Source organism: Carcharodon carcharias, chromosome 28 (assembly GCF_017639515.1).
Source record: "Carcharodon carcharias isolate sCarCar2 chromosome 28, sCarCar2.pri, whole genome shotgun sequence".
NCBI lineage: Eukaryota > Metazoa > Chordata > Chondrichthyes > Lamniformes > Lamnidae > Carcharodon > Carcharodon carcharias.
Window position 1 is genome coordinate 18343718 of NC_054494.1, and position 142802 is coordinate 18486519.

The window sequence follows — 142802 nt, forward strand, 5'->3', positions numbered from 1 at the left end:
TTTTTTCTTCTTGAACTCATTTCTTTCGGAGGACTGAAAACTAGCAGCTTTGAACGTGAGCATTTCCCCCCTCACAGCTGGAGGCTTACAGGCACATGGACTGCATCATATGGCTGTGTTTTGTCTTGGAACGCTGGAACCCGGAGTGTGCTAATTTCTGACTCCTGGAACCTCGGACTCATTTCCCTCGGTAACTCCCCCCCCGCCCCCGCTGATGGTCCTGTGAAGCGACAGAACTGAGTGATGGGGTGCCAGGGAGTGATCGATTTATGGGCCAGAGTGCTTTGAACCCTTCTCCAATAAGCCTAATTCCAATTGACACTTTATTTGGCTTCATCTCAATGGGTAAATAGAAGATCTGAGGAAGCCAAGCTCCGTTTCAGTTTAGACTTGCTGAATATGACCTTTCCCTTTCATAGTGAGGCCACTGATGGGACGATTGTAATAACCAATCATACAGTAAAGTCCATATAAAAAAACATTGGAGATAAGATTGATTTCCATGTATCTGGTGCCGATATGATTCCATCTCTCGCTTCCACCTGCCTAACACGGATCATCCGGATCGAATTCCTAGCTCCCAATCCATTCTTTCTTTTAGACACAACCCCCATTGCATAGTCACCAAGTCCCTGACCGCTCTAAGTCCGCTCAGGCTGGGGAAGAGATTTGCATTTATGAAGCGCCTTTAACCTCCACTGGACACCTCAAAGCGCTTTAAAGCCCATTAAATACTTTTTGAAGTACAGTCACTGTTGTAATGTAGGAATCACGGCAGCCAAGCTGCGCACAGCAAGCTCCCACAAACAGCAATGATCTGGTAATAACCAGATAATCTGTTTGTTGTGATGCTGAATGGGTCATAAGTATTGGTTCAGGGCGCCAACAACATACCCCCCCGCCCCCCCCCCCCCCCCCCCCCCGCTGCTCTTCTTCAAAGTTGTGCCATGGGATCTTTTACCTCCACCCGAGCAGACATGTGGGGCCTCAGTTTTGCATTTCATTCAAAAGATGGTAGCTCTGACACTGCAGCACTCCCTCGGTATCGCACTGGAGTGTCAGGTTTGATTTTTGTGCTCAAGCCCTGGAGTGGGACCCAGAATATTGTGACTCAGAGGCATGAGTTCTACCAACTAAGCACCATAACTAAGCTAAGCTAAGATTCCAACTCCACATCCTCTGCATCATCCAGATGGCCGACTTCAACCTCCATGACATTATCCATCTCAACCCCTGTGTCAATCCATCTGCTGCTGAGAGACTTATCCTTGTTTTTGGTGCCTCCGGGCTTAACTATTCCACTGCTCTCCTGACTGACCTCTAATCTTGCAGCCTCTGTAGTCTTACACAAATCCAGAACAATGTTACCATAGACTAACTTCCACTGAGTCTTGATCTCCACTTGCCTTGATTTTAAAATTCTCATCATGTTCAAATCATTCTATGGCCCCTCCCCTCCCTATCTTCATAACCTCCTCCACCCCTCCAATCCACAATGAACACACTCCAAGTTAGAAGCCCTACATTTGATAGAAGCTGGTCCTTGGGCCTCATCTGGATATTCAGTGTGCCCTGGGCAATACCATTTGTGTCTTCATGGGTAACTTGCCCTGAATGGGGAAACCAATTCCAGGCTCCCTGTTTACCATTAGTGACACCCAGTTAAGCCTCATGCGGTGGGAATTATGAGGGTTGATGCTGCTAACCCCACAGGAAGGTTTTTTTTGAATGTAATATTCCATCATTGTCATCTGTTCATTGGGAACGAATTTAGAAAAAAGTTTTAATTTTTAGCAAGAATTAGGCCCCTGGTAAACAAGGCTCCATCAGCCTAAGGCTGGTTTTAAATGGAGGGCTACAGGGAGGGAACATAAAGTGTATATCAGAGATGGGTTATAATGGTAGGATGAGGAAATGGGGAATGCCAGGATCAGAAGAAATGAAGAATTCTCGGGTAGGGGTGGGGTCATGGAGAGATTCAAACATGGGGAAGAGAATTTTAAATCTGAGCCATTAGGAGGCCAGTCAGTACAGGTCAAAGATTACAATGAGTGTAGCTAACTTAAAGAGCAGTAAGTTGTGCAGAAAAGACATAGATGGATTGTGATTAATGATTTAGAAATGGAGCTCAATATGGACAAGTATCAAGTGATCTACTTTAGTTTCCAAGATAGAAAAATCAGAACAATTTCCAAATGATGAAAAACTAAAAAACTGTGGAGGAGCAAAGCAAGGTTAAGGGTCATTTAATGATCCAAATTCTAGGCCCCCATGTCACTGTATGAAGAAGACCAGCTTTGTCAGTTACTGGACTATTGTTCATCTCTCAATCAACACCATCAGAAACTTAACATGTTACCACTGCAGTACTGAGGGAGTGCTGTACTGCTGGAGGTGTTGTCTTTTGGTTGAGATGTTAAGCCAAGGTGCCATTTTTCCTCTCAAGTGGACATAAAAGATCCCATGGTGCTATTTTGAAAAGGTGCAGGGGCGTTTTTTTCCCAGTGTCCTGGCCAATATTTATTCAACCAGTATCACTGGTCACTATCACAATAGTGTTTAGGGGAGCTTGCTGTACAGAAATTGGCTGTCACATTTCCTACATCATAATGGTCACTACGTTTCAAATAGCGATTGATTGACTGTAAAGCGCTCTAGGATGTCCTGAGGTTGCGAAAGATGCTATATAAATGTCAGTCTGTCTTTTTTTTTTATTATCCCTGAGGGTCATCCTGTTATGCAGAGCAGTAGTGTTGCAGGTCTCTGTCATCTTTCAGGGTAGGAGATAGCTGTCTACTATTACAGGACTGAATCCATAACCTGTGCTTAGATCTAGTGAGACTCTGCACCTGGAAGCAGAGCCTGGCAAAATTACCTTGACGTCTTGCCAAGTGGAAGGTCTACTGGAATGCAGGATAATTAAGCTTGTCATTCCTAATAATTTCATACACATTTGTTTCATTGGTGCTGGGTTTTAAAGGATTCTGTGGTATTCTGATATTACAGCACATTTGCCCTTTTCATGAGAGTGGAGTCTTGCCAGATCTGAGCCTAAGCCACAATGTGGGAGACCTGACAGAAGGGGAACTTTATTCCCTTAGGGGATAGAATGTTCACAGTTCGTTCATTCTTGTTCCATCAAGAAAGCTGCCCCTGCCATTCCCAGGGGCCTTCTGGGGTCTCGTCACCTGCCTTGGGCACAGCTGAAGGAAAGTACCCGAGGTGAACTTTGACTTATGAGGAGGAGGGTGAAAAGAGAAACATGTAGGCCTTGGTGTGGCTGCCTGCCAGGGCAATGGCCAGAATTTTTCACTTGGCGTACGAGCATGCACCCGACATGCTCAAGTGTAAAATGGCGTACGATGACTTCGGGCGAGGGTCCCGACGGCATCGCGCACTTGTGTGATATTTCGGTCAGCGGGCGCGCATGGGAGTTGGCAGCGAGCCTGCCTACAATTATGTGGCCTATTAAGGACCTTAACTAATGAATTGAGTGCAATTTCTCGCCGCCTGTCTAACCGTTCGGTTGGGCTAAGTGGCCTTTGCATTTTTGGCGAAACCTCATTCACGAGTGGGAAGAAGGAAAAACCTTCCCCTAAGAGATTTAATTTCTTTTTAAGGTTTAGGGTTCATGTTTCTTCAGTCACTAACACTCAAAATAACTTTTTCTATCACGCGAGTGGCAGGCAGACCCTGGGTTTTCATTGTGTATCTGATGGAGCTTCCTAATCTTAACATGTGTAAGGAATAATTACACTTGACAGGAATTTCCAACCACGCTCTGGAATTCTTTTCAACCTATTTGCATTTTGCAACTTAGTAACAGGAGTAGGCCATTCAGCCCTTCGAGCCTGTTCCACCATTTGGTTAGACCCAGGATGATCTGAATCTTAACTCCATTTGCATGCATTGGTTTTGTATCCCTTAATAGCCAGCCGAACAAAAATCTATAAATCACACTTCTGAAATTTCTAGTTGATCCCAACCTCAACAGCTTTTTGGAGAGTTTTTCACTACCCTGGGCTTGACTTAATGCAGGTCGTGGTTGTAGGAAATTGGTGGCCGGACCCACATGCTCTCAGGAAAGGTGCTGTGTCAGTCACCCAGTGTGGCAGCAGAACATCTCACGATTAAATCACGGGATTCCTGGTCACAGGGGGTGGAATATCAACCACGCTCATCAATGAGCCAATTGATACCCATTATCCCTGAGCCTCCTGCAATTCAGTGGTGGTTCTCAGGGATTAAGTGAGTGCTGCACAGCGGCCTCCTTGTGGAGGGGTGGGGTCCCTAATTGTCACACCCGAATGGGGGACCCAGCATCCGGAAGGGCTTTGGCTGCTGAAAGCTACCCCTGCCCTTGCCTCCAAGCCCCCTGCTCCCACGGCTTCAGCCCCATGATCCCCAACCCACCCTCACTCACCTTTGGCCTGGGGTCCCTCAGTGATCCTGGCCATCTGGCATGTGCATTATCAGCAGCTGCCGCCACTCCCGGTGGCACTGCCTGTAATGGAGAGCTGCCGACCTCTGATTGGCTGGCAGCTCTCAGCAGGCGGGACTTCTGCCGTCAGGGTCCTGAATCCCTAGGAAGACATAGTGGCCACTTAAATGTCCGGAGGGTGCTTAATACCATCAGGCCTCTCCCGTGGAACTGACATGCGTTCCCCACCGATTCTCCAGCCAATGGGTGAGATTCCCACAAGACCCCTGTGTATAAGGAAGTGCTTCCCAACATAATTCCATTTGACTTTCCCAGGCTAGAGATAAAGCTTTCTGAAATACCACAATTTCTTCTAGTTAGTATTACTTAATGGAAGATGGCTAATCATATCTGCAAGTCAAAAATAATTGTATTTGCACAAGATTTAGTTATTTGACAGTACAGAACTTGAGTACTGCTGAAAAAGGAGACATGTTAAATCTTTTTGTCTTGCACTCATCAGGACAGCTTCACAAGAATACCAATTGTAAAGGGAACAACAATTTATACTGCATGAGAAGAGAGTGCTGATTGGTTGGCAAGTGGACTCTGATTAGTGGAGATATTACCAGGCCTGGTTTGAATTTTAACAAACACTTGGCAGTTAACTGCTCCCTGGTACATTCTCTATGGCAATGCCTCTACCAATCAGAGTCCACTTTCCAACCAATCAGTTCCATTTACAATTGGGATTCTTGCGAATCTGTCCTGATGAGTGCAAGACGAAAAGCTTTGACAGCATGTCTCTTTCTTCAGCAACGCTCATGGGGGAGGATGTTTCCCCCGTTAGACAGGCTCGGTGGGAGTGGGCGAGGACGGCCGGGAAGCAGACTGCCACCCGCGATTGGGGCTGGACCGCAATCCCACTCAGGGATAATGGGTGTCACATGAGCAGGGACATGTTATAAATGAAATGTTAAGATTTTTATTTTATTTTTATTTGCTGTTGGAAACCCATCCCACTCGTGGATGAGGTTTCCTAAAAAATGCAAAGGCCGCTTGGCCTTTTTGCCTGCCCGCCAACCGTAAAGTTGGACGGGGCAGTGAAAGAATTCTTTCAATTATAACTTTAATGGCCTTAATAGGCCTTTTAATTGTTGGCGAATGCGCTGCTGAATCCGGTGTACGCCCGCTGACCTACATCGGGACACTCGCCTGACATCATCGCGCCACATTTTACGCTCGGTCTGGTCAGATGTATTCCCACCCGATGAGCTAAACATTCTGGTCATGTACAAGATTTGTAGAAGAGTTTGTATTGCAGGAAAAACCAGTTCAAAATTTTTAAACCCCAGTAAGATTCAGTAATACTGGAGTTCAATTTTATACAAGACCAATTCAGGCAAGTTTTACTGGTGCCCTTCATTTCCAAGTTTTATTGTTTTTTACCTCTTGGGGTGTTGCAGTACAGGCTGAAGGCCCAAACCATCAAACACGTTACACAGTGAGTATAGCACAATGCACGTAAAACTGTTGCTACCCAGGCACTGTGAGCATTTCTCAGCTTGGAAAATACCAGAATAGATTTCCATGAGCATTTTGTACTGAAACGGATTTGCCCCCGATTATCCGTCACTTTATAACTTCACTGCGGGAAGCCTGGTGTTTCTCCAATTGAAAATCAATTGGCTCAAGTTAGTTGCACCTAATGCATCAACTTTCTTTACAATTGACAGAAATGATGAGCAAATGCATGAAAATAGCTCGCACTGCCTTCAGTCTAACCTCTGGTGCATGGGAGCAGGAGAGGGTACTTCCTGCTTGTAGCAAACCCTGTGGTGGTAATCCTCACTTGCCTTGGTGGTTATCTGGCAGAGTGGATCGCCGACTGCTACAGAACCTGTCTGATTTTCATCCTACTGATTTCAGGAGGTCTCTTTGCATTTTTGAGCCAATGATATACTTTTCAAGTGTAGTTATTGTTGTAGTGTAGCAAACAGCAGGAGGCAGTTTGTACACAGCAAGAGCCCACCAACAGCAATGAGGTAATCTCCAGATAATCTATTCCGGTGATGGTGGTTGAGAGGTAGGCTATTGGACAGAACACCAAGAGAACTCTCGTGCTTTTCTTCAAAATAGTGCCTTGGGATCTTTCACATGAGCTTGAGGGTGCAGACAAGAGCTCAGTTTACCATCTCATCTGAAAGGCAGCAACTTCAAAAACACATCTGCACTACATTAGGAAAAGAGCTGAAAGAGTAATTTCAAATTATGAAGGGTTTTTGATAGCGTAAGTAGATCAGGGAGTTGTTAACTAAATGGGGCAAAGATAAGATTATTATCAATAGAATGAAAAGAGAGCCGAGGAGAATTTTTTAACATATGCACAGGGCTGTTAAGACATGGAATGCCCTACCAGGAGCAGTGGTGAAAGCAAGTTCAACAGACTTATTGCCTTCTTCTATTCTGTAATTCCACCAATTATGCAAAGCTATCCCCTTTATCTGAATAACAACTTACCTTTATATAGTGCCTTGGAACATCCCAAGGCTCTTAATTACAGGGGCATTATCAATCAAAGTGTGATATGTACTGAGCCGCGTAAGGAGATATTAGGTCAGATAATTAAAGGTTTAGTCAAAGAGGTAGGTTTCAAGGAGTGACTTAAAGGAGGAAACTGGTAGAAAAGGGGGAGAGGTTAAGGGAGGGAATTCCAGAGCTTAGGCATCAATGTCTTATTAATTACATTGTTAAGGTTTGTTAATGTCAATTACATTGTTACGGGAAACAGGTGATGGTATTTGAACACATATAAATAGGGGATAGCTGGGGCACTGGGTGTGGGTGAGTGGTGTTGACACTGGATAAAGACAATGGACTCTCTCTCAGCAAGGAAAAGCTCTGTATCTTTGCTTTGACTTCACCAATCGACTAGAATTCTGTTAAATATTGGCGTTTCGGCAATTGAAGGCATAGCCACCAAGGTAGAGCAATTAAAATTTAAAATTAAAACCCCATTTAAAAAAGAAACTTGTGGGCAAGGTTATGTAATTGCGATGAGTAGCAACATCAACAACAACTTGCAACTATGTAGCACCTTTAATGTAGTAAAAATGACCCAAGGCATTTCACTGCAGTGCTAACAGCATATCATCATAAAAGGTTAATGATGTTTAGTGAGCAGGGTATTTATTCTCCTTATTATTGGGTAAATCCAAATCACTTTGTTTTGATGCTTGCTTTTGGGAACATTGTGAAGATTTCTTTCTCAACCTTTAAAAAAAACAAGTTTTTATCCTGTGGGATAATAGCTACCCTGATTACGTTATTGCTTGCTCTATACCACACAAACTCATGATTGGGCCTAAGGCTACCACTTGCAGTCCTGGGAGTGCCCAGTCCACCTCGCATTACCTAAGGGTAAGGAATCTTCAAAATTTGAGCAACAGGTGAAGCTAGCCATTGCACATTGTTACTCTGCAGTAGTGACATATGTGGTATTCTCCACTAACAGGATGCTGCCATCAAGCCAAAAAGATGTTATGCCTTTAACACAAATGAATAATGTGACATATGAATTTCAGTGCCCATATGATGCCAGGTATGTAGGCTGTATTTCTCAATGATTGATGGATCATATGGAAAAGAACAGGCAAAATACTGACTACCCAACCAGCCCATACTTGTAAAACTCAAAACTTAAAGTCCAACATTAGGTGTGATTCTGCGATTGGACAGCACCTGTTAAACAATCCTGATTGTGCTAAGAATTACACTGAAAACCAATTTAAGATTGTCAGTCAGGCTCAGTGTGACTCACTTACACATGCTAGATGCCATGCATATTCACATACAGGGCCCTGTCCTTTGCAGACAGAAAGGAGCATGTCCATGCATTGCACCTTTTTCAACTAAACAAAAGCTTGGGTGACAGCCATTCCCTGGTTCATTCCCCATGGCAATGCCTTGACAAATCAGAATTGAACTACCTGGTTTGAATTTAAACAAAAGCTTGGCAGCTAACTGTTCTCTGCTGTATTTTCAATGGCAATGCCTCTGCCAATCAGAGTCTACTGGCCAACCAGTCAGCGCTGTCTTCTCATACAGTATAAATTGTTATTTCCCTTTACCGTTGTTATTTCTTGCAAGATGTCCTGATGAGTGTGAGATGGAAAGCTTTGATAACATTTCTCTTTTTTTTCAGCAATAAAAAAGTTTTGTGCAGCAGGTGGATTTTTTTTGAGCTTATGCTCAAGGCTGGGAGTTCTTTTCTGAAAGGAAGAAAAATCTTTATAGATTGAGAAGTCCCCCTCCCACTCTGATAATATTACCTTGTTTTAACATCAGCATTAGGCAGGCAATGTTTCAGTTCCATTTTACAGACACATTGGAAGCTGTTCCACACTTTGCATCTCACTCCTTCGCTGCAGAGATTGAAGCTTTCCGCAGATGTGGAACATTTGTCATCTTCTATGTCTTTTCCAGTTCTTCAACAACTTTAATTGCTTGCGTGAGAGTCAGGAATGGGGCCTAATCAACAGCACAAAAATGGTAGAATAACAGATAGCAATGCTGAGTCATTTAATTGATTGTCCAATCCATGATGATTTATAAACTTGCTAAAACAGAGTATGGATTTTAATTTCTTTGCGCAACCTCTTGCGAGAAGACAAAATGCTTTTGGGAAGGATTAAAACTGTACCAGTAGCATCAGCTAGAAAAATATTCTGCATAATGCTAGTTCACTGATATGAACCATCAAATTAAATGTGATTTAGAAATGTGTCTTTGAGACACTATAAACAGCAAACAATACCATAGGATTATAAGCTTTTTTTCTTTCAGAGGCAGAGCCAAGGATTTAGTGGTTAAATGTACTGCCAAGTTTTAAGTTATACAAACCCTGAAGGCTTCACGTGCGGTCCCTGATGTGCGCTCAGCTGGTTGTTCTCAATTGGGGCAGCAGTTGTTTTGCTGTAGTAGACCAAAGGGTCAGAGTCTGGCAATCTAGTCACTCCTTCTGGAAAATCTGGAAGTGCGGACAAGAAGTAGGGACACAATTGAGTGCTGGAGTGATGCCTGCTATAGGCGAATAGCCCAGTGCCAATCACTGTTTTGGCTCCCTTATGCAGAATAACCCCTTTAAGCCAAGGCACTGGAGGGCCGCTGTCATCTGTGGAGCTATACAGCAGCAAGAGTTCAGGCCTTTAGGAAAGGAAGTGGAAACATTTTTTAAACCTAAGTAAAGAAGCGCAAAAGCCATTGCCAGTAAGAACAGAAAATGCTGGAAGAGGTCAACAAGTCTGACAGTGTCTGTGGAGGGAGAAAGAAAGTTAACATTAGCTCCAATTTAAACTCAATCAAAACTCATTCTCTCACGGAGTTAATATCGAGCCTACGTTTCAAGTCAACGACCTTTCAGCAGAACTCACCTCGACCTGAAACTTGAACTCTGCTTCTCTCTTCCTCTCTCCACAGATGCTGCCTGACCTGCTGTGTACTTCCAGCGTTTTCTATTTTTGCTTTTGAATTAGAACCATCGCCAAAATGTCTTGACCGTAACAAAAGCATAATCTATAATAAAGCACACAGGCATGCCAGCAGTCTCATTGTACCACCGTGAAAGGGGTTTGCTATGAGAGAGGACAGCGACTGCACAAAATATGTGCTCCAATTCCTGAATGAAAGCAAGTTTGTTTTTTAACGAGGAGCCGCAAATGACATATATTACATAAGAGGTTGAGCTTTTAGCAAGAATGTTGCAGTGAAGGGGTTAGTCTGATAACCGTTTGATGGACAATATGGAGTAGAATGATTTAATTTGAACAAGAACGTACTCCTTTGTTTAGCAATTGTTTCATCTTGGTTCCATAATGGGAAGGGGCAAAACAGTTCACTTCCTCTGGTGCTGTCAATGCTCCCCATAATAAGAATTACAAATGAATGCAGATTGTAGCCTTAAACAGGCAAATGCCTGACACAATTTCACTGTCGCCTGATAAAATTTTGTCATTATTTCCTACATTGTTTTGCTACTAGGGTTTAACTGAAACACTCAGGACTGTCAAATAATTGAATCATACATGGTCTGTCATAGACTGATAATCTTCACATAAGAAATTTCATTTCTCTGAATGATGATTGATCATGCTGACTGGCAGAAGATTATGACAAATTATCCAGGCAGAGACAATAAATTAATCAAACCCTCGGTAGTGGATTCACAGAAGGCAGATGCTGCTCTGCGCTGGCTTATTTCCTCGCTCTGACATAGGATGACCCCTAGGCACTCACTGCACTAAACTGGGTTTTTCAGTCCCAATCTGTGATGTTATCACTGAGGCCACTGCCCTCTCACCTAGGGCAACATGGACAGCTAGCATCCTGCCCAGGGGTGACCCCTTGGATTAATAGGTCTGACTGAGCAACACAGAGGTCACAAGCGGGGGGGCAGGATTTTCACTGAGGTAACGGATAAAATGGGCAAAATGCAGCAAATATTGAGCCTTTAAGTTAGTGGGAGTGTGACCTGGGGAAATCAAGGGAAACTGATCCAGACAAATACATGCAGAAAGCCTGTCCCTGAGGCCCAGTAAGTGCTCCACTACAGTAAGACACTCGGTCCTACAGTAAAGAAACAACACAATGCCATTAATCAGCAGCTGAATTTGCTTATTGACAGCAGCATTACACAAATGATTCAGTCGATGGTACCACTAATTATTTACTCTGGACATAAGGCATTTGTAGTGTTAAGAGTTTTTTTTTGAGGTATGTTTCTGAAAAGACTATTATGGCTTTTCCATGCTAAATGCAAAGCAGTTACTCATCATAACATGATTAACCCACCTGACAGATATTAAAGTATATCTGAGACACCAGCAATTACAGTCAGAAATATCCCTGTAGTGTAATGTACCAACCATTACTAGCACAATACAGATCAGTAAGTATAAAAGCACTGCAATTACTCCATTATGACCTACGTGATAGATTACCAGTGTTCTGAATAACTAGCTTCAACAATAAAGAAATTGGTACCAATTCACAAAAGCGGTTAACAGTATCGTTGTTTGCACTTAAAGCATTTGTGTGTGACTATGTTCACATCCCAAAGATCAAAATTACTAGTTAACCCAGCTGTTAGTTATTGCCAATTCATATTTAATCTCAAAGTAAATGCACTCAGCTATGATTTCCTTGTGCAGCTGTTTCCCCAGTCAAAGATGTCTAGCTTCCAAGAGCAGAAGGCAGAATTTGACGTTCTCCTACCAGTGAATTTGCAGGTGATGGGGGAGCGGGAGGGGTCCATAAAATTTCTCGAATGGCCTTCCCACCAGGCTTTTGCCCACCCCGACCTCTCCGCAATTTTGCAGTGAAAAAGACAAGGCCTAGGCCTGCCCTCCCTTGCCCCATTTGGGGCCCTTAAGTGGCCCTTAATGACTAATTATGGGCCGTTTCCCTCCCAGCCTCAACTTTCAGGCTGGAGGGAGGAGTTCAGAGGCAGCGGGGGAAGCCTGGAAAGTGACTCTGCTCAGGCCTTAGGCAGGAAAGGGGGGAGAAGGGGCACCTCCATCAGCAGCCTTCTTTCAACATCAATGCCCCACCACAAGGTCTAGGCCCTGCAGGTGCTCCCACTGTTCCCCACCCTCCCCCCAACCATGGCCTCCCCAACGACATCCCCACCCTCACCTCTATCCAACGCCCTGGCCCTTACCCCCCGCCCCACACCTCCACACTCATGAATACCTGGACTCCCGGGACTTAGACTCTGGAGGATGCTTGTAGCCCCTGACCTATCCACTGCAGCCTCTGGCGCTGCTGGGATGACAGAGCTGTCGGCCAATCAGATTGGCTGGCAGTTCTCTGAGGTGGGTCTTCCTCACGAGTGAGGGGTGGAAGTCTCATCTCCAGTCAATGAATGCTCGTTGGAGCGTTAAAAGGCTGCATGGCAGCCATTATCAGTGGGGGTGCATTCACCGCCTACTTATTGAATGGTCACCATCCTAAAATTCCTGGCCGGAGTGTGTGCCTTCAAATTGAATTAGAAATAAATAAATAAATTGAATTCTTTAGCACCTTTCATGACCTCATGATGCCTTACAGCCCTTTTAGCATGCTTTGAAGAGCAGGCTCTGTTATAATATAGAAAACACAGCATCAATTTGTACACAGCAAGCTCCACAAACAGCATTGTGATAGGGACGAGATAATCCGTTTTTAGTGACGGTGGCTGAAGACTTAAGTATTGGCCAAGACACCAGGGGGAACTGTTTTGCTCTTCGAATAGTGCTAGGAGATCATTCACATCCATCTGAGAGGGCAGACAGGACCTCTGTTTAACATCTTATTCAAAAGACAGCACCACTGACAGTGCAGCACTCCCTCAGTTCAGTTTCAGCCTAGACGTTGTGTTCAAGTCTCTGAGTGAGGCGTGAACTTCCCCACCCACCACTCCCCGCCCCCCCCCCCCCCCCCCCCCCCAACCCCCCCAGCCATCCAACCTTCCAACCCCAAGGTGAGAGTGCTACCACCTGAATCATAAATGGTGTTGAGGCTGTATTGGTATCAATGATTTTAAACAGCAGCTTTGCATTTTCAGTTCTACGGTCATTCATAGATAGGTTGTCTCTGGTGACATTCACAAACCAGTCGGGATGTTGGGGTACTTTCTTCTAAGTGTTGTTACGATCAAGTGAGGAGGGGTTGATGGGCTTCTCTCTTTCCCCACTCCTCATTTGACTGCAAAATGATTTTTTTTAAAGGATATGCTTGCCAATTCAATGAGTGTTGAACTGTTTATAAAGGAGACAGATAGGTTTCCTTGAGTTTTTGTTCAAAGAAAATAGTATTTATTGTACTTTACCTGGTATAAGCAAAAGCAAAAACACACACAAACACACACACGCGCCCTTCCAGATCCATACACACACACACGCTTCCAGATCCACACACACAAACACGCGCTTCCAGATCCACACACACAAACACGCGCTTCCAGATCCACACACACACACACACGCTTCCAGATCCACACACACACACGCTTCCAGATCCACACACACACACACACACACACACGCTTCCAGATCCACACACACACACACACACGTGCTTCCAGATCCACACACACACACACACACGCTTTCAGATACACACACACACGCGCTTCCAGATCCACACACACACACACACACACGCTTTCAGATCCACACACACACACACACACACACACACACGCTTTCAGATACACACATACACACGCTTTCAGATCCACACACACACACACACACACACGCTTTCAGATACCGTCACTAAAAACGGATTATCTCGTCCCTATCACAATGCTGTTTGTGGAGCTTGCTGTGTACAAATTGATGCTGTGTTTTCTATATTATAACAGAGCCTGCTCTTCAAAGCATGCTAAAAGGGCTGTAAGGCATCATGAGGTCATGAAAGGTGCTAAAGAATTCAATTTATTTATTTATTTCTAATTCAATTTGAAGGCACACACTCCGGCCAGTACACACACAGGCTTTCAGATACACACACACACACACACACCACTGATTGGGAGGATAGATTAAGCAATTTAAAGTCCAGTAAAGTTACAGCTCTTGAAAGTTGGTGACTTGGCTGGCTTCAGTCTGAACTCAGTGGTCCTTCTGGGTTCAACATCAAAGTTGTTTAACGATGTAGACGGATGATTTATCTGTTCTTCTGAAGATCACAGCTGCTGGGCTGAGTTCTTTTTAAAATCTCTCTCTGCAGCACATTTGATATCAAACAGCAAAGTTCAAAACTTTCAAGGTCCACACAAGGACCTTGTTTCTTCAGCATCTTGCCTGCTCGTCTTGGCCTGCAGAGAAAACAGGTGTTTGAACACATGAAGGGCTTGCTGGTTTGTCACATGACCTTCCCTCTCCAACTGCCCAGTTACCCCAAATATGGTATTGCCTAGTGGATTCTAATTGCATGGCGCACATGGTTAGATAATGTCTGGACAAATTCCTTTCATAGCCAGTGTTCCATTGTCCAATTGATTTTCTCTAATGGCTTGTCTCTGCCCAGTTGAGTACCCAGGTGATTGTCTGAATGCTTTGCTAATAGGATAGGAGATGGCTCCCATTCATACCCCATCAAAGCAATTGTTCCCTGTGAGGCTTTGCAGACAGGTTGTCTCCATTTCAATGGCTTTGAAGTGTAGGAGGTACAGTGATGCAAATGTTCAGCCATCTTTGACTGTGATTTCAAGTCCTTGGAAAGTGGCTTTAGTCTTTTTGAAAAATTGAGTTACAGTTTCCAGTAAATTCATTAAGTCTTTTTTCATAAAATATGGTTTCACAACAGTGTACAATATTAATAACCCCCAACTGAAAAGTTGATGTGACTCACATCGTTCTAGTAACTTCCTGTGACCATAAGCTAAGCAGAATTGTGTTAGCCTCATTGTTATAAGAAATTGGATTGCCTTTCATGTTTAATGGGACAGTAACTTCAACATGCACATTTCCTGGATTTGTGGAACCAGTATGTTGGCATTGATTTACATTTTGGCACTGTGCAGCCCTGTTATCAATCTAGCTGGCTGCTGGAGTACTTTTCTTCATGATTTCTGAATTTTTTCCACGAAGCTGTCCTTACCTAAAGTGCTGTTGGTCTTGGTGCTCCTGAGACCAATCAGACCTCCAAACACCCGACATGTTTGAAAAGATTAAGAAGCTGGGATGGTCTTCCCGACTGTTCTAGCAATACTGGAAGGGGAAGAGGAATGGCAGAGGGAAACATCCTGTTAGAGGAGAGCAGGCCACCCTATGTTACTGCTTTTGGAAGCATTGCATTCAGGCTCGTTTCATTTTCCAGCAGGAACTCAGGCCTAAGTTCTCATCAGCGCAGAAACTGGTGTAAATTCCACCACAGTGTTTGAGCAGATGCAATTCAGGAAATTTGATGTCTACAAAAAGGGAACTGATCTACACTGGCAATGCCTTTATTTTAGAACTCTCCTCCTTGTTTTTAAGTCCTCCGTGGTCTTTTCCCTCCCTCTATCCGCAAGCTCCTACAACCCTTTGAGATCTCTGTGCTGTTACAATTCTGAGCATTCCCCATTTTCATCACGCCACAATTGGCAGTCATCTCTTCAGCTGCCTAGATCCTGGGAAGTCCCTCCATAAACCTTTCTGCCTCTCTACTTCTCTCTCCTCCTTTAAGACAAACTTAAAACCACTTCAGAAAGCTTTTGTTCAACTGCCCTAATAGCTCCTTACATCAATTTTTCTCCAATGATGTTCCTGTGAAAAATCTTAAAATATTTGCTATCTCAAAGACGCTATTTCATGCAAGCTGTTTTTGTACATCATAAATAAAGGGAAAAGGGTAAACAAGATAAGTTATTAAAGCTTTGGCATTAACTTTTAAATGAAAATAAATAGATTAGCTTAGATTAGTGTGGGGTCCACATTGAACACTCCAAGCTGCCTGGATAACCAGGCTAAAATAAACTCTCACTCCAGGAAATGAATTGGTTTCAATTACGATGTGCACCTTTTGGAATCAGTGTGAGTTGGAGCTTTGGTAGTACTTAAAGAATTCAAAGGGATGTGGTTATTTCGGGGCTGGGGCCGGGGCATTGCGGGATATTGGACATGGAACTAATTCTTCAGCTGTGGCTTCATTCCAAAACCTACTCATGCCTTTGAGAGAATGTAAGATCTTGGCTGCCTTGGACTCACCACTTCCTATGTATTTTTTTTTAACTATACTTGAAGGAGGGCAGTGTGCAGTGCATGGGATCTCACAGCACCTTGGAAGATGTGTAAACATTGAATGTTAGGGGGGGCTGCTTGAAACTAGCTTGATGGGTCCATGACCCTTTTCATGATGGTCACCTTTTGGAAGGGCAGGCCCCCTGTCTGTCCATTGTGGGAGATGTCCACCCTGCTTGGACAACTCACCCCAATGCTCAGGTTAGGCAAGAGGCCCATGATGATGCGGACTCAATCCGGGAACAGAAGCACAAAGATGCCTAAAGATCCAGGTGGGCTTAAAAACAACTGGTCTAATTTTAAATAGACTGGTAGATTGCTGTATTTACCTACATCAAATGCAGCATTAGCTACCCCTCTTACAGAGAAAACACCTTACCTTTCAGAAAGAGCTTGAATGAACAAGGATTGGCAAAGCGACATAAATATAATAAACGTCAAGAGGAAAAAGATAAATAATACAAAACATATCCTTCAGCTCCTACAAGGGCAGTAGTACTGATGTACAAAAACAACTCATGTCTCAAAGCTGGACTGATAAATAATTGATGTGATCTGTATGGTGAGAGAAGCCACAGAGACAACTGAGCAGATAATATAAATGGATCCAAAAGCCATGTGAAGGAATTTCTAAAGAAGGAAGAAATTGTGTTGTATGGGATGGGAGGGTTTTGGGCAGAGGGCAGAGGTAGACATTCCTGTTCATGCATTGGAGTATATTGGACTATCTGGAAAGAGAGCACATAGAGGAAAATGGAGCAAGGAAGTTTGCACATCTATAAGGGAGCCCTCCTGAAATAATGTTCTTTCATTTACATTATGGGCATGCTTACAGGCTTGTGATCCTTCTTTTCCCAATTATCCTCTATGTCCAGTCTCTATAGGCCATTCAATATATAACCAGCTGCACTGGCTGTAAGGGAGCCCATAGTTTAAATGATTAAACATTATATGGAGTGGGCTCCCTTATGACTGTGCAGTTCTCCCTGTCCCATACTGTGAAGCTGGTTATCTTGATCTCTCAATAATGAATGAACCTGTTGGATTAATGGTTCTTTCTTCCTCCTGGAAATGACACTCATTACCCTGTCCAGGGACAGCTAAAGGTGGAGGAGATGTAAGTGTGGGGAGTGAGGTCAGGAAATCATACAGGTACTAATGGCAAAAGCATTGCATTGTTGTAGAGCAGGTCCTGCAATCACATTTTCCAGACACCAACCTTCTTGCTTCACAACTGGGAAATCAGAAACACTTCACTTCCTTTTAGATGATTTCCAATACACACTCCTGGAGGTTATGGCTCCGCACGATTCATAAAATCAACCCTAGTGTATAAACTATATTGCAATGCCCTAAGGCCAGGCACAAGACTATTAGGTTCTAAGTTCATGTAACAATTGTAGCTTGTGCTTACTGGCATCGTGTGAGTGCTGGCTTCCAATTGGCTCACTATGGCTGTTAGATGTTGTAACTAAGGAAACAGATTTGCAAACTACTGTTTCACTGACATTTTGCAAGAGCTTAGAGTTGGCCTTTTACCCCCAGTAAAAGCCTTTCAAATAGGGCATGAGCCATTTGCGAATGATTGTATGCTTACTGTGGCTATTGTCAGCTCTTGGTCTGAAACCAGGTGTTCCTCAGCGAATTCTTGCTTACAATAGACCTTGTACCATTAAGGTAGTCATTCTGTCAAGTGCTTCCACCGAGACAATATGCAGGACACAGACAGGTCTTATTATAAGACACATTTCTCAATATAACCATTCCTTCTAGCACTGGATACAGAACTAAATATCCAACCATTGTCAACCAGTAGCTGTGAAATTAATTAATACATAACTTGGAAGAGAATTAATAACAAAGGGCAGAATGATTCTGAGGTCATTTTACTAAATATTTACTGCTTATAGCAAAATACCTGCTTTTGGTATAATTTCGGGTACTGGATTGTACACAGTGAATTAAAACCGTAAATGAATCAGTACAAACCAAATGAATTAAGTTAAAATACCAATTAAACACTAATTAAGGGGTACAGCTGATGATAATATAGCAAACTGCCATAGCCCACATTATTTTTGAGCACTGAAGACATATCTGTAGCAGGTTTTAATTCTTCCAGTCTATTAAACAGGTACTTAGTTAAAAATCTGTCAGACGCATTCTGCTACTTAAGGGACTGAAGTGATTTATAGAACTATTAGGATTCATTATCATTGACTATGATGCTATCACAGGCTACTTTTAGAGTTTGTAAGCAATATTTGATTTTTTTAATAAACTATGTACAATTACAGGGGCACAAATTTGGTGCACATGCCCCAAAAATGTGAGATTGCATTAATTATTCTGGTTTAAGGGAGACAAAAAAAACAGACGAAGTAAATGTGAGAGAAAATATTTTAAAAAGTATGTATTTAACTTCAGCAGGTCTGGCAGCATCAGCGGAGAAGAGCACAGTTGATGTTTCGAGTCCTCATGACCCTTCTGTTTGCATTTATATAGCGCCTTTCATGACCTCATGGCATCCCAAAGTGCTTTACAGCCAACAAAGGACTTGCTGAAGTAGAGTCACTGTTGTAATGTGGGAAAGCAATCCCCAAGCTCTGAAGGATTTGGATTTACCTGGTGCACCCTTTCTAAGACGCCATCTGCCCATTTTGACAGGATATGTCACTTGCAAAAAAAAAGATGCTTCAGCTTGAACCATGCTTTCTCACTACAGTTTTCACACTAAAGGTACCCAACACACAGCAATGTGTACTGGACATGCAGTGTGCATCATCAGTCGAATGCAGGTGACCTGAATGGCTAATTTTGGTGAGTGATATTTGGGGATAAGAATATGGTTGCCCATTCGATCAATGCCTGGTGGGTTTTGGCTGTGTCAGCTTTGCTTTATGAGTTTCCATATTTGGGTTAGTTGATGTGTGTCAGTGCCAAGCCTATTTAGGGGGTATTACAAATATGGCTGGTCCTAGTTTGGAACTGGAAATATGCACACATTTCTGTGGTGTATGAGTGGACATAATCCGTTCTGGGATATAGAGCTTCAAGTCAGAAGAATAAAATCTTGTGCAACCTTAATCAGCTTTGTGGCCTTTATTTCGCAATGCACTAAATTTAATAAATACATACTGCCAGAGAACATAAGAAATCGGAGCAGGAGGAGGCGATTTGGCCCCTCAATCCTGCCCTGTCATTCAATAAGATCATGGATGATCTGCCCCAGGCCTCAACTCCTCTTTCGTGCCAGGTCCTCATAGCTCTCAACTCCCTGATATTTCAAAAATCTATCTACCTCCTCTTTAAGTACTTTCAGTGATCTAGTCTCCACAACACTCTGGGGTAGAGAACTCTATCCATTTACTACCCTCTGAGAGAAAAAAAATTCCTTTGCATCTCAGTTTTAAATGAGTGTCCCCTTATTCTGTAACTATGTCCCCTAGTTCAAGATTCCCCCACAAGCGGAAACATCTTCTCCACATCTCCCCTGTCAAGTCCCCTCAGAATCTTGTACGTTTCAATAAGATCACCCCTCATTTTTCTAAACTCTAATGAATAAAGGCCTAACCCATTTAGCCATTCCTGATAAGTCAACCCCTTCATCCCAGGAAAAACTCAGCAGGTCTGGCAGCATCGGCGGAGAAGAAAAGAGTTGACGTTTCGAGTCCTCATGACCCTTAGTTCTGTCGAAGGGTCATGAGGGCTCGAAACGTCAACTCTTTTCTTCTCCGCCGATGCTGCCAGACCTGCTGAGTTTTTCCAGGTAATTCTGTTTTTGTTTTGGATTTCCAGCATCCGCAGTTTTTTGTTTTTACCTTCATCCCAGGAATAATCCTGGTGAATCTCTTTTGAACTTCCTCCAAGCCAGCATATTTTTTCTTAAATACGGGGACCAATACTGTACACAGCACTTCAGGTGTGGCTTCACCAACACCCTGTACAGTTGTAACAAGACTATTTTTAAACTCCAACCCTCTAGCAATACAGGCTAAAATTCTATTTGCTGTCTTAATTACATGCTGCACCTGCATGCTAATTTTTTGTGTTTCACACATAAGAACACTCAAATCCCTCTGTGCTGCACTTTCTTGGAGTCCCTACCATTTAAATAATAGTCTGCCTTTTGATTCTTCCTACCAAAGTGCATGACCTCACACTTTCCGACATTAAACTCCATCTGCCAAGTTTTTTGCCCACCACTCAACCTATCCATATCCCCTTGCAGATTCCTTATGTCCTCATCACAACATGCCCTCCCACCTATTTTTGTATCATTAGCAAATTTGGATACATTATACTTTGTCCCCTCCTCCAAGTCATTAATATAGACAGTGAATAATTGAGGCGCTGATCCTTGTGGCATTCCACTAGTTATGTCTTTCCAACCTGAGAAATATCCATTAATCTTGACTCTTTGCCTTCTGTGTCTTAATCAATCCTTAGTCCATGCTAATACATTATCCCCAATACTGTGAGCTCCAATCTTGTGCAAAAGCCTTTTATGTGGCACCTTATTGAATGCCTTCTGGAAAACCAAATACACTACATCTACCAGATCCCCTTTATCAACTTTTTTTTATTCATTCACAGGATGTGGGCTTCACAGGCTGGGCCAGTATTTATTGCCCTTCCCTAGTTGCCCCTTGAGAAGGTGGTGGTGAGCTGCCTTCTCGAACTGCTGCAGTCCATGTGGTGTAGGTGCACCCACAATGCTGTTAGGGAGAGAGTTCCAGGATTTTGACCCAGCGACAGTGAAGGAACGGCGATATATTTCCAAGTCAGTGTGGTGAGTGGCTTGGAAGTGAACTTGCGGGTGTTGGTGTTCCTATGTGTCTGCTGCCCTTGCCCTTCTAGATGGTGGTGGTTGTGGAGTTGGAAGGTGCTGTCGAAGGAGCCTTGGTGAATTGCTGCTTGTTATATCCTCAAAGAGCTCTACAATTGCAGTTTGTCTGGGTCTGCAGAATTCCATGATCTCTATGGCGAGATAATGTTGTATTAAAAATGTTTATAAACACAATACATTGCTCAACCCAATAATATCTTCTTCAGTCCTCTGCCTGAAGTCAGGACCAACCCACAGCACCTTGCCCTCCACCACAGGTAGGGCAAAGAGGTAGGTCCTGAGTCCACCCCAGCTGGAATGGGGGAATTGAACCCATGTTGTTGGCACCAATCTGATCCACAGCACATCCAGCTAACTGCAACCCCTCATCCAAAGGAATGCAAGTTGCTGTGGCAACATGTACTTTCCTCATAAAAACAAAAAAACTGCGGATGCTGGAAATCCAAAACAAAAACAGAATTACCTGGAAAAACTCAGTAGGTCTGGCAGCATCGACGGAGAAGAAACGTCAACTCTTTTCTTCTCCACCGATGCTGCCAGACCTGCTGAGTTTTTCCAGGTACTTCTGTTTTTGTACTTTCCTCATGTTGCAGTCCAGGGCTATGGATATTGATGGTAAAGGCTCCTATCTTCTTTGACCAGGAATCTCTCCCACACTTATTGTCTGCCATTGGCATATGTTGGAAGGATTTACGAGTTGATACTCAACCTGTTTGGCCACACTATGGACGCACTTTCTTTTGACATCAAGTCCCAAAGCAAGACTTGACCCCACAGCTTCTGGCTCAGAGGCAGGAATGCTACCCATTGCGCCACAATACCTCTCAATGCAATTATATATTTAGGCACAATTCATGGAGTTGTCTAATGTTTGCGACTGTGTAACTAGAATGTGCAAGTATATAAAAAGGACAGGAAATATTTGTAGGAATCAAACTCAGCCAAAGTGTTTGGAAGTCTACTAGAAGGAAAATATTGGTGGTGTGGGCACTAACTGTGCTAAGCACTACAGCACCAGTTTAATTTTTTGTATTCATTCACAGGGTGTGGGCATCACAAGTTTTTATTTATTGCCTATCCATAATTACTCTTGAGAAGGTGATGGCAGCCTTGAATAAAACTGAGTGTCCTGGGAAGCCATTTTAGAAGGCAGTTAAGAGTCAACCACTTTGTTTTGGGTCTAAAGTCACATACAAACCAGGCGAGAATGGCAGACTCCCTTTCCTAAAGGACATTGGGACACTAGATGCACTTTTACAATAAGCCAGTAGTCTCCATTACTGATATTGGCTTTGTAAATTATACTTAATTAATTCAATTTAAATTCCCCAATTGCTGTGGTAGGATTCATGTCTCCTGATTGTTACTACAGGCCTCTGGATTAATCAAGGGCAATTAAGATTGGGCAATAAATTTTGGCTTGGCCAGGGATGCCCACATCCCGTGAACAAATGAAAAACATAACCACTATGCTATTCTACCCCATGACAGTGTCAGTAGGGGTGACCACTGCACAGTCATTGTGGAGGCTAAATGGGATAGATTTCGAACAGATCTAACAGCTCAAGACTGGGCATTCATGAGGCGCTGTGGGCCATCAGCAGCAGCAGCAGAATTGCACTCGAACCCAATCTGTAACTTCATGGCCCGGCATATCCCCCAATCTACCATTACCACCAAGCCAGGGGATCAACCCTGGTTCAATGGAGAGTGCAGGAGGGCATGCCAGGAGCAGCACCAGGCATACCTAAAAATGAGGTGTCAACCTGCTGAAGCTATAACACAGGAGTACTTGTATGCCAAACAGCATAAGTAGCAAGTGATAGACAGAGCAAAGTGATCCCACAACCAATGGATCAGATCTTAGCTCTGTGATCCGGCCACATCCAGTCTTGAATGGTGGTGGACAATTAAACAACTCACTGGAGGAGGAGGGTCCACCAATATCCCCATCCTCAATGATGGGGGAGCCCTGCACATCAGTGCAAAAGATAAGGCTGAAGCATTTACCACAATCCTCAGCCAGAAGTGCCAATGGTTAATCCATCTCGGCCTCCTCCGGAGGTTTCTAGCATTAGATGGCAGTCTTCAGCCAATTGAATTCACTCCACGTGATATCAAGAAATAGCTGAAGCACTGAATAGTGCAAAGTCTATGGGCACTGACAATATTCTGACAATAGTACTGAAGACTTGTGCTCCAGAATTTGCTGCACCCCAACCAAGCAGGTCCAGTACAGCTACAACACTGGCATCTACCCGGCAATGTTGAATATTACCCAGATATGTCCTCTACTCAAAAAGCAGGACAGATCCAACCCAGCCAATTACTGCCCCATCAGTCTACTCTCAAACATTGGTAAAGAAATGGAAGGGGTCATCAAAGGTGCTATCAAACGGCAGTTGCTTAGCAATAACCTGCTCGCTGCTGTCCAGTTTGGGTTCCACCAGGGCCACTCAGCTCCTGAACTCACTACAGCCTTGTTTCAAACATAGACAAAAGAGCTGAACTCCTGAGATGAGGTGAGAGTGATTGCCCTTGACATCAAGGCTGCATTTGACTGAATGTTGCATCAAGGAGCCCTGGCAAAACTGAAGTCAACTGGAATCAGGGGGAAAACTCTCCACTGGTTGGAGTCATACCTAGCACAATGGAAGATGATTGTGGTTGTTGGAGGTCAATCATCTCAGCTCCAGGACATCACTGCAGGAGTTCCTGAGGATAGTGTCCTTGGCCCAACTACCTTCAGCTGCTTCATCAATGATCTTCCTCCTATCATAAGGTCAGGAGTGGGGAGGTTTGCTGATGGTTACACAATGTTCAGCACCATTTGCGACTCCTCAGATACTGAAGCAGTCCATGTCCAAACACAGCAAGACCTGGACAATATCCAGGCTTGGGCTGACAAGTGGCAAGTAACATTCACACCACACAAGTGCCAGGCAATGACCATCTCTAACAAGAGAGAATCGAACCATCACCCCTTGATGTTCAAAGGCATTACCATTGCTGAATACCCTGCTATCAACATCCTGAGGGTTACCATTGACCAGAAACTGAACTGGACCAGCCATATAAATACTGTGGCTACAAGAGCATGTCAGAGGTTAGGAATCCTGTGACAAGTAACCTCCTGACTCCCCAAAGCCTGTTCGCCATCTGCAAGGCACAAGTCAGGAGTGTGATGGAATACTCTCCGTGTGCCTGGATGAGTACAGCTCCCACCACACTCAAGAAGCTTGATAACATTGAGGACAAAGCAGCCCACTTGATTGGCACCCCTTCCACAAACAGTCACTCCCTCCACCACCGACACAGCGGTGTGTAGCATCTACAAGATGCACTGCAGCAATTCACCAAGGCTCCTTAGACAACAACTTCCAAACCCATGATTGCTAAAACCCAGAAGGACAAGGGCAGCAGATAGATGGGAACACCACCACCTGGAAGATCCCCCCCAAATCACTCACCATCCTGACTTGGGAATATAGCACCATTTCTTCACTGTCGCTGGGTCAAAATCCTGGAGCTCCCTCCCTAACAGCACTGTGGGTGTACCCACACCACATGGTTTGCAGCGGTCCAAGAAGGCAGCTCACCACTACTTTCTCAAAGGCAATTAGGGATGGGCAATAAGTTGTAGCCCAGCCAGTGAAGCCCACATCCCATGAATAAATAAAAAAATTGCATAAGCACAAGGATATCATAGTTTGGATTTTCCCAGGCATTACCAATCCCAGAGATTGACATGTGACCAATTCTAAAGGGACTTGGAGAATGGAGGAAAGAAAGGTTAAATGGTGCTTGATCACATCCACCAGAGCTGTAAACCCATTACTACTGCTCTGTCGGCAAGCTCTGCAGTTAGTCTTGCAGTCAGTAAGATGGTAAATCTAGATGCCAGCTTTGACTCACTGGTGACACTCTCACCTTTAAATTCACTCCAGAGACTTAGCACATAATCCAGGCTGACACGTCGGTACAGTGCTGAGGGAGTGCTGCACTGCTTTACATGCTTTTGGATAAAATTTTAAACCAATGTCCTATCTACCCTCCCAGGTAGATGTAAAAGACAATGTGACGTAATTTCAAGAAGAGCTATGGTGACCTCCCCATGTCCTGTAACAACTTCATCAAAAACACATTTCATCTGTAAACTATATCTTCATTGTTTGAAATTGCTATGTGGAAATTGGCTGCCATGTTCCCTCAGTGATCACACTTTGAAAGCACATCATTTGCTGTGAGATGTTCTGGGATGTCCTCAGGTTTTGTAAGCACCATATAAATACACATTTTTATAACACCTAAAGCCACATACATTGGTGTTCATAAGGCAGAGGCTAGCTGTGAAATTATGCCACACATAAATCCAAGGAATAAAATTAAACATTCTGGGTGAAGGTAATCAAACTTTGCAAGATAACGTTTAACAGCCGAATGCTTTCAAATGTAAAAACATGAAAGGTACTCTATCAAATGGAACTAAATTAAATTGAACTTTTACTGTCGATAGAAAATTCTACTAGTTGGTCTTTGGATACTTTAACAGCTACTTGCATTAAAGTGCCACCCTGCTTAAAGCAGGTGACAGTGCAGGATCACACACTATAGCAGAAGATAATACTGATCATAAGAAGGAAGCACAGAATGAGGCGTTAAACACTGAAGTGGTCACAATAATGGGGTGGCTTGGGAGGAGTGGGGGTTCACCAGCTTCTGGATACTGGTTCACTGTGCAGTCTGTGCTTCCTGAATTTTATGTCAGCCTGCCTTACAGTGAAGGCTGCTGGACATCAATGTCTGTGTTAATCAGCCCTCCAGCTTAATGATAAAAGATGGAGAGTCATATGGACTAGAAACTTCAACTGTGTTCCTCTCCGCAGATGCTGTCAGACCTGCTGAGTTTTTCCAGCTATTTTTGTTTTTGTTCTGCAGCGTAATGATACAGTCAGCTTGAAACAATAGCAATCTGCACTGCCTGTGACGTCAGGAGCGGTATCAGTTACAACCTTCCACACTCAACATTGATCTGAACAATTTCAGATCACAAAACGCTGCTCCCATTTTATCACACAGCAGATTTTAGTACTCACTCTGCAGTTGCCGTTTACAGACCAATCCTTTGTTTTTTTTGCTTGTCCATTACCAGCCACTTTTGCCTTGCACCATCACCCCTTTTGTTAGTCATTGCTGCCACCCTTGACCCGGTTACAGACCTTCCCCACACCACATGCCCTGTCTCTGTACTTGCTTAAAATTGGCTAAATCTCTAACATTTTCCAGTTCTGATGATAGATCATTGACCCGAAGCATTGGGGGGTATCATGTAGGAGTGACTGGGGCCTCTTGAAAGCCAGTGGGACCCCCGCATTGCCTCTTTTCGGGAAGGTGCATCACATCTCGTACCATTTGAAGGGCAGTGGCTGGCCTTGCCTTGAGAGCCACCTACCAAGAGCTGCTGGCCAATTAGAGGCTGACAGCTCTTCTGTACTGGGAGATTTCCTGGCACTGTGAACACAACCTGTAAAAATGTTTGCCCGCAGGTCAGATTTTCAGTCGGGGAAGGGGGTTGGGAGTGGGGGTTTGACCATAAGGCCAGAAGGCATAGGAGCTGAAATTAGGCCATTCGGCCCATCGAGTCTGCTCCGCCATTCAATCATGGCTGATAATGTTTGCTGCTGGCTGAAATAGGAATTGGGGCAGGCAACCCTGGAATGAGTGCAGGGGCGGCCAGATGTGGAGGCAGTCTAGACAGAAGGCATGCCTCTGTGCTCCGGCACTGTGTTTAAATAACTAAAAATTAATAGTAAAACAAAATCCTTCCCTCCAGCCCTCACTCCTCACCCCCCTCAGGCACTCCATGCCTCATCCATGCCAACCCATACCACCCTTCCACCCCCCATGATCCCTTATACCTCCATGCCAACCCATGCTCCTCACCCACTCCCATGGCCCCTCATACTCCCTATGTCAACCCTTGCCCCAATACCCACCTCCATGGCCCTTCCCATTCCCATTCCAACTTAGTGACAATTCATGACAACCTATGCCCCCACACATCACCCTTTGCTCTTACATCCTCCATGCCAACTCACCTAGTATCCTTGGACACTTTCTTGACAGCTTTGAAAGGTGGACATTTCATTAACAGTTATTTGACAGCTGGACAGTTCTTTGACATCTGGACAGTCCATGAACGGTTCTTTGACATCTAGACAGTCCTTTGACATCTGGACAGTTTTTTGACAGGTGGTTAGGTCTTTAACAGTTCTTTGACAGCTGGACAGCTCTTTGACAGCTGCATAGTTCTTTAATAGCTCTTTGACAGCTGGACAGTTCGTTGACAGCTGGGTAGCTCTTTGACAGCTGGATAGCTCTCTGACAACTGGACAGTTCTTTAACTGTTTGTTGACAGGGGGACAGTTTTTGACAGCTTAATAGTCCCACTGATTTTGTGCGTAAAAAGTGCGTAAGCATGTTCACTTTTAACAATCCCAAAGGGTGCCCTATTTCTCTCAAAGGGTGCCATACCTCTCCCAAAAAGTGCTTTATCTTTCCTGCAGGGTGCCTTACTTCTACACAAGGACCCTATGCAAATGGATACATTACCTCTCCAAAGGTTTATCCTGGCCATTTGAATGAAACCACCAAGTTCAGACCTCCTTTTACCTGGTCAAATCTGCACACTCTGGGTTTCACACTCCTGGCCATCCAAAATCCCACTTCAGTGGAGGCAGCTAGTGATTTAAGTGGCCATCTGCTTCTGTGAATCACACATGCGCGGACTCCAGCCCAAACCTAAAATGGCTCCCGTGAAAACGGAACCTGCCACTTTCAGCGACAGGGACTTAGAATTTTTGGCTATTTCTGAGATCTTCGCCACAATGGAGAGCCTCTCCATCCTAGTGAAAATCTAGGCAAAAGCATATTTTAAGCTACTTCCAGTGTTGAAGAGGTTAACTAATGTAACCTGGATAATTAATGATGGTTAATTTATCAAGTAAAATTCAGTTACCTTGATTATCATGTGTGAATGGCAACTTAAAAAAAACATATAATCCAATTGAAAAAAACCTGCCATTTTTATTTATTTTTATGGTTCAATAATGATCCCAGGTATGTGTGAAACCATACAGCTTGCAATGAAATATTGTACTGTTTGGATTATGTTCTAGAGTGAGAATTAAAGATTTGGCACAGTTTGAATAAAGTCTTTTTGTGAGACCCCGGCTGCTGCAGTTGCCAATGTAAAGGTTGAGGTAACTGGCTGAATTACTAACTATGCTCTGTCCTACAGCAAGTTATTTCTGGTCACACAACTGGATAGCTAGCCAATAATAGATTGTAGTAAGTTTGGACAGCTTGATAGTTCTAACAGATGAGTGTTGGTCCCCTGGTTAGCATACATGACGTTCATATTTGGATTCCCCCTGTGGTCAAGGCCTTGCCTCATTCGTTTTGATATATGGGCAGCAAAGAGAATGATTTGGGGTGGTGTTAATAATTGCTGTGCTCAGATGTGTCCCTTGATTGGTGGACTAAAAAACTGCCATTAGGGCATCTAGCAACATTTGGGAGCTAGACCATTCCCTCCCTCCTTCTTCCCCCAAAGCTGTGGCTCAGTTGCTCATGCTCTCACCTCTGTGTCAGACAGTTGAAAGTTCAAGTCCCATGCCAGGCTGTGAGCACAAAAATTCACTCCAATGCAGTATTGAGGGAGCACTGCACTGTCAGAGGTGCTGTCTTCTAGATAGACTCTCATAGAAGTCCACAGCACAGAAGGATGCCATTCGGCCCATTGTATCTGTGCTGGTCAACAAAGATCTGACTACACTAATCCCATTTTCCAGCACTTGACCCATAGCCCTGGAGGCTATGGCAATGCAAGTGACTATCTAAATACTTCTTAAATGTTACGAGAGTTTCTGACTCAACTGCCCTTTCAGGCAGTGAGCTCTACACTCCCAATACCCTCAGGGTGAATAAAATTTCTCCTCAGCTCCCCTGAGATGGTCTGATCTGCTCTCTCCTGTGCATGGAATAAATCCCATGGCACTGCTCTGAAGGAGAGCAGGGAAGCTATTCATGGTGTTCTGGCCAATATGTATCCCTCAATCAAGATCACACAAACAGATTATCTGGCCATTATCACATTGCTGTTTGTGGGAGCTTACTGTGTGCAGATTGGCTATTGTGTTTCTTCAGTGCTTACACTTCAAAAAGTATTTTATTGGCCATAAAGCACTTTGGGACATTCAGTAATCATGAAAGCAAATCTTTCTTTTCTACTGCTTAGTGAACTGAGGCAACACAGAAAATTATTGTCAGTAAATTTCAGTTCTCAGGCTATTGCCTGAACTGTGTTACATTAATAAAGTCTAATAATAAAATGTACTATTTATATAGCACCTTTAATACATCAGAATTGTCCATGTAGTTCAACATCAGGCCTGGGTTTGAGTACGAGGGAAAATAGGGGAGGTGGCCTTTGGCACAGGTGAACAGGGAGGCTTCTGGGAAACTTTTGGAGATGAGGAAGAATATAGCTAAGAATTGCAAAATACTGGAAATCGACAGGTTAAGGTCAAGAGTTCAGGGCAGGTGGAGCTGGGAACATTCAGCAAACCAGAGTTTAAAGAGTGGAGTGTGCAGGGAAAGTGTAGGATTGGATGCCATTGGAAAGATGGAGTGAAGTCACCATGGAGGAACTTGACCACAAGGATGAGGGTTATGAAGACAATTCACTGAGGGATGTGAAGCCAAAAGAGGCAACACAGACAGGGTAATGGGACTTTGAGTAGGATAGAATGTTGACATATGTTGGGAGTAGGAGTCTAGCTGAGTTGATATGAATGGCGTGAGGCAGAAAAATCAAACTTGGTGTGGAAAAGCATGAATGAGGTTTCAACATGAATGAGTGCAGTGAGGTGGAGACAGAGTTAGTCAATATTTCTGAAGTGAATTGGGCAGTCTAGATAACAGGCTTCAGGAGTGGGTTGGGTGGTAATATTCAGCTCAGAGTCAGTCAGAATCCTGAGATTGCTCACCAGCAGGTTGAATTTGATTGGCTGGAGGGGAGATTGTGTCAGAGTCAAGAGATGTTCTGGTGGTTACTGAACAGGATGGTCTCTCCATTCTTGAGATGCAGAAAGCTCTAGTTCATTCTTGACTTGATGCTGGACACCACGACAATAGTTGGAGAATCAAGTATGGTGATTGAGAGGTAAAGCGAGGTATTGCCAGCATCCAAATGGATTCCCATTTGAGAATGCTTTTGCTAGAGGAATGACATGGAGATGAGGATACTGGACCAAGGTTGCAATCCTCAGGCACACCAGAAGTAAGTGTATAGGCACTGTATGGGAATCACTGCAGGGTTGTGCTAGCTGTGGCTAAATAGACGTGAATCATACCACATGAAGGCACTGCCCTAGATGATAAATGGTTGTAATTGGGTCCTGTGTTTGACTATCCTGAACATTACTGAGAGTTTGAAGAGGATGAAGAGTGTTATTAGTTGTTGATCAAGGTCACACAGACTTTTGTTGGTGACTCTGACTATAGCCATCACAGTGCTAGCCAAAAGACTGAAGGAGTTTTCAACAGGGAGAGCTGGGTATTGAGTATTGTAGCAATGACACATTACAGAGAGAGAAAGCTGATGTTTGAGATTGAATTGTAGTTGGCAAGGATGGTGGAGGTCAAGTGAAGGCATTTCTGGAAGTAAGATGATCATGACAGCTTTGAAATGGAAGAAAGACAACGTCTGAGTTGATGGAGCAATCAATGGTGTCAACAAGCACTGAGCTTCAGAGGGAGTTATTAATTGGTCAGGAACAGTAAAGAAGCTGTTAAAGAAGATTCAGATGAAAGGTAAGCCTGGTGGATGCTGGTGCAGAGATTGGGAGAAACTATAGAGTGTTGTGGCTCTGTAACTAAGAAGTGGATGATCAGATAAGGATGGTGGCTGAGTAGGAGACTGGAAATGGTTCAGGTTTCTGTGTAAACAGCCTCAATTTTGCAGACAACGATATCCCTGAGGATATGGGTTAGACTTCAAAGAAAGAATTTCAATGTAAAGACCTATACAGAGATAGTAAATGGAGTTCAAAATAATGAGCTCCAACTTTTACATGAAACTGTTGTTTGAAAATATGTATTGGATTAAGTGACAGTGTAACTTCTGGAATGTGTCAGGAGTGGTCAGCACAGCTCCCATGCTTGAAGACACAGCCCACTTCCTGACCAATTAAAGAAGTACTTGGAAGGAAATTATCAATGACAATTATCTCTGCGCAATAGCCTTTGTTATGCTTTATTTGCCTTAAATCCCCTTCCTGTTGTCTGTCTGATCTTCGCCATTTCTCGACCAATTCAGTGAGTTGCTTCCAGAGCTCTTCCAGCGTGAGTTCAAATGTAGCCTTTTTCAATCCTTTGTATCTCTTGTGACAGTGATTTAGCAGATTTCTTTGATCATCATTTGCATTGCTGCTCAAGGGACGTAATTAAAGAATGGAAGAACTTTCAAGCCAAGGATTTGTATACAATTGGTATGGTGAGGTGTTAATATTGCTGTGTTCAAACATACCTTTTGGTGAATGATTGAACTAAAAACTGACATAAGTGACAACTTGCAATATTTGGGATCCAGGTGGTCCCTTCTTCCCTCCTTCCTGACTGCATGGTGGAGGGGGAATGCACAGAAAGCTAACGTGGGCAGATTTCAGTTCTTTGAATATTGCCTTTATTACGGCTCTGTTAGATTAATAAAGTCTATCAACAAAATCCAACATTTATAGAGTAAATTTAATGAGTCAGAGTTTCCCAACATGCTTTACTGCTCAACGTCTGACATGGACAGGAGATATTGGGGAAGTAGGCAGATACATTTGTGAAGGGGGGGGGTCTCACGAATTGTTTTAAGAATAGCGAAGAGAGTTATGTAGTATAGAAATGAGATGTCTTAATGTTGTGAATTCAGCCACCAGAAGTTGGGTAATGGGGGGTGAGGACTATTTGGAAATTAGAGGGCTTTTTTTGACACTACTTTCATATGTATAAGCACAGAAGTGAAAGTATGGGGAAAAGATCCAACGTTAGAAACAAGTCATAACCACTTTAAATCTCCTTGCTTCTGCCTCCAACCAGTAAGGACTGACTAGGCCTTGGGCATGTCTGTGGTGAAGATCGGGTCCATCAACGTCTGACATGTGGGAGCCGTTGTTCCTTTAAGGAGCCTCAATTCTGTCAGACAATTTTATACATGTTCCACAGGTTGGTTGCTCTGACTTCATCTGACACTCAGGACACCAGTGATTATGTGCATCAATGGTCTTGATTTTCCGCACAGTATGTGTGGCCACTATGGCTATAATTATGGCCCAATTCTGTCAAGCATGGAGTCAGGCTTTTTTTTAAATAGCATATGCCCATTTGGCAATACCACAGTTATTGCACTCCAAGAATGATGGGCTTCCTTCTGGAAAGAGTTCGCTTGACCACTTCCAAGAGGATGAAGTGCCAGCCACACTGTGTGGGAATGGAGTTTCATGCAGAGCTGCCAAAATAGGGATGGCAGGTTCCCTTAGCCCAGTGGCTTTACTAAACCAGGCTAAGGCAGCTTTCATGATTGTTATTTCCAGGCTTATATTCCTGCCTGAGGAACCTGACTGGTTTCGCTGTTTTTGGTGTCAAATACCCAGAGGAGGGATGCTGAAGAAAATATTTGGCTGTGAGGTTCTCAGTGACTGAACTCTTTAAAGAAGTGATTGGCTGAGGCATTCAGTGCAAAGAGGCCCAAGGTCTGATCTCAACAGGGTGGTAGGTTATAGGCGGGACATTTCCCCAGGGAGCCTGCTATCCAATGTCTCTGGAAATCCCTCCCTAACAGCACAATGGCTTATCCTACACAACATGGACTGCAGTGATTCATGAAAGCGGCTCACCATCACCTTTTCAAGGGCAATTAGGGTTGGGTAATAAATGCTGGCCCAACCAGTGATGCCCACATCCCATGAGTGAATTAAAAAAATGTGCATAAGCACAGATTATAGATAAGATATAATATAGATTGTAAATAAACAGAATTGTGCTAGGGATGAAGGCCTGCATTGTGGATAATCAGTACTCATTCTAGACTCAGATATGAAGATTAGGCACATGTGTATAGTATCAGAGGTTGACTTGCTCCTATAGAACTGTACCCCAGCGAGGAGTTCAATCCTGTATGAAATAAGGGAAGAGAAAATTTGCAGAAAGAAAAAGGGGCGGTGGGAGGGAAACATGTAAAACCACAAGACCCTGCAGAATAAGCATGTTTCTAGGGATAAGTAAGGACTGAGGCATGAAACAGTCTATGAATCATAGGTTTGACTTGAATAACGGAAGTTCGATGAATGGTATATATCCTGCTGATTCATTTGATTTCCTTTAAGGGCAGGAAGTAATTGTAATGAAATGGGTGGAATTAAGGGCATGGGGCCTAGATCATGGAAAGAGCAGCTTGAATGGTCTTTATCATTCAATTGTAGAAACATTTTACAGCACTGCTGAAAAAGCTTTTCACCCTATCCCACCTTGCCTTTCGCCTAACCCTTTTAAATTTTTCTTTCTCAATACTCCTTTATAAAAGCTGTCAGGAATTATGCATCCTCTACTCTTTCTGGTAGGATACTTTATCTTCTAACAATACTGTCAATAACCCTTTATCAACCATTTTATTCATTCCTATAGTGACAATCTTAAAGCTCTGGCCTCTATGTTTTTCCTTCTGCGCCTATTACGGGATACAACTAACGCTGCCAGTTTGCTAAGGACAGCTGATGTTTTGTTACTTTTCTCACATCCTCTTTATACTGAATACTCCAGGAATTTGGAACAGTCTGCTCCAATGGGTTTTTTGCGAATTCTTATTTGCAAGGCACTTTACACTGCAGCTTCTGGATAGTGCAGGCTAAGTTCCAACCAGGCAGCACCACAACTGCCCAGCATCTGCCCTGCTGATACGCCCATCCGTTTCCCCAGGATTAGACTAAATGAATAGGTGCTTATCCACCTGCACAGAACCGCTCACTCAGCAGTTAAAATTTACATTCGTACACAAATCAATTAGCTCTAATTAAGTTGAGACATTACCTATTGGGTTCAAGGAACCAGATGAGCGCCACTTAAACCTAGGCTGGCTGTCACTTCAGGAGGCTTCCCTGGAACCAGATCAGACATTTTCTCTGGACTTTCACTCATGACTTGCATCACTGTGCAGTGCTAAAGCCACAGCATAAACATATCCTAACGTTTCTTAGGATTCATTCTGTTTTCAATGGTTCCATAAAAGGGATCGTGAAAAGGGATCATTAAGTGGGATCATGTTGCCTTCTAAATGGGGCAGTCTCGAATTGTTGCCAAATTTGCTTTCTTGTTTAATCTGTTATCAATTTGTCATTTTCCCATTTAATGTAGTACAGAATTGTGGACTCTTGCACAAACACAGATAATAAAATTGAAAACCACCTCTCCTTAACATGTCTGTAGCTGGTACATCTCAAGAATTGACCAAAACCTGACTGATGGACTTCTAACTTGAGTCATGTACGTACAAGACTCTGAATGGTTGCCACTGCTCCTACCCTCTAAGCCACTTGTAAACATCATGGGCAGAATAGACATGTTCCCTTTCTTGCCCATGATCAGTATGTTTTGTATGTTAAGAGGTGTGTCTATTTTTACCCTTGGAATGTTGATCCCAATTAAATTCTTTCAGCAGCAAGCCTTTGTGAGCTTAAACAAAGAAGGTTATTTATTCTCACACATTTAGCCTGAATTAAATGCAATGTCTCACACACGTAAAGATTAGATATGTTTTTTTATAATGATGTAAAGGCATCAATAACTTATAAGGGATTGGGTAAACCTGTTGCGGGTTCACTTATTTAGACTAGGCACATATGAACATTTATACAATGATACCTTGAAGACATCAGCAGCAGATCCGCATAAATTCCATTTGCATTCATTAGCATGTCATGACAGCTTATTAAAACAGCTGATCACCGGGAATCTTGCCATGGCCTTCCAATCTTCCATCACGCCAGCGGCAAATTCCGTCAGCCTCAAATCCGTTTGAAAAAAGGTGGTGTGCACAAGTCATACCTCAACTTGCTGGTAACTTCAAGGTGAGTGGAACATACCTGGCATAGTGCTGCTGCCAGTCTTGCTGCGATGAATGCCACTCTGCTGGGGCTGCAGGGTTGGACTGCTCCATCTCTTTGCTTTCATTGTCCCGAGGAACACCACTGTGCTGTGGTACTCATGCAGGCCTCCACTTTCAGAGACTAGCTCTTCAACCAGGGGTGGCCTGTGAGGCAAGGATCAGGTTGACAAACACGATGGGGGCAATGCGGGGGGGAAGGCTGTGGAATGGCAGTGAGAGAGAAGGGTGAACATGAAGGAGGCCTTTCTAGGGTCACCCTCTAACCTCATGTTGCCATAGGAGTGAGCAGGAGTCTGCTTAGAAAGGAAGGAGGAATATTGTTTTTTTGCAACAATATACTTCGTTCATAAAATATCTGAAAGAACATTACAAAATATTTCAAAATGACCATTACAAAAAGTACAATAATATTTAAGTTTTCTACATAGATCATATCGCACCCTGAGGTGCTTCAGTACAATCAAAGGAACATTACAGACAGTTCAAAATGGTCATAACAGACAGTCAGATAGCACAATAGTATTTAAGTTGTCTACATAGGTCCTGTTGCACTCTGAGGTGCTTCACTACAATTGTGATACTTGAAATATTCACTGCATACATTCAATGTGAGTCTTACAACCCAAGGGATCTATACAATTTAAGTCTTAGACAGCAACCTTTGCCCAATGCACCTTTGCCCCAAGCTTTAGTGCGTCCCTCAGCACGTGGTCCTGGACCTTGGAATGTGCCAGTCTGCAACACTTGGTCGGGGACAACTCTTTTACACTGGAAGACAAACAAATTTCGGGCAGGCCAAAGAGCGTCTTTCACCGAGTTGATGATCCTCCAGCTGCAGTTGATGTTTGTCTCAATGTGCATCCCTGGGAACAGCCCATAGAGCACAGAGTCCTGTGTCACAGAACTGCTCAGGATGAACCTTGACAGAAACCACTGCATCTCTCTCCAGACCTTCTTTGCAAAGGCACATTCCACAAGGAGGTGGATAACAGTCTCTTCCCCACCACAGCCACCTCGAGGGCAACATGCAGAGGGGGTGAGACTCCTGGCGTGCAGGAAGGACCTGACAGGGAGGGCCCTCTCATCACCAGCCAAGCTAAATCTTGGTGCTTGTTGGAAAGTTCTGGTGATGAGGCATTCTGCCAAATGACTTTGCCAGTCTGCTCGGGGAACCATCCCACAGGATCCACCCTCTCCTTTTCCCGCAGGGCCTCTAAGACGTTACGTGCCGACCACTGCCTGATGGACTTGTGATCAAAGGTGTTTCTCTGCATAAATTTTTCCATGAGGGACAGGTGTTACGGCCTGCTCCAACTACTTGGAGTGTTCTGCGGCAGTGTGGCTAGACTCATCCTTCGCAACACCGGGGACAGGTAGAACCTCAGCATGTAGTGACACTTGTTGTTTGCATACTTAGGGTCTACGCACAGCTTGATGCAGCCGCACACAAAGGTGGCCATCAGGATGAGGGTGATGTTGGGCACGCTTTTCCCCTTTATCTAGAGGCTTGTACATCGTGTCCGTGCGGACACATTTTCGACCTCTAGTTAAAGCGAAAGGTGTCTCGGGTGATCGCCACCACGCAGGAATGAGGAATGGGCCAGACCTGCGCCACGTACAGCAACAGCGAGAGTGCCTCACACCTGAAGACCAGGTTCTTACCCACAATGGAGAGGGAGCGTCGCTCCCACATGCCCAGTTTTCTTTCCACCATAGCCAGTCGCTACTTCCAGTTTCTAACGCGTGCCCTGGTCCCTCCGAACCATATCCCCAGCACCTTCAGGTATTTTGACCTGATGGTGAAGGAGATAAAGGATTGGTCAGACAAGTTCCCAAACAACATGGCCTCGCTCTTGCCAAGGTTTACCTTGGCTCCCGAGGCCAGTTGGAACTGGTCCCAGATGTGGATCAGTTTGCGCACTGACAGAAGATCCAAGCAGAAGACGGCAACATTGTCCATGTACAGGGAAGCTTTGATCTGAGTGCTTCCACTGCCTGGGATCATTACTCTTCTTATGCCCAGATCCTTCAGCAAAGGGGATGCAACAGACAAACAGGACAGGGGAGAGAGGGCAGCCCAGGCTGACTCCAGATTTAATTGGAAAGCTTTCTGATTCCCACCCATTGATTGAAACTGTGCTACTGATATTAGTGTAGAGAAGTTGGATCTAGTTGTAGATACCCTCTCCAAGCCCCATTTTGGAGGGCACATCCACCATGTGGGTGTACAACACTCTGTCATAGGCCTTCTCCTGATCCAGGCTGATGAGGCAGGTGTCCACACCCCTGTCTTGCACATAGGTAATTGTATCCCTGAGCAGCGCGAGGCTAACAGAGATCTTCCTGCCGGGCACAGCGCAGGTCTGGTCAGGGTGGATCACCATCTCCAGAGCAGGCTTGACCCCTTGCACAGAATTTTATAGTCCACATTCAACGGTGAAATGGGTCACCAATTTCTACTTTCCTCCCTTCCCCACTTCCACTTGTAGATGAGGATGATGGTGCCTTTCCTCATGGATTCTGACATGCTGCCAGCCAGAAACATACCCTCGTACACTTCTAGCAGGTCTGGGCTGATCCAGTCCCACAGAGCTGAATAGAACTCAACCAATATGCCATCACTTTTGGGAGTTTTACTCTTCTCGAAGGAATCAAGGACCTTATTCAGTTCATCAGGAGTTAACAGTTTTCCCAGACTCTCCCATGTACTGTCATCTAAGACCTCCATGATAGAGGACAGGAAGGATTGGGAGACTGTGCTGTCTGTGGGCTTCACGTCATACAATCCGGCATAAAAGGATTTGCTGATCCTCAAAATGTCGGACTGTGATGACTTTACTGAGCTGTCTTCTTCCTTCAGGCTGCTAATCACAGAGATCTCTCTGTGTACCTTCTGGAAGAAGAAACATGAGCATGTCTTATCCTGCTCCACAGAGTGGAATTCTGAGCCCGAAGCTGATCTTGGAGGCCTCCGAGTCAAAGAGCGAGGCTTGCTGGCTCTTCATTTCTTGTTGGTCCTCCTTGACATCAGCCCCCATCGACTGCACCCGGAGCAGGTTCTGCATGTCTTTCTGGAGTCGGGATGTTTCCCTCTGTTTCTTTCTGGCCTTCTGAACAGCTTTGAAGATGGAGAAATACCTCCTTCTGATGAAAGCCACTTAAAGTCAATGGCTTCCTTAGCACTGTTACTCAGAATTCACCATCTTCACATCACAGTCACTGCATCTCGCGAGTTACACATAGGAATGTAATATTTGGGAATGCAGGCAATAGTGAGGGAGGCACAGCTGTATCATACATGACATTCCATCAATGAGGCCTGTCATGTGTTCACCAGATGTGACACTCCTAATGGGCCAAAGGGCATCCACTCATTGACCATGAGCAACTGATTGGTCATTAATATATCATATCAGATATTGGAATACAGAGCTAGGCTGAGTCAACCATTTCACTTAACTTTAGCATCCCATGCAGGGCACATGATGTTACACATCTGTGATTCTATCTTGGTCACCTGGTCTGTGTGGGTGCGCTAGTGTCTCAGGGACAAGGCAGCATCAGCCACCATGCAAGCAGGGCAGGGAAAGCTATAGACCCTTACAGTCTCCAAATGTGTCATCTTCTGAGCTTCACTTTCCTGCCTTTTGAATTATTAATGAGTTCACTATTTCCTTTCAGAGAGAAGGCAAAAGCAGATAAGCATCCAGGGCTCAATGTTGCCTTTGTCAGGGTCCTAATGTAATGGAGGAGGTGAAGGAGGGAGAGGTGACTCCGCATGCAGCTCCAGCAAGAGGGACATAATCAAGCGGAGCCAGAGCTTGAACAGGAAGGTCAGGAGGGACACCCAGACAATGGGGGCGAATTGCCAGGCCTGGAGTTTATCTTCCAAGAGTCTCCTATTTACAAATAAATGAGAGGCAATGCCATGCATGTCTGCACTTGCCCTGAGATCGGGTACGTCACGTATGCTGCATTCTTTGTGAAGATCTGACGCCACGTGGATTTGGAGGGTATCCCCTGCCAGTGGCTTTGAAGGTGACCGCAGCGCTCAATTTCTTGGCCTCTGGGTCTTTCCAAGGATCAACAGGTGAACTGTGTGGCATCTCTCAGTCCGCAACACGTCGATGCATAAAGGAGGTCACAACTGCCCTTTACAGGAAGGCCCGTCATTATGTCAAATTTGCTCTGGGCGAAGATAGCCAGGTGATGAGATTCACCGGCTTCACCACCATCTCAGAGTGCAGGGTGCAATAGACTGCACTCATGCGGCAATCTGGGCTCCATGGCAGCAGCCCCTAATGTTTATAAACTGCAAGGGCTGCCATTCCATCGATGGACAACTGGTGTATGATCACTTGAAGCACATACTGCATGTTTGGGCATTGTGCCCTGGGAGTTGCCATGACTCCTATACCCTGAGTCACTCCCAGGTGCCTATGAAATTCGAGGGGCCTGAACATCTGCAGGGATGGCTGCTTGGGGATAAAAGGTAACCACTGAAACACTGGCTGAGGACACCGGTGTGTCACCCTCAGAGTCGTTCCGAGGAGAGGTACAACACTGCTCACATCTACACACACTCCCTTATGGAGCAGACCATAGGGTTTCTGAAGATGTGTTTCAGGTTACTTGGACCGCTCATTGGCTCATCCAATACACGTCCGACAGGTTTTCCCGCATCATCGCTGTGTGTTGCGCCCTTCACAACCTGGCAATGCAAAGAGGTAAACTCCTGCCACAGGATTAGCTGGAGGAGGATGAGAGCTCATCGGAGGATGAAGATCATCAGGAGGCTGCTGAGGGTCAGTATGAGTGCAATCGTGTCATGGAGGAGGGAAGATGTGGGAGATATACCTGTGATATGTTAATTGTGGCCTGGTCCCAGGAAATGTAAAGTCAAGTGAGGGAATATGGCCACATCTCTACTAGCCCTCAGTGCTATTTTCTTTCAACTCAGTGGATGTCTATCCACTTGCAGCAAGAACGAGTCCCACATTCACACTTGCCTCACAACCCACCAGGCCATGACCTTTGCCTTGTTCCGTGGGGCCCTGTGAGTGAGCTCACTCTGGGAACTAAAAGTCCAATTAGAAACAAGAGGAGATGGTGCACCTGGAGGGAGGGTCAAGGTGCCTCGTCCCCATATCGTCCACATCCTGATGGTGCCAACCAGGGTGTGTGGCATGGAGTGCAGGGCTGAGCGCAAATCTGGTAAGATCTGCTGGACCAAGGTCTCCACGGTGGTCACCAGCCTTCCCATAGAGACCTCGAGGCACTCACATGTCGGAGCTGCAACGTCAGACAGAACGCAGACGGACTCCTCCATCCTCGCTCTAATCTGCTGGGTGACTGCCGAATTTCCGCCTGATGTTCTGTCGCTTGTCGTTACATCTCCAGCATTGAGTTGGCGGCTGCTTCCAGAGGCTCATCATCTGACTTTGACTGAGTGGGTGGCTGACCTCCAGCAGCCCTCCGAGTGCCAGAGACCTGGGCTGTCCCTGCCTCCGACTGCTGCGGGGACATGTCAGTGAGGTGTTCCCCAGAAAGTGAGCCCGAGCCTAAGCTACAGCTGTGCCCCACCGACGTCTGCATCTCTGAGCTGGTGGAGGGTGTGTGTGTAAGCGCCCTGATGGTTCTTCCAGAGGTTCCTCCAGATGTAGTCTGGGGTCTCACACTGGTGCTGGACTGGCTTGGGGGGCCTCGATCTGCTGGTGCCTAGAAAATAGAAAAGAGAGTTTCAGCTAATGAGCATGGGCTAGATAAGACTGCACGTGACTCACGGTGAGTGTCAGGATTTGATGAAGTGATGGAGCTGCGACCCGTACTGGGTTGGTGGGAGAGGCCGATCTCCCCTTCCCCAAAGGAATGATCCCTGTCCTCCCCAGCCAGCTCGGCTGCAGCCTCCTCAAATCAGTGATTGCAATGATGTCGGCCATCGCTCTACCAGTGTGGGCTGTCTTGTGTCTGTTCTGCTCCAGCTTGGCCTGTATGAAGAAGAAAGAAAGGCAGGTTTGAGAAGGGAGGGAGCAGAGATTGGGTGAGATGCATGTCCCCTGTGTGTGGTGAGCCCTCCCCAGGAGGGCCAGAGAATGGAGTGTGAGCAACATGATGGATGGGATGGTGATGATGTGCAAGTATTGGTGAGAGAATAAGTGTTGATATGTATCCCCCACTAATGGTTGTGTAAGACCCTTGAAGAGAGTAGCCATTTGAGTGCCTGATGCCATGGTGTGGGTTTGACATTGGAGGGAGTTGAAGGATGACTTACCCTGGCAGAGCGGATGAGATCATTCATCCTCTTCCTGCACTGGGTGACACATCAGGTGCAGGCACGCTGACCTGCTCCACGATGTTCTCCTAGCTGCTGTGATTCCTGCAGCCATCCCTGGGATAGGGCACTTGGCTGTGCGCCTGCAGCCCTCGGATCAAGGCCGGGAGTGCCTGGTACGTGAAGCGGGGTGCTGCTTTCCTGTTCAGGCTCTTGGACTTCCTCCTCTGGCTTCCAGGCATCTCTGGAGGGTTGGAGGGAGTGAGATTGTGTGTTGAACTGTTGTTTAAATATGGCGCCTGGACCCTTGAACCTGCCAGCTGACGGCGGGCACACAAATCAGCTCCCCACCCACCAGGTCACTTGGACCGATATGTATCTCAATAAGTAATGAGGCTCCAAGTGCAGAATAGTGTGTGAGTTGCTGCCATTACAGACAGTGGACAGGGCCACCCACCACCACACTTAGTTTCATTATGGGAAAATTCTGCCCTTTGTTTCTGAATTACCCATTCATTCTGATAATATCCTTTTTGATTGGTTTCAGGGCAGGGCATTAAATCTCACCATTCTGGAAAGTCCTTTTTGTGATGGTTCATCCTTAAACAAAGAGATGTGTGAATTCCCTGGATGGCTGTGAAAGTCCATATTTAATTAGACTTTCGTTTGAAACTGGACACTGTCTGTAGCTCAAATGCCAAAGGTTACATGATTTGCAGCAGCCAATTTAGCAGCCCATTTGTGTCCAGATTTAAAAGTATTGACTGAAACTTAATAATAATCTGGGACATGACAACAGTTATGCAGATTGAAATTAGTTTTCCATACATGATGGGCCCGTCTCAACTTGCAGCCACTGATCTCATAACTATTGATAATATATTTCCACATAACAGAGACTTGAGGGACAAAAATGCAAAAGCGATTAATCTCCTTAAAGAGAATTTCGTCAAGTCTTTTTTATATTCATGATTATACACTTACAACTTTACATAGAACTACATAGAAAGTATAGCAAAGAAACAGGCCATTCAGCCAGTGTTTGTGTCCAGCGTCTTCCCAATCCTCTTCATCCAAACCCATCAGCCCATCCTTCTATTCCTGTCTCCCTTGTGCGTTTGTCTGGCTTTGACTTAGGCTCAAGGTTGGCCATTATTCTGAAGCTGTTGTCTCACACAGTGAGGAAAATGCGTAGACCAGTGTAACCCGCAAAAGATGATAAAATCCTGTTGCCAAGCACTTACGCAGAAATGGAACATGGCCTTATTCACTGTTGAGCAGCTGTGAGGTACAAGCCCACTGCAATGCTTTTCTTTGCAGACTGGCTGTCTTAACAGCAGGGCATAGTCGAAACGTGTGTGACTAGCGTCCATGTCTCATCAGTCTGACCCGCTATTGCTAGGAGCATGGAGAGACCGGAAGATTGAATATTGCCATGTTAATACTGCTGAGCAGAGTGTTTATTTATTAATACTATATTTTAATGAGCAATGGATTTTGCTTTTAAAATAAATATATTATATATATATAATTCATGTCAAAGTATTAAAACCCGGACACCAAGTGCTGACATACCTGCGAAATGTCAAAGTTGAAACTGCCAATTCAGCCATTATGTCAATAAGTGCAGCCCAGCCAATCCCACTGAAATGCATCTACAGCTAAAAGAAAAGTAAGGTTGTGAAAGTTACAGTGGTGGCTTTTAACAGGATGAAAATGTAACTTTGTGTAGCTTCTGTACCACTATTCATTCATATCAATTTTTGCCTGAACTTTCAGTCCGACTCCCAATTATAATGTGACGTGGATTCAACCCGGGATGTCACATACATACGTTGCCATGGGAATTTGGGAGCTTTGTTGAAGCATTTACAACCTTCCAGCAACTTCCTTAAGTGGGGCAGAGCGGAGAGAGGTTGACCTGTGCAGGAGCTGACAAGGAGTTTGAGGGCACAGCGCCTATAAACCAAATTGAACAACATGGCTGAAGAATTGGCAGACATTGTGATGCACTAGTAGAGGTCGTACTGTATCTCCTGTACGCAAGGGGAGTTCACCTTCAGGGAGGGTGGCAGAGGTGAACGTCTTACCACAAAGCATTGTGGCTGCTGCCCATGGGAAGCAAGTTTTAGTGTTGGTCATCTCTGGCCAGTTGCCCACTGATGATGTGGGACACCTTTCATTTTATGTGGACAAAGACATGGAGTGGTATTTAGTTACCAGGACAGGGATTCCCCCCGCTCCATTCCCCCACCACCCCCCCATCCCCAACTGATTGGAGAACTGGTGGGAGCCCTGCTTTGCTTCTGATTGGGAGGCCTGGCACTACTTAAGTGCAATCAGGCATTTTTCCGGCCAGCACTGGGCCTCCAGCTTGACCGAGGCCCCGGCTGGGGGTGGGTGGGGGGTGGGAAATCAGAGGCCAACGGCTCTCCATTGCAGGCAGTGCACTGAGGACTTGGTCAGGGATCGATGCTGCACCCCTGTGGACAGGTGAGTGGGATGGGATGGGAGTTTTGAGCAGGGAGTTGCCGCTGATGGGGGTGGAGGGGGGGGCGGTCAGGTGCAAGGGCTGGGCTGGGGTTGGGTGGGGTGCGGTAGGGGGGTGGTGGGGGGTGGCGGGGGGGCCTCACTGACCCACTTCCCAATACTGAGTCCCTCGAGTGGGCACTGAATGGCTGTCAACAAGGGACGGTCCTTTGAGGTCGCAGGCAATCTGGCAGCCTTCACGAGGCACTGGAGACAATTCGAGTCCTGTCAAATGGCCTGAGCCACCATTAAATGTCAATGATGGGGGGCGGGGGGGGGGGGGGATGGTAATTGGCTTTAAGTGGCTCACAGATACGCCTAATTGACATGCTGCTGCCAGCGAGCGGGATTACCACGTTCCCGCACACAACCAAATTCAGTACAGTTTTTCTGACACCAGGAATAGAATGCAGGTAGGTACTCCCTCCTGATTCTCCTGCCCCCAGCCACCCAGACTCCCTCCCCCCCCACCAACCCAGCCTCCCTCCCACCACCCCCCCCACCACTTTCATACCCACTCCACGGGGCTCTATTAAATTTTGCCCACTGTGTGTAGGGGCACATGAGCACACGGGTCCCATCAATGAATATCCACAATATGAATCCGGCTGGACCCTGTTCCTGTTGAGTAGTAGCCATGATGAGTAGCTTGGTCCTGCTAAATACAGGCATGAGTGGCCTGTTTGCAACACTTAAGTACTACGAGGTGGTTTATATCTCAGATGCTCCTTTGTATTGTTCTGGAAGGAACAAAGGACCATGAAAATCTAAAGGCAATAATTATTTTGGCAGCCTCAGTCAGTGTCATGATCTGGTCAAAGTTATTTGCAGGCAGCCTTGCAATGTACAGGTCATTCGGTTCTGTAATCGTCACCTTGCTGGGTTTAACCCTCTATAGGCAAAATGGCCAGGAACTTTAGTCTGTAGAGATAATGACAGGTGTGGGGTTTGCACATCTCATAAAAGCTGATAATTTTACTTTGGTTTTCTGCATCCTATTCTATTAAATCTGAAAGGAAGGAAGGAGTGAATCCACTCCCCCAGAACTTTGAAGTTAATTGCAGGTCAACAGTTTCGAGTAACCTATCTATAAGAAATGCCTTGTATCCGTTTCATAAGGAGCCATGAACATCTGGTTTTACTGGTCCCGTTCAGCAAAGGCCTGGTGTGGTTCATAAACTCTGAGGTTTTGCACTTTTGCTCAACTTGGTTTTCATTTATATCATTTTTAAAGGGTTAGTGAGGCCCCTGCAGTTGAACAGCCAGGTGCCTCATTTCCGATGGTGTGTCATTGGAGCAACAGGATGGTCACTGAATTGTTATTCAAAGTTCCAGACCTCATCTGCCCACCTAATCTCAATTCCCAGATGGAAAAAAACAGATTGGACCAGCACTCTTACTTCCTAGTTTTTACTGCTTTCTTTGTTCTGGGGTGACGCGCTTCTGCTGGCTGGAAGCCTTATCCTGGGATGTTTTATGGAGGAACAGGATGATTTTTCAGGCCTGTGTTTGTTGCAGGAATCACTTACAACAACTCACATGTGGAAGCAATTGGAAAATGGACCCATCCGTAATCACATGTTCAATGTATCAACTATCTTTGCTGTATCTATCATCACATTTTTAGTACTCTTAACAAGCGAGTTGGTAAAGGAGGTGCAAGCAAGCTTTTGAAGGGTTCTCTTGAATGAAGCTAATTAATTATACCGTTGATCTGTTATCCAGAAACACCGCAGATCACAAGAAGAACTTCTAAAGTCATAAAAAGATTGGGGACAGGCTATAAGCTTGGTATAAACAGGATATGCTGGAATCAACTTGGAAACTAGAGCTCTACGTGACGTATAGGTCTAACTAATGCGACCAATTTAGGGAAATCTGGTTCTGTGGCCAAATAATCAGAAACCGCAGGGAAAAGTCATTTATAATTTCAACTGGACCAAGTCTAATTGTGCTGCATCTGACTTGGAATTTTAAAAAGTCCACATTTCCGATTACTGCTGTGAAGTTTATTGTTCAAAAAAATAATTTGAAAGATAAATTCTAATCAGGGTTTAATCCCGAGTTGTTCCATACTAAACTCCTTGGCTTTTCGACAACCCTAACTTAATAGTCAGATTAGTGAGTCTGTAGGGTTTTCACGTCTCTGTGTCCATCAACATGAAAGCAGGATAGGGTTTATTTTGTTTCGTTAGTGAGGTATTATATCGATTCCCATTGTGCATCAGGCTTTTCCTTCATTTATTTGTTGTGGTGTAAACCTAGAGAGGTTTGTTCAGCTCAGATCTCAGTTAAGATCAATATCTGTTCTCTAGGCAAATAAAATATATTCCTAAGATAAAAGCAAAATACTGCGGCTGCTGGAAATCTGAAACAAAAACAGAAAATGCTGGAAAAACTCAGCAGGTCTGACAGCAACTGTGGAGAGAAAAAACAGTTAATGTTTCGAGTCCTCTACAGCTCTGAAGCAGAGTCATACGGGCTCGAAATGTTAACTATTTTCCTCTTCACAGATGCTGTTAGGCCTGCTAGAGTTTTTCCAGCATTTTCTATTTTTGTGTAAAATATATTCTCATAGGGTTCAACCGCATTCTGAATTTGAACCGTGAGATAGAGCAGAGAGATAAATGGCATCTTTTTTTGCACCAGGACACATTGTATGGCTTCACCTCAATGTGCTTTGTAATGGTATTACTGTGCTACATCTAAATATAACTCAGGCTATGAATTTTGTAATGTGTTACCAAGTAAGAATATACACCACTTGTCCCCAGCAGGACCAAGGTCTTTCAAAGTACATTGCAAAAAAACACTTGAAACAGAGCATGGTCTGACCATATTGATTAGTCAGAACCTAAGCCACAGCTCCCCAAGAACTCAAGGATAGGAACAGGAGCTGGAGTCTTCTTGCTCAGTCACTCTTCCTTTATATTACTCAGTAAATTAACTCCCCCGAGGCCATTGGTTTAGGGATAAGTGGTACACTCAAACTCCAGCATGCAGCCTAAAGAGATTATCAATTATCCACTGCCTGCTATCATGAATGGGGCAGTAGTGAAGCAAAAATAACTTACTTTAACTTACCTACTGCTTCCTGTCCAGGCCTGCCCACTGCAATTTTCAAGCGGCTCAGTACTCCCACCAGAAACAGGCAGAAGCCTCATCAATCAGTGCAAATCGGTGGAACATTTGATCAGGGATGAAAATGCCCATTGTACATGGGAGGTACAATGTTCAAATCCATTTGGAAAACAACGCTATTTAAAGGGATCTTTGGAATCAGGTAAGCCAGTATTGAAAAATTGTGAATGAGCATGTTTTCATCCATCGAGATGACTATTGTGTACGCTGCTCCCTTTACAAAATCTTAATTTTTCCAGATCTGCCCAGTCTTCCCTTTGACTTAAGTACATAAGAACATAACAGTTTCCTTTGGATTCTTCAAGGAGTCCACTAGAATTGCACCAGTTTTCAAACATCCGATGCAGATTTTATCAATCCCTCTTCTCCTCCCTCCCCTATCCTGATTACCATCTGACATGTTTATCCATAAAGACTTCTGTAGCAGTTATAAAGAATATCCTGTATGCTCAGCACTACTTGCACATGGCAGAAAACAAGGATATATTTCCATTTCGAAAACAGTTTTGCACCAAATTTTAAAAAGGAAAGCTGCTCTTGAAATTAAAAATAACAAGCAAATCCCCGAAAAGGAAGAGTTAGTAATATATATTTAGATTTCAGAAAGGGTTAATGGAAAAGTTTGCATTGACACACACTAAAATATATTCACATCCCCAACATGTAAAACCTCTAGAACCTCAAAATAATTGGATGAAAACAGACATTTGTTTAAACAAAAAGTATCATTTCATAGAACTGCTGAGCTTTGGGGAAAAAGATCAGAGTTGGAAAATAATGCCCACCACATATTGAATGGAGGGTAAGCAGAGTAATTACCTGCATACATGCCTTTCTAATGTAGGCAGTATCTCTTGAACTCTTTAAGGAACTGTAATTGCAATGCAAGAAAAGTAGATATTCCTGCAGATGTGCACATATATTCAATAGATGTATTTGCAGCAGGCCCATAGTTTTGGCTCAAAAACAGAAAATGCTGGAAAAACTCAGCAAGTCTAACAGCATCTGTGGAGAGAAAGACGGAATTAACGTCTCGACTCCGTATGACTCTTATTCAAATCTAAAAGCTCTGAAGAAGAGTCGTACGTGACTCAAAAGGTTGAAGGCTAAGAGCTCGCAACAAAGTCATACCTACTCAAGAGGTTAAAGGCTAAAAGCTCTGAAGAAGAATCATACAGACTCAAAAAGTTAACTCTGTCCTTCTCTCCACAGATGCTGTCAGACCTGCTGAGTTTTTTCCAGCATTTTCTGTTTCTGTTTCAGATTTCCAGCATCTGCAGTATTTTGCTTTCACCATAGTTTTGGCTGTTTAATTAGACTCCTCACCCTCCTCATAACACTGGAGAAGCACAGCTATTGAATTTAAACAAAGCCTGATCATCAAAATGGGTTTCAGATCGCTCGACAACTTCACTGGGGTGAGCATTTCAATCACTGCACAGCACCCCCACAATATATGCAGAAGGTCAAAATTGGGACTTATATCACTAGAAGAATCTTGGAGAGACCACCCTCTCTCAGACATTGAGTATCACAAAACAAATATGTAATGTTGCTAGTAATGAATGTGATGGAAACTCAACTTTACATTGCATACTTTCTCTGCTTAACGCAAAAATGGATCAATATAGAAAGATGTTGGAATGTGGCACTGTGCATTGGTTAAAATCGCCGGTTATCTCCATTGTACAATCGTTTCATCAACTCTGCTCATAATGAAATGAAGTACAATTATTTTGTACACATATATAGAATATACATACATATCTACAGTAGTATCTACTTTTCTTACATTGCAATTAAAGTTCCTTAAAGAGTTCAAATAATGCTGCCTACATTGGAAAGACTGAGAAATACTTTGAGGGTCGATCTTGTGGACCTTGCGATCAGTTACCTCATGCACATCGAAAAATGGTGGAGACTGATCTTTCTATTTTTTTTATAAGTTGTTTGTGGGATTGGGTGATGTTGGCAAGGCCAATCTCACTGCCATTTCTAGCTGTCCCGAAAAGCTGTAGATTTTGTAACTGTGATTCACACCATTTGGTGTGATGAAACACCAAATGAAACAATTTGGATAAAACTTGTAAAAATACAAAATTGAATGACAGCATTGACCAGTGTGCCAATTCCTTTTTGACAGACTGAGGATTGGGTTAAAGACTGGTCGATTTCACCTTCACACTGATATTTCGAGACTCCATTTGGCAAGAAAGCATATAAAAGTCCATTAAACAATTTCAACTTCAAAGAGTTGAAGGGCAGGGGAGAACAGCTGTATTTATGCTTGGAGTGACTCCAGCTTGTTTTGGATACAACTTTGATAACTCAGGGTCTCAGTGTTTGTATTGTGACTGATCCTAAAATCCATTTGAGAGAAAGTCCATTGCACCAACTCTGCTCACAATGAAATGAAGTACAGCACCCAATCAGTCCATCATACGACTTGGAGCATCATCTTCCTTCAGTTAATGAATGATCCTTTAACATAATTAACAAATCACAAGCAGTCAGGAGTACATAACTGAGTATAAACTTTGCATTCAAATGAGAAAATAAACTTTTAATAATACGTTTCATTAAGTTACTCACAGCATATATAGAATTTAAAATCACGCTTTGTATATATTTCTTGAGTGCTGCTACATAATAATTGTATAATATTAAATATGTTATTGCAAAAGAAAACTTTTTTTAACCTGTAAAAGAAATTTAGGATTGAAGTTTGCTGATTGACTTGGACTGTGATCTTTATGGGGGGTTTGTTTCTGAAAGTGGACTTGTGATTAATGCTGCAGAAATCACTCAGGGAGAGGTGAGAGTGTGTCGGTTGGTCTGTACAGAATCAGAATACAGAATGTCTGAAACAAGTTTCTGATTACACATGGGGTGTAGGTGATTGTTCAGTAATTGAATTACTTTTTATATCGAAGCAAAATACTGCAGATGCTGGAAATCTGAAATAAAAACAGAAAATGCTGGAAAAACTCAGCAGGTCCGGCAGCATCTGTGGATAGGGAAACAGAGTTAACGCTTCGAGTCCGTATGACTCTTCTTCAGAGCTTTTAGCGGCTGAGTTTTCCAGCATTTTCTGTTTTTTTTTACTTTTTATATCCCACTATTCACAATTCCGTAATTCTGTTGTATACAAAAGTTTGCATGCTACCATAATACAATGAATTCATTTTACATTCGCCTACACAAAGCAGAAATGGCTCAAGGCCACGTGATATCACAGGTAATACTTCAAATACTTAATGAGGAAAAAAAAAAATTGTTCTGGGTTCACCTACTTACATTACATAAAACACTTAGAATGAAAGAGAGCTTGTGTTTTCTTAACCAACGAAGAGGCTATCAATGAACACATCTTCTAAAGTAACTGCAAAACTGCTAAGTATTAGCACCATGCAGTCAGGGTTTGTACTGCCACATTTTGGACTACTATTTTCACTGATGGAATGAGGTTTACAGAACAGGTAACGAAGAGTTACAAAGCACAGAAACAGACCAGTCAGTCTGCCAGAGCTCCACACAAGTTATTTTACATTTAACCACTACAGGTACAACGATATTTCATACATACAATTTATCTGGTGATATGTTCCACATGTTTCCAATACACATACTATTCATTAGCATTGACAAGCAGATAATAGCTTAGGGTCTGGTTACCATTCTGGCAAGATAATAGTGATGGCAGCACAATAGTGATGTAAAACCTTCTGTGAAAATGACCTACCAAGGAAAATAACTTGCAATCAGATGGGGGTTAACCCAAAATCTATTTCATAATGCAGTTCCGTGATCCTACTTCATTATATCCAGGTACAAAAACTGACAAGAAATTGTTTGTGTGAGTGTCATGCTCCCCGACATTCATAAGATATAAAGGGTCAACAGGATTGGTCCATACTGCTATAATATGTGGTGACCAGGTGTGGGTGTATAAGAGGCAATCCTATCGCATGCTCTGAGAGTACTCTAGGGTTGAAAGTATTAGGTTATATATGCCAGGAATGTAACATTGTTTCAACAAATCTAGAGGCGATCAATCCATTAGATGGTCACTAAGAAATCATAAGGAGAACTCAGAAGAAACTTCTTTATCCAAAGAGTGGCGAGAATGTGGAACTCATTAGCACAAGGATTGGCTGAGATGAATGGCATTGAAGAGGAGGCTAGATTAGGGAGCAGGCAGCACAGGGTTATGCTGGTAGACATCAATGAGGATGGATGGAAGAAGCTTTGAGTGGCATCTAGATGCTGACACGGACTGCTTGGGCCAAATGGCCCCGTTCTGCGCTGCATATTCTTTGCAATTCTCTGTAATATCTGATAACGAATCCAAATTTGCCCAGTGTGCTAAGTGAGATAATTGCTTTTTTCTTCCTTCAAGGAAGTGGAATTGTGAGTTTATTCTCTGTTCACAGCTCCTGCCACTTTTAGTTCTGGACGATTCTGTTTCTCTCTTCTCTGTAATATAAAATATCAAATGTGTTAAAACAATATGAAGATTGCTGATTGATCTCTTCGGTTTTCTCCTGTTTTTGCTGATGAAGTGTAACTGTAAGGAGAGAGAACACTGTTGGCCAATAGCTTAACCAGCTAACTTTGCAAAATGTATGTGCAAGAGGTTTTGATGTCCCATATGTAACTTTTGAATTTTACATTGAGCGGGGCAGGAATGTAGGAACAGGGGTAGACTGTTTAACCCCTCAATCTGTCTCACAGTCAATGAGATCATGGTTGACCTGCCGCTTAACTAAATGATCCAGATTTCAGTCAGATTATGAAATGTTTCCCCTTTCCCCCAAAATTAATTCAGCTACTGCTTTAGATTCTGAAGATAATAATTGGTTAAAAGGAATTGATGCAGTTTAGCACCTGACCTCCTTGTTCCATTATAACTGCTATACAGAGGATATTCTTCCTCCACTCTTCTGTTCCCATACATAGATCAATCAGAATCCCCAGACTGAACATTTCCCAATCATTGATTAACACGCATGTTACTTTGTTCCCACCACTGCTTTATTTCTATATTGATCACTTCAATGACATTGCTAATGCATTTGTATAGTCTTGGAGATGAGCATGCATTTAAAAAGCGCCTTTAACATGTAAAATCATCCCAAGGAGCTTCATAAATATAAAACTTCATACAAAGAAGCTGTTGGGTGTATAACTAAGACTGGTTCTCAGTGTTGTTAATGCTCTGTCTGCAATATTCATGGATGGATTTTCTCAGAGGACACAGCTTCAAACTGCAAAGAGTTTAGTCTCACTGGCAAGAAGGAAAAATCTCTAGTAATATACTGAGTTATCGACAGTTGCTTTCCTGATGAAACTGCCTGCTTTATTTAGGGGGAGGCAGTGGCAGTGGCAGAGTGGTAATCCAGAGGCCTGGGCGAATGCTCTGGGAACATGGGTTCAAATCCCACATGGCACCCATGTAATTGAATAAATCTGGAATTAAAAGCTAGTCCCCATTATAGTGGCCATGAAACCATCATCAATTGTTGTTTGCTAATGTCATTTTGGGAAGGAAATCTGTCACCCATACCTGGTCTGCCCTACATGTGGCTCCAGACCCACAGTAATGTGGCTGACCCTGAAGCGGCCTAGCAAGCCAATTAAAACCACTACAAATTCAAAAAAGAATGAAACCAGACGGACCACCCAGCATCAAACTAGGCACTAGAAGTGACAATGGCACAACCAGCCCTGTCGACCCTGAGAAGTCCACCTTACAAGCATCTAGACTGTCCCACAGACTAGTCCAGCAACGGCCTTATTTAGTCATACTCACACAGAATCATACCTTACAGACACTGTCCCAGACAACACTATCACTATCCCTGGTGTGTCCTGTCCCACAGGCAGGACAGACCCACCAGGTGGCACACTGCTATACAGTCAGGAAGGAGTTGTCCTGCGAGTCCTCAACATCGGCTCCTTGACAACATAAAGCATTCTGCCTCAAGATGCTTAAATGTCCCCCCACTTTACACAAGGGAAAATAAAAGCAAGATTCAGTGACCTGAGCACTTTATGGATTTTCAGCTCCCTTTGAATGCATAAATTTTGACTAGACTAGCATTCCAGAGCCCCAGAGTAATGTTCTGGGGACCAGGGTTCAAAACCCACCATAGCAGATGGTGAAAATTGAACTCAGTAAAAAAAATCTGGATTTAAAAGTCTGATGATGATCACAAAGCCATTGCTGATTGTTGTAAAAACCCATCTGGTTCACTAATGTCCTTTAGGGAAGGAAATCTGCCATCCTTACCTGGTCTGGCCTGCATGTGACTCCAGACCCACAGCAATGTGGTTGACTCTTTGAAAAAAAAATGCCCTCTAAACAAGGGCAACTAGGGGCGGGCAATAAAAGCTGCCCTAGCCAGTGATGCCCGCATTCCATGAATGAATAAAAAAAAAGAGCACTTGACTATCTGACTGTACAGAGCTCCCATAGAATTGACAATAAGCAAACGTCAAATTAATTTTATGAAACATTGGAGAAATTCCAGTCTAGAAGAGGAATCAGAACTGCACGCGGTTCCACTTAGCAGAAATGGAGCAATTGTGGTACTCTTTTAATCACTGTACTTTGATTCTATTCTTAGGTTGTGGATGGCGCTGGCAAGGCTGACTGTTATTGCCCAATCCTGGTTGCCCTGGCGAAGTGGTGGTTAGGCTGCTTTGTGACCAGCTGCCATCTGTGTGGGGAAGGTTCTATCACACCGTTATTCCCAGTAGCACTCCTGAGCAGTTTGCCAGACCACCTCAGAGGGCGCTCAAGAGTCACCCAGGTTGATGAGGAACTGGGGTCACAATTAAGCCAGTCCAATTCGGGGTGACCCAAAGGCATTAATAAAACATTTGGATTTGCGTGACATTCCGACAGCTTGCTGATCTCTTTTACTGCTACCATCGCTTTTTTTTTAAAATTTCCAGATTTTTTAAAACCCAATTCAAACTCCTCAAACTGCCATGGTGGGATTTAAGCTGACATTCTCTGCATTGCACCAGGGTTAAGGAAATTCTCTGAGCAGGAGGTCTCTGCTTGAGATCACAGTCGTCTGTGCTGCGACCTCAGATTTGCCATCGGAAGCCTGTGTGCACAGCTCTGGCAACTGGTGTCACTGTTGCTTTCTCTCGCTAAGGTGCAGGGGAAACCTACAGAGGTTGTGCTACCCCAGCACGGTATTGCTAAAGCCCTCTATTACAATGATAGGTGCACCATTGATGAATAGAGAAAGAATTATGTAGAATGAACAGCAGAGAGGCCATTCAGCCCAACTGGCTCATGCCAGTGCCAATGCTGCACTCGAGCCTCCTGACCCTTTGTTGTATCTCTCCTTCTCAGCATATTCTTTTATTCCTTTCCCCCCTCATGAGTTTACCTGGGGTCCCCCATTTAATGCATCTATGAAACTAGTCTCAACATGACCTTGTGGTAGTGAGTTCCACATTCTGACCGCATTCAGAAGTTTCCCCTAAATTCCGTATTGTGAAAAGGAAAACAAATGATGGGCTGAATTTTCCCAGACCCGCGTTGGCGGGCTTGGAGATGGGGAGGGCCGGGAAAGCAGCAGGGAGCCGTGTTGGCAAGGCTCCCTGACACATTCCTGCTGTCGGGGAGCTTCCTTGGGAGCAGCCTGCTCCATGGAGGTGGGCAGAGAATTACACTTTTCAAGGCTCCCATTAGAGAGATTTTGTGGCACTGTAATGCTGGCAGAGTGCCCCCACCCACCTGGTGTTGTCACTGCAACTCCGCCTGTGGCCTCCCTGCTTCAGGCCGGGTGGCCATTGAAGCCTGAGGCCCCAGGCCCCAGCGATGGGGCCACAAGCATGAACAATCGCAATCAGGGCCGAGCCAGATCCAGCAGTGGGACTTCCCTCCGTCTCAATGAACTGTTTTGTTTAATTGTTCAGGGGATGTGGGCATCACTGGCTAGGCCAGCATTTATTGCCCATCCCTAATTGCCCTCGTTCAGAGGGCATTTAAAAGTCAGCCACGTTGCTGTGGGTCTGGAGTCACATGTCAGCCAGACCAGGTAAGGATGGCAGATTTCTTTCCCTAAAGGACATTAGTGAACCAGAGGGGTTTTTACAACAATGTTTTGAAGTCATCATCAGACTTTTAATTCTAGATTTTTATTGAGTTCAATTTTCACCATTTGCTGTGGTGGGATTCGAACCTGGGTCCCCAGAGCATTACCCTGGGTCTCTGGAATACCAGTCCAGTGATAATACCACTATGATAATACCACCATGACCATTTTGATGTCTTCACTGCAGTACAGCCCAGCTAGGACCCCTCCATTACACAGAGACCCCCTTCATGTTGAGGCGTCCTTGCGGTCCCCGACCTGCCCCCTCAGCACCTGCCTCTCCTGGCGGGCGTTGCTGCGTCTCTAAGGCTGCTGGCCCCTCTGATTGGGTCTGCAGTATCGAGAGCCTGCCTGCCATATTTAATGGGACAGTGAATGAGAGGTGGCTAATTAGGAGGACACTGCCTGAGAGATTGCTGCTGGCAAGTGCGGGCTCGGGACCCTTAGTTAATCCCAATGTCGGGGTCCCAGAATCTGTGCGAAAATGCAGTAAAGTGTCTAACAAGATGGGAGAGTGATGGGAGATCCGTATTAATGACACTGAGCTAATGACACTGAGCAGTTGCATGATATGCAGAGCATTGTATTTTATTGAGCAGCAGTTTTGTCTAAGCTCTCTCTTATCTTGGCTTAACCTCCTTGAAACCTCTCGCCCCACACCAACCCTCCCGTCCAATTCCAAAACAAAATGTTCCGACCTGCTGATGTTTGGACCCTGCTATACCTGTTCATCCAATGGGGAAAAGACAAATCAACGTAGCAGAGTTTTGTTTTAACATTTCAAATACTCTCGAGACAGCCTACATAATGTTATTGGAACATTGTGAACACAGTCATAACCAGGCACCAGCTCCACCACTGCGTTGGCCACTGTAATAGTGCTGCTGGGACAGTGTTTGCTTCTTACTTCGCTCTGTGGAACTTATTTTTTTTTGAGGAGGTATTTGACCATTCGTTTGCCAAGTTGGGAATGGCATTGGGAAAACGGCATGCCGGCCAGCACTGGCATTCTTGGATATTGTCCATCTCCCTTCCTGCCATTAACAGGCTCCGAAAATCTGGTCCCAAGTGTTTGCTTAACAGCAATTGGAGTTTTGTGGTTTTAAAGGGAGACACCTTCGTCTCAGCAGCAGAATAACGCATGTAGCATATCACTCCCACTTACAAAGCCAAATATCATCCAACTCACTGTAAGCGTGATCCACAATGCAGAGGATCCATGATTTATGAGGAAACATTTTTCAAGTGTTTGTTTCCAACTCAGAGCATTGGCCCAGCAGCACAAATTTGTCAAGTATATTTTTATTGACTGGCTCCTGATATGGCGACATTTCTGCGGCAAATGAAGGATATCTCAATTAAACGGTTTCTCTGAAGCAGCCTGTCTGCTTCAAGGAAACTTGTATCTAATTTAATGTGCGTCTGTCGGACTTTTGGATTAGCAACTCAAAAATAACTGGAGTGCAGCATTGCAGCTGGAGCACGTTGACAGCAGTGTGAGATTAGTGTCCCACAGCCAGTATTGAATACAGTCTCTATCCTGCATTCTTACTGCGAGTTGTGTTCAGTATTGCCTATTTCAGCTATCAGTAAATTAAGAAACGGTGGGTTTCAATGATTTGGCAGATTGATCATAGCTTTCCAAATGTCAGTGTGCCTTGTCCCAGAATCTGTTCTCATTGCCTTTTGATCTGAAATGTAATTCATCAAGGTTCCAATAATGTCTACATGCTAGACCACTTGGGTTTGCCTTGTATTAAAATGATAACAAAATAAATGAAGATTATTTAACTGGTATGTAATTGGCTAGGAAAAGGCTACACAGTATACTGGGAAATTGTGTGACAGAGTTTACATTGGCAACTTAACTGAAAACGTTACGTTCAAATTTCTGTTCCAGATAAAACTCCCACTTATCCTCACTGCTAAGTTAAAGCTGCCTCTATCTCCTCCTTTCAGCCAAGCAACTTTTGCAACATCTCTTAACCCTTAAAGCCCAAGGTTCTTTAATAGGGAGACATCGCTCCCATATGCGACAGCTGGTTCTTATGATACCACCATCCCCACCATCGCATCCCTACCCTCAATACCCTGGATAGGATACAAGAGAAAGTTTTTCGCCCAGTGAAGAAGTTAACTCTGCTCAGTTGTGTCAGTCACCCTGAATTGGATGAAGCGGTTCTGGAAAAGTGAGTGAGTGAGTTGTGCCTATCGTAACTTTCTGTACTCTGTTTTATCAGTGTTGTCAGGAATACTGCTTCGTGGATGGCAAATTATATATTGGCCTTCATCACAGGGGGATTTGAGTGCAGGAGTAAGGGTATCTTGCTGCAATTGTGTAGAGCCTTGTTGGGACCGCAGCTGGAGTATTGTGTACTGTTTTGGTCTCCTTATCTAAGGAAAGGTGCACTTGCCATAGAGGGAGTGCAACGGAGATTCAACGGACTAATACCTGGGATAGCGGGATTGTCTCAAGAGGAGAGATTGAGGAAACTGGGCCTGTATTCTCTGGAGTTTCGATAAATGAGAGGTAATCTCATTGAAATTGACAAAATTCTTACAGGGCGTGACAGGGTAGATGTGGATAGGATATTTCTCCTGGCTGATGAATCTAGAACCAGGCGACAGTCTCAGAATGAGGGGCAGGCCATTTGAGACTGAGATGAGGAGGAATTAGGTTGTGAATCTTTGGCATTCTCTACCCCAGAGGGCTGTGGAGTCTCAATCACTGAGCATGTTCAAGACAGAAATCAATAGATTTCGGGATACTAACGACATCAAGGGATATGGGGATAATGGAGAAAAATGGTGTAGAGATAGATGATCAGCCATGATCTGTTTGAATAACGGAGCAGGCTCGATGGGCCAAATGGCCTATTCCTGCTTCTGTTTCCTATGGACATAAAGAGTCAAACTTGGCTCAGCGGTAACTTTCTCATTCCTGAAGTATCACTTCAGAGGTAAGCATAAAATCCATGCTGGTACTTTGCTGCACTACTGAGAGAATGCAGCACTATCTATGGGGCTGTTTTTTTGGATGGAATGTTAAGCTGAGGCCCCACCAGCCCTCTCACATGGATGGAAAAGGGCCTTTGTCACTATTTGAAGAAGGTGCCCTGGCATATACTTATCCCTCAACCAACATCACCAAAACAGGTTATTTGGTGATTATCTGTTCGCTATTTGTGGAACCTGACCATGCTGCTGAGTTTCATACATGATAACAGTGGCTGTTATACCATTGGCTGTAAAGAATTTTAGAATATTGTGAAAGTTGCTACGTTAATGTAAGTTTTCTCTTAAAGTTTGAAGACACCATTCTACAAGTAGATCCTTTATCCTGCAAACTCATGGTGTTGAGTTCATTGCACCATATCCTCCGTTAACCCTTTCTAATCGAAAACCGCACGTCTTTGAGGCTCCGCACTTTAGCTTACCAGTTTTAATTTCTGATGAAATCTAACTGGTGCCACCTACTGCAATTTGACTTCTCTCATTTTGTTTGCCTGCACTGTGAGCCTTTGGGATGACCTGCATGGTTCCTCACCGAGGTTTTTCCCATTTAAGGGGAAACAATGTATGCTGGTCACTGTAATGCTTTACTATAGTGCACCACAATCTTTTGGATCAAGGCAATTTGAAATCTGCTTGTAATGTTCCCCATTTCATTGCAATCAGGAGTTTGCTGCAATTTTGGCAGCCAGTGCAGAGCCAACTTCTTAAACTTCAAATTAAAGAATAAATGGTAGCTCACTCAACCGCATTGAAAGTCAGCTCTTTTCTACCAGAGATAGTCAGAGTTTCGCAGCTTCCTCAAAAGTGGGAGGTTAGCGAACAGTGTTCAACGTCAGCTTTTCTTGTGGAGTTCTGTATTGTCCTACTATTAATCTACAGCTATCTGTTTGCACTCATCCAGGTACAGCCTGAGTGTTGTAACTGGTGTGCGAAGGACCAGCTTTGGTTTCTGCCAATATTCCAGAAATTGGTGTGGTTCTTGTGCTAAGGTCTGTATTGGTATGGAATATTCACTTATCACCACATCAGGCCTACTTCGATGCTAAAAGTATTTTGTGGGTATTGCAGACTTTAGCTGTACCTTTATTCTTTAATGCACAACTTCCAATTTGAACTAATGATATTTGGATAACAGTATTAACCAGTGGTGCATACAATGGAATAGCCAATGGCCTGCCCAGCTAATATCGTAGCTCTAGATGGTGATGAATCCAATGGTCACACTGAGCTATGTAATAAAGGGATTATTTCTGCAGTTCACAATTTAAATTGAAATGGTAAGTACACTCTATTTAAAATTTTCTAAAATTTGTGAACAGTGCAATCGCCTTTTCCCTTTAGTTTCTCCCATGTTGCAATGTTCTAAGGAGCAAAGCGAATGGCATTTTCTGCAGGGCCAAGTGATAATGGGTAGACAGCTGTAGTTGCTGGCAGAGGGAATGACATGGCGTCAAAGTCTCATGCCAACCTAGTTGTGGCAACCAATTAATTGAAGTCAGTGACACATAATCTGTGCAAATTTCTTCGCCTAGCCTAAGTTTCTGCTACTGTTACACAGTGTTGAGCTGTGCATCCACTGGCTAATCACGTTCAAAACTGGGTTATATTACTCATAAAACCTGAACTTACCACAAGAGAAGACTGATGACAGGATTAATCACCACAACATAGTCATGATGAGTGGCTCTTTAAATAGATTAATGCAGTCACCAGCTAGATATTTAATTTTAACCAAGGTCATGCTCTCCATTGGCCTATTTGCATTTTCTTCTTAGCATTCTCAGGTTATTTAATTGTGTCTCCCCTGAAGGCATTGATTCTTTTACTGGGGTAGAGGTCTGCAGGTGAAGGCTATCCAAATGCTGTTTTGATCGTGCATTAGACTTGACGGTGAGCATTGACATTTAGGGGGTGTTGGTGGTGTAGTGGTAATGCCACTGAGCTCATAATCCAGGGGCCCAGGCTAAACATGAATTCAACTCCTACCATGGCAGCTGGTGGAATTTAAATTCAATAAATAACGTCTAGAATTAAAAGCTGGTCTCAGTAACAGTGATTATGAAACTGTTGTTATGAAAACCCATCTGATCTACTAATACCCTTTAGAAAAAGAAATCAGCCACCCTTATCTGGCCTGGCCTACATGTGACCCTCAGCAATGTGGTTCACTTGTAACTGCCCTCTGAAATGGCCCAGCAAGACACTCAAATCAAGGGCAACTCGGGGGGGGGGGCAACAAATGTTGGCCTTGCCAGTGATGCCCACATCCCATGAACGGATAATGAATAAACTGACAGGTTATTTAAATGCAAAGGACACCATTGACAAGCCTGTCATGATATTCCTGTGAGGAATATTTTGGGCTGGATTTTGATGTTATTTGGTTTACGAAGGTACTTTGATGCAAAAAAAGTTAAGAAAAATGTCCAGGGCGTCTTATCCCACATCGGGCCATGAGAAGCCAAACCTCACACTGGGGGAATGTTCTGTTTGTACTCACCAAGCGCAGTGTGAGCAGATGGGATGGGGGAGGGGGGGGAAGGGCCACTCCGGGACTCAGGAAATTATATGCACCCAAGCCCTTAACATCCTTGGAGGTAAATAAATCAGTTTTCCTTCTCGGGAGGGTGGTGTGCGCAGGTGTAGAAACTTTAGCTTTAGTAAAAGATGCATGTGTTATGTTTAGTATAACCCTTCCTCCGGGATTGTTAGTGCCAGTGGTAGAGAAAGTTAGCTTCCCCTCTCATCTGGAAGTGCAACGTTACTGAAGACTTAGCATATGAGAGCAGCAAGATTAGAGAAAGCGGCTATAATGACTGTGGTTTCTGGGACTTCTTTCCAAATATCTGAAGGCAAGAATATGACAAGAATATGTCCATATGGACATGTCAACTTGACCATATCCTCTCCACCTTTGGCTGTGTGGTCTATGTTGAACCTATAACCTATAGTTGCAAGGTTACATATAGCATCTGCTCACTTCCACTTTAAGCATATGAACATGAATTTTACAACCCCTCCCCCACCCCTCCACCACCTCACACCACTGACTGGCATATTTGAAGGCAGGGCACATAAAATAAAGGGTGGTCAGCCCACCACTGTACCGCCCACCCCGGAGGTACCCCCATAATAGGGTGGGCAGGTAAGGTGCCAGGCAGCCCGCTCGCCCTTTGACCTATTGAGGTCCTTAAGTTGCTAATTAAAGACCACTCGAGGCCTCTTTCCACCTCTGCTTAATTCCGAGGATGCTGGAAGACAGAGGGCAGAAGGAGCCAGCCTGCCAATTTGCCAACTTGGGCTAAAAGATGGGAAGGAAGGGAATGCACTTCCTTTGGGTGTTCCCCTGAGAGGCACCCCCTCTCCAAGATGGTACCCCCGATTTGGCCTCCCACTCCACCCCCCCTCCACCCATCCTCCAGAACCTGAACCCTCCCCCCACCGCTCTCCCCTGCCCCCCTCGCTAGGGTCTCCAATACCTCCCAGACCAAAACTCCCGGATTTTACCTTTCAGTCCGGCATCCATGGAACTTCTTCCCAGAACTCCCTTGCAGTCCCAGCAGTGGCCACTACTGCATCCTGGTGCTACTCAGCTGCCAGCCAATCAGGTTGGTTGGCAGCTCTCAAGGGCGGGACTTCCTGTTCCTGAAGAGCCAAAGTCCCACTCCCACCTTGTTAAGGCTGGCCCCAGTGTATTATTGCTGCAGAGCAGCCCCTTTTTAAAGTAGGCGTGTTGCCGACTGACTTTTCTACCAGGGTTGGGGGTTGGGGGTTGGGGGGAATACAGAATACACTACCCCCATCGCCCCCATAAATTTCACCCTATGTTTAACATAACTGTGGGACTTCTATCTTGATTGGTACAGGTTTTCCATGGGATGCATCTGGAACTCAGTGCTACCAAAATATTTGTCACCCACTTTCTCTGAGTCCACCTGTCCAACCCTTCACTTCCAACCCTCCTACTTCGAGGAAAGCCCATCCTGCCACCCTCCACTTAAAACCACATACCCCTCCCTCTGTTGTGACTCGTTGTGCTGCTCATTCCCTTAAATAAAATATCGGTTCCCATCTGCCCCCTGGTCTTGCAAGCAAATACCATAAAACCAACACCAGTCATCCTTATGGTGTACAGTGCACCCATATTAACCTGTATGGAATGTGTAAGAACATATATGTTCAGGGCCAGTGAAGATCGTTTTGATCCATCTGGCCAGGCTCATTGTTATGACTCATGACAATCTGTCAATTCTTAAGGGAATAGGACAATATATTGAGATAAATCACCAATCGCTGCTTTAACTTCTGCCCTTGAAAAATCCACTCTCCCAGTCACAGCTGATTGCACTATCCTCCTCCAACATCTCTCCCCCATTATCTATCTCAGTGAGACCATCCTCACTTGCCCCTGTCTGATTGTAGTCATCATACATCCCAGAATGGTTGGTCTTCCTGCTGCCATTACCCTCGGAATTTCCTATGCATCTGTGCCTACCCCTCCAAATCCTCATCCATGCATTGCCTTTGACAGCATCGTCTTCATGCATGGGGCCAGCTCCAGCTCCCCGGCACATCTTTCATGCCCCTCCACTGCTTCTGTATTGACAGGCTAACCAGCATCCAGCTGAGCTGAACACTAGGAAAGCCAAAGCCCTTCATCCTCAGCCGCCAATTATAAACCCCATTTTCTCGCCACTGATTTCATCCTCTTCCATGGCCACTGTCTCAGACTTTTTGTAAGCTTGGCTTCCTGTTGATCTCAAATTGAATTTCTTACTCCATATCCCTTCCCCCGAACCCTCTGTTCTTCTGACTCTAACCTCTTAAGCACCTCATCTTTTTATCCCACAATTATGGGTCATGCTTTCAGCAGTCTAGGCCCCACCATCTGGACTTTCCTCCATAACCCCTCCACTTCTTCATCTATCTTTCCTCCTTAAAGACTCTCCTTAAAACTCTTTGCCTATGTTTTGGTTACCTGCCCTAAGGGTTCAGAATTTATTTTTCTCTTTACATTTGTGAAGCACCTTGGGATGTTTTGGTAACATTAAAGGCACAATTAAATGCAACTTGATGCAGAAATATTATTCAAACTAGACATGCAGCTGGAATATTTGAGTGAATACTTCACATTGGTCAGACAAAACTATTCTACTGAGCAATCCAGTTGGCAGCCTTGATGTTGCCAAGACCATTACTCTGTCTAAAGAGATTTCAACTTCTTACCTTAATGAATGGCTTTGTCTGGATGGAGTATCTGAAACAGGGACAGTAATAGATTATCACAAGTGGTAGTCAGTGCTACTTAGCTACTTTGAGCTAATCATAATCAGATATGAGCACAAATATGCTGTGCCTCACAAGATAGATACAAGAAACTTGCCAGAATATGACTTGTCCATTCCCATGTAAGTAAATATTTATTAGTGTGATAAGTCTTAATGACTGTCAACCAATTTCTCTGGTATTGAAAGTTTACTTATATAAGTGTTGAGTCTCATTCTTTCGGATGTTAATAAGCATTGGAGATTTTTTTAAAATTTAAAAATTAAATGCTTTCTTCTTAATTTCTCTTGCTGTCGATCTCGCTAAGATCGTGGCCCAGAACATCTGTGCAGTGGCAATCACCGTTGGATTTCCACTCCGCTCCATTTTACTTACCCTAGACCGGAGCTGCACATTTCAGGCCTGGGCCTGCTGAGAAACGTGCAACATAGCAGCTCCTGGAGTCACTTCTGTGCAGGGGCAAGTGAAGCCATATGCCCCTTTTCATAGCACTAGCTGCTGTAAATTGGTAAGTTTAAAGGTCCCAACCACTTTGAAAGGAGAGAAGGTAAGTGGGAAGGATGGGTTGGAGAGGCCTTGGGTGGTAGGTAGTGGGGGAGTCGGATGGGTGGGGTGGTTAAGTGGTTAAGGGGGGTGGGGGGGAGGGGTGGTGTTGGGCGGTCGGTGGTGGGGGGATTATGTGGTTGGGGTGAGGTTGGCGTGAGAGTTGAGGGTGGTCAGGGGTGGTCAAGGAGCATGGGACCAGGTGGTTGGTGTGGGGGGTGGTCGGGTGGCTGGGGTGGGGGTCGCTCGTCGGGAGTTCAGTCAGGGGTATGGGGGTGAGCACTGTCTGAGGGGGAAGGGGTGGGATGGTGACCATTGCTTGGGCTCCACAGTGCTTTGACACTCCAGCTGATTTATTTAGAGTTTCGCTGGTTTTATACCTGCTATGAAAAACTAAGTAAAACTGTGTAAAACCAGGGTAAGTGTATGGAAAACAGACCAAATACGCATGGTTCTGGCCAATCACAGAGCAATTCGGGCAGAACAAAACCTGCAATCGGAAGTTTAAAACTTCTCCCGTAAGTACCAGAGATGTGCTTATGTCGGGACTCCCAATGGGTCCCACACGTATCTTACAAGGTATCTTCAGTCTCTGACTATCTGGAGACTGTAAGATCTTGGCCTATGAAAGGATTTGACATTGTAGACATAAAGAATACATTTCCAGTTGCAGGCAAGAGCAGAAATAGGGGCCATAAGATATTGGTGTGTTACAGTTCACTCGGGGAGTCCAGGTTGCTGTGGCAACATACACTTTTACATGCATGTGGCGGTCTTGAGCTGTGGATAGTGATGGTAGAGGCTCCAATTTCTTTCCATCGCATGGATAACCAGGAATCTCTCTGGCTTTTGCTGCCTGTCCTTGGCGTGTGCTGGAAGGGTTTGCAGGTTGATGCCCAATCTGTTCGGCCATGTTATGAATGCACTTTCCTTGGCTGTTAACTCAGGTGGGACTTGAACCTGGAACCACTGGCTCAGGAGCAGGGACAAGACCCACTGTGCCACAAGTGTAAGGTAGTCACTAATGAATACAAAAGGGAATTCAGGAGAAGCTTCTTTATTGGTTCGAATGTGGAACTCACCATCACACTGAATAGCTGAGGTGAATAGTGTAGAGGTATTTAAAGGGCAGCTAGACAAGAACATAAGGGCGAATGGAGTAGGGGGACATGTTGATTGGGTTAAATGAAAAAGGAAGGGAGGAAGAACATGATTAGCACAAACACCAGCATGGCCCAGTTGGGCCGAATGGCCTATTTCCATGCTGTAACTATTATATAATGCATATAACACAACAGGCAACTAAACAGGAAATAGATTTGAAGCCATCAATTTGTTTTGGTCACACCAAGGGAAGCAAAGTAATGCAGTATTTAAAACATTTTTTTTCCATTTCTACTCCCCACCCCCCCAACCCTGATTATTTTTCTTTTACACACTAGAAGATGCAGAGTTGCGCTGGGTACTGATCAACAGCTACCCAAAGCCCTTTCATTATTCATCCATCTGGCCACTTATCTAACTGTAGGAATAGGCAACAGGCTTCCTAGGTGGGAAATCACCACTGCCATGTCTGATTCTGTCCTGACCCAATATGGGAGTGTTCAGCAGAGGTCAGGAGTGGGAACTCAAGCTGATTTTCCTCTCTTTGGCCCAATGACTCTGGCCTAGAAATTGGGTTGCACTCAAATTGCGGTGTGTATTGTACCACTTCATGAAGCCAGGATCAAGACAAAATAGTCTGCCCACCTCACTAAATCAGTGCCAGTGAGCTGCAGGCACCAGTCGTGACTCCAGAGACTATTTGCTGGATGCGCAGGGGGGCGAGGGGAGTTGGGATTTCAGCTGCTGTGCCAAAGGGCCTTGAGTGAGAAAGAGTGGGGAGGAGGCAGTCAGGACACAGCTTAAACACAGAACCAAGAGGAGCACTTTTGTAAGGAACCTTTTCATTGGTAGCCTCCAGCAATCCCCATAAGGTCAACTGGTTGGGCTGCATGTAGTCCAGATAATAATGATGGCAACAGGCCCAAAGGACAAACCAAAGCCTGGTTTGGATGCTAAAACAGACATTAGGTTCCTTATCAGTATATATAACTCCTGTTCAGTGGGGCTGCCAAGTAGGCCTCTACAGACCTGACTTGGCACCTGATTTGGTTCCCACACTGTTCAGGCATGGAAGGTTAATCCTCTAATTTGCTCCTATAGACCCCTCTTTTCCAGCTAGAAATTGGCACAAGGAGGTCCAATTCTTACTGTTACTACTGCACTACCATACCCTTGAGTTACCCAGTCTTAGTATCAAGCATTCTCAGTCAACTGCCACACAACCAACTGCAGAGTAGGTGGTGTCTCAGTGTGGTAGTCATGTTAATGGACTAGCAATCCAAAGGTCAACAACCTGCTTCCCGAGCGATGGTGTATATTAAGCATCGCAACAGTCACTTTTCTACCTAGTATCCCAGCAACATTTGGGTACTATTTCCTTCCAGGTGCTAATGTGAGCATTTTGCCAAAATATTACCCAGTTAGTAACATGCTGGTGAGGAATCACAGTGACTTGACATTTTTAATAGGAGGAGGGTTGTCCCTTTGTTAAGTGGGAGGCTTTTTTTTAACTTCCTAATTTTGCTCTTCAAAATTACAGGCACACCCCCTGACACTCGTTCTGCAGGGAAACACCCAGACTTCTCTTTGAATTTCCTCCTTTGCAATAGTTAAGATCTGGAACCAACTGCAAGAGAAACCACAGTTCCATGGTAAAAGATGATCACAGTCAGACTGCCTCGTGCATTTATGAATAATTAATACATTGTCATGTTGGAAAAGTAGTTGCTTCATAAAATTCACGGTAGCTGAACAAAAGATTGAAATCTGGCCTAGGTGGGGAGGAATTCCTATGCCCTTGTCTTTTAATGTGATCCGAGAGTGCATATTGGAAAAACTGGGCACCCTCAGCCAACAACAGGTCATCTGTAGGCTGCAAATGTGCAGTTTTACAATATGTGGCTCTAAGCGTTGGGATTTTTATCCATGCGTTCTATCAGAGATTGAATTTAAATTCAAGTTGATGGTACTGAATGGTATGACTCACAGACTGAAAGCGCCATCAAAATTGAGATCTATCAAATCACATAATTCAAAAGTATGCCTCAGCCTTCTTGTGCCTCGGTGAGAATTCATTAAGGGATGAAACGTGTCCTTCAAATAAATGTGGCACCTTGCCCTGAGCAAGGTTTGCCCACCCTACATAAGCTGACATTTGGTCAAATATATAATTCCAATGGGTTGACTGAACATTTGAACTTTTCTTTTGTTTGCACGGACATGAGACATATTTCCATGTCTCAATATTGGTTAGGTCTTTATTAGACATAGGACTAAATTCCAGTCCAGCAGCTTCAGCTATACCACAAGCCACAGAATAAATCTTGAATGGTTTAGAAATGTCAGCAGGAACCTAAGGTTTGGCAACTACCAGGTAATTCACTGCTAGCTATTTGTCAGACATGATATTGGAGGTAATTAGAACTCAGTCACCTAGTGATTGCTACTGGTTGCAGTGGGATATTGTAGTTTTCAAGGACAGTGTACTGTCTTGGCATTTTGCTGCCTTACCATTGAGAAGGGACGGGGAGAATGCTCAGAACTTGTTTTTCCAAGTTCGGCATTTTCAGTAATGTTTGAATGTAATCCACAAAAGTTTGATTTGTATATGGTGTTTTGTAAGTGGCTTATAACAACTTCTTATCTCATTCATAACTTTGTTTTGGACTGTCAGATTGAGCGTGTCCATGCTGTAGTGCTCAATGCGCCTTACTGACGACTGGACTCCTCAGAGGTACAGAGATAAGCACTCATTTGGAAGCAGTATCTGGCTAGACTGCAGGACTTATTCAGATGTAAACATTAGTGTTGTCTTGCAGGATTAGTGAGTCATTGCTAACTAATTAGTGGAGTTAGATGTTGGTATCTAAACAACAAGGGCCTCTTTTAATGGTACACCACTGACTCTCTTACTAGAGATGGATATGTAACACAGGATTGCCTACACTAAACTCCTTCACCTAGACTCTACCCATACAGCCAGACTGCAGCAATGGACAAAGCAAAGAACACTCTGAAGAAGGGTCATAAGGACTGGAAACGTTAACTGTTTCTCTCTCCACAGATGCTGCCAGACCACCTGCTGAGTTTTTCCAGCATTTTCTGTTTTTGTTTCAGATTTCCAGCATCCACAGTATTTTGCTTTTAACAACAAAAGCTTGTTCCTTGGAATTGTCTGTGGTGGTCTACCGCCCTTTGACATCTTTGCTGGTGTCAGACTGAAATCTGGACAGAACACTGACTCTTTCAGGGGAGATTTTCACCTCCCCCACTCCATCCCACTTCTCAACCTGGGTGAGGGACAGTTACAATGAAGCAAGGGATTTACCCATTGACTTCCCATCCCAACCAAAAACTGAACAAAAGAAGGACATCCAAAGCTATCGAGACTCTTTATTAAATAGGGCGGATCAGGATCCATTGACATCTTTGGAGCCTGACTACAATATTACACTGAAGGCTGAGTGAGGAAACAGTGATCAGCTTTCTTGGATGGAGGGCCTGAAAAAGTTGAGCAAGGTAAGTTTCTTCAAATTGTGTTTGATTCCTTGTGGACCAAGTCGAATAGATAGGTCTTCCATAGCCTCGGTTTTGAAAGTATCCCACCTTTTTATCTGCTTGTAGGTTTCTGGCATCGTTAACAAGGTACCCAGGTGAAGGTTTAATCAAGAGGAAACAGGGATGCAGGAAATGTGGCCTGGGTGAGGTGTGGGATGGATTACGGGTCTGATCAGAGACCAATTTGGGGATCCTGGCTATATAACAGTTGTTGGAGGAAGAGAGGGTTAGATAGTTCTGCATTGATGGGGGTTGTGAGAATGCGAGTTGAGAGAAAATCATGAACAGAGCAACATAAAGTGAAACAATATATTTGCTTCCATTTCTGACAGAGACAGTGCCTATTATTTGGACACTTAAAGCTGTTTGTGCCTGAAGGGATTTAGTCATGCTTCAGTCAAGCTAATATTGGAAGGAAAGTTGCCCATTAAGTTTGCCTTGTCATCTTACCTGTTAAGTCATTTTCATAAATGTGTTTATTAATCATGTAAATCTTAACCAAAACAAATGAGATGACGAGAAATATTCCTATTCCAGCACCCAGTAAGGCATACTTGATTTCTAGAAAAGAACAGACAAAATATGGTTGATGAGTATGAGAAACAGAGGAGAGAGAGTGGGGCTGTTTTATTCATGCAGCCATGGTGCAACCTGGTAGATTCACACTGGCTGAGAAAGAAGGACTTGCATTTATGTAGCATCTTTCACAACCTTAAGATACCCCAAGCTGCTTTACAGCCAGGAAAATACTTTTTGAAACGTAGTCCCTGTTATAATGTAGGACAACTGGCAGCCAAATTATGCACAGCAAGCTCCCACAAATAGTAATGAGTGACTATTCTGAATGGATCAATAATGGTTTCTCAATGGAAATAATGTATTTCAGGGAACATTAGTATTTTAGTTGTCCCACTCAGTGTGGGGCAGGAGCTGTTCAAAAATGTATTTCGTATTGTTTTATATTTATTAAATGTGCAAAATAGCAGTAAAGCATTTTGTGAAATATCAGAACTTTAAGTCACAAAGTTGTGGGATAAAATCCCACTCCAGAGATTTGAGCAGGAAACTTTGGCTGAAACTCTGGAGCAATACTGAGGTGGGTGCTGCACTGCTGGTGATGCCATCTTTCAGATGAGACATTAAACCCAAGGTCCCATATACCATCTCAGGTGGACATTAAAAATCCACTGGCACTATTTGAAGAGCAGGGGAATTGTCACCAGTGCTCTGGTCAATATTTATCCCTCAGCTAAAATCGGCAAAACAGATTTTCCGTCCATTTCCACATTGCTGTTCTTGGGAACTTGCTGTGCACAGCCTGATTGCCAAGTTCCTTACATTATAACAGTCACTGAATTCCAAAGACCACTCCATTGGTAGTTAGGTGCTTTGGGATATCCTGAGATAGTAAAAGGGGTTAAATAAATGCAAATCTTTCTTCTTTAAATAACTGCAGTACAAAAGTGCGACAATATGGAAATTACACACAGAGTGGAATTTAATGTCCCTACTGGGATTGGGCTGGGAGACAGGAGATGGTGGGTGGGGGGGTTGGGGGGGGGTGGGGTGCATTTAATGGGGTGGGAAAGTTCAGGGTGGAGAGCCCATCTCCTTCCCAACGCCCCCAAATTAAGTCTGGGACGGGAAGAGTTGAGTTTGGCCTTCCCGCCAGGAGGTCAATTGAGACCCTTAAGTGGCCACTTACGGGCCTCGACACACTGCCATTGGTATTCTGTCAGCAGCAGGGAAGAAGAGGCTGGGGGCAGCCTTGCAATATGGGAAATCCACTAGGTATACACTGGTGAGCATGCCTGCAAATTGGCAGGAGGGGTCCTTCCTGCTTAAACACACTGTGCCCAACGCAGAGACCCACTGGCAGCAAAGGCTGCCTCCTCAGAAAGACACTCCCTGCCCTCTGCCCCTCCCCCATCCTCGCCTTGGCCTGCCTGACTGGCCCCACTTACCTGTGTTCCAGGGGCTCCATGACAATCGTTCCCCCCCAGGGCCTAATGCAGTACCAGCTGTGGCCACCAGCCCCCAGTGGCGGTGTCAGTACTCAAGAGCTACCGGCCTCTGATTGGACAGCAGCTCTCGGAGGTGAGAGCCTCCTCACGCAGCCAGCAGACCGCTGGATTGGGATTAAATCTCACTGGAGCTCCCGGAACTGACCACAGCAGGAATGCCAATGGGCAGGCCCACTGCAGTGACCAGTAAATTCAGCCCGTAGTTTGCAGTCCAGAGGGTTAACACAAAGAAATAGACAGCATGCCCCAGATTAAATAGAAATGCTTCAAAGACAGAAATATACAATTGCAGCAAATTCACAGCCAGTCGATGAGCACCCGGGAAAGAAAAAGTACTTGCGTGCCAAACAGCATAAGCAGCAAGTGATAGACAAAGCTAAGCATTCCCACAACCAACAGATCAGATCTAAGTTCTGCAGTCCTGCCACATCCAGTTGTGAATGGTGGTGGACAATTAAACAACACACTGGAAGAGGAGGGTCTTCAAATATCCCCGTCCGCAATGATGGAGGAGCCCAGTACATCAGTGCAAAAAATAAGGCTGAAGCATTTGCTATAATCGTCGGCCAGGAGTTCCGGGTGGATGATCCATCTCGGCCTCCTCCAGAGTTCCCCAGCATCACAGATGCCAGTCTTGAGCCAATTCAATTCACTCCATGTGATATCAAGAAACAGCTGAAGACACTGGGTAGTGCAAAGGCTATGTGCCCTGACAATATTCTGGCAATAGTACTGAAGACTTGTGCTCCAGAATTTGTCGTGCCCCAAGCAAAGCAGTTCCAGTACAGCTACAACACTGGCATCCACCCGGCAATGTGGAAAATTGCCCAGGTATGTCCTGTACACAAAAAACAGGACAAATCCAACCCAGCCAATTACCACCCCATCAGTCTACTCTCCATCATCAGTAAAGTAATGGAAGGGGTCATCAACAGTGCTATCAAGCAGCACTTGCTTAGCAATAACCTGCTCATTGATGCTCGGTTTGGGTACCACCAGGGCCATTCAGCTCCTAATCTCATTACAGTTTTGGTTCAAACATGGACAAAAGAGCTGAACTCCAGAGGTGAGGTGAGAGTGACTGCCCTTGACATCAAGGCTGCATTTACCAGGTGTGGCATCAAGGAGCCCCAGCAAAACTGGAGTCAATGGGAATCAGGGAGAAAACTCTCCACTGGTTGGAGTCATACCTAGCACAAAGGAAGATGGTTGTGGTTGCTGGAGGTCAGTCATTTGATCCCCAGGATATCACTGCAGGAATGCCTCAGGTCAGTGTCCTCGACCCAACCACCTTCAGCTGCTTCATCAATGACCTTCCCTCCATCATAAGGTTAGAAGTGTGGATGTTCACTGATGATTGCACAATGTTCAGCACCATTTGCAACTCCTCAGATACTGAAGCAGTCCATGTCCAAATGCAGCAAAACCTGGACAATATTCAGGCTTGGGCTGACAGTGGCAAGTAACATTGGCACTACACAAGTGCCAGGCAATGCCGTCTCCAACAGGAGAGAATCTAACCATTGCCCTTTGATGTTCAATGGCATTACCATCACTGAATCCCCCACTATCAACATCAATTACCATTGACCAGAAACTGAACTGGACAAGCCATATAAATACTGTGCCTACAACAGCAGGGCAGGGACTGGGAATCCTGCAATGAATAACTTACCTCCTGACTCCCCAAATCCTGTTCATTAGATATAAGGCACAAGTCAGGAGTGTGATGGAATACTCCCCACTTGCCTGGATGAATGCAGCTCCTACAACACTCAAGAAGCTTGACACCATCCTGGACAAAGCTGCCCGCTTGATTGGCACCACATCCACAAACATTCACCACCAATGCACAGTGACAGCAGTGTGTACCATCTACAAGATGCACTGCAGGAATTTGCCAAAGCTCCTTTGACAGCACCTTCCAAACTCATGATCACTATAGTCTAGAAGGATAAGGGCATTGAATAGATGAGAACATCAGCACCTGGAAGTTCCCCTCCAAGTCACTCACCATCCTGACTTGGAAATATATCACCATTCCTTCACTGTTGCTGGGTCAAAATCCTGGAACTCCCTTCCTAACAGCACTGTGGGTGTACCTACACCACATGGACTGCAGGGGCTCAAGAAGGCAGCTCACCACCACCTTCTCAAGGGCAACTGAGGATGGGCAATAAATGCTGGCCCAGCCAGCGAAGCCCACATCCTGTGAATGAATAAGAAAAAGGTCAAAGTTTGAGTTGGGTCCAATCATCAGAACTGAAACATTCAGGCTGCAGATGGACTTTTGGCAGGGCTGAGGGGCCCTAGAGAGTAGATATGGCCCAAGAGGCCTAAAGCCTAACTTCCACCAATTATTCATGTTTGTTATTCTGGACTTGGTTCTGGGGTAAACCTAATAACAGCAGATATAGTCAAGAGTTTGGATACACTGACAGCTTTTACAAAGAGGAAGTTGCAGGCATTCACTGTGACTGGACTATACAAAGTCAGAGAGCCATGTAAAGGCCTTGTCCAAGTGAAGCAGAATCAGACATGAGGGGGAGTATTTTTGGAAGCTGAACAGAGCAACAATTATTTACCTATTTCATCTTCATTCTTAGCAGCTCCGTTAGCAGATGTTCTTGATGTGAAATAGTCTGCAAAATAAAATGGATTTGAAAATATCTCTAAAAATAATCAACAGAACAAAGCTACAATTCATCCATCCAGCACAGTTATCCACTTCTTCTTTGCAATGAAAACAGCACATTCCTCTCACATGATGACACCTGACAAGGATTCTGCCCACTATTGTATACATCTGTTCAATTAAATGGGTTGAAAACTGGATGGACTAGGCATGCGATGAACCCACCTTTACTTCATAGATGCACCTCACCCAAAAGGCCCTTGACACCCAAGTGCCAAGGGACAAAATCTGCCCCAATTTACCTGGAACAGCTTCAAAAGAAGCCCTGTTATTGGCCAGAATTTTACTGGCAAGAATGAAGTCCTACTGTTGGGACAAAATGCGAGACCCAAACCTGCATCAGCAGACAATGGGACTACAGGGGAGATTTTACCAGCCCATTAACAGGCACCTGCCAGGACTGTCATCTGTTTTGTTGTGTGTTTGGTGTCTAGACAGGGTTCTTTGGTGCTGGTCTATTCTCCCAAAGTAAGCTGCTTGAGACTGTAGTTTATTAAAGGGCAAGGTATCTCAAGTGCCCAGACTACCTCAGATTACCTTGGAAGAGCAAGGTATCTCAAAAATTTGAGCAGCAGGTGAAACTAGCTGTTTCAGGCTGCTACTAAGCAACAGCAACACGAGTGGTATTCTCCAGTAACAGGATGCTGCCATCAAGCCAAAAAGACATTCCGCCTATCACACAAAAAAAGTAATGTGCTATATGAATTTCAGTGCCAGTGTGATGCTAGGTATGTAGGCTGTACATCCCAAAGACTGGTGGTTCATATCAAACAGCATATTCCAGCTGGTGCTCACAATGGGCAAGGTACAGACCGTACCCAACCAGCCGTGCTTGAAAAAAATCACAGTGTCCAACATTAGATGTGATTCCGCAATTGGAAAACAACAATCCTCAGTGTGGTAACAATTATCCTGACAACCAATTTAAGATTGTCAATCAGGTTCATAGTGTGGCACATTTGTATGTACTAGAAGCTACATATATTAAGACGCAGGACCCTGTTTTTTGCAGACAGAAAGAACATGTACACATGTTACATTTGTTTCAGCTAAACAAAATAACTGGCAGCCATTCACTGACTTTTTTCTCAGGGCAATACCTTGACCAATCTGAGTCAAGCCATCTGGTTTAAATTTCAAACAATGCTGGCAGTTAACCGTCAATCACCATCAACTGGTGCATTCTCCATGGCAACACTTCTACCAATCAGAGTCCACTTGTCAACCAATCAGCACTCTCTTCTCATAGTGTAAATTGTTGCTTTCCCCCTTATCTTGGTATTCTTGAGAAGAATCCTGATGAGTGTAAGACAGAAAGCTTTGATGTCCCTTTTTTTCACCAATACTCAAGTTTTGTACTACCAAACAACTATTTAAGACCATTATTCTTTATTCAAAGCTATAATATATAACTCATGGCTGCTGGAAGATATCGGGCTTCCCTCCCAAAGCCTGCCACCACCATTTTATAAGCCCTCCAGCCTCTTAGCCCATCTCAGCTGGCTCTCTGTGCAGGTCTTATGGCCCAGTACCAGTGTCCCTGCCTCTGAGACAGAAGCTCTGGGTTTAAGTCCCACTCCAGGACTTGTTGGCCATGGAGTAGTGTGTATAATGTGGCTCAACAGGCTGGTTTTCAGTCTGCTGATCCTTTCCAATATTCTCCAATGGGGAAAAAAGTTGTGTGTGAAGACATGAAGCAAAGAAGCTCCCTCTTGAAAGGAAATTCTTGCTTGTGATTTTAATGGAGCTCAATTATTGCATCAGTGCCTTTAAGGAGAAGCTACACAAGCACATGAGGGAGGAAGGATTAGAACGATATGCTGATAGGGTGAGATGAAGATGGGTGGAAAAGGGCTTGAGTGGAGTATAAATGACAGAATGGCCTGTCATTGAGCTGTAGACTCTACTTCCTTCTCTGTAGTTAATTTAAATGAAATCTCAACCTGTTTTACAGAACTGATTGTAACAAAAATGAAACATTTCTCTGTGATGGTACATTTGTTGGGTTATTACTTTGCTGGACAATACAGGGGTAATGACTAGCTGTTTCCACAAGCTGCAGAAGTCCACATTATTGTCTGGTCTGCCAAACAGTATCCATTTACATTTTCAATTTATTCCTATTCAGCAAAAGGGGCTTTAATGTGTTACGGTGTATGAGAGGTCATTGTTACTGCTGAACAGGCATCTTGATTTCATCAAAATCAATAGCTATTCAAAGTGGTTAGGACAAACACAGCAACAACTTACAAACCTCCGAGATATCTGCACGACTCCAATTCTGGCCTCTGGAGCATCCCCAGTTTTAATCGCTCCACCACTGGCGGCCATGCCTTCAACGGCCTTGGTCTTAAGCTCTGGAATTCCCTCCCTAAACCTCCCCACCTCTCTACCTCACTTCCTTCCTTTAGGATGCCCCTTAAGACCTACCTCTTCAGCCAAGCCTTTGGTTACATGCCCTAATTTCTCCATATGGGCTCAGTGTCAAATTTTGTGTCATAACACACCTGGGAAGCACTTGGGACATTTTAAAGGTGTTGTATAAATGTAAGTTGTTGTTGTAGTTGTATAGCACTTTCAACATAGTAAAACATTCCAAAGGTCAAAGAGGGAGGTGCTAAGGAGAATCTTAAAGGAGGAGAGAGGGGGTCGAGAGGTTTAAGTGGGAACTCCAGAGCTTACAGCCAAAACAGGTGAAAGCTCAAGCACCCATAGTGGTACGATTAATACGGATGTTGGGCAAGAGGCCAGAATTGGAGGCGCATAGAGATCTCAGAGGATTGGAGAAGGCTGCAGAGGTAGAGAGGGGCAAGGCCATGGACAGATTTGTATACAGGGATGAGAATTTAAAAATTGAGGCATTCCAGACCGGGAGCCAACATAGGTAAGCACCGGGGTGGATGGATGATGAATCTTCCTGTAGTCATTATGGTTTTATTTAGCGTATAATGTACCTTTAAGAATAATACATGTTAAGAAAGATCACATGACCATTAGGAGAGTAGCCCAGGCTTCCTCTGCAGTCAGTGTAGAGGTAGAGTTGGAGTTGAAAGCACACGTGTAGTTGCTGCTGAGTATATTGTAAATAAACTCAATGTTTCCACCCAAGAAGTGTCTGCAGATCAACTCTATCATTAATAGAGCAACTCAGCCACCCTCACAACACTTCTGTAGCTGACTGCCTGCAAATCGCTGCCAATGTAATGTTGGGAATATCATTGGGCTTAAAGTCACATGTATCTTTAGAGAATTTTAAGAGGTTGCTTTTCTTCCAGTCAGTGACTTGTAGCTCAATGATAGCATTTCACCACTTAAGAAGTGAGCAATCATATTTTAAAGATCAATTTTATGTTCAGGAAAAAGGTGAAACATCTTTGTTAAGCTTTTTGAAATGTCAAAACAACAAAGTTTATAAGTAATGCAAATATACTGTTGTGCTAAATGCTATTCATTTACCTGTTTAATGTTAAGCAATTGTTATTGTTGGTTTATAGCCTGAGCCTTGACCTTAAAGATTGTACATTCACCTGTCTTACAAAGGCATTTAAAATATTCCAGCAAGGCACGTACTTTCAAGTCTCACTTCATTTTCCTAGATATTGAGCATGTAAAGGCACAACCTCATGGCAGGTACAAGATCAACGATCCCCACTCCTAGGAAAGTATTGCATGTAATGTACAATTCATGCCTAAACATTGGCTTGTGGCAACTCCAATTATAAATAATTTACTGTTCCCAGTAAGAACTCTACTAGAAGAAGAAGCAAAGATGCATTTACACAGCAAGCTTAGTAATTTCCGCTTTGCACTAACATTTAAATTACAATGTAAACCTAGAGTCCGAAACGCAGAGTGAAGTGTAGTGAGAACCCTTGGAGGCAGCATTCTCATGTTCCTTCACTTTGACACACCAGTCCGAAATAGGGTGAAAGCTGGTTTTCAAAATGCTCAAGGAGATTGTCGGACCACTTGGACACTTTTTAATCCTGACCTCAAATTAACTATTCAAAGACTGGGGATTCTCCCCTCCCGACTCTTCAAATATTCAAATATCTTTGCTCTGCCAATAAATGTATTGAGATATCTGTAACATTTTCTCTTAAGCAAGACACAAGATGTTCCAGCCAGAAGCTCAGCAAAATGTAAAGGGCTCTGCCTGGCTGGAGAATGAGCTAGTACCACTGGCCTCAGGCAGCGTGTTAGTCTGGCATTTTATAGTGGATCCTGATCTGAAACCTGTATCAATATAGTGCAAAGTGTAACCAATAGATTCTAGCTATAGGGAGCATGACAGGGTAGATACTGAGAGGTTGTTTCCTCTTGTCGGAGAGTCTAGGACCTGAGGGCATGACCTCAGACTAAGGGGTCACCCAGTTAAGATAGAGATGAGGACGAATTTCTTCTCTCAGAGGGTAGTGAATCTGTGGAATTCTCTACCATAGAGGGCTGTAGAGGCTGGGTCATTAAGTATATTCAAGGCCGAGATAGATGGATTTTTAATTAGCAAGGGAATGAAGGGTTATGGGGAAAAGGCAGAAAAATGGAGTTGAGGATTATCAGATCAGCCATGATCTCATTGAATGGCAGAGCAGACTCGATGGGCCGAATGGCTTTCTTCTGCTCCTATATCTTAGACTGGTGTCTGCAGGTCACTTGGAGATTCACAACAAAGAGACTCTATGCATGGGTGCTTAGGTGGTTAGTTTTTACGATAGGGAGAGAGGGGACAAGAACTTCTTTCTGACATTAAAAAGATTTCACATTGGATTTGAAAGCTGCCCAGCGCTCCAACAGTCTGCTGGCACATTTTAGAAATGTGGTTTGCTTACAGGCCAAAGTTGCACTGCAGTAAGTGTGCAAGCCAAGTGATGTGAGACGACTTTGGGTAGACTCAGGTGTGCTGGGACCTCAGGTATGTTCTGACATGAGACCCTACTTGACTCTTACCACCTGCTGCCAGTTATAATGGGGGAGGTACAATCAAAATTGTGGTCTGGACCATCTACATTGTGAACACAAATAATTCTGTAATTAAATAGAGATCAAGGAGGGGAAGTGGAGTGAGAGCAGGATATGGTTACACAGGAAAAGGCTATATTGTATCTGGAATGGGTGATTAAATTTCAGGTTAAATATGAGTACAATTATTAAGATTGTACAGAGCTTGATTATTTGGCCGAGGACCAAGAGAACTATTTACTTGGACTGAGTTTAGATTCTTATAGTTACTTGAATAAAACATACATTTCACTGGGTTTAGCTGTAAGAACTTTTGAGACAGCCTTAATTGGGAAGGTTCCTGACTCCCTTGTTTTTGAAGCAACTAGGAGACGAATCAAACTTTCAAGCTGCAAAATTCGGAGAAATCTGAGATCTTTGAAGAACCTCTCCAGGTTCCAAACAGCCAATAACTATTCGAGGTGAAGAATGGCTATATTTGAATTAATCAAATTCATTGTGGCCTGGTCTGCATACGGAGAAGCAAATAACACATTGACTATAGCACTAATAAAGTACAAGACAGTAGCAGCAGACATTCATGTAAAACTGCCGCGAAATTATCAGTTATAGCATAACACTGTACATTGTCTCCTTCTCTCACCCCCTATTTCCATCTTTGTTCCAGTTTCGCCTTTCTTTGGATCCACAGCTTGTTGTGCGGATATCTCAGGCTGTATAAAGTGTTGCAGCTGTTCTTCCTTGTATCAGCCCTCGGCCAACTTCCTGGATTAACATTCAGGACTTTTTAACTGTTTCATGGTGGGATATGGTAGGAGCAGCCAGGTTTTGATTTGTCCTAAATTGCAGTAGCTTCTTTCACTTTAAAACTCAACCACAAGGGTGAAAGTTTGCTTTGCATCATAAAGTAAACTCAATTACAACACAGAAGGAGGAGATTTGCCTGACTGCCTGCTTCTCTTCTGTGGTTATGTCCATGCATGGGTGTCCCTGGAGAGAAAGCACGTGATGTCCGCTACTTGACGCCTTCCACAATCGGTGAGCTCTGGGGGGTGGTGGCGGGTGGTTGTGGGGGGGTGGGGGGGGGTGGGTGGTGTGTGCAGGTGGGGGCAGGAAAACTAGGAGACATTATCAACCCCGAGAATGACATTTTAATTTAGTAAGGTTTCTTTAAAGTTTCAGTATGTTTTTGTTTTGTTTGTTTTTGTTACAGTGGGTTAGTAGTGCCCCTTTCGAATGGGGCAATGAATTAGTAATGGGTTTAATAAAAGAGTTATTTTCCCTGTTACACCTCTGCTAGCTTTCTGAAGAGGCTTCCATTGAGTCCCATTGTTGCGCCATTTCTCTATTTCCATTTAAGTTATAATTTTTTATATACCTACGCCCCTTTCATAAGCTAATGGCAGGGGAAATGAGAAAATAATATGTTATGCTGGAAAAAAGACTTCTTTTGTTGAAGCTTTTCACCTTGCACACATCAGGACAATTTTCAAGAATACCAAATGTAAAGGGAACAACAACTTATACTATATGAGAGGAGAGTGTTAGTTGGTTGGCAACTGGGGTCTGAATAAGTGGATCAGTATTCCTCAAACTTAAGAACTCAGCAACTTGCTCAGTTGAGTTTAGTTTTAATAACACCATGTATGCCCAATAGATGGTGTTACCATGGGATCCGCTCCAGGCCCAGCTCTTGCAAACATCTTTGTTGGGTTCCATGAGAAACATGTCTTCGATGGAATGACATCCAAAAGCCTACCCCTTGCATATTTCCAATATGTTTGCTATATTTAAATCCTCAGCTACATGTAATAATTTCCTCACATATCTTAATGGGCTCCATCCTGTGCTCAAATTCACCTTTGAAATGCAGCAGTCAAATGAACTCCCTTTCCTTGATGTACTAGTTGAAAAATCTGCCAGGGGGTTCTCTACCATGGTCTACCACAAGACTACCTTCTCTGATCAATGTACGCATTATGATCCTTACAGTTCCACACATTATAAGACTGGCCTTGTAAATAGGGCACAGGCCATTTGCTTCCTTGATGCCAAAATAGGGCACATCAAAGGCACCCTTGTGGGATAATGGCTGCCCTGATCAGATTATTTCACACTGTATATTGTGCAAACTCATGAACAGGCCTAAGGCCATCACTTTCGGTCCTGAAAAGTGCCCAGTCTACCTCAGATTACCCTGAAAGGGCAAGGTACCTCAAAAATTTGAGCAACAGGTGAAGCTAGCTGTTTCACGTTGCTACAATGCAGTAGCAACATGAGTGGTATTCACCACTAATAGGGTGCTGCTGCCAAGCCAAAAAGACATACTGTCTATCGCACAATTGGGTAATGTGGCATATGAATTTCAGTGACAGTGTACATCCCAAAATACATCAGCAATCATATAAAACAGCATGTCCCTTCCACTGTTCACAATGGGCAAAGTACAGACCATATCCAACCAGCCCACACTTAAAAACGGTGTCCAACATTAAATTTGATTCCGCAATTGGACAACATTTGCTAACTAATGCTCAGTGTGCTAAGAATTACTCTGACAACCAATTTAAGATTTTCAGTTGGGCTCACAGTGTGGTGTAGTTGTGTGTACTGGAAGCTACGTATATTAATACACTGGGCCCTGTTCTTTGCGGACAGAAAGAACATGTACACACATTGTGTCTGTTCCCGCTAAACAGAATAAGTTTGCTGTTTCATTCTTCAGGCAATGCCTTGACCAATGAGAGTCCACTTGCCAACCAATCAGTTCTTTCTTCTCATATAGTGTAAATTGTTGTTCCCTTTACATTTAGTATTCTTACGAATTGTCCTGCTGAGCACAAGACAAACAGCTTCAACATGGATGTCCCTTTTACCAGCAAGACTCAAGTTCTGTTCTACCCAATGAGAATTTGATTTGCACATATTATGACTTGGAATACGCTATCTGAATGTGAACAGATTCAGTAGTATCTTTCAAAAGGGAATTACATATATACTTGAAAAGGAGAAATTTGCAGAGATTAGGAAAGAGCAGGAGATTGGGTCTGATTGGATAGCTTTCTTAAGAGCAAGCACAATGGGTGTAATGGGCTACTTCAGTGCTACACCATTCTATACTTCTGTTGAGGACTTTGCTTCCCTTGTTATGTTTGGTGGAGCATTTTCTGTTGTAACAGCCCAAAAAATGCTATTTTCCTAACTTCGCCTCCAGCTGCTCTGATGATGACCTCAAATTTAATGGAGTTAAATTTTAATTCTGCCACTGGGGTTGGAACTTAGATGATCAGCTGCCCATTGTAGAATTAGTATGATTTTCACCCCACTGCTATCAACATCATATCATGCTCCTCAGAAGGAAAAATAACCAAAGTGGTGGCAATGCCAAGCAACACATCGGCTACCATTCCTGCCACACACACAGCACATTGGCTGATATTGCAAAGCATTCAGGGGAATGAGCCCCAGGGTTAAGAGATGAGTGTTGGCAACCTTGGCAAACACTGGCACTGGCACTATGTTGCAGGTGTCCTTACTGCAGATTGTAAATTGGTTCTCTGCTGTTGCAGACCAAATGCATATATAGTTGGGGGAGATGGTGGTGTAGTGGTAATGTCACTGAATTAGTAATCCCACAGGCCCAAGCTAATGTTCTGGGGATGTGGGTTCAAATCTCACCATGGTCACTGGTGGAATTTAAATTTAATTAACAATTCTGCAATGAAAAGCTAGTCTCAGTGGTGGTGACCATGAAGACTATTGTCAATTGTTGTAAAAACCTATCTGGTTCATTAATGTCCTTTAGGGAAAGAAATCTGCCATCCTTATCTGGTCTGGCCTGCATGTGACTCCAGACCCACAGCAATGTGGTTGACTCTTCACTGCCCTCTGCAATGGCCTCACAAGCTAATTAGGGCTGGGTAACAAATGTTGGCCTTGCCAGTGATGCCCACATCCCATGAAAGAATAAATAAAAATGCATTTTGTAAATTTCTATGGAATCTGCTTCTAACGCTCTTTCAGGTAATGCGTTCCAGATCTTAACATACCTCTGTATGAAAAAATTCACCATATCTCCCCCATAATTCTTTTTCCAATTACTTTAAATCTGTGACCTTTGATTAGTGGCCAGCCTGCCGGTGAACGTGCTGACAAAGAAGTCTATGAGCACCTCACACATTCTGGAGATGAGGGGTGAGGATGCAGGGGGGATTTAAGAAAAATGGTTTGCAGAGAAAAGAAGCCTGGTGTTATCTTTGCCTTCCAGGATGATCCTGAAATAGTGAGCAGTTTTGGTAGATGGGAGCAGGACCTAATAATGCTTTATGTAGTTCAGCTATATTGGCGTTGAATGGCTAAGCCAGTTGGCTGCTATATCTATTCAAGTCTGTGTCTATTGGATTTAAGGGAGCAGAGAAGAGGGCTGTACCGGAGGGAATAGCCAGGGTGAGAAAGAGTAGCTGTTTCAATGGGACTAGGGCATCAAAGATGCAGGTGAAGGTGTGGTTGAGCAGATTGGTAGTGCTATGTGTTCTTATTGTCTTTTAGTTACCAGATGTTAGTAATCATCTCACTTTAAGCTTGGAAAGATCAGAACTCTCTATCTTTAACTTGGCATGCTTCCTTGTACAAAAGAAGGACCGGTTTGAACTGGTTCTGTTACACATCACATTGGTCTCCAGTGCAGCTGTGAAATGTGGCCCCCTGGAATACTTACACATAACAATTAGTTCATAGCTTATTAGTTCCTAGCTCTTCTCAGATGTTTACAGATAATGCAACAACATATAACAAGTTGCTGTGGAAATGTCATGGAGAATGGGGAGTCAAAGGCTAGACAGTTAGGATCTTGAAAGCACAGATGTAAGTAAATTGGGGATGAGCATTTTTTGAAGGGGCAGACAAAGAATTCGTCTCCTGGACATTGTTGTGAATGACCCAGGAGAAAACTAACATGGGAAGGTGGAGTTGGATGGAACCTCCAGGAATATCTCCAACCAACACTGGTAACAGCATGGCTCATTCCTACACTTAGATAACACCCTCCTGCAGTATGGATACTCTATCAGTTCCCAATGCTGCGTCCTCTCTGGACGGCATTATCGCTTAGTGGCAGACCCTGGGTGGGGGGTGGAGGGTGGGGGGGTGTGGGGGTGGCAACTTGTGCTCTACACTAAGTTGAATTTGTACCTAGGCCTCTCGGGCTTCCTGATTTGAGGATTCAGTTTCAGATTTCAAAAGCTGTGATGGGGCAAGTGAGCACAGGTTGGAAATGGTTGCTGCCAGTTTTCAAACCACAGGATATCACAAGGGAGTATTTTCTTTAAGTGTGGGGATCAAACAGCGGAATCTATTTGTCTCAATATTCAGAAGATAATCCATGAAGGAGAACAATTGGTGGAGCATTTGCCTGACAAGGTACAAGAAGTAAGCTATAACAGCAAAATCGCATCCCAAATATTGGACTTAATTTCCCACCAGGAGGGCATCCAGGAGGGGCTCCAATTTCAATCCATAAACATGAATGGATGGAAAATTGTGGGGAATATCCTCCTGAATTCCTAGTATGTGTTCCAGGTAGAAGAGGCTCCAAACCCTGTAAAATCACCCTGTAATTCTGCACTTTAGTGTGGGGTTTGGAACATTGCAAGTGTTTGATTCCACTGGGTTGGCAACTAAAATTGGCTTCACTGTTGTGTCAGTCACTATAATAATCCTTAAGCATGTGGAATGCATGAGGCTACAATAAATAAATCATTTTGACTTAAGCAACAATATTACTACTGATGGAAGTATTCTGAGACAAGACAAAGGAGACTTTGCAAGATACGAAAGCACAGCAGCAGCTGTTGATGGGCCTGGGGGTGTTGAGAGATGGACCAGGGAGTTTGCAATAGAAAGTCTCTGGGAAAAACAATGCATTCATGTTTGCAACGTCGCCAGGTAACTTGGTAAAAGTTCTCATTAAAGTGCTTATTTTCATTTTACTAATGTTTAGAACTTAAGACCAGCCTTGCAGTCACCTTTTCCCAAAGGATTTTTGTCGAGGGTGGGTGCAGAGTTAGGGAAAGTTGTAGTTGTTCTGAGAAGAGGAAGGACAGAATGGCCATGGGATTGGTCAGGAGATGTCATGGGTGCACAAGGCAGGGGTGAGATTGGGGGCAGAGTGCGCCAAAGGTGAGTGAAGATTACAGGCGATCAATTCCTCTCCCTCCCTGCCTCCACCGAAGGTTTACATAAGGAAAGGGTATCTTCAGAATCTTGCCGGGATAACTGCTGTTATTTATAGCTTACATGGAGCTTATAATGCCTTTAATAATAGAGACTCAGTGCTATAGGATTGTAAATTAAAACTTGCTTTAAGCTGCTTAAGTGCAGTTTAGACCAATACAAGTTGTTGATCCAGGCACAGGTGCGGGTATGCTGATGCTGTTCAGCCAGATGCACTAATTGCAGTATAGAACTCATGCATTCACACGATACAGGTCAATCTACTTCATACCTGTGCATTTACTTAACAAACATCTAGCACCATGATGGACCAAGGAAGTAAAACATTTGCACATTTTGCTTTTCACCTTAGCATTTTACCAAAAAAACTCTCAAAAAGGTTAGAGACCATATGCACACACCACACGTGAGTATTAGTTTGAGATCACAAGCCCAGCGAGTATCTACTATTCCTTTTTTATTTACGAATCTCGAAATGCCATTAAACATTCCCGGACTGCCAATTAGGCAGGTTTGCAGCTAATGTATTGAACACCACTGGCTTAGCACAGGAAATACTTCTCATAATTAGAAAAGCACAGAAAGGAGCGTAAAGCCAGCCCCTGCTTCTGGCTGGGAACAGGCGGAGGGTAGCAGGGAGTAATGGCCAGTCAGCTGGTAGAGCGAGCAGGAAGGAAAAAGTTACCTTTGAGAGTAAGTTTGAGGCTCAAATTGGGACAGAGGAGAAGTGGGAGCGGCAGCAAGGGGAAAGAGTTTGATAATTCAATCCAATTTCAATTGAATTTCCAGTTTATTGTCCATACAGAAATTCATTTCGGGTACATGGTTCATTTGTTAAAAAATTACACAGAAATGAGAAATAATAGAAAAAGGAAAGAAAAGGTGTGAAAAACTATTCCAATGGATTAAAATAATCAGCCAATGAGTCCCGCCATGAGTGCATATCCTCATCCATACATCAAACTCCTGTTAAAAGTTCTTCTAGAGAATAACACAAAAAAGTTCAGGAACTGATTTGTCCTGCATCTGAGGGATTGTAGCCTTTTCCCTGAATGCAAGTAGCAGTAATAAGGAGGCAAATAATTGTTCATGACACTCGTGTCAAAATTTTTCGTGAGTGAATTTCATCAAAGATCTCTTCGAGTAATCTTCCCGCCTGGTTCAATAATCCCTGTACCCTTAAAGAGTCTGCTTTCCTAAAACAACAGTACTAGGCAAGACACCCCAAAAGGATAGCATGCTCAACCACGGCTGTATAGAAAAGTTTCGTAATTGTGGGATCGCCTCCAAAGTATTTTAAGTTTTTGAGGTAGTATAATCATGTGTGTCCATTGGGCAGCACACCTATACAGTGTTCCCTCCAACACAACTTATTATCTACCTTAATACCTGGATACTCATGGTTAGCAACTATTTCAATGTCCACATCTTGAACCTTTGCGGGAACGATATCATTAACTGGCTGTTTCCGGTGATGCTATGGAGAACAGTTTTTCCAGGTAATTCTGTTTTTGCTATGGAGAACAGGGCCATTTTCCATGGAATAGCAATTTGGATGTTCTGTTGGGAGGTGAGCATAATACATGGGATGTTTTACAGTGTGCCAGAAATAGCGTGATCCAAACACACTATTCCTATAAGGTGTGACACTCAGAAAATACGGATACTCCATGCGAGACCTCTTTATAGACATATATAATGCACATTAATGTACATCTGGCTTAGCAATTTTAGGTTTAGCCTTTCGGATATGCAGAACGCCTCAGAAAAAAAACCCTGTCAGGCATTAACAATTCCCAATATTCCTGGAGAAATGGCCCCTCAGATCCTTATAGCATTTAGGGAATCAATTTGCTGCACACAATCTGGGCAAGTGAAAAGTGACACGGTGCTCACAGAGAAGCATTGATAGCTGTTGTGAGGAAGTGCTGCGATTAACCTAAAATCCTGGCTGACAGCAAGGAATGCCAATGAAGGGAAGTAAAGGGCGGATTATGTTTTGACTTTAATCAATGCTAAATGGGATTTAATAATCCAGCAAATGATTCAATTATTAAAATATGAAATCATTGTTTCAGTTCCAAACATGCTCAAGTGCAGCTACTAAAAACTAGATTCTTCCCCTGCTAAACTAGATTCTTCCCCTCTATAAATTTCAGTTGTGCACGGAGAACCGAGTGCAGTATACTTGATTGCGGCAAGTGTAGGAAGTTCAGTTATAGTCGTAATGTTATGGACAAGGTAATTATCATGAAACATGTCTGTAACGTACCAGTGAACCTCTGGTTGAATCCTGAGATGTTAAGTTCTGATGCCCTCTCGCTAGTGCATTGCCGATGGAAAGTGTGAACATGACAGTGTGAGGGGCTAAGGCTATAACACAGCAGCAAAGTTTAATTTGGCAAGCTCCTTCTACTTAAACGTTTAATGCTACATGCCATACAAACAGTCTGCTGTGAACATTTGACATTTGGTGAAGTCATGGATCCCAGTGTCAAATTAATCATGTAAAATGTGTTATACAATTTTGACATTTTGATCTAGATTTATCTAATGCACATGTGGAGCCTGATTTTTGTTCCCCCTACATAATTGCAAGCACATATCAGGGCCATAAATTTGCACGTTGTCACCCCTCCCCCATTACTGCCTGCACCATATGTGCTAGAATTGACTTCTCATCTTTGTGTCACATTTTTAAAGTCTTCAACTTTTTTTTGAGCTGCATGAGAGGTGTTAGACTTGTCTGCTCTCCCAGGTGGGCATAAGACATTCCATAGCACTGATCAAAGAGCAGGAGATCAGCTCTCACTAGTGAGCTGGCCAATATTTATCCCTCAATAAACATCACTAAAAGACATTTTCCAGGCATTATCTCATTGCTGTTTGTGGGAGCTTGTTGTCTACACATTGCCTGTTGTATTTCCATCATTACAACAATGACGATATTTCAAAAGTACTTGGCTGTAAAGCACATTGCGACACACTATATAAGGGAAAGTCTTTCTTTTCCTTTCTATAACCTATGTCTTCTTAAACACTTATACAATCTTACCCTGTACCACCCTGCTGTGAAAATAGCAGCTCACTATGCTTACTGCAAATAGCAATATAGAGGTCAAACTGCAAGTCAAACTAATACTGGAATCAGATGTCAAAGGTGCTTAATGTTGGAAATCCTTTTCAGGCCTGGCTGCTTGATGCTTTGTTCATTTCATATCAAACAGCACCTGTCAGCCTCTAAACTAAAATACTATCCGCTTACAAAGTAAAATGGCCCATAATAAAAGGGGGAATGCCTGAGGTATTACTCAGAGATGTTCCATGGCGCTGGTCAGCATTGAGATGCATCAGCCGTTCAACTTCAATGAACTACCAACAGGGACAATGGCACTCAATTCATCACCAGAATGACATCAGTCTCAAAACTGGTGCACAGGATGATCAAACTCTTCAGAATTTACTTAACAGAACAAGCTGACAAATTTAACAATGCAACGAATCTAATTTTATCAGCTGCTTATGACACTCACACTCATGGACCTATCATTTAGCTCTGCATATTCTGTCAACTAGTTCTTGAATTGATGTCTGTTGTGGTTCTCCATACATGCTTGCTGTGTGGTATTTCATTGGTTTACTGGATTTTGTACTTGTGTTGTGCAATAATAAGTTTCATGCTGGTGACTGTCAGTGCTGAACAATCAGTACTTCTCAAATAAAGACTCATACAGACTCAAAACATTAACTCTGTTTCTCTCTCCACAGATGCTCCAGATCTGCTGAGTTTTTCTAGCATTTTCTGTTTTTAATTCAGATTTCCAGCATCCACAGTATTTTGCTTTCAATCAGCATTTCTCATTCTTTTAACATTTTGTAACTCCCACCCTCCTTGCTAAACCACAAGAACTATTTCTAAAAAACACTGTTTCACTGTATCATATTGCGGCATCAAAACTGGGTCAATACTGGTTGGTATAAGGAATTCCCATTGGGATTTTATCCTGGCCCTTGACTGGGTAATAACTAATTGTATGATCATGGTTGCTATGTCATTCTAAGATATGGAACCAATATGGATGTACTACAAGCAACACTATCCAAATTTACACCAGAACTAATTTCAATGTAGTCCTAAGTGAACAGTATCTTGGTTGCCAAGGGTATCTAAGTAAGACCTATAAGTTAAAACCGCTATAGCGAACCCGTACTGGCTCTGTTATCAGAGGCTTGGGAGCAGTCTCACCTCTGGGTCAGAATGATGAAAGTTAAGCCCCAGAGACTTGAACATATAATCTAGGTTGACACTGCAGTGCAGTCCTGAGGGAGTGCTGCACTGTCAGAGATGCTGGCTTTCAGATGAGACATAAGACCCTGACCGTAATCTTAGGTGGATGGCAAAGGGTCTCATGGCACAATTTCAGAGGTAGCTAGGGTGAGGAAAAGTTCTCCCTGGTGTTCTGGCCAATATTTATCCCTCAAGCAACATCATATAAAAAATAAAAATACCTGGAAAAACTCAGCAGGTCTGGCCGCATTTGCGGAGAGGAACACAGTTAACGTTTCGAGTCGGTAGGACTCTTCAACAGAACTAAGTAAAAATAGAAAAGAGGTGAAATATAAGCTGGTTTAAGTTGGGGGGGCGGGGGTGGTGGGACCGGTATAGTTGGATAGAGGGCCAGTGATAGGTGGAGATAGCCAAAAGATGTCATAGACAAAAGGACAAAGAGGTGTTGAAGGTGGTGATATTATCTAAGGAATGTGCTAATTAAGGGTAGAAAGCAGGACGAGCAAGGTACAGATAGCCCTAGTGGGGGTGGGATGAAGGGAAAGGATCGAAATAGGCTAAAAGGTAGAGATAAAACAATGGATGGAAATACATTTAAAAATAATGGAAATAGGTGGGAAAAGAAAAATCTATATAAGTTATTGAAAAAGAAAGGGGGATCGGAAAGGGGGTGGGGATAGAGGAGAGAGTTCATGATCTAAATTTATTCAACTCAATATTCAGTCTGGAAGGCTGTAAAGTGCCTAGTCGGAAGATGAGGTGCTGTTCCTTCAGTTTGCGTTGAGCTTCACTGGAACAATGCAGCAGGCCAAGGATGGACATGTGGGCATGAGAGCAGGGTGGAGTGTTGAAATGGCAAGCGACAGGGAGGTCTGGATTATGCTTGCGGACAGACCAAAGGTGTTCTGCAAAGCGGTCACCCAGTCTGCGTTTGGTCTCTCCATTGTAGAGGAAACCGCATTGGGAGCAACGAATGCAGTAGACTAAATTGAGGGAAGTGCAAGTGAAATGCTGCTTCACTTGAAAGGAGTGTTTGGGCCCTTGGACAGTGAGGAGAGGGGAAGTTAAGGGGCAGGTGTTGCACCTTCTGCGGTTGCATGGGAAGGTGCCGTGGGAGGAGGGTGAGGTGTAAGGGGTGATGGAGGAGTGGACTAGGATGTCCCGGAGGGAATGATCTCTGTGGAATGCCGCCAGGGGTAGTGAAGGGAAGATGTGTTTGGTGGTGGCATCATGCTGGAGTTGGCGGAAATGATGGAGGATGATCCTTTGAATGCGAAGGCTGCTGATGTGATAAGTCAGGACAAGGGGGACCCTATCATGGTTCTGGGAGGGAGAGGAAGGTGTGAGGGCAGATGTGCGGGAGATGGGCTGGACATGGTTGAGGGCCCTGTCAATCACCGTGGGTGGAAAACCTTGGTTAAGGAAGAAGGAGGACATGTGAGAGGAACTGTTTTTGAAAGTGGCATCATCAGAACAGATGCAATGGAGGCGAAGGAACTGAGAGAATTACAAGCCTACCAACTCCCACAGCTACCTTGACTACAGCTCCTCACATCCTGTTTCCTGTAAGGACTCCATCCCATTCTCTCAGTTCCTTCGCCTCCGTCGCATCTGTTCTGATGATGCCACTTTCAAAAACACTTTCCTAGGTTACAACAATATCTGACACTTCAAAACTATTTAATTGGCTATAAAGGATTCTGGGACACCCTGAAGCTATGTAGATGCAAGCCTTATTTTCTTACCCAGTGGTAAATAGAGGACCTTATTGCTAAACCAAACTGTACGGTTCCCTCATGTAACTGTTCTGTTTGCCACGTTTGTGACCTTATTTGGTGGGCGCCAGGAGAGACTGAAATGAGCAAGGTGTTATTTCCGAGTTTCTTGGAGATTTGTGCAGCATGACCAGTCTCACAAAATAGAGTTTCACTTCCTCCAAACAAACTCTCAATGCATTGAAATCAGACAGCCTTTTGCTAGTCATGACAGGAAAGCTGTGGAGAACAGGATGTATGGATGAGAAAATGCCAGACACCACCTTCTAAATAATGTAAATGCGTTAGTGTGAATAAAATCTGAGACGAATGTTCATATGCCAGTGTTTTGGATAATGTTTGTGGTAGTAAGCGTTAATGTTAAATATGCAAACATATAGTCTACATCACCAGTGATGTAAGATCACATGACAACAAAGCATGGAGAGAGCTGGTTCTGTTTAGAGCCTCATGCTGGGTTTATATTGTAAATAGCATAATGTTCAATAAAAGGTAGAAATTGCTAACAGAGCATTGCCTCCAGCATCATCATTAAGTCCAGACGCACAACTACCACATCCAAGACCCACAACAATAACAACAGGATGCTCCCTTGCTTGGGGCTCACTATGTTGATTCTTCCTGTTCTGAGGGCTCAGTTGATACCCAGTGTATCTGTCAAGGCCTGCAAACCAAGCGGTCGAGACTAACAGGCTCTGGAAAAGCAAATGGCCTGGATCCTTAAAAAAAAGCATTTGCAAAATATCTGTCTTTATCCAGAGGTCAAAGAAGATATGAGGCAGGATCTTCTGGTCGGCGAGCAGGAGTGCCCACTCGCCGACGTGTAAAATGACGCGGGATGACATGGGGGTCAGCTGTGCGCCCGCTGACCTGTCAATGGCCTATTGAGGCCATTGAAAATCTAATTAAGGTCGTTCTGTTGAAGGGTCATGAGGACTCGAAACGTCAACTCTTTTCTTCTCCGCTGATGCTGCCAGACCTGCTGAGTTTTCCCAGGTAATTCTGTTTTTGTTTTTGTTAATGGACCTGCCTGTCCAACCTTAAGGCTGGCTGGATGAGGTTTCATGAGGGTATTTAAATTTTTATCAAATCTTTCAATAAAAGTTACAGACATGTCCCAACTCATGTGACAGTGTCACATGGTGGGGGGCATGTCAGGGAAATTTTTTTTATTATTTCTCTTAAAAATTTTAATTCCGAGCCAATCTCCCTGAGGATCAGAGAGATCTGTGCGCTCTTTCGTATGATTTTCCTGACAGGGGGATCATTTTTCCCATGATCAGGGGCCTGGGCAATCTTTCTCACCCTTACCATGGAGGATGGGTACCAGAGTACCTGGCTTTAGGGGGCAAATGGGCACCAGAGATATGGTGCTTGCATTACATGCCCCATTAATAAATTTGCTCTGTTGACGAGCTGATAAACTCTGACATAATCCCCAGGATTGCTATTTTCTGCCTCCATTCTAAGCTGCTTCACTGCGGCACTGAGAGGCTGCATTGTTGTAAGGTGCAAGCAATGTTAAGGTAAAGGCCCAGTCACTCGCTCAGAGGGACTTAAAAGATTATGTGGTACCACGGTGCATTCCATTCCAGAGGAAATATTGACTTTGAAATGCTTTGGAACATCCTGAGAGCGTGAACGGCCCAGTGTGATTGCAAATTCTTTCTGAGGAGAATGTTACATAACTCCAACTCCGATAAGACCTTTTTTTGAAGATATCAGCCAGGAATTTCCTTGCAACTGCTCCCACTCAGTGACCGTGACTTTGCTGTGAGTGCAGTGGAAGTCCCCAAATGAACAAACTTTGTGGCAGACCTGATAACAGAAGAGCAGGATCTGGAACTCGGATCTTGGAACAGCTTCAAATTCCAGCCACTGCTGCTCAACTGACCACATTTACTGCTTCATTTCTTAGTGAAATGGTTTCAATGGAAGTTGATAGCTGATTTTATCTCTGAAATGACCTCTGGTGTACAAATATCTTCCAGCAGGGAACTTGGTGATACAGTGGAGATCAGGTGGAGGAGTACCGCACCCTTAAATTCTGGGACGTGATTCAGAATGCTACAATAAGAACACAGATTAGACAAGAAAAAACGCTTACGTAGAAGTTGCAAGAATGATGACTGTGATGGTTCGGGTGTGTTGGAAGAATGAAAACAGCCAGGATACTTTTCATGGCCATGATCTCACAGGCACATGGGAGGACTAAGGAAGTGCTGGGGAAACAATGTCAAGAGTGATTTGTCATAGAATGGGATGTAGGCAACAGAACCATCAAGAGTGGGATGAATGAATTTGGTCCCATTATTCCTGCAGAGTTGATGGGCGGGAATTTAATAGGTATATTACCTGGGTTGGAACTGTTGAAGCCACTTTAACACAATGCCAGCCTTTGCTGAGAATGACAGAACTGTTTTTGCTGCGCTGTGCTGTAGTTCTGCGGGTGAGGGAGTTGGCAGTGTCAGTGCCACTACAATCCAGATGGTACGGGTAATTGGACAACTTGGTGGCACCGATACCCTGGAGCGTGTTTCTTCTGCTGGCAAGGCCATCCAGGGGTTCTTGGAGTTCTGTTGTGTGCTCACCTTCCCTGGCTTGGTGACAACTAGGCACAAACTGGAGTTGAATGGTCCAAATTTCACATATGTCCGGCAAAATATTGTCGAAGACACAGAGTGAAGGTATTCGAGAGTGAAGTGAAAAAGCTAAACACGGTTTCACTCTTAACATTTTGCCCACTTGTCTGGTGTTGAGGAGTGCAGGTCAAATTATCTTTCCAAAGGCTGCACAGAAGTTCCCAAGTGGTGTGTTTGATTTTACTCTTATACCTGCAATAATGAAAATTCAAAAGGCAGACCTCGGAGACTCATAGGCTATCAGTGGGCACAATGCCATTTTTAAAAGGGGTAATTAATGGACGTCTAACTCATCACAACCCCATACACAATAGGAGAATGCGTAGCACTATCCCCATTACCAGAGTGTAATTTTGTCTTGAGCCATGGAGGAGGGAGCAGAAATTCACCCCCATGATGTATTGGTTTGAAACATTTGTCCTTTGTCAGTTTGCACCTAAGATAAACATCCTGACTGCTTGCTTAATTGCTGCCATTCAGTGACATTGAATGTTACTCTTGGACAAAAAAATTCTGTTCTGTTTTTCTAAGTTCATTCAACGCATTACTGTTTAATGTTCTTGGCAACTTTATACAACAGAATATCTTCAAAAATGATCCAGCAGACATCGTTGAGATTTTGTGAGCAAAACTGGTGAACTGCATTGAGGAGCCAGGTTTATGTTGTATTTTTTTTCTAAACAAAGCAGGAGTTCTGTATTTACATAAAAATATTTTGATGGGAATTGCCTCAGGGCAATAAGAAAATTCCTTCCATGCAATCTTACTTTCATGCAAGCACTGTCAAGTTTGTTTCATCCCAAGTAAGAGTAATGCAGTCTGAAGGTATGGCGACATGCCAAGGTTCCAAGGTTTGGTTTGGCTCAGCAAAGCCCAGACTAATCCAGCCAGCCAAAATGGGAGCAATATATTGCAAGTCTCTGAAAAGAAACCATGCACTTGTAAGGAAGCCAATGTTTTTTTCTTCGAAATTGCAGGGTATTATGTGCGTGCAAAGCCCCAGCAATGTACACTTACGCTTTTTTCCTCTTCAAAATATGATCTAAGCCAAGTTCTGACTGAATCAGCAAATGTTCAGCTTGACTAAACCCATGAAATCTGAGTTGGCTCCGACATTCGGTTCAGTTCAGGCCTGACTGTAAAATAATTGAAGCTTTACCCCTGTTTTCATCAGCAGCTTTACACCAGGTGGCAAGAGAACATTGGAAATGCTGTACATATCCCTGGGCCACCAATAAGCCTTATTCCATTTAATTCCTGTCCAAAAGGACAGGAAAACGTGCATTTCTATAGTGCTTTTCATCACCCTGGAATGTCCTAAAAACACTTCAGAGCCAACTAAGTAACTCTTGAAGTGTAAACACTGTTGTGCAGTAAGAAACAAGGCAGCCAATCTTTACACAGCAAGATCCCACAAACAACAATGTAATATTGACCAGATAATCAAAGTGTTGGTTGAGTGACTTATACTGGCCAGGACACTGCCCTGCTTTCAAGGCTGTCCCTAGAGGGGTGTGGAGCCTGGGTAAATCACACTGCGTGGGCTCCTGTAACAGTTTTATACAAGTTTCCTCTGATGTCTGGGCCCTTGAGTGTGTGTGTGTGTGAAAGGCAGCACCAGCAGCGCCCCAGCCAATGAGCACTCGGGTCCAAGCGCGTACGGTACTACTGACTGTGATGACTGTGTCGCACGTAAAACTACACCTTGCTTCCAAGGCTGAACGTAATTGTTGGCTCCACCTTTTGCTGAGGAGAAATCCATGAGCTCTATGGGATTCCGTCTGAACATTTTTACTGACACACCCCACACCCCAACTGGAGCAAACTTTAAGGCCGGAATTTTCCGGCCCCTCGCTCCGGTGGGATCTTCCGGTCCCGATTCTGATGCGAGCAGAGATTTCAATAGCTCGCCGGCCCGCCACTGGGGATCCCGGCCTAAATGTCAGAGTGAGGACATTCACCATGTTCAACTTGTGGGAAGAGAAAATGACAGACAAGATGCAATAAATAATTCGACTTTAATATAAATAAAACGACTGCCCACCTCCCAGCGTTAAGCAAATGTTAGCCGCAAATGCAGACTGGAAGGAAAATGAAATAAGCAGTGGAGGGTTTCAACAGCTAAGGACCAAAAATAAACACAGCCAGTGAGTGACTTACCCTGCAGGTCAGATTTTATGTGCTATGTGCCCGCTTTAACGACGCTAACTAGTTTGGAATAGTATTACCTCTGACAATGTGATGTTGAAGCGAGGGGCCACCAAAGCCTGGGGCCTGGGGCAGTCATCCCGACTCGCTGTATCCTAAGGATGGCTCTGTTCTCCTTTGAGTTAAGGCCATAGGATCTTTTATGTCTGCCTGAAAGGATAGACGGGGCCTCAGTTTAATGTCTCATGTTAAAAAGATGGTACTTCTGCCAATGCGGCACTCCCTCTGCGCTGCATCAGACTATCAGCCTAGACTATGTGTTCAAGTCACCTGAGTGGGACTTAAGCCCCTAACCTTCCTGACTCAGTCTAACACTGAGCCACAGTTGATACCTACATTTGCTCTTCATAACCAGGCAGTTATACTCATCCATTGACTTTTGAGCACATGTGGAGCAAATTAAGTTAAAATATTACACACAAAAACCATACAAAAAGCATCCTAAACAAAAACAAAGGAACAAAAGGTGTAGTTGGGACATCTATTGCAGGAAGACAAAATAGATTGCAAGAGATTTATAGGGAAGTTGCAAATAGGCTTTAAGAATAGTTATTTAATTAGAGTTATTGCACCTTATTGTATTGATCAGGTGATCAAACAATAGATAACACCTCGTAGTGGTGTAAAGAAATGAGTGTTCCTATTTGGGTTGAGTGAGGTGTCATGACTCACTGGGGATAGTGCGCTGTAATGTCAAGCCGCATTGTTCCCTGAGCTGTGACAAATGTGAAAATTTGACCAAGCCACCAAAATTGCCTCAATTCTACTTAACTGTTTAATTTAGGTTAACGAATACGAGCACCAGGTTTGTAAACTTAATAAGTAAATAACTGTTTATTGAGCGATTTGTCTTTAACCAGTGGCAAAAGAAAGAAATACGAACTGCTAACTTCCAACACTTTAACTTAAACTCTACCCCCTTCCTAAAACCACATACACACACACGACGCACAAAACATGGATTGTAAGGGTGGGATAAAACAAATCAATAGCACCAATCCGGAGTACAGGATTTGATGGGTTGATTTTGATCGATATCTTCCAAATTCCTTTCAGTTCTTGTTGATGGCACGAGGTGGCCTTCCAGCACTTTCAGTATTTAGTTCACTGGTTGAGAACTTGCTTTGCAATGTCTCTAACAGCGGTTTTCCGATTTTCTTTTTCACAGAGCTTTCCTCAGAGAGAGAGAGAGAGCGCCTCATAGAGAGGTGGGCCGGGATTTTCCGGTCTTCGGGTGAGCTTGGTGGGTGGGCTTGGGAGTGTTCAGGAAGCCAACCGCGATTTCACGCTGGCTGGCCAATTAATGGGCAGCCAGCATGAATCGCACTGCAGTGCTCAGCGCTGCCAGGGTAGGGTGGGCGAGGAGGACCAGCGTGGAAGTTCACACATGCGCGCGGGTGCGCACAATGAAAACTCCTTGAGGCATAGAGCGGCCTCAGGGAGCTGAAGATTTTTAAACTAAAGATATTAAAAAATAATGAAAACATATCCCCCATGTGCAGGGACATGTTAAATATGGGTGTTAAAAGGTTTTACATTTTTTTAATCACTGGTTGAAACCTCATCCCACCCATGGATGAGGTTTCGCCAAAAGTGCAAAGGCCGCTTGGCCTTTTCACCCGCCCGCCAACCGAACAGCTGGACAGGCAGCGAAAAATTCTAATCAATTAATTGGTTCAGGGCCAAGAGAGAAAAATTCTACCCGTGAGGAAAAGAGATTTTAGATGTTTTATCTTTGCAGACCAGGAGCTTTCTGCTGCCCTGCTCTCCATAAAAAATCTTGGTCACCTGGCCGAGAGCCAATGAAAATGCAATTATCAGGCAGCTCTCTTGGTCCAGGACTCCTTTCTGGCACCATCCTGTCTTTCATGTGTCATGAAGATATTTAAACTAAAGATATTAAAAATAATGAAAACATGTCCCCTCATGTGACTCTGTCCCATGGGCAAGGACATGTTGAATATGGGTTTAAAAGGTTTTACATTTTTTTAATCACTGGTCGAAACCTCATCCCACCCGTGGATGAGGTTTCACCAAAGGTGCAATGTGTATAATGTTATTGGAAATTATTTTAAATTGGATTTGTCGTAGGGTCTGTGTCTGTGGGTGTGAGTGTGCGTGTCCTAATTGGATTAAAGCCAGCTAGTCTGGGTGCTTTGATGCATAGTAGTTTCAAGCTGATAACCAGCAAGGTAGGGGGTACATTTGCATTTTGTTGAATAAACCATTCAAAGACTGGGGGTGAAATCTTGCACCTAGCTAGGAGACACCAAGCAATATATTTATGTTACTAATAAAATTGGTGCTATGAAAGGGGTTTTATTGTTAGACGAGGTGGAGTTCAAAGGCCCTAGTGATACAATGAGAACTTACATTCAAAGAGAAGGCTAGTTACATACAGAAAGGGTTTTGTATTTGGGTCAGAGGGATGCCACCTGTAAGCCTACAACTGTGTGAAGGAGCCAGATTGAAGGGAACCTCGTTTTGAATTTGTAAGGTAAAATGTGCTTTTCCTGGTGTCTGTTTAAGCCTATGGGTTATTGTTGCCTGAGAGAAGATTACCTGGGAGTAATTAATTTGGGGATTTGTTTAATAGTTATTTTGGTAGTAATTTGTAGACATGTGTATGTGTTTAAATTTGTTGTTATTTTAATAAATGTTTAATTTATATTAAAAACCTCTTGATGCTTTATGGATTTCATGTCAGAATTCAGAGTTGCCTCTCAAACATACCAATCGAAAATATAGGTTATGAATGTTGATTAAAGTTTTCCTCTGGGATTTTAAATAACTCAGCCTTTACCTACTGCTGTGTCATAACTCATGACACACCCTGTTCCAGGACTGCAACATTGTATATACCTCTCATCCTGTTCCTGTGGACATGTCTTTCAACCTGCAGCCATTACAATTCTAATCCACAGTCCAACAGAAAATAAAAGATATGTTCCTCACATGATTCTAGCATTAAAAGAGATGAAACACCATTTCAAAAATTCATTTCATCACAAGGTATGTGACACATGGACAATAAAAACATAAGACTTACATCCATTCATCCTCCTTCTTCCTTATACAACCTTATACAATCTTCAGCATTTCTTACCCTTTTAGCTTATTTTCTTTTTTTACAACTGAGACAATGCATCTGCGTTCACATTATCTTTACCAGCAATGTGAACAAACCTTTACATTGAATGGTTGAAACCATAGACTCCCATCTAAACACTCTTGCACTTGGAGTTTTAAACTTTTCAATGAACACCAGCGCATTATGGTCAGTGTAGATTAGTGATTTTTGGGTAGAATTCTCCCCCCGTCAGGGGGCTTGTGTGGGGGGCGGGCGCAGATCTGATTGGCACCCCCGATCAGGTCCGCACCGCCATTTTATGTGGGTGGGCTTATTAAGGCCCGGCCATCGTGACACGCACCTGGAAGCAATGAGTGCTCCCTGTGCAAGCAGGGGTTGCCTGAGTCGGGGCCTGTGATTCATGTGACAGTGTCACATGAGCTGGGACATGTCAATGAACTTAAATGAAATAATTTATTTAATTTATAAACCCTTCATGAAACCTCATCCCGCCCGTGGATGAGGTTCCATGAAAAATGCGAAGGCCGCCTGGGCTCTTCACCTGCCCCCCCGCCAACCTTAAGGTTGGACGGACAGCTTTCTCAATCGGCTTAATTAGTTCATTAACGGCCTTAACAGGCCTTTGACAGTTCAGCAGGTGGGCGGTCGACCGAACTGAAAATCTAAATGATGCCCAATGTCACCCCGCACCATGTTATGCCTCAACGAGCGAGCCCTGCTTGCCGAGCCGAAAGTTCATCCCTTTGTTATCGTGTCCAGCATAAACTGCAAAGTGTTGAACAGACAACAACAATGCTAAAGTTTCTTTTTCTATCGTCGAGTGCTTCCTCCGATATTGATTTAGTTTCTTAGAAAAGTACCCCATTGGCTTCTCTGTCCCTCGTTGATCATCTTGTAATAGGACTGCACCTATCCCAAGTGATTCCCCTGTTCGGACAGAATTCCACATTGGCCCCAAGCCCCGAACCCTCCCTTGGGTGCTGGTGCCCCGCAATATGAGCCGCCTCGGGGACATGCCCTCCGTGCCTTTTGGCACGGCAAAGAGGGGCTTTTTGTACGGACTGCTGCTGCACACCTTCCATTTTCTCGCCCTTGTCCGTCGACCGGACACGCTCTGGCGTGCCTTGTTGCCGTCCGGCGGCGGAGGCCCCCGATGGGAGGCCCTCTACGGAGGTGTCCTCCCCCTTTCTATCGGGGACCTGGGTTGGAGGGTGTTGCGTGCAGCAGTCCCCTATAATAAGAGGATGCATAGGTTCACGGACTCTCAGGACACGTGCCCTTTTTGCGGTCTTGTGGAGTCTGTGGACCATGTATACATAGGGTGTTGTAGGCTGCACTCCCTTTTTAGTTACTTGAAAAACCTTTTATTGATGTTTTGTTTGCACTTTAGCCCCACGCTCCTGATCTATAGGCACCCGGTGCGGAAGGGGGTCGGGAAGGAGGAGGACCTCCTCGTGAACCTGCTCCTGGGCCTGGCCAAGTTGGCCATTAACAGGTCCAGGCAGCGGGCGATCGACGGGGGAGTCCCGCCCGATTGTTTGTCCCTCTTCCGCGGCTACGTTCGCTGCGGGATGTCCCTGGAGAGGGAGCACGCGGTGTCTGCTGACACTCTCGAGGCCTTCCTTGCTCGGTGGGCACCGCGGGGACTGGGGTGTTTTGTTGACCCCTTTAATCACATTTTGATTTAAAGTTTGTAAGGTTCCTTTAAACTTTGTCCTTGGTTTTACAGCTGACCTGAATTAGGGGCTGTGCCTGATTTATCCCAATTTTGTTGACTTGGTTTTCATTTAAAAGATTATCCCCAAGTGACTAGCATCAATTGCCATTTTAAAAGGTTTGATAAAGTCAGGAGCAGCCAACACTGGTTCATTTATTAAGACTTCCTTCAGTTTTTCAAAGGCTGCTTGGCATTCTGCTGACCATACTACTTTTGCCTGTTTTCTTAACAAATTGGTGAGAGGTACAGCTATTGTGCTGAAGTTAGGCACATACTTCCAATAAAACCCACACATTCCCAAAAATCTCAGGTTTTTGCTTTTAGTTTTAGGAATGGGAAATTCTATTAGAGCATTCACTTTTGCTATTCTTGGCAATACTGGCCCTTGTCCTGTAATGTGATCTAGGTAAGTTACCCTTGCTTTTGCAAATTCGCTTTTGGCCAGAATTATGACTAAGCCAGCCAATTACAATTGCTTAAACAGGTCCTCTAATTGCTTTACATATTCTTCCCATTTGTTACTATATGTTACAAAATTGTCTAAATAAACCACACAGCTAGGTACTTCAGCTATGACTTGATTCATAAGTCTCTGGAATGTAGCTGGGGTGTTTTTAACCCAAGCAGCATGACTAGACATTGATACAACCCATTTAGTGTAACAAAGGTGGATATTTCTTTAGCCCTTGTTGTTAATGGCACTTGCCAGTGTCCTTTCAATAGATCAATTTTACAAAGAAATGAGGCACTGCCAACCCTAACGATGTAATCCTCTAACCGAGGAATTGGGTACAAACCTGTACTCATTACTACATTCACTTTCCGCTAGTCTATACAGAATCTAGTGGGTCCACTACCAGTGGACTCCAGCCACTTTGGCTAGGTTTAATCAAATGATTGTCCAGCATATACTGGATCTCTGTTTCTAACTGAACTTGTTTTCCTGGGCTCAACCGATAATGTTGTTTTATTGGCACTGAATCTCCTATGTTCACGTCCTGTTTAGCTAAAGTAGTACATCCAGGTGTATTCCTACAAATTCCCTTATACTTCCTAAGTACCTTATTAGATTTTCCCTTGGTCCTTCCTCTAACTATGAGAATGCAGTGTTTAACTGTCCCAGTACTGTCGTATTGACAAGTCGAATTGTAGGAGGTTCAATTTGGGCACTGTCTACTTCTCCTTCTACCCTGCCCTTACTGTCTCTGTCATCCTCCACTACTCCTACCACCTGGCACACTTGATCTGTCTTATCCTCTTCTCAGCGATGATATTGCTTCAGTATGTTTATATGACATAACCATTTCTTCTTCCTACACTCAGGAGTATCTATCAGATAAGTCACTTTACTAACTCTCCTAACTATCTTATAGGGGCCACTGAATTTTGCTTTCAGGGGTTCACCATTGCTTACACACAATGTCACTACACATGATGGAAAAATACCAGGAACCTGTTCTTGTAACTGCTCCATCTCTTTAGCCTCTCTTGGACTTTCCATAATTATGGGCGAAGCTATGACCTTCACTCCTGCCAAATCATTCCCCAGGAGTAAATCAAATCCATCCATGGGTAGTTTCTTAACCACACCTACAATCACTGATCCAGACTACAAATCACACTCCAACTGCACTTTGTACAAGGGAACTGAGATATACCCTCCACTTATCCTGTTTACCAATACTTTAGCTTTCACTGAACTCTCTGGAGGGAAAACTAGGTCCTTCTCCAGCAGGACAGTTTGAGTAGCTCCTGTGTCCCGTAATATAGTTATAGCTTTAGCTGTCTCATTTGATGAAAAAGGAGTTATCTTTCCTTTAGGCAAAAACCCTTTATATCCCTTATTTACCTTATTCACTTCACCTGCATTCACAGCAGTGGTTACCTCCAGATCCCTATTTGTAGTTAAAGCTACGCTTTGATCCCTGGCATTTTCTTTTTGAGTTCCCTTTTCAGACTCACTCTTACAAACTCCAGTAAGTCCCAAGGGCTTCCCTCGCAACTTCCAGTGTTCTGAACGAATGTGTCCCACTTTATTACAATGGAAACACTTAGGCCTTCGAGTTTCAACTCCACCCTCAGCACCTTCCTTCCTGATCTGGGGAGGAGATTTCAAGGTATTCCCAGCTATCCATTCTTTATCCCGGCTACTTGCGTTCCTTCCACTCTCCCATTTTCTATCCCTTTCAAATTTATGGGGGTGATGGAAAAAAGGTTTAGTTTTATGGATCAGCTCATAATCATCAGCCATTACTGCTGCCTGTCTAGCACTTGTAACCCTTTGGTCTTCAACGTGGATTCTTATTACAGAAGGCAGCGAGTCTTTAAATTCTTTCAAAAGAATGGTTTCTCTGAGAACGTTATAGGTAGTTTCAACTCCTAATGCTCATATCCATTTGTCAAAACTACTTTGCTTAATCCTTTCAAATGTAAGTTTGCCCAGCTGTTCCCTTAAATTTCGAAACTTTTGTCTGTATGCTTCAGGGACCAACTCATATGCACCCAAAATGGCCTTTATCACCACACCATAATCCTTAGAAACCTCCTCTGACAGTGAAGCATAAATGTCCTCTACTCTACCTGTCAATTTTCTCTGCATGGGCAATATACAGTTTTCCTTTGGCCAATTCATCTGTTTAGCTATCTTCTCAAATGAAATAAAGAATGCTTCAATATCCCTCAAATTTTGGAAAAGCTTGTGCAAATTTAAACATCTCCCCACTGGGTTCTGATCTGGAAATAAGTCCTGCCTCACCTACTGGTGTCTCTTTTTTAACTGCCAGCATTTTAAACTGGAATTCTCTCTCTATTTCTCTTTCCTCCTTTTCTAACTTCGCCATTTCTAACTCTCTTTAGAATACCCTTTCTCTTTCCTTTTCTGCTGTCTCTAATTTCAATTTTTTTTACTTGCAACTGGATTTGAGCCCGTCACAATGAACCACCCCTTGGAGAACTCAACCTATTGGGTATTCCTTCCAATTTCAAATGCTGTGCCATCTCTTCGACTATCTCTGCCTTCCTAGCTTTGGCAGGCAATCCTACTCTTAATTGACTTGCCAATTCGATTAACCTGGCTTTTGGGACCCCTTGTAAAATCATCAGGGTCATCTCTTCCACTTGCAGGTAAGCTTTAGCAGTTTCCAGTGCCATCTTATTTTTAATAGTAGAAACCTGGTGTTTTCTTTTAGTTTTTATTATTTATTAAACCTACACCCAAATCGACCTTGTCTTTTGTTCCCAAAATATCCAGGACCCAAGCCTGCAAACTTTGCCATGACTCACTGGGGACAGTGTGCTGTAATATCAAACCCCACTGTTTCCCAAAAGCTGAGACAAATGTGACATGTTTGACCAACCAACCAGATTGCTCCAATTCTACCTAACTGTTTAATTTAGGTTAACAGAATACGAGCACCAGATTTGTAAACTTAATAAGTAAATAACTGTTTAGTGAATAATTTATCTTTAACTGGTGGCAAAAGAAAGAAATATGAACTGCTAACTTAAACTCTACCCCTTTCTTAAATCACGATACACACACACACACACACACACACACACACACACACAGACACGCACACACACACACCACATAAACACACAAAACATGGATTGTAAGGGTGGGATAAAACAGTTCAATAGCACCAATTCTGGAGTACAGAATTCAATGTGTTGATTTTGATCGATGTCTTCCAAATTCCTTTCAGTTCTTGTTGATGACACGAGGTGGTCTTCCAGCACTTTCAGTATTTAGTTCACTGATTGAGAACTTGCTTTTCAATGTCTAACAGTGACTTTCCCTTTCTCCTTTTTACAGGGCTTTCCTCAGAGAGAGAGAGCAGGTTATAGAGATATGAGGAAGAGAGATTTTAAATGTTTTCTCTTTGCAGACCAGGAGCTTTCTGCTGCCCTGCTCTTCACAGAAATTCTTGGTCAGGAGCCTATTAAAATGCTGTTGTCAGGCAGCTCCCTTGGTCCAGGAGTCCTTTCCAGCACCATCCTGTCTTTTATGGCACACTCTGTTCCAGGACTGCAACATTATATATATCTGTCACACTGTTCCAGTGGATATGTCTTTCAACCCGCCACCATTATAATTCTAATCCACTGTCCAATAGAAAATAAGAAATATGTTCTTCACAATAGTCCAACAGAAATAAAAAGATATGTTTCTTACAGAGGAATGAACTGAGCTATATCTGCTAGTACAAAAACTCAACAGGTCTGACAGCATCTGTGGAGAGGAATACAGTTAATGTTTTGAGTCCATATGACTCTTCATAATGAGTTATTGAAAATGCTTACTCATTCATGATTCCATGAAAAAGGCATTAGGGATGACTTATTTTCAACAAGAAATCCTAAACATGTCCTTTATAAACAAATTTATGACTTTGTTACACATGATGCATTTGGCAGAATGGAAAGTTCCACTGAATCTAATAACATTTTAGTGAATAACTAGGAACTTAATTCCCAATTCAATAGAGTTCAATATCTACACACACAGATCCTAAATACTGCAGGAAAAGGGAATGAGTCAGCTTGAAGTAAGCTTTTCTTACTTATTTAATTCAGTAACAATCTAAGCCAGTGATGGGCAACCTTGGCTAGTGAGTGGGCCTCATGAGTGGCCCCCCTTCATCTCAGTGGGCTGCAAGATTGAAATTGGGCATGCGCATTAACCATGACCCCATGAATAAGAATAAATACATTTAATACATGCCAAATATTTCATAATGAGTTATAGAAAATGTTCTCATTCACGTGAGAGGAATGGTGTGTTTCATAATGTCTCATTGTGGTATTTTTTTGGAACTGATAACACCTCATTGCAAATTGAGCGAATTGGCCTCCCTTTCTGTTCACTAACAGAATAATCCAGCTCCCTACTCTCTTTTACCATTCTTTCTTCATCATTGATTTTCCTCTTTTTAACTACTTCTTCCCCTGTACCTTTTGATTTTGCATTTGATTCTCCTCCTTTATCACGCTCTGCTTCAACACAAGGCGCTCCATTATATAATTAGGGGCAAATTAAATTACCAGCACAAGTCACATAAAAAAGCGCAGCCTCCCATGTCTACTGGTGTCGTAACCAAGATGGTGTCCCGGGATAGGGTCATTTTGAGCTTACATACCAAGAATTTGCGGGGCCTTGCCGATTGAACATTAGCAGCGCTTTGATTGGGGGAGCGCACGGCTCTCACAGTCAATGTTGAGTACAATCAGCACACACCTCACTTCATGTGCCCTTGTTTTGCATGTGTATGACTTTAGCAATACTGATTGGAAAAAAATGACTCGGACAGAAACCAGCGGAATCTGACAACACTGCGCCTAGGCAACAAAATGCACTCAGAACCCTGATGGGTCATACGCGGACTGCAGGCCACAGGTTGCCCACCACTGATCTAAGCTGTTAACTGCTAATAGCCCTCAACTCCACCCTTATAACATAGCTACAGATATTCATAGAAAACCCCCATTGTAAGTATAGAGGACAGGTGAACATACTGAGAGGAGGAAAAGGAAATTTCATTTCGATAGCAACTTTTATGATCTCAGGATGTCCCAAGATGATTCATGACCAGTGAAGTACTCTTGAAGTGTGGTCCCTTATATAACGTAAGAAAATATCACAGCCAATTTAGGCAGCAAGATAAATGGCCAGATAAGCAGTCTTATTAATGTTGGTTGAGTGATATCTATTGGCCAGGACAGTGAGGTCACTTGTAAATTTTGGATCTGAGATTGATAGAATTTTGTTAGCCAAAGGCATTAGGAGATACAGGGCAAAGGCAGGTATATGAAATAAAAACAGAAAGCGGCATTGTGCTGGAGATGGCAGAAATGGCGGAGGATAATCCTTTGAATGCGAAGGTTGGTGGAGTGAAAATTGAGGACAAGTGTTCATATGACATAGGGTGTCAGAGGAATCATGAATGTAGGTGCGAAGAGACTGGACAAGGGGAGAGAGAATGGCGTCAAGATAGGAAGAAATGACTTCCATGGGGCAGGAACAGCTGCTATGATGGGTCTACCAGGATAGTTCTGTTTATGGATTTTGGGAAGGATGTAGAAGTGGGCTGTATGTGGTTGGGAGACTATGAAGTTGGAAGCTGTGGAGGGAAGATCTCCAGAGGAGATAGGGTCAGTGACAGTCCCGGTAACAATGGCTTGATGTTCAGTGGTGGGGTCATGGTCCAGGGGGAGGTAGGAGGAAGTGTCTGTGAGTTGACGCTCAGCCTCTGTGAGGTGTGCACCAGACAACAATAGCACCACCCTTGTTGGCAGGTTGGATAACAAAGTCAGGGTTGGATCTGAGAGAATGGATTGCGGCAAGTTCAGAAGGAGACAGATTGAAGTGGGTGAGAGGAGCAGAGAAATTGAGATGGCTCATGTCGCACCGACAGTTCTCAATGAAAAGATCAAGAGCAGGTAAGAGGCAGAGGGAGGGGTCCAGGTGGAGGGAGAATATTGGAGGCGGGTGAAAGGATCCGTTGAGTGGTGGGAGGATTCTTGCCCAAAGAAGTGAGCACGGAGATGAAGGCGGTGGAAGGAGTTCAGCATCATGCTGAACCCAAAATTTATTGAGGTGAGGGTTTAAGGGTATGAAACTGAGTCCTTTGCTGAGCACAGAACATTCAGCATCAGCAAAAGGGAAGGTCAGAGGGTATAGTGAATATAAAGCAAGAGCTGGGAATAGAGGAAGGGATGGGGTCAGAGGGATGGGAAGGGGTGGAGGGTCCTGGGTGGGCATTGGTACCAATAAGTTGTTACAACTGCTTGCACTCTTTAACACCTGAAAGGCTGAGAAAAAGTTTCTTGTTAAGGTGTCAGTTGAGATGAAGAATAAAATGGAATTGGGGACAAGGATAGCTTTGAGATAGGGTGCTGCTGGAGAGAGAGGTAGAGTGTGTACATATGGTGGCGCATGGCACTGAGAATGAACCTCAGGATGCGGCAAGAACAGTAGTCTGAGGAATGTTGTATGTCCCGGAGATGCTTGTAATCTTGGATGGATTCGAAACATGAGGAATGGAGCTTCAGTTGGAATCTATGTGGGGTAATCGGAGACAGAGACAGTTGCTGAGGAAAGAAATATGGCTGTGAAAGCAAATTTTGGTAAACACCTTATCAAACACCAGGAGGGAAATTGAAAGCAATGATGGTGAACAGGGTGAAAGAGACAAAGAGAAATCCTGTCGGAGAGAAGAGCAGTACTTCTTCAAGGTAGGCATTCCCGGGAGAGAAGTGGCAGTGAACTAAATAGTGGAATCAAAGAAAAATACTGTGGACCCTGGAAATCTGAAATAAAAACAGAAAATGCTGGAAAAACTCAGCAGGTCTGGCAGCATCTGTGGAGAGAGAAACATGACTCTTCTTCAGAGCTGAAGAGAGGTAGAAATGTGATGGATTTTATGTGGTTGAAGAGAGGGAGTGGGGGTGGAGCAGGTGGAGCAAAATAGAAAGTCAGGTTAGGTGAGAGCTCACGAGAGATTTGACAACGATGTCATGGACACAAAGAAAGGGAGTGTTAATGATAGTGTTAAAGACTAAAGAAGGTGCTGATAGTGACATAAAGGTATGATAGCAGAATGTGTTAATAATAAAACAAGGGTCAGGGCTCTGTGAAAGCAAAAGATAAGAACAAGTTACAGATGGTCCTGTGGAGCGAGAGACGTGGGGAAAAAAAAATTTAACGATCAAAATGGAGGACAGAGTTCACGGTCTGAAATTATTGAACTAAATGTTAAGTCAAGTTCCGAATCGGAAGATGAGGTGCTGTTCCTCCAGTTTGTGTTGGGCGTCGCTGGAACTTGGCAGCAGGCCAAGGATGAACGTGTAGGCATGACAACAAGATGGTGAGTTGAAATGGCAAGTGACAGGAAGGTCAGGGTCATGCTTGTGGACTGAACGAAGGGGTTCTGCAAAGCGGTCACCCAGTCTACATTTAGTCTCCCCAGTGTAGAGGAGACCACATTGTGAGCAGTGGCTGCAGTAGACTAAATTAAAAGAAGTGCAAGTGAATCGCTGCTTCATCCGGATGGAATGCTTGGAGGCTTGAATGGTGAGGAGGAAGGAGGTAAAGGGGCAGGTTGCTACATCTTCTGCGATTGCCTGGGAAGGTGCCATGGGAAAGGGGTGAGGAATTGGGGGTGATGGAGGAGTGGACTGGGGTGTCATGGAGCGAACAGCCCCTACAGAATGCTGACAGAGGAGGTCAGGGGAAAATATGTTTGGTTTTGGCATCATGCTGGAGTTCGCGGAAATGGCAGAGGATGATCCTTTGAGTGTGGAGGCTGGTGGGGTGAAAAGGCAGGTATGTGAAGTTACAAGATCAGCCCTGATCACATTGAATGGTCGAACAAGCTCGAGGGGCTAAATGACCCACTCTGCTTCTGTATTCCTATAATAGCTCATCTGCCCTTCTTTGAATTGCGCATATGTGGTCCTAGTTTAACATCTTATCCAAAAGACACTGAAGCTTTGGCTGAATGTTATACTGTAGTAAAAAGAGAAAGTGCTGCAAAAACTCAGCAGGTCTGACAGCATCTGTGACGAGAGAAATAGAGTTAACGTTATGACTCTTCTCATATTGGACTCAAAATGTGGACCTGCTGCGCTTTTGCTTTCGTTTTTATTTCAGATCGCCAGCATCTGCAGTATTTTTATTTTATTTTAGTGCTAATGCTGCAGTGTCTGAATAGATTATGCATTGCAAGCTTCAGTGGACCTTGAGCTCATAACTTGGAGACATGAGTGCTACTGATTAAGCCAAGGCTGAGTCTTCGTGCTTAAGGCTTAAAAAGGCCTTTCAATGTTTAAAAGGTTAATTGACAGCCAGGATGACCCACAACATCAAAATCTCTGGTGTAAAAGAGCTAAAAGGAGTAACTGGGCAACAGATTTGGGAGGTGAATATTGTATGATCAAATTATGTTAGAGTGTGTCAGAACTTATACACTTTGATATGTAACGAATATATTACTTTTTTTTATTTATTCATGGGATATGGGTGTCACTGGCTAGGTCAGCATTTATTGCCCATTCCTAATTGCTCTTGTTCAGAGGGCATTTATGAGCCAACCACATTGCTGTGGGACTGGAGTCACATGTAGGCCAGACCAGGTAAAGGTGGCAGATTTCCTTCCCTAAAGGACATTAGTGAACAAGATGGGTTTTTACAACAATCGGTAATCTCTTAATGGTCATCATTAGACATTTAATTCCAGACTTTTTTTTATTGAACTCAGATAAAAATAAGATTCAAACATGGGTCCCCAGGGCCTTACCCTGGGTATCTGGATTACTAGACCAATGACAATACCACTATGTCATCACCACCCCCAATAATACTAATTATTATATCATTAATTAATATATTAACTAATTAATCGATATATTAATTATTATTATCAATATTTATAATATTGAATGAATGCAAAATGGGAAAAATATTGAAGTGACTTGGAGCTATGGTGGCTGTAGCATTAAGGGTTGTTAGAATTGAATTACATGACTAATAAAGAATGAGCCAGGACATTGTTACTGGAGCATAAAATACATTACATAAAGTAACATAATCCTTCACAATGGGCTCAAATTCACTTTTCAATAAAAAAACATTGCTCTCATATCCGTTTTATTGTTTAGACATTTTCCTTTTAAAGAAAAGAATATAGAACAAGGCAATTTGAATTCTTGATTCAGGATACTATCTACAATGCAACTTGAAGCTGAAATATGTTTGCGAGGGGTGTTGACGAGTGGACTCCCCTCTGCTCCCATGGAAGAAGCAAGATAGAAGGTGTATGGAAGTGTCTGTATTTGTTGGGAACTGAGGGAGATGGCAGCATAATGATGATGTCACCATACTAGTAACCTGGAGACCCAGACTAACTCTCCAGGTTCATGGGTTCAAAGCCAACCATGGCAGCTGGTGGAATTTAAAATCTGAAATTGAAAGCTAATCTCAATAATGGTGACCACGAAACTGCCATTGACTGTCATTAAAAAAAAACCCATCTGATTCACTAATGCCCTTTAGGAAAGGAACCTGCCATCCTTGCCCAGTCTGGCCTACATGTGTCCCCAGACTGACCAGCAATGTGGTCACTTCTTAACTGCCCTGTGAAATGGCCTAGCCAGTTGCACCAGTGGCTCAAGAAGGTGGCCCACCATCATCTTCTTAAAGGCTTAGGGATGGGCAAAAAAATTGCTGTCCTTGCCAGCGATGCCCACATTCCATGAGGAATAAAAATTGTTAAAAAGCAATGTAAGGTCAGGTTAAGCCTCAGTGCTTGGGAAATCCAAGGAAGATCCAAGGGAGCCATTTTTTGGAAAACTTCTAACCTCTTTTGATTAAGAAGAGTGTTATTTGGTGGATTGATGAATAAGGAAGCGTTTCCTTACATGAAGATTAGTCAACGGTTGAACTAGGTTACCAGGACACCACAGAAACAGCCAACTACTGTGATCATAAGGTGAGTGGGTTGTTTTTCTCAGAAGGTGAAATAAAATGGGCTGAAGAGACTTTTTCGTCTGAACCGATATGACGATAGCAGATTAAATCTTGTGATGTCTGTATTTTTCAAAAAGTGCTGAAAGGGGACTTTTGCCACCTGAGAGCATTTTGGAAGCACAGGAAACTGTACGCCTGCCACCAAGATATTCTGACGATTAAACTTAATGGATGGAAAGTCCTGGCTAGGAGGTGCTGAATTTGCTGACCACATGCTTGTGGCACTTGCTGGGGGTACTCAAATGGAAATCTCCCCTTGAGTGTCATAGGGTAGAGATTTCCCTCCGTCGGAGGGGGGGGGAGAAATACAGGATTGGGCGCGTGCGGGCGCACCTCCAATCGGTGCCCCCCGATTGGGGACTTGCTGCCATTTTACGTGGGAGAGCCAATTAAGGCCTGCCCAGCGTGACGTCTGCCAGGAAGCGCTATGCACTCCCCGTGTGGGCTGGGGGAGGGGGGGAAATCCCTCAGCTGAGGAGAGATTGGCGCCAAATTTAAAAATGGTCAAGGAGCAGAGACAAAATTTCCCTGACATGTCCCCTCATGCGACACTGTCACATGAGTTGGGACATGTCCATCACTGTAACTCTAACCTATAATGAATTTTTAAAAACCTACATGAAACCTCATCCCGCCTGTGGATGAGGTTTCATGCTTTTTCTGAAGCCCACCAGGGCTCCCAGCCTGTCCACCAACCTTAAGGTTGGACGGGCAGTCCATTAATTAAATCAATTACTTTTGGAGTGGCCTCAATAGGCCTTTGACAGGTCAGCGGGCACACAGCTGATTCAGTTGCGCCCCCACCAACTTGAAAATGGAAATGATGCGAGGTGACGTCGGGAGTTCCACCCAACATCGTCCCGCATCATTTTACACACTGGCGAGTGTGCCCCGCGCCCCCGCTCGCCAACCTAAATCTCCTGGCCATAATGCATAAAGCCAGAAGACAGAAAAGAGTGACTGTTAAGCATAAAATGTTAAATTTATGCAGGCTTAGACAATCTAACTTTGTTATGAATATTGAATCATAGCTATTTTTGGAATCTGTAGTTCCAAAGCTTGTATCTTTTTGAAACGGACCCTAATTGAAAGGGGAAACCAAATATGCAAGCCGACCCTCCCAGTTTCTAAGGAAACTGAGATTGGAAACCAAAACTTATGGGGAGACTGTACCTGGTTGAAATCATATAAAAGGACACAGAGATCCCTCAGAGCTCAGTAGAAGTTGATGATTCCAGTGGTGCAGTATAGGCACACTGAAGAAGACAGAGACGAGATCCAGAAACTGAGAATAAGCAAATTCACAGTAGCTGCAGCTGTTTCTTTTACTTGAAGATAACATTGGCAGATCTACACCATTCCAGATTTATTGGAGGCCATTATGCTGGCATGTGCCATTTTTGATGATGAAGGTACTAGTAGAACTCAGGTTGGTTGTGCACTGCTGTCAGCTGGGTATCAGGCTGCATACTAGAAGAAGAGGGGCTGAAATTCTTCATAAGGAAGATAGAGTTTTTAAGGACTTTGTGACTGAGTTCGATGAGCTATATGCTAAGTAGACAGCTGCGCCAATTTGTAAGATCTGTCTTAGTTGTATCTGCCATTTAATATGTAATTTACAGTTTATAATCAACTGCAATTCACCTGTTAATTCATGTTTAACTAATGTTGACTTTGGGTTTTAGAATACAGGTGGTCAGCTAAGACAGTATTTAGTATTTGCTTTGTTTGACTCTTGTATAATAAAAATTCTTCTGTTTGAGGCCATGAAATCTTATGGCTTCATTCATTAAGTAAACCATTGGGATTTCAGACTTCTACTTTAAAAAAAAATACTCACCTCTACTAAGATTGCAACAACATCCATGCTACATTTTCAAAGAACAGACTTGCAGTATACTGAATTTTATTCTCTGGGGCTATCTTTCACCCATCATTTCCATAGTCTTCTCCTCAGAGTGATTTTCACGTTGATTCATGCGCCTTCACATTATTTTCATAATCCTTGAGCACAGACTGAACTGCACGTCTGCCAACTGGCCAAGATCCCACAGTGAGTGAATCAACATTGCGAGGTTCAACTAATTGTGCTTATTTGTGTTAGATTTCAACACATTTGTGTCATTAATAAGACTTAAGTTAACAAATTGCACTGTACATAAGCTTAGTGGTAAAAAGTCTTAATTTGTATGTATTATTGGGCTGTTGTTAAAGAAATGCCAACTTAAATATTCTTAAGTGCCAAATACTGCAATAAAGCTTTAAGAAAGAACATGTGAAGTTAAAGCTTGGGCACATTTGGGCTCCAATGAGTGTAGCATTGGCAGTGAACAGAAGTCAAGGTACATTGCTAATTGGCTACAAGAATGGCCTGAGGGCTAGATGTACCAGAGTCTCTGGTCAAAATGGTACAGCTTTGTTGTAGGGAAGCTAGGAGCACTCTTCACATTGGTTAAGAATTACAAACATTTTGGTTGGAAGTTTTTATTTGACACAGGTGCACATACTTGGGCTGGACGTTGCAAAAGCTGCCTGCAAAAAGGGTATAAAAATAAGGGGAGCATCATTGAGGTCTTTGCACTGGCCAAGGGATAGCATTTGTCACAGGACACTTGTTGGGTATTTTGTTGGGAGAGGAGAGTTAGGAGTAGGGAGCTTTCTAGGAAGTTAGCATTTACATTGGACATTGCCAGTTGACGGGCATTTGTCAAGGGCTGAGAAGTTGCCATAAAAATTCAAGATTAGGCTTAATATTAGTGACTAAAGTAATTATCGCAGGTTGAGGATTGCTGTAAGAATCAAGTACCGAGGTCAGTATTAGAATCCAGTGTTAGGGCTATAGGTAATTTTCTTAATAGAGAGTGAATAGAAAACATATGACCACTTAGCTGCTGAGAAATTGTTCGGTCAGCTAAAGTCTGGCTTGGGAAAATCAGTAGTAAAGTACAGGGTTTTCGTCATTTTGGGAAATCTGCATTCTTTGTTAGAAAGCTGTTGTTCCATCGGAGAGAAAATAAAGAGAAACATTTAGCAAGCAGCTGTGAAGTGTGTAGTTTCAGCAGCTAAGGTGGACTGGAAGCTTTAGCATGGAAGGTAGTCTGGGAAACTAAAGTTGGAAGTCTTAAAGCTGCAAAGAGATTTTGCATGTTTGTTGAAGTTGAGTTGACAAAGTTAAAATCTTGAAGAATGTTGTGAGTCAAGAGACCAGGTTCAAGGAACAAAGAAGAAAAGACCCTAAAAGTCCTGGGATCCACAGGAAAGACAGAGTATCATGCCTTGGTGAAATGTTAACTATCAATTTTGTTGTCCAATAAACCTAGTTAGTTAGTTAATCTAAATTAGTGATTATCCTTTTTGCCAATAAGATTATTCCTTGACAAGAATTTTCTTACTCTGGGGTTTAGTACAGAGTACAAATCAAACGTTTGCAAGCCTTCAAGGATATTCTGCATCTTAAGCTGGGTCTTTTCTTAAATTTATTATTTTATGCATGTGGGATTTCAAAGGAATGTTTTTTTAAAAAACTACTAAAGAGTGAATTACTGTGCCCCATTCGAACTATAGTTTTTCATTTTCATTCAACAGTCATTTAAAATCAGGTAGCTCATAAGTGGCAGATTAACAATGATTTAAAATGTTTATTTTTTATGATAAACTCATTTTCAGCTGTTTAATCAAACTTTAATAAGTTACCACTTTTAAAAATATATATTGATAAGCAAATTATTGACCACTCAGTGAATTAAGAGATATGGGGAGCAGGTAAGAAAATGAAGCTCCAGTAGAAGATCAGCCACAAACATATTGAATGGTGGATCGAGCTTGAGGGGAAGTATGGTCTATTCCTGTTCTTATTTTTTATCTTCTTATATCAAGGAACATTTTAAAATATATATATATTTTAAAAGGCTTGTGCATTAGTTCAAAGCATTTGTTGATATACAAATGTGTTTCAGCAGCAACTCAAGGAGAAAAGCACTTTTCAAAATGGGTGCAAGTTAAGTGAAAAATCGCAAAGTGGAAACTCTACCCCCTTGTGTTTAATTAACATATTACATGATTCATATTCATTATAAAGAATGCAGTTTTGATTTTTTTAATGTGATAGTTTTAAGTAAAGTCATGCAATTTTTTTCTAATTAATTTTGTCATTAAAATTAGTCTAAAATTAATTCTCACTTTTCAACCATTCAAAAAAATTATGCCAGTTTTCCATCAGAAATCCCACTGGAATTCAAATGTGATCTGAACAAGTGAGCTATAAAATTTCAGATAACATAATTGTGACTTAATGGTCGTTTACTACTAATTGTGAACTTGCTATTGTTGGCTTTGAATCACACCTACCAAATAAGTCACTATTATTGTCAGGTTGTGCAATATAGAGATATGCTATTAGGACAAATAGGGGAAACCACCCCCCACCCTCCCCCCCCACCCCCCCCCCCCCCCCCCCCATCCGAGAATGTGTACAAGGATTACAATTCATGATTAACCCATGCCCGTTGGGTGTGTGCAGGCAGCATGCCAACTTTGTGCTGCCTGCTTAGTTTAGTGATTTCAGCATCAAGCCAGCGCTAACATGCATTAGCAATATCATGATTGGCTAGCATTACTTCAGGTTACCCTGCACAACCAATAGCTAGCGAATGCCTCTTCAGGGGGAGCTGTATTATGGCTGGGGCAAGTGCTGGCATTTGTGGATGAAGTGACCCCAAGCTGAGAACTATTGAATTAAGGCACAGCATTGGAGAGCACGGCACTGATTTGGAGGCCTTGATGCCGAAGGTAGAAAGGAGGAGAGATGTCCTGTAAGAGCAGGAGGCCAGGAAGCATTCAGACACACCTTCAGAAGGCAGTGGGAGCACAGAGTCATGGAGGCCCACAGGAGCCAAGCACCTAGGACCTAGATGCAGTGCCACAAGAAATTCATTGCCCTCACCGAGCAGTCAAGGTCAGTGTGTACATATTCAAATGCCGCTGATAGCCTCAGACACTGCTCAGTTCACCAAACCCACATCACTCAGCTACTAACAATCGCTATCAATCAGGTCTCATGTCTGACATTCATATGCTTCACTACATCCTCACACACACACACATCGCACAGTCACAAGCCTCACATCTATACCTTACAGCTCACACACACTGCCAGCTACTCGACCATGTCAGCCGCATCAGCCAAACAGATTGGAGGACACTCACTGACACACTTCCCTCTCTCCTACACTTCAAGGTGATGCACAATCAGAGGCAGCAGGAACTAACCGAAAGGGGACAGGCGCAGCTGCAAGATGTGCAACCTGCTCAGGCAATGGAGGAAAACAAGGAGATCATGATGGTGAAGATGCACCTGCAGTCAAATTTCCATTTGCAATGAGCAGCTGAGATACTGACATTGTACCTAACTTAGGGACTAGCATTGGGGTGGGATAGGGATGTGGTGAGACAGCGGCACATGTGGGCTTCTGCCAGATAACAGGGCAAGGACAGCACAAGTGCCGGCTCACCAGGGGACAAAGACCCACATGAACTCTGCTGTAGAGGAATCAGGTGAGCATTTTGATGGGGCAGCATGCAGAATAGCACTGATGGGTGTGCACAAAAAATACCATTATGGTGTATTGGGAAGCCTGTCTGAAATCCTGCAGTCAATGTCAAGGAGCATGGAGGAGTCAACAGGGCACCGAGCTATGCTCAGAGCTTGGAGCCCATCCTTTGCATCAGCACACCCTGGACCCAATCACAATACAGAATCTGATGACGGACATGGCAGCTTCCACTACAGCACAAGCCAGCAGCCACCCAACATTTGAGTGCTGCAGTGAAAGCTCGGACTGAAGTCCAGCAAGGTCAGCCTTGCAAGCTCACACTGCTCCCATCATGGCTGTGGGTGACAGTGCACAAGTACAGGATCTCACAACAGCCCAGGGATCTGGCATCCAGCAGATTACTAAGATCGCAGAGGTGCCACCCCCCAAGAGTGACAGTGGACCCATGAGCCCCAAATGTGCTGTCCTCTCTCAGGAAGAGATACTGTCTCTCCAAGGTGACATGGCAACGCTTGGATAAAAGTCCATGTAATGGACACAACCAATATGTATAAAGGAAACAACAGAACTTTTGATGATAATCCAGTGGCGCACAAAGAAACGCAATGAATTCAGTTGCACACATCTCGGCCTGGATTTTTCCTATGGTGGGCGGGGTGAGCGGCAGCCAGCAGGCGGTGAGCGCGGAGCCAATTAAGGCCCGCCCAGCGTAACGCACAACCGGTGGCGCTCAGCGCTACCTGTGCAGGGGGGGGGGGGAGGAGGGAGAGTCGGGGCCTGTGCTCTTTTGCACATGCGCAAGAGCACGGAGCTACCTCAGGGGGATTAAATACGTGATAAAAATACTTTAATAAATGATGTTAAAATTTATTTAAACATGTCCCCTCATGTGACAGCGACACATGAGTTGGGATATGTTTGTAAAGGTGGGGAAATTTATTTATTTGTTTTTATAAAAGCTTCAGGAAACCTCATCCAACCCATGGTTGAGGTTTCCTGAAAAAGGCAAAGGCCGCTGGGGGATTTTTGCCTGCCCGCCAAGCTTAAGGTTGGACAGGCAGCGTTCTTAAATACTTTAATTACATGCTTAATGGCCTCAGCAGGCCGTTGACATTTCGGCGGCTGCACAGCCGACTCTTGTGCGTGCCCGCCGAACGAAATATTGCAAAGACGTGGGATGACATTGGGACGCACGACCGATGTCATTGCTCGTCATTTTACAGATCGGATGTCGGGCCTGCCCCTGCACGCCGACCGGAAGATTCAGCCCCTGGAATTTTTCACTTCCTGATTGACGTTATTCAAGGGCGAGAAAGAGTGGAAGGAGTCATAGTTAGGCGGCAAGTCTCAGATCTGTGGTGAGGTAGTTGGTCTCAGACTGAGTGATTGCCTCAATCCCAGTTCTGAAGGTAAATGGTTACGTGATCCCTTACTTCTGACTGCTGCACAACGATCCCTGCTTGTAGTGTGCATGTGGATAGCAGACAAGGACATTTTCAGTTGTGATGGTCTCCACAGTTAAATAGCCTAAGTCTGGGCTCATGCACGGAAGGAGATCAAGTGGAAAAATTGTCCGGTCTTTCTCCACAGGAAATAGGAGCACATTGCAGTGCAATTCCCACTCCCTGCGGAGAGCTGGCAAGGGGCAAAGGAAATTATTGAAGCAACTTACCACCTTTAACGGGAACAAAGGAGCAAAGGATAAATCTTGGGAGGCTGTGTTCCTGGCATGAAGCCTCTGCAAAAAAGCTCTACCTATATGAAAGGTTTAGGCCATTCTAAGTCAGGGTCAGGAAATTATGGTAAACTTGAGGACAAGTTTCAAGGGCACACACAACCTTCAAGTGAAACGATAATCAGCAAGAATCAGTAATCTGGACTACACCACATTCAAAGATTTGGGATTCCCTTCTCAGCCCATGACAGTACTGATTTAGCAAACCACAATCACTTACATTGGCAGGATGCTTTCTGAAGCAGCGGAAACAGAATATTCAATGTATTTTGTTTAACAGGCACAGGTTGGCACTGTATAGAGAACCCCCAGGAAATGCAGAATGTCCACTGGCTAGTTCATGCACGTTGGCTGCTGTAGGGAGCGCCCAGCAATACCCATAGGGTTGGTGCAACAAATCGCTTTCTTAATGTGCTATTAGAATGGTAGCTGGTACATTCCTTTGCCGGGGGAACCAAGTGGCTTCCACCAAAGATGGAACTTGGAATAGAAAAAAAGCAAGAAACTGAAGGCCAACAAAATAGAGCTTTTCACACAAATGCAATTAATGCTTTCTTCTTTATTCAAGAATTCACAAGTGGCCAACTTAAAATGGCTGAAAGTGAACAAACTTATTCATAAAGAAATCAATGGAAAGTCAACGTACAGCATAACGAGCTGGTTTAATATCTTCCATTTTGTTGCCCAATTCAAACTTCTTAACTAAGATCCCAAATCCCTCACTTTAAGCTTAGTCGAGGGGTTTTCCTAGTGCTGCATTCAATAAAACTTTGCCAGTTGTTGATGAACCTTAAATTTTCTAAATGCACACTTCAAACCAGAATGGCGATCAGCAATTAAATGAGTTTGTAGGATTTTTCTGCACTGAGGCTATCAAGAAGTTAACAGATCCTCTCAAGATTCAAAAAAATGACTAGGTTAAAAAAAAATACTAGCCAGCATGTCACATAACAGAAAACTTGCTGGATTCAGAACAACTCCTCATCAATAGCTTTTTATTTTATGCACTTAGCCAGAATGTCTGAACATAATGCAGTGGTGTTTATACAAGAAAGCCAGCAGAGCTGGTAAACTACAACTTCTTGATGTACCTGGGGTAGTTTCTCAACAAATGAAAGCATTTTCTTTTAACAAAAGCAACATTTTTACTTACCAAGTGAGAGAATGAGGGCGAGGGAAACCTTAAGCCAGTTGAAAGACAGAACCATTTTCATTTGTCAAATTGGAGCAACTATCCTTTAAAGGTTGAACTGTAGCTTGTATGATGAGTGAAAATGCAACATACTCATAAGGAAACAGCAACCACATCCTGTGAGTAACGTGAAAGATCAACACTTCCTTTTTTGTTGAAACAAAGTGATTTCTTTACCATAAAGGCATTAAGCAAAACAAAATTTGAGTGTTCTGGCCACTGAAAGCACTTTATTTAGAAATTGTTACTAAACAGTCTTTACCCTATCAAAATGATTTTACAGCCTGTCACCTTGTCACTCTTCTCATCATCAACCCTTTACAATGAGAAGCAATTCATCTCCAATTTGTCCCCTTCTGGATTATGGTAGTACAAATGTAGGGGCTAAAACCCACTTGTTAAAGAATTTATGTCAGCAACGGCATCGTGCATTTATATACACCGCTAACACAGAAAAACATTCCCAAGCACTTCACAGAGCTGTAATCAAGGAAGTGGGCGTAGAGTCAAAGACTGAGACATTAGCCAATGGTTGTCAAAACCTTGGTCAAAGAAACTAGTTTTAAGGAAGGTTATAAAAGAGGGAAGGGAAGTGGGGAAGTGCGAATGTTTACAAAATAAATGCTTGCAAAACATGGGTTCAAAATACAGGAATATTGCTAGCATTTTGTATGTTCTTCTCTGATTCCGAGCCTGTCCAGAGGAACATTACCCAATCTGAGCAAGTCTGACAAAAAGACACTGGCATCAAATGTTAATTCTCTTTCTCTCGCCACAGATGCTGCCAGACCCGTTGAATGGTTCTGGCATTTTCTGTTTATAATAGAAGTTTTCCGATTTTTACATTCGATTCACACCTGACGAGTTTAGCACTGGTGTAAATCCAGTTTTCGCCGCCATTAAACTTGTTAAAATGCACCACAAAGCATAAGTCAAAATCTAAAAGTGCAAACTAAGTGATAATTGCCGTCCTTTGAGCTGGGCTTATGGGATGTCCATGGGAAATGAAATGCAAGGTCTGGAGAACTGCACCAATTCAGGAGTACGGACGCGTCAGTCCATTATTTGGTAACTGTGACAGGCAAGTAAGTTATCCGTGTGTTTACATTTCTTGAAAGCCGACTGTTGTTTCTCAACGCGCTGTCTCCTCCAGTTTGGTGCTTGGTATCAGTGCTCCACCCACCAAGGTAGCATTTTGGGAGAGACTCGAATAAAATGGTGCAATGGCCACTTGCGCCTTCTCTGCGCTGTTTCTGCCCATCTTCTGGCGGGAGATCGGGAGAAATTGCGGAAATTCCAGGCTGGGATCAAGTAAAGTGCCAAACATTAAACAAGATTATAAAATGTTGTAAGTGGTTCTCTTTTTTGAGGAAAAAGCTTTTTAATGCAGTGATTTGTTCTGATGTGCAAACCACTACCCGAAAGGATGGAGGAAGTCAATTCAATAGTAATGTTTAAAAGGCAAGTGGATAAACACCTGACAGGGAAAGAAGTTGCAGGTTTAGAGGGGAGGGGAAAGAGTGGGGGCGTGGGACTAATTGGGTGGCACGTTGATCGGCCCATTGATACGATGGGCCGAACTGCCTCCTGTTAGGTCCTATCAGCTGGATTTTAACATCGCAAAACACTGCTACCTCGTGCCCCGATTCCAAGTCTGCCCCTGTGCATGTACATGTGCAGGTGGAGTCGTCTTTGTTGAGACTTTCAGAGGACTTTGGCCAAGGACACAGTGAGCAGCCACCCTTTACCCCTGCTGAAGGCACAGGGGTTGTGCCATATAGAGGTGCTAGGGAAAGGAAGAGTCAAGATTTGTAGGAGCACAAAGACATACACAGGTTAGTCACACCACATTATATTGGCACATTTCTATTTTATTTCTGGGTCGCATAAATATCATTTCTTCCTGCCACTTTCCCATCGCCCATTTTAAGTTGCTGCCTGGCAAGTGGCCTTTTCACTTCTGTTTCATGATAAGACAATAGTTGACAATGAGCAATGGTGGGATGTGGAAAGGAAGCTCAGTTGTTTGTGGGGCTACCTTATGTTAATCTCACTGGCGGTGGAAAGGGAAGGGCTTTTACATGTGGTTATCAGATGGCTGTACTGGTGGAACCTAAGTGAACTGCACAATAATGAAGGCAACAGGGGCATCCCAGGTGGCAATGTGCACCACTGCTGATGCATTCACCATGTTAGAATATAATGGGAGTAAGTGTGAAGTTATCCACTTTGGTAGAAAACACAGAAAGGCAAAGTAGTTCTTAAAGAGTGAGAGGTTGGGAAGTGTTGATGTCCAGGGGGACCTAGGTGACCATTTTCATGGGTCACTAAAAACTGGTAGGTAGGTGCAGCAAGCAATTAGAAAGGCAAACGGTATGTTGCCCTTCATTGCTGGGGGATTTGAGCAGAGGAGTAAAGATGTCTTGCTGCAATTGTAAAGAGCATTGGTGAGACCACACCTGGAGCATTGTGAAGTTCACCAGACTGATTCCTGGGATGTTGGGATTGTCTTATGAGGAGTGACATGAAGCTATTAATGTATATCATGTCTTGGAAAATATTTTTATTTTAAAATAGAGGTTTAGTCTGCAGGTGTGTCTTAATTGGATTAAAGCTAGCTAGCCTGGGTGCTTTGATATTTACTAGGTTGAGATGTAAACAGAGAAGTAGAGTGTATTTGCAGTTTATGAATAGAGCATTCAAAGAGTGGGGTGAAAACCTGACACCTTTCTAGCAGCTACCAGGCAATATGTTTATATTACTAATAACATTTGGTGCAATGAATAGGGTTTCATTGTTAAAAGGTAAAGTTCAAAGAAACTGGTGAGACAATGAAGATTTGAATTCAATCAGTGGTGGTAGTATAACTTCAGTAGTTTTCGGGTGTGCAGAGCAGAGGCAAAGTGAGATCAAAAGGCAGCAGCAAGCCTCCAGCTGGCTCCACAGTGAAAAGAACCTCATTTTGTGTTTGTCAGGTGAAAATGCTTTGCCTGGTGTCTGGTTAAGTCTATGGGTTGCTGCTGCCTTAATGGAGATTAGTTTGGGAATTTGTTAAAAGTTATGATAGTTGTAACTTGTAGCCATGTGTATATATTTTAACCAGTGTAAATTAATAAAATGTTTCAATTAGCTTAACGTAAAGCCTCGAGAACTGGTGGTCTGACTCCTGAATTTAGAGTCAAACCTCAAACATAACATTTAAAATTATAGGTTATGACAGCTGTTTAAAGTTTTCCTCTGTGAATTTTAAATAACTCCGCTTTACCAATTGCATTGGTCATAACAAGGTGAGATTGAAAAACAGGGCCTGTATTCTCTAAATTTTAAAAGAATGAGAGGCAATCTCATTGAAACTTTCAAAATGACTACAAAGCATGACAGGGTAGGTGCAGATAGGATGTTTCCCCTGGCTGGCGAGTCTAGAACTAGGCAACAGTCTCAGAATAGGGGCAGGCCATTTAATACTGAGATGAAGAGGAATTTCTTCACTCAGAGGCTGGTGAATCTTTAGAATTCTCTATCCCAGGGGTCTGTGGAAGCTCAGTCACTGAGCATGTTCAAGACACAGGTTGATATATTTCTGGATACTATTGATATCAAGGGATATGGAGATAGTGTGGGAAAGTGGTGTTGAGGTAGATGATCAGCCATGATCTAGTTGAATGGCAGAGCAGGCTTGATGAGCCAAATGGCCTACTCCTCTTATGTCCCTATGTGTTGCATTCCTCCCTTTCATCCTCCTCCTCCTTGGAATTTTCTGAAGAGGCTCTGTGTTCTACACTTTGTTCCTGCTGCAGGTCCAAAATTTACTGCTGTACAATGTTGTGCAGAGCAGGCTGTAATGCTCACTTGTTCTGTGTTTGATTATGTGGGTCTGTGTAATATTAATGTTCACTGCTCTTGATTAGTTAAGCCTGGATGTGGACTCGAGCTAGAAACATAGAATAGACATTTTGAAGTATTGCAAGGGAAACCTGTGAAGCTAGTGTCATCTCTGCTTGGATGAAAGATGTAAAATATGCAACATACAGCAACCCATGACCACCCTGGAGGTAACAGCTGATGCATACTGAAGGGTGTCTCTAGATCTTTCCAGGCACCTGAAGCATAACTTCTGCATGTTGATGCCTCATCTGCTGACACGCCTGGTTGTCGTATGACTTTTGTTGTAACATTCCTGCTTGGGTTCCTTGTGAATACCATCAGCCACGTTTTAAGTGGATATTTCTTTTCTGAGAAGCCAACCATATTTCTGCTTGGAGGTGTTAAGAAATCAGGAAGCATGTGGTTGCAGATCTATCAGCAACGGCTTGTGGCTGCTCTTGCTGTTCATCTTACTTATCTGTGGTCACAAACAGATAAGAAAGAAATTGTGAGCTGTGTTATGGACAGGGATAAGAGAAAACTGAAATCTCAATTCCTTTCCCTCTCTGGAGAAGGCGCGTTTTTGAAACAGGAGATTTGCATCTTTCTTGGTCCTGGAGTTTGGGGGTCAATGGAATAACTAGCAGCAAGCTTTTGTGGGTTTAAATAAAGAGATTATTTATTCGTTCATTCACCCCAAAACTCTAATGCTATGTCACTCACCCACACAAACACACACACAAACCTGAGAAAAGTTCAGTTTCAGAGGAAAGTTCACTTTTACCAATTACAAAGAAAGGAACAGTTCATAGTTCACCTGTTTGGCTCACCTTAGGAAAGGGGCAGACATTGCAGGCCCAGTGAAGAAGGTGTTTTCACTCCTGAAGGGTAGCCTAGGTGGAGTCAAATTGCCGGAGTCATATATCAGGATTATTGCAGGATTCACTCAGAGATAGATCGTTCAACAGGTCACAAAGTTAGTTACTTATATTCTTCTTACAAGGAGGTTAAGTTTTTGAACTGATGGACTTGGAAAGGAACAGGCTGTGAGACTTTAAGATATTGCAGTGTCCAGGTTTTAAAGGCATGGATGTTGCTGTCCTTTTCTGCTGCTGCTGTTTCTGCACTCATTCACAGACTGACTTGGTTTCTTCCCTGGTTCTTGAGATAACAAGAATCATTATCTAAAGACAGTTTTAATCACTTGATCACTACTGCTATTGTCCAGAATGATTGAATCTAAAAGATATTGCTGCACAATGGAAGGTGGATGGTGACTATTCACACCTGCTTATGATTAATTGGTTTCCACAGCTCTCTGTTGAGTTTCGAATTCGGTGACAGGAAGTCTAAACTTGTGTTTTGGGTATGTCCACATATAATACAAAGCATGAATTCCACAAATGCTTTCAACTTGGTTGTCCAGTCAAGGGGTTGGCACTCCACCCATAGTCATTCAATTAGGAACTTTCCAGAGGTTTAAAGTAGTTCGTCCAAAAATTGCAAAAGTCATCTGGTCCTTGACAGCTATCTTAGCAATCTTTTGTTTTATCCATTTCTAAAGAAAAGGGCATACCAGAAGATTCAGAACTGGATACAGTCCATGGTTAGAATTATGAATCTGATGTGCCTTTACAGGATAGTTGATAGGCATATTTCCCTGTTATGTCTTCAGTGCCCCCAACAGCTGTTGTTATTTCCTCTTGCCTTTACCGATGAGTCCTAGGAAGCTAGGGAAACCCATGGGCCCACAGTTAAATTGCAAGCCAGGTTAATATCACTGTAATTGAGTGGTTAACATATTGAAATTGATGACCCACCTCTCCCATGGGTCTTCCGTGAATGCAGCCTAACACAACTAGAGGTAAAACCAGATGATGTTGAGTTGGGACCATGTTCCCGATGAACATGTAATTTTCCATGACTTAACTCCCGTTCTGGCTATTCCCAAATCCATACACCCACCCCTGTTAAAACCAACAGCGCCACCCCCCCCCCCCCCCCCCCCCCCCCACCCCCCCCCCCCACCCCAACCCCACCCCACAACAATGATTCTATGCTGGCTTTTTAAATGTTGTTTCACACCAGGGGACAGGGGTATGCAGCTTGAAAACTTGGTCGCATCTCTTGCAATGTGACTGGCTTCACACCCAAGTGTCAGTACACAGTTTGGGTCGATGCAAAATTGGAGTTGCTGCTACCTCTTCGACAGGCTGAGAGTTCCACTGGCCACAGTGATAGCCCCCAAGTTCAGCAGATTTACCAGGGCTAGTACACTCTGTAAAGATTAATCCAACTCCCCAGCCTTTACTAGGGAATTTTTCCTGGTTCATTGATGAGTAATGTGTGTAACAGGCTTTGGGAACCTGCCCTGCGATAGATTGGACAAGCTTTCCAGCTCCGGCTTGGACAACACTTTCACCACCATACCAACACCAGAAGCCAATAATGTACAGGCCACATGATGGAAAAATATATTGGGTAGCTTATTTCTACATTTTCACGCCAATGTAATGGAAGTATTCTACATCCTCCTGTCACCTACAACAGGAAACCCTGAAGGGAGCAGTAGAGTGTTCAGTAGTCAGCAGCAGAGCTTTTCATCCTAGCCCTTCCACATTATACACCTGGGCCCTGACACAACTCCAGTGAGAAAAACTTAGCCTGTTTTCCAGGGGATCTTTTCAACTGAACTGGGACCTGTTGATGTCCCAGTCCTGTGTCTGGGACTCTTCCTTTGGGACCTCTCCCTGTCCCCTCCCTCTTTGGGATCCCCCCTCTCCCAGTAACCCTGCCTGGACGCTTGTCTTCAATGGAATGCCGCTCCCGGTCACATGACCTGGGTTTTCACACCATTTTCCTTTAGGCACAGGCGCACCTGGCCGAAGGAACTCAAAAATGCTGAATTGTGCATGTGTAGCCCACTCCTGATCTAGGACATACACAGAAACTCCGAGGCCTGTCAGGATTTGGAGTTCCCAGCCTCCCGCTCTCTGATGAGCTATGTGTGGCTTTCATAACATGCTGTATTGTAACATATTTTGACACAATTTACATTGAATCTTAAGCTCAAAGCAAGATACTGTGGATGCTGGAAATCTGAAACAAAAACAGAAACTACTGGAAAACTCAGCAGGTCTAACAACATCTGTGGAGAGAGAATCAGAGTGAATGTTATAAGTCCATATGGCTCTGATGAAGAGTCATATGGACTTGAAACGTTAACTCTGTTTTTCTCTCCCCAACTGCTGTTAGACCTGCTGAGTTTTTCCAGCATTTTCTGTTTCTGTTACATTGAATCTTGGGCTTTGGAGAGGGATCTTTATCTAAGTCATCGCCAGTAACCTTCTGGGTAACAAAAGGTTTCCCACAGCAAAGGGCCTCATTCCCATCCCAACCTCAAACTCCTTTTGCTTTCACCACCTAATTTTTTATTTATGTTACCTGTACTGCTCTGCTCATGATCTGAATCAGGATTAATTAATTCCATTTTCATAATATTTGATTTATAATGTTGGATCTCATGTATGAATGTGTACATAAAGATAGAATGCAAATTGTCCAACTCTAGTTTGGGTTATTACTCACTATTAAAAAAGATAATAAACTCCTCCATCACAAACAACTCTTTAAGTATTACTGTTTAAGTGTTTCTGAACTCACATATAATTAAAGGATAACCTTAGAGAAAGATCATGTACAAAAACAGAATTACTTGGACAAACTCAGCAGGTCTGGCAGCATCGGCGGAGAAGAAAAGAGTTGACATTTCGAGTCCTCATGACCCTTCAACAGAACTGATCTTTCTTTACAAGGAGAGGGGAATATAAGCTGGTTTAAGGTGGTGGGGGTGGGGGTGGGTGGGGAGAAGTGGAGGGGGGGGGTGTTAGGATAGGAGCAGATCATCAAAAGACGTCACAGACAAAAGAACAAAAGAACACAGAGGTGTTGAAGTTGGTGATATTATTTAAACAAATGTGCTAATTAAGAATGGATGGTAGGGCACTCCAGGTATAGCTCTAGTGGGGGTGGGGGAGCATAAAAAATTTTAAAATAATGGAAATAGGTGGGAAAAGAAAAATCTATATAAATTATTGAAAAAAAAAACAAAAGGAAGGGGGAAGAAACAGAAAGGGGGTGGGGATGGAGGAGGGAGCTCAAGACCTAAAGTTGTTGAATTCAATATTCAGTCTGGAAGGCTGTAAAGTGCCTAGTCAGAAGATGAGGTGCTGTTCCTCCAGTTTGTGTTGGGCTTCACTGGAACAATGCAGCAGGCCAAGGACAGACATGTGGGCAAGAGATCAGGGTGGAGTGTTAAAATGGCAAGCGACAGGGAGGTTTGGGTCATTCTTGTGGACAGACCGCAGGTGTTCTGCAAAGCGGTCACCCAGTTTACGTTTGGTCTCTCCAATGTAGAGGAGACCGCATTGGGAGCAACGAATGCAGTAGACTAAGTTGGGGGAAATGCAAGTGAAATGCTGCTTCACTTGAAAGGAGTGTTTGGGCCCTTGGACGGTGAGGAGAGTGGAAGTGAAGGGGCAGCTGTTACATCTTTTGCTTGGGCATGGGGAGGTGCCATAGGTGGGGGTTGAGGAGTAGGGGATGATGGAGGAGTGGACCAGGGTGTCCCGGAGGGAGCGATCCCTACGGAATGCCGACAGGGGGGGTGAAGGGAAGATGTGTTTGGTGGTGGCATCATGCTGGAGTTGACGGAAATGGCGGAGGATGATCCTTTGAATGTGGAGGCTGGTGGGGTGATAAGTGAGGACAAGGGGGACCCTAGCATGTTTCTGGGAGGGAGGAGAAGGTATGAGGGTGGATGCGCGGAAGATGGGCCGAACACGGTTGAGGGCCCTGTCAACGACCGTGGGTGGAAAACCTCGGTTAAGGAAGAAGGAGGACATGTCAGAGGAACTGTTTTTGAAGGCAGCATCATCAGAACAGATGCGACGGAGGCAAAGGAACTGAGAGAATGGGATGGAGTCCTTACAGGAAGTGGGGTGTGAGGAGCTGTAGTCGAGGTAGCTGTGGGAGTCGGTGGGTTTGTAATGGATATTGGTGGACAGTCTATCACCAGAAATTGAGACCGAGAGGTCAAGGAAGGGAAGGGAAGTGTCAGAGATGGACCATGTGAAAATGATGGAGGGGTGGAGATTGGAAGCAAAATTAATAAATTTTTCCAAGTCCCGACGAGAAAATGAAGCAACACCGAAGTAATCATCGATGAACCAGAGAAAGAGTTGTGGAAGGGGGCCGGAGTAGGACTGGAACAAGGAATGTTCCGCATACCCCATGAAGAGACAGGCATAGCTGGGGCCCATGCGGGTACCCATAGCCACACCTTTTATTTGGAGGAAGATCGTGTGCCTGTTTGTTTGCGGGTATTTCAGAAGCCGGTGATAATATGTCCACCTGCCTGTCCAAGCTGAATTTTATCGCAAATTATAGAAAGTGTGAGCGTTGCTGCCTTAGTGTGGACTCCTCAGCCACCTTGTGGCTCTGAGGTGGAGTCATCATTCTGCCTTGGAACAGGGAGATGCTCAAAGTGTTGTGCAGCGACTGGAGTAAACAAATACACCATGTCATGTTAAATCTCCCTCGTCTGTCACCCTTGACCAACCCACTGGCCGTTGGCACCCCGTCCAGCAACACCTCAGATTTAAATTTCTCCTCCTTGTGTTCAAATGCCTCCATGGCTTCACTCTCCCAATCTCTGTAACCCACCTCCTGCCCTCAATCCTCCGAGATCTCTGGTCTTCACTAATTCTAGTCTCTTCCCTCACTCCAACAGAAGGCTGTGTCTTCAACTGCCTGGGCTCCATGCTCTGGAATTCAGAAAGGGAACAATTAAAGCTGTGAAGTCTCATTCCTGAAGGTGGTAAATTGTTCCTACAGCTTTTATATTTAAATTCGTGAAAATTTCTTTAACTTCTCCTTTCTAACTTTTTCTCTCACTTAATCCAGCCTTTCCTTCCCTTTCTTTATTTCTCTTTCTGTATCTAATTCGCTTTCCATCAATCATCCTGCTTCTTAGCCTATTCGGAAATGTTATTGGTTAAAGAGATAGGACATCACTCAGCAAAATCCAAAAAAACATGACTCACACTTGCAGCAATTACAATGCAAAAATAATTGCAGCTGAAGTGTGATTAAAAGAGTCCAATTCAAGTCCTCATTGCGACTTACTCCACTCCAACAAATTCAAGACCATTGAGATTTTAAGGGGGAAAATTTAAAAAGGGTAAAGAAGTGACTTGATTAACTGGATTACTCTCTTCTGGAGACAGTCATTGATTTGAAAGGCCTCTTTGCAGGACATAAAGTGCCAAAGGGCAGGATGTTGTGCTATGTTACTCCATTAAGCGGATGCCCCAGTCACAGAAGAAGTCCAATGTTTAAAATGGGCATAAGGTGTCCACTGAGACGTCCATCATTGATCCTCCCTTCAACACCATCATCAATTACCATAGACACAGGCTGTGTGGAAAGTGGTTTTGGGACATGTATTTGGCTTTGTCAGGCTTGTACAGAGTGTGATTGAAAACTTGCAGGACAGCCTCATAAGGACAATTAGAATGGGCCTTTTCATCACACTCTGACTCCTTTATTTCCTTTAATACCCAATCTTTACCTGAGCTGCTTTCTTCTTTAAGATGCAGGTGTTGGCACAGGTTTCCTTTTCAATTTTCTTTCTTAATCTTCCAATAATAATCAGATGGTTTGAGGAAGATTGCAATCCTAAATATACCTATTACTACTGATTAGCTCAAGGTACACGATTCATTATACTAAATGTAACTTATTAACTTCAACTGCCCACATTTACAAAGTATTTACGTACAATATCAGGGCTGTGTATAATCATTTTAAAATATGTATAACAAATTTAAATTATTTAATACTTAGTAATTTACCATAGCAATTAAATTGTTTTACAGTATTAATGTATATATATCTATACATATATTCGTCCCCAGTGGAATTACAATTTTTAAGGATGCATTGCTTCTGTAAAAATTGTTTCCTTCACCTTTTACCCTCATCTGTTTTATTTCCCCTCTATCTGCCCTTCTTCTGTTCTTTGCTATTGAATCAATCTCCTCTTCTTGGTTCATGGGTCAAATTAATGAACTCATGATATTCATCAGCATTTGAGAATAAGTTAAGCTGAGGTAAAGTTCCTGCACTGACTCATTTTATCAACAAGCTCATAATCCCGCTGGCCCTGTCTCTGAGAATATTCATGCTGCTTCTACTGGTACATTAGCCACAATATTAATTCCTCCACAATGGGCGGAGAGGGTCAGGTGTCGGGCAGGGGGAGGGTGGTGGGTTAAGTCGGTGGTGCTGATCAAAGAGTTAAAAATGGGAAACACATCCCCAACACACGACACAGAGCATTTTTATGATGTTGGAGTATCCGAGTGTCCCCCTGTGAAAAAGCAGGGCATCCAATTCACACGTTTAAATCCGGCTCCTACATTCCAACTGTAACCCCGAGTTAAAAGTGCCTGGAGCTCCAAGAGTTTCTCAGGAGTTAGGGAATCCTGCGGTGAGGCAGGCGGGAGGAACTTTGTCAAACGCTCTGTTAAATACTCCTCCCGGCAGCAGCGCTCTGGAGATTAAGGTTCAATTCCTGAAAATTCCAGAATAATCCCGGAGAGTTGGCAACCTGAGCTCCATCCGAATTTGAGATGTGTGGTGTGGGAGAGGAAGGGGTGGCTGTATGTGAGGGCCCCTGTTACACATTTTCAGTTGTGTACATGTGGATTCTATTTTGACATCTGAGGTTATACCAACACGCCCATAATATCCACTCACAACTTGCTTCTCTCTGCCGACTCTTGTGCTGCTTTCTGTTCTTCTTATTCTGTCCTTGTTCCCAACTTATTGGTGCTTCATTTGCGTTTGCTTTATCGATGCAATTCAGCCAAGATCGGCGCACAAAGGGTAACAGAATTTTAAATGCAGATTACATTCAACATAAATCTATGATCTTTTGTGTTAGCTTAAAAAAATCATTGTGCTGGAACCAGACCCCATCCACAAACCTTGGGCCATGTCCTTAAATGAATTAATCGCCATTACAAGCTTCTACTAATTGTGCTCATTCACAAGCCTTTGGATCGAGGAGACAGTAAAATGGCTTTTTAAAAAATCTGGTTCTTTGAGGTGCAAGAATGTTAACAGGAAAAATTTAAAAGTTTGTCTTTTCAATTTACTAAAAAGCTGAATAATGTACCCCAATATTACAAGAATTTTGTACAATTTAACAAAGATTTTCACTGATTTAAAATCGGGTCATTCACAGTTGATAGTTTGATACTGATTAAATAGGCTTTTTCTGTAATAGATCAATTTTTGGCTGTATCAATTGAACTGCACCAAGTTACTGCTCTTCAATATATCAGGAAATATTCTTTAAAGTACCTTTGAAAATCACATTTCAAAGCACTTCCTGACTGAATTGGGTCATGACAGATTTTGAGCACTATTTTTCAGATATGGAGATGCTTCTTTCATGTGGTTACACCTTGAAGGCGTTATATGGTGCACCAGAGTTTAATAATAATGCAAACACCTGTGTCTTGCAGCAGTAACAGACAATCTGAATGCATTTGATTCAGTTCACATCTGCTCACTCTGATATTTTTGCTGAATTTAATCATGAGATGTTATAGTATGCGTTGTTGTGTAAACCTAGCTTGCATTCCCCTATGTATTGAAGATTTTGGGGTGTTCAAAGTATTAAAAGGGTTTGATCATATGGACACAGAGAAACTATTTCCTCTGGTTGGGGTATCAAGAGTATATAAACGTACATATGGATGTACGAAATAGGAGCAGGAGTAGGCCATTCGGCCCCTCGGGTCTGCTCTGCCATTCAATAAGATCATGGCTGATTTGGTGATGACACAAAGCTGGGTGGGAGGGTGAGCTGTGAAGAGGATGCAGAGATGCTTCAGGGTGATTTGGACAAGCTGAGTAAGTGGGCAAATGCATGGCAGATGCAGCATAATGTGGATAAATGTGAGGTTATCCACTTTGGTAGCAAAAACAGGAAGGCAGATTATTATCTGAATGGCTATAAATTGAGAGAGGGGAATGTGCAACAAGACCTGGGTATCCTTGTTCACCAGTCGCTGAAGGTAAGCATGTAGGTGCAGCAGGCGGTAAAGAAGGCAAATGGAATGTTGGCCTTCATAGCCAGAGGATTCGAGCAGGGATGTCTTGCTGAAATTATGCAGGGCCTTGGTGAGACCACACCTGGAATGTTGAATGCAGTTTTGGTCTCCTTATCTGAGGAAGGGTGTTCTTGCTATAGAGGGAGTGCAGCAAAAGTTTACCACACTGATTCCTGGGATGGTGGGACTGACATATGAGGAGAGATTGAGTCAGTTAGGATTATATTTGCTGGAGTTCAGAAGAATGAAGGGGGATCTCATAGAAACCTATAAAATTCTAACAGGACTAGACAGGGTGGATGAAGGAAGGATGTTCCCGATGGTGGGGGATTCCAGAACAAGGGGTCACAGTCTGAGGATACGGGGTAGACCATTTAGGGCTGAGATGAAGAGACTTTTCTTAACCCAGAGAGTGATGAGCCTGTGGAATTTGCTACCACAGAAAGTAGTTGAGGCCAAAACATTGTTTGTTTTCAAACAGGAGTTAGATATAGCTCTCGGCATGAAAGGGATCAAAGGATATGGGGAGAAAGTGGGAGCAGGCTATTGAGTTGGATGATTAGCCGTGATCAAAATGAATGGTGGAGCAGGCTCGAAGGGCCGAATGGCCTACTCCTGCTCCTAGTTTCTATGTTTCTATGTTTGTGTTTCGAGTTCCACATTCCCATCTACCCCCGCTAATCTTTGATTTGTTTGCCTAACAAGAATCTATCTACCTCGCCTGAAAAATATTCAGTGACCCTGCCTTCACCACCTTCTGAGGCAGAGAGTTCCAAAATCACACACCCCTCAGAGAAAACATTTCTCCTCATCTCTGTCCAAAAAAGGCAACCCCTAATTTTAAAACCGTGCCCCCTATTTTTGGACTCACCCATAAGAGGAAACATCCTTTCCACGTCCAACTTGTCAATACTGTTCAGGATCTTGTCTACTTCAATCAAGTCACCCCTCACTCTTCTAAACTCCAGTGGAAACAAGCCCAGTCTGTCCAACCCTTCCTGATAAGACAACACACTCATTGCAGGTCAATCTAGTAAACCTCCTCTGACCCGCCTCCAACACATTTACATCCTTCCTTAAATAAGGAGACCAAAACTGCACACAATATTCGAGATGTGGTCTCACCAATGCCCTGCATTACTAAAGCATAAAATCCTTACTTGTATGTTTAAGAGCAAGGGGGCATAAATCTTAAAATTAAATGAGGCCATTCAGCAACTAAATCAAGAAGCAGTTTTTACACACAAAGGGTAGTAGAAATCTGGAACTCTCTCTCTTCAGTGGCTATGGATGTGAGGACAATTGTAGTTTCAAGACTGAGGTAGGTTATTGTTAGGTAAGTGTGTCTCAGAATATGGAGCTAAGACAGGTAAATGGAGTTGAGCTACACATCAGCGATGATCTACTTGAGGGGCTGAATGGCCCGCTCCTGTGACTAATAATCTTTTGTTCCAATGTGGTGTGAGGGAAGTAATGTCTATTTTTACAAGTACTGGAAGAAAATGCAATTATTATTAATGCATATTATTTGCCTTTATGTCATCCCTACTTGAGATTATCCCAAACCCCAACAGTCATCAGAACATAAGAAACAGGAGCACAAGAGTACAACCCCTTGAATCTACTTTGCCATTCAATAAGATTATGGTTGACCTTCTACCTCAACTCCACTCTTCCACTCTAATCCCATATCCTTTGATTCCTTGTCCAAAAATTATCAATTTGACTCTTGAATATATTCAATGACTGAGCACCCATAGCCCTCTAATTCTAAGGATTCATAAATATTTAAGTGAGGAAATTTTTCTTCATCTCAGTCCTAGATGGACTACCCCTCATCCTGACACAAGGTTGCTAGTTTCTCCAGTCAGGGTAAAACAACCTCTCGGCACTGCTCTGTCAAGCATAATTTTATATATTTTAATAATATCAGCTCTTATTCTTTTAAACTTCAGAGAACATAGGCCCATTCTAGTCGATTGAAGAGAGCCCAAGAGTTAGCTTCTCTCTAATAAGCTCCAGTTGTTGGTTTTCAGAGAGCTACATTTAGACCATGCTGAAAATTGGCCTTAAAAATACTGCAAGGATTCTACTTCTGCTGGTAACTAATGACTGGAGACAAGCTGTCAAAAAAATTCTAAATTCAAAGCCTGACATCTACATCACCTACATGTAGAAGGGTAACCTTCTAACCTTCGCTGGCCGAGCCAGTGAGACCCATATCCCATGAATGAATTTTTAAAAATTCAGTCCCTAAGCCTGAATTGAATTTTTTTTTTCATTCATGGGATGTGGGCGTCGCTGGCTAGGCCAGCATTTATTGTCCATCCCTAATTGCCCTTCTTCAGAAGGCATTTAAGAGTCAACCACATTGCTGTGGATCTAGAGTCACAAGTAGGCCAGACCAGGTAAGGATTGCAGATTTCCTTCCCTAAAGGACATGAGCAAACCAGATGGGTTTTTACAACAATCAACAATGACTTGATGGTCATCATCCGACTTTTAATTCCAGATGTTTATTGGGATCAAATTTTACCATCTGCCATGGTGGGATTCCCCAGAGAATTACTCTGCGTCTCTGGATTAAGAGTCCAGTGATAATATCACTACACCACCACCTCCCTTCATCCCAAGTTGCGTGGCTCTAATTGCCCTTAAAGGAGCATTGCTATCATGAATAAAAAAATTGGCAGATGTTCTCATTTGTTTATGAATGTTTAATACAATGATGCAAATCTTAATGGTGATGTGACTCCCAGCCAGTCTCCCTTTTAATGTTTTGAGGAGACTGCTCCTGTGTAGTACGAAAGAACTTTTAAGCAAAATATTCTCTCCGTATTAGCTAACCAATTTATTAATATGCGATCATTAAAATCTATAAGTTTATACCTTACCCAGGCTCACAAATACATTACACTCCATTATTTTTCATAATTCAGACATTAATATTAAATGCAGACAATAAATATTCCATTGACACCATGGACCTTTTGGCAGTACCAATGGGCTTGATGCCTGAGCACAGCTGTTCGAACAGGGTAAAGTGGAGTGTAATGGGATGTATAACAGATCAGGACGTCAATTACCTCACAAATCACTGAAAGAAAGGTTGGCAGCTTCTCAATATCGTCAGAGGCCCAAGATGGGTTATGCCCTTGAAACAAGCTTGCCAACCCTCCAGGATTGACCGGGAGTCTTCAGGGATTAGATTAATCTTCTAGAAACTATTGTGAGCAAAGTCTGGGAGAGAAATCACAGGGGCGTTAAAAATAATTGGGTGTTCATTGTTTACTCTCATTGAACCACAGAATGACAATGGTTACAGAACAGAAGGAAGCCATTCAACCCATTGTGTCTGTACTGGCTGTCTGAAAGAGCCCACTGTCACTCCACCTCCTCCTTCCTGTGGCCCTGCACATTCCTCCTTTTCAGATAATAATCTAACTCCCTCTTGAATGCCTCAATTGACCGTGCCTCCACCACACACTCAGGCAGTGCATTTCAGATCCTAGCCCCTCTCAATAACTTCCCATTTATTGAGTATTCCCTTGCTTTGTTTGCCCTCCCCAAATCCATTACCTCACGCTTTTCGAGAGTGAATTCCATTTGTCATTTCTCCGCCCACTCAACCAAGCCATTGATATCATTGTGGAGTCAACCCCTACCCCCTTCACTATCAGCTACACGGCCAATTTTAGTGTCATCTGCAAATTTCCCGGGTCATGCCTCCAACATTTCAGTCCAAGTCATTAATATACACAACAAACAGCATGGGCCCCCACACTGAACCCTGTGGAACGCCACTGGAAACTGTTTTCCATTCGAATCACTCCATTCCATCCTAATTAACCACAGCATGAAAAATGTTTTCCTCATGTTGCCATTGTTTCTTTTGACATTTATCTTAAATCTGTGCCCTCTGGTTCTCAATCCTTCCATCAATGGGAACAATATCTCCCTATCTACTCTGCCCAGACCCTTCATGATATTCCCCTACTCTGAACCCAAAATGATATCTTACTATTTCCTACTCTCATGCTACCTGTCTCTCCCAATATTTTGTGCTCCTTGGTGTTCCTCTCTAATATTACCTCCTGCTTACCATACCCCCGCCAATTTAGTTTAAACCCGATCCAATAGCCCCGCAAGGAAATTGGTTCTGGCTCAGTTTAGGTGCAACCTATCCGGCTTGTACAGGCCCCATCTCCCCTAGAACTTGTCCCAATGTAACACAAATCTAAAGCCCCCCCCCCACCTACACCATCTTTCCAGCCAAGCATTCATCTGCTTTACCCTCCTATTTCTATACTCACTTGTACATGGCACTGAGAGTAATCTGGAAATTGCTACTTTTGAGGAGCTGCTTGCTAATTTTCTACCTGGCACCCCAAATCCTTACCACAAGACCACATCCATCTTTCTGCCTACGTTGATGATACTGATGTAGATCACAACCATTGGCTGTTCAGCCACTGTCCCCACCCCTCACCTCCCAGAGTGTTCTGCAGCCATTCAGTGACACCCATGATCCTGGCACCAGGGAAACAACTTCCTTGGTTCATGTCTGCAGCTGGAGAAACACCTGTCTGTTCCCCTAGCTATTAAATACCCTATCATTCTTCCAGTCTTCTTTGTGCCCCCCTTCCCCCTGCCCCACCCAACGTATAGCTGAGCCAATTGTGGTGCCAAGGACTTTGTTCTAACTGCACTCCCCAGATGGGCCATCACTTTCATCAATATTCAGGACTGAATATAGATTGGAGAGAGAGATGCACCCAAGGACTCCTGCGTTACTTGGTTGTTTCTTCTTGTCTTCTCATTCCCTCACTTCCTGCAGGATGACCACATCTATAACAGTATCCATGAAGCCTTAAACCTCAAGGATACACTGCCGTGACATCAGCTGCTGCTCAGGCTCCAAAACCCAGAGCTTGAGCTGCTATGACTGATGCTAACCAAGGACACAGGAAGCATCCTGGAGTTCCCACATTGCACAAGATGTGCGCTCAAGAGGTTGGAGCTGCTCTGCCATTCCTTTATCTATTAGATAATGAACCCTGCTAGTAATAAAAAACCTTACAATTAAAAAATGGACCCACTTCCCTTCTGACAACGTTGCTTAAATATAGGAGAATAGAATGCTTTACTTAACACTTAGTTTTTAAAAAAATAGTTTTGGTAATTTCCCAGCTGCTGAGACTAACTTTGAAGGAAGGGAAACACAGCAGCAAAACTCACCAGCCGATCAACTCACAGTCTTCCTCCAATGTCACAGTTTGATTTTTTTTTCACTTTTTCAAACTCCAGCCTGTCCAGGCCTACTCCAGCTCCCATTTCTCTCTTCAGGTACGTAATAGGCCCCAAGCCTATTGGGGCCTATTTAACCTTTCCCCGGTGTGCCTAATTTCTTCTTGGTCCTCTGCAAGCTCCTGGCCCTCTCCTCAGGTAAGGTTTAATTTATATTAATTTATAAAAAATATTGGAGATAGGGAAAAGGACAGGCCCATCGTGTGGTTGAAAGCCCAGGAATATGCCCAACCAGTGTAGGCAACCATACCTTGATTAAACACAGCATAAGGTAGATGCCTGGTGTGAAACTTTACCTACCAGGATTGCTTATTAGGAGTTCAAGTGCCAAAGGTCATGCTATATCTTGAACTGCCTGGAAACGTTTTCAAACCTTCATTCAAATATTAGCAAAGTGTCATCAGCCCTGGCAGTTTCTCAATGCCATTAGCATTTAATTAACATTCAAAAGAACTTGCATTTACTTAGTGCTTTTTATGACCTTGGGACATCCCAAAGTACTTCACAGTCAGTGAATTGTGAGAACTTCAAGTAGTTCATTGGCCTTGATGTGATTTTGGAAGTCCTGAGGATGTGACAGGCGTTATATAAATGTAAGTTCTTTTATTTAGCCTTAGGGGCCAACTACACTGTAAAGTGGTTATAGAAATTCAGAGCCTACACTATCATTCGAACCTGCCAGTTCTGTACCACTCAGACGAGGGCCTATATTATAACAGAACCTTAAAATTGAAGGCACCTGCAAGTTCCCCTCCAAGCCACACACCATCCGGACTTGGAAATATATCGCCGTTCCTTCCTTCACTGTCGCTGGGTCAAAATCCTGGAGCTCCCTCCCTAACAGCACTGTGGGTGTACCTACATTTCCCGTCGGCGATTTGGGGGCAGGAAACTGACGCGCTCGCCCACAGGAAACTGACATGGGATGATGTCGGGAGGAGCCCCCTGACGTCATCCTGGTCCCTTTAAATTTTCAGGAAGGCGGGTGGACAGCGAAATCAGCTGACCCGCCGACCTGTCAATGGCCAATTGAGGCCATTGACAGGGCACTCAAAGTAATTAAAGGCCCTGCCCGTCCAACCTTAAGGTTGGCGGGTAGGTCAGGAGCCCCGGCGGGATGAGGTTTCATGTTCCTTTTTAAAAACTTTAATAAATGTAACGTTAAGTTTATTAACATGTCCCATCTCATTGTCACATGAGGGGGACATGTTAATAATATTTTTATTTTTCTATTTTTAAAGTCTTTCAGTCTGTCATTAATCTCCCTGAGACATCACTTAGTCTCAGGGAGCAGTGCGCATGCGTGAGAGAGCGCACTTTGACAACAAGGGATTCCCTCCCCACCCCCCACACAGGAAGGGCATAGCGCTCCCCGTCGGGTAGGCCGCTGGGTGGGCCTTAATTGGCCGGCCCACTCAAAATGGCGGCCGGCCCCGTTTCGGCGGCGGGGCGGTCGACTGTCCGCCCGCCTCCGAGTTGGTGGGGCCTGCCCGCCCATCGAGGTCAAAATTCTGCCTGTGGACTGCAACGGTTCAAAAAGGCAGCTCAACACCACCTCCTCAAGAGCAATTCGGGATGGGCAATAAATGCTGGCCTGGCCCGTCTCATTAAAGAATATATAAAAAGAAAGCATGGACAGTAAAATGTTTGAAAATATTGTCAGAGGCACACCCTCAGAAGGTCCACATTGAAACTTTCATCCGTTGTAGAGGTAGAGAGAATCTTTCAGAATTCTCTGTTCTTATTTCAAATTTTGAGCATTTTCAATGTGTTTCCTTTTCATTCAGAACATTTTGTTGTCTAGCTCTCCCTGACTAGTGTCTACAAAAGTCACTCCCAGCTGACAAACCACACCATCCACACGGCTTGCTGGAGCTGGCTGACTGAGAATACAGATGGTTTCGTTCTAAGGAGTACACAGAGTAAATAACATAGAGAAAGCAACAAGTCTGATTCATTCTCAAATTTCCCCATTTTTTTCAAGAGAAAGCTTCAGAGTTCCCATATGGTTTCACTCTGCAAGTTTTCTTCCAGACTCCTTTTAAGAAAGAACATGGGTTTGAAAGTATGAAGCTAGTATCCAGTACACAGCAAACTCATGTAGGAAGATAATAGCAAACATTAAGTACCACCGACAGTCCAATAATTGGATTTTCAATGTTTACAAACATATCATTAAAAAATATTCACTTTTTTTATTTTACATCATTTGCAGAAATGCTGATTTTATTTGGGATCCAAAGTGGAGATTTCTCAAATCCATCTGATTAAATATTGCAATGAAAAGTTGAGCTGATGAAGCCATTTATAATTCAGCCTGAAAGACTGGGACATCTCCAATGTCAGCATCCAATGATGACAAGTTTCTCACCCCCGCTGCTGTTTCTGAGAACGTGACTAAACACATAGGGCAGGACCTTCCCCCTCATTGCACTAACTGCAGGAGCGGGTGTGAAAAACAGCGCTCTACCCCCGTTGGCCGCAATGGCGGGTTCTCGTGCCGCATCGTTTGCCCCTCGCCCCATTAATTATGAGCATGCGGGAAACACGCCAGGTCACTGGCGGGAAGCCTCTGATTCGCCCGCCCTGCTGTCAGCTCACCGCCCCCTCACTCCGGGCGCCAAATTTAAAGTGCAGGCCCGCGCAGCCTTCACAATGTCAGCTGCCCAGGATTGCTCCGCTGAAGGCATAGCCCCGAACCCCAGGAATTTGGCAGTCCCCAATTCAGTGATGCCTCACTGGAGCGCCCGCTGCGTGACAGCCACTTGAGGTCCAGCAAGGTGCCCTATCCGGCTTGGGAGGTGGTGGCAGCGGTTTGTCATTGCCAACGTGGTCCAGGAGACGTCAGTCACCCAATGCAGGAAGAGGATGAATTAACTCATCCGTCCTGCCAGAGTAAGTCAACCAGCTCATCATTCTCAACACAAGCCCATCACACATTCACTGGCATCTTACTCAAGATTAAGGGACAATACCATTCATTCTCTCACACACACCCTCGCATCTCCATCTGGGCTCAGCCACTCTGGAGATCGCATCCTCATCCTGTCCATGGCTCCCCTCACCACCCACACATGCTAGGCATCCTTATCATCTGCCCTAGCATGTGTCTTGCTCACCCTCTCCGTCTGTCTTTATACAGGACAAGCTTCAGCTTGTAATAAAAGGGAGTGGTCCCACACAAGGGGTGGAGTGTCCAACATCAAGGTCCTCACAGAGTTCGACAGTGAAGCCATCGAGAGGACATCGCCTGCGCCAGCGCCAATGGTGAGGTTGGCAGCACAAACCCAAGTGAATATCCTGCACCAGCTCATCTTTCAGATGACCAAACCGTGAGTGCTTTGTCCTGTTTTAGAATCGTATGAACATACATTTGACCATATGAAATAGGAGCAAGAGTAGGCCATTCGGCCCCTCAAGCCTGCTCCTTCATTCAATAAGATCATGGCTGATCTTCTTGTGTTTCGAAGTCCATATTCCCATCTAACCCCGATAATCTTTCATTCCCTTGCCTAACAAGAATCTATCTACCTCTGCCTTAAAAATATTCAATAACCCCACCTCCACCACCTTCAGAGGCAGTGAGTTCCAAAATTGCACAACCCTCTGAGGAAAAAAATCCTCTACACCTCTGTCCTAAAAGGGCAATTCCTAATTTTAAAACAGTGCTCCTTAATTCTGGACTCACCCACAAGAGGAAACATCCTTTCCATGTCCACCTTGTCAATACCTTTCAGGATCTTATATACTTCAATCAAGTCACCCCTCACTTTTCTAAACTCCAGTGGAAACAAGCCCAGTCTGTCCAATCTTTCCTCATAAGACAACCTGTTCATTCCAGGTATCAATCTAGTAAACCTCCTCTGAACCACTTCCAACACATTCACATCCTTCCTTAAATAGGGAGACCAAAACTGCACACAATATTCAAGATGTGGTCTCACCAATACCCTGTACAACTAAAGCACAACATCCTTTTATGTTCAACTCCTCTCATAATAAATAACGCAGAGTCTCCTGCTAAGCACTAATAATCACTTCTTTCTCTCATTGACACCTCTGGAAAGTGCTTGATGCCATCCACAAGCCTCATCTCCAGCCCTGACAACACATCAGATGAGGAACCATAGGCGAACACCCATAGAAGACCCATCACAGCGCTCACCCACGCCCTCCAGTATCGCGGAGACAACCACCTCGGTGGGACTTAGTTCCAGAGAAGGCTTGGGGGTCATGACCTGGTGAGTGCAGCGCACCATCTGGTCCACAGCAGGCGGAGGCAGGGACGTCTGAGGTCGCCGGCACTTGGAGCACAGCTGGAGGCCACGATTCTGCGGAGTCCGAGTCAGATGAAGAGCCACAGGACTTGGTCCTAAATCAGTTGCTGGAGCTGCAGTGACAATCAAGGGGATATCAGGAAGGGATGTCGGCTGCATTTCTCAGATTGCAACGTACGATGGGGGAGTGCGCCTGCCTTCAGTCTGAGGTGATAGCGCTGGCATCAACGCACCGAGGCCAACACTGGTGGCTTGGCAGCCACCATGGAGACCTTGGTCCAGGACATCAGTCCTGCACTGCTGTAGGAGCAGCACCCCATTGCTGTTGCCATTGGTGGCATCCATCTGTGGGCGAGACGAGAGAAGGATGCAGAGCACCTAGATCTCACTCCAGCTGCCCCTTCTCCTCAAGGAGTCAGCCAGGGTCCCTCAGACACCCACAGGGAGGAGGACCCTAACCCTAACCCTAACCCTAACCCTAACACTAACCCTAACCCTAACCCTAACCCTAACCCCAGGGCCATCCAGCCAGGTGACTGCAGGAAGGTCCAGCCCGATCCCAAACCTCTCTTCCTGTGACCCCAGCAGCTTGAGCTCCACAGGCCAAGGACGGTGCCACTGGCCCACAGCTGGACACCCAAAGCAGGCTGGGGCCCTCCAGCTCTCGGCCCTCAAGAAGACGTTCACCAAGGTCATCACAGACAACAGGATATAGCAGT

General features: G+C 43.8%; 1 protein-coding gene across 2 annotated transcripts; it reads right to left on the reverse strand.

The window, feature by feature from the left end:
- Positions 1-49729: 49729 nt before the first annotated feature.
- On the reverse strand, positions 49730-119539 carry LOC121270842 (transmembrane protein 273-like). Of its 2 annotated transcripts, none has more exons than XM_041176365.1 (5): positions 119412-119539; positions 73423-73479; positions 69264-69374; positions 63549-63579; positions 49730-51663 (listed from the first exon to the last, which is right to left on the reverse strand). In XM_041176365.1, the coding sequence occupies exons 1-5, from the start codon at positions 119470-119472 to the stop codon at positions 51633-51635; spliced, it is 291 nt and encodes a 96-aa protein (XP_041032299.1). In that variant the 5' UTR covers positions 119473-119539; the 3' UTR covers positions 49730-51632. The 2 variants fall into 2 exon arrangements, with proteins under 2 accessions (XP_041032299.1, XP_041032300.1); XM_041176366.1 differs by lacking the exon at positions 119412-119539 and adding an exon at positions 79135-79317.
- Between the last annotated feature and the right edge of the window lie 23263 nt (positions 119540-142802).

Coding starts and splice junctions, on each gene's coding strand:
- LOC121270842 (XM_041176365.1), bottom strand. CDS start 119,472: ATGAAAATGGTTCTGTCTTTCAACTGGCTTAAGGTTTCCCTCGCCCTC. Junction 63,580..69,263: donor TTATGAAAATGACTTAACAG/GTAAGATGACAA, acceptor TCCCTGTTTCAG/ATACTCCATCCAGACAAAGC. Junction 51,664..63,548: donor AGACAAAGCCATTCATTAAG/GTAAGAAGTTGA, acceptor TTTATATTACAG/AGAAGAGAGAAACAGAATCG.